At 43.7% G+C, this 101,882-nt stretch overlaps 3 protein-coding genes across 5 annotated transcripts; 1 reads left to right on the top strand and 2 right to left on the bottom strand.

The window, feature by feature from the left end:
* Positions 1 to 17,542: 17,542 nt before the first annotated feature.
* Positions 17,543 to 22,219, bottom strand: SNAI1 (snail family transcriptional repressor 1). Its single transcript, XM_074969602.1, has 3 exons — positions 22,016 to 22,219; positions 20,206 to 20,721; positions 17,543 to 18,699 (listed from the first exon to the last, which is right to left on the bottom strand). The coding sequence occupies exons 1-3, from the start codon at positions 22,092 to 22,094 to the stop codon at positions 18,518 to 18,520; spliced, it is 777 nt and encodes a 258-aa protein (XP_074825703.1). The 5' UTR covers positions 22,095 to 22,219; the 3' UTR covers positions 17,543 to 18,517.
* Positions 22,220 to 34,076: 11,857 nt separating this feature from the next.
* RNF114 (ring finger protein 114) lies at positions 34,077 to 44,765 on the bottom strand. Of its 2 annotated transcripts, none has more exons than XM_074970019.1 (6): positions 43,218 to 43,282; positions 42,597 to 42,747; positions 40,077 to 40,183; positions 39,224 to 39,338; positions 37,628 to 37,735; positions 34,077 to 37,259 (listed from the first exon to the last, which is right to left on the bottom strand). In XM_074970019.1, exons 1-6 carry the CDS (start codon positions 43,265 to 43,267, stop codon positions 37,194 to 37,196), a joined length of 597 nt encoding a protein of 198 aa, XP_074826120.1. In that variant the 5' UTR covers positions 43,268 to 43,282; the 3' UTR covers positions 34,077 to 37,193. The 2 variants fall into 2 exon arrangements, with proteins under 2 accessions (XP_074826120.1, XP_074826118.1); XM_074970017.1 differs by lacking the exon at positions 43,218 to 43,282 and adding an exon at positions 44,586 to 44,765 and having other exon boundaries at positions 34,078 to 37,259.
* A 6,784-nt stretch (positions 44,766 to 51,549) lies between these two features.
* Positions 51,550 to 63,575, top strand: SPATA2 (spermatogenesis associated 2). 2 transcript variants are annotated; one of them, XM_074970021.1, is made up of 3 exons: positions 51,550 to 51,655; positions 56,424 to 56,851; positions 59,560 to 63,575. In XM_074970021.1, the coding sequence occupies exons 2-3, from the start codon at positions 56,534 to 56,536 to the stop codon at positions 60,811 to 60,813; spliced, it is 1,572 nt and encodes a 523-aa protein (XP_074826122.1). In that variant the 5' UTR covers positions 51,550 to 51,655; positions 56,424 to 56,533; the 3' UTR covers positions 60,814 to 63,575. The 2 variants fall into 2 exon arrangements, with proteins under 2 accessions (XP_074826122.1, XP_074826121.1); XM_074970020.1 differs by lacking the exon at positions 51,550 to 51,655 and adding an exon at positions 51,750 to 51,895.
* The last annotated feature ends 38,307 nt before the right edge of the window (positions 63,576 to 101,882 follow it).

The raw sequence follows: 101,882 nt of genomic DNA on the forward strand, positions 1-101,882 counted from the left end.
AGCTGTGAAGCAGCTCTGAGGGAGCAGGGGCCCAGAGGTGCATAATCCTGAGCTGCGAAATTCAGACCTCGATGGAAAGTCAGTGAAATAATTCAGATATGGATCTGGGGTCTGCTCCGACCTCGCCCCCTCTTTTTGGGGGGTTGTGTTTGAGGGCTTGGGTGGGGCATCATTGACATTAATTTCACAGAGGGCCCACCAGTCTGCTGCCAGTGCTGATGCTCAGGATCATATTCACTCTCCAAGTTACATTTTCGCAGATTGTGAACATCCGGGTAAAGGGAAGGAAGGTCGGTGTCACTGCAATAGTTATCTCGGCGCTGCATACTAACAGAAACTCCAGCAGAAAAGGCCAAGATTCTCTTAGCCAGATGCTGCCAAAGCCAAACGCCTGGTACTTGGCTCAGTGCACTTGACCTGAAATGTACGTTTCCAGCCGCATCATTCCAGTGGAACTGATTCACTGGCCCAGTGTCAGACACATTCTTGGGGTTATATTGGACTCTGCTCTGACTCATGAGGCCAGACTCGGAGCATTTTAAAGCAAGCCCTTTTGCATCTGGGAAACGTTGTCTGCTCTGCTGTCTGTTCTCTCCCCCCTCCCCATGGGAACTTCCAAAGCCCGGTCTGTGCACTAATCTTTCCCAACCTCATTGCTGAAATTCCCTGCTAAAATAACCTTTCCCTTCCACTGTGTTAAAATTATACAGTACGAAATCTGCCCTTCAGGCTCCTGACTGGCATCCAGTACTGAGAACACATCCAGCCCCAGCTTTGGGCAGTGCAGGAGTTCTTCTATAGGATACAGCCCATGCTGGCCAAAGGTCTTGTTTTTGTTGGCATATGGAAATGATCTCTGGGATTCTTTTTACAATCACAGCTACAGGCTGTAGCCTTGTCTTCCTCCTCCTCCATCTCAGTTAACAAACAACTGGATTTGCCTGTCCTGTTACTTCCTCTACTTCTGATGTGCCTCAGCTTTTGTCTCCATCAAGCTACAGCCCTGAGGTTGTAAGCTGACTAAACCACAGGGTCCAGCTCAAAGCACTTTTTCTATCAGGTGTTCTTTCAGCACTGAACTCCCATCTTGCATGTGACTGGCTACCAGGGGCTCAGGCTGCCATGTCCTGTGAGAGTTGGGAAGAGTTGCCATTGGAGCAGCTAAGTGGAGCCAGGAATGAGCTGATCAATCACCCCAACTGAATGGGAAGCAAGTGTTTATTCTAGCCCCAAGGCCTATTTATATCATCCTCTGTAGCTTTCCTTTAGGATCCAAGAGTGGGGAAAACAAAACAACATTCAGCAACCTGGGGCCTCCCCAGCATGTGAGGAAACTAAACCTGAACTCCCTTCCCTGGCCTACAAACACCCCACGCCCTGACATGCTGTACCCACATTCCCACCCCCACTTCCTGACGTATTGTACCCACGTTCCCACCCCCACTTCCTGACATATTGTACCCACGTTCCCACCCCCACCCCCTGACAAGCTGTACCCACGTTCTCAGACCCACGACATGCTGCACCCACATTTCCATCCCCGCCCCCTTAACATGCTGTGCACATATTCCCACCCCCACACATGCTGTACCCACATTGCCACCCACACCCCTTTAACATTCTCTACACACATTCCCACCCCCACCCCCTGACATGCTGCACACGCATTCCCACCCCCACCACATATTGAGTTTCTCACACAAGATAAGCACCGGCCCATTCGCTCCTTATACCCGCTCAGACTCAGACCCATGATATCACACTCACACCCGCTGCCACTGCACTTGCCAGCCTACGCTCTGTGTCTTACAAAGACGCTTGCCATAGCATATTTTCTCACACACATACAGTTTGCATTCTCCTTCACATATATACACACCCTCTCTCTCTCCCTCCCTCCACAACATCCTCTCCTACGCATACACACATACAGTCATATGCACCTCCACCTTCTCCCTCAGACATGTACACTCACATGGAAATAAGTCTATTATATTTTAGCGCTGACCGGTTCACCCCTGAGTTAGGACACAGTTCTAGCTATGTTGTGGTACCTGCAAATTGATGCCTTACTCAGAATCCTCTGGGCTGGTTTAACAACAGAAGTATTTATATGTAATATCAGAATGGGCTGTCAATCAAAATGCTGAAACAAGGTGACTGACAGCAGACAAATTATTGGAAGGAATGGGTTGAGCTGCATAACACAGACATGAATAATTATAGCTAAGTTATAGTATATGGCATAAGGCATGTGATCCTCTCCTTAACTTGCACTGTGTGTGTATGAATGTGTGCATGAGGGTTTGTGAATATGTCTATGTCTGTGTGTGAGCTTGTGTATATGTGTGTGTGCATCTCAGCTCCTATCAGCCCCTCTCCAAATCTCTGTTGGGCCTGGTCTACACTAGAAAATTCAGTTGGCTTATCTACATCGCTCAAGATGTGAAAATCCACCCCCATGAGTGGTGTAAGTAAGCTGACCTAACCACCAGTGTAGACAGCGCTAGGTCAACAGAAGAATTCTTCCGTCGACCTAGCTCCACCGCTTGGCGAGGTTGAATATGCCAATGGGAGAACCCCTCCCATCAGCGTAGGTAGCGTCTACGTGAAGCGCCACAGTGGCACAGCTGCAGCAGTGCAGTTGTGCTGCTGTAGCATGTCAAGTGTGGACAAGCCCTTACTCTTTGGCCTGCGTGCTGTTGCTTTTGGAGCACGCAAGGAAAAGCTTTCTCCCTTTGCTTCCCTGCTTTTATACCCTCCCACATGCTCTCCACCTTCCATTGTTTATGGGACAGCTATTTCCTTTTGCGGAAAGGTAGCCAGTATTGTGCAACTACACCATTTACGTGAATAAAAACAGGGTGTTGTGGGTCTTCGTTTTTTTTTTGAAAGCACATAAGAGAACAGATTCCTCCTGCTTTCACATGGGTTTTCATAGCGGTTAAATGATGGACTGGAAATCTCAGAGCGCAAATGCATTGAATCCCTCAGGTGCCTGCAGAATTGGAACTTGAAGGTGATTCCAGTAAGTTACAGCATCTTAACGGGACACCTACAGGCAGATTAGGCTCCAAAGCTAAACTTTGTTAACAATACCATGAATGAACAAACAAACAATTTTACAAATAGTTTCATAAATTACTTGTTTGGATTTAAGCCTCTGGCCTCGCTGTACAGCATTTACAACCCAAGCGCTGTGGCATAGAGCTTGTGCATTAGAGCCAGAAAAAGGAAACAAAAACTGGAAACAAACAGGAAACTGACTAAGTTAGATTCACTCTCCCAGTTATGAATGAAAGACCAAAGGTTAACAAACATTACGTGTAACAAAATCTACATTTGCTTTTCTTTCTAAAACAATCACTTCATTGTGAGTAACCAAAGGTGTTACATGGAGAGAAATTTGGAGAAAATACCTGATTCTTAACCTGACACCTGACATTGTCCTTTTAACCAGGTGTAGATACAGCTATCTAACACCTAACGCACATATACCCCCTTCATCTTTGCTATTCATTCATTTTCTTGACAACTTAGAAAATGCCAATGATCACAGGGTTAAATTTGACTCACATGCAGACATTTCATCGGTTACATTGATGCAGCTTTCTGCCCCCCTCCCAAGCCCACCAGATTCCCAAGCAGCCACAGAGGCCAGTTGAGGGGAACAAACACCAAAGCTTTGCCCTCTTTCATCAGGAAACAGAAGTTAATGGACAGGACTCATTGGCTGGCTCCTCTTTGATTTATCCACATCCAGGGACGTGAATGGATACTGGGCTCTACAGCTACAGGGCGGTCCGATCCTGCAAATTCACTGGGGCCACTCACATGTAAAGTCACTTGTGTGCTGGCAGGATCAAGGCCTAGGTCTGTTGCTGATTCAAATCTCTCGGGGCCAGAATTTCAAAGGCATTTAGGTGCCTAAAGATGCAGAGAGGTGCCATGTGAGATTTTCAAAATCACTAAGGCTATGTCTACACTGCCATAAAACACCTGTGGCTGGCCTGTGTCAGCTGACTGCGGCTCGCAGGGCTTTGGCTGCAGGGCTATAACATTTCAGTGTGGATGCTTGGGCTGGAGCCTTGGCTCTGAGACCCTCCTCCTCACAGGAGTCGGCTGACGTGGGTCAGCCACATGTGTTTTCTTGCAGTTTAGACATATCCTCTGCGTCCAGATCCTCAAAGGGATTTAGGCGCCTATTGCCCTTCTGAGGAGCTGAGAGATAGGTGCTTTTGAAAATCACACCAGGCAGGTGCCTATCAGCATCTCTAAGCTCCTTAATACCTTTACGAATTTGGCCCTCAGTGCCTGCTCATTTGATCTTAACCAGAGCCACCCATATTAATATTGTTAATTTTTCAAGCAAATACTGGCCTAGAATTACAACCAAGCCCTGGCTTCTAGGAAGCAGAAGCAGAAGTTTATTCCTGTAAAGCCACTTTTTTATTGAGCATTTGGGTGACATTGATCCTTCGTTCTTTTCAGACCCTCCAAACTTTCTGAAACCTTCACCTTTAGTCTGAAGCTTTTTGTTCTTTATCTGTGTTAAGTTTGAGCTGTGACTCTTTTACTATTCTTGGCATGAGGGTGCAAAAGCAGTAGTTTTCCTCTTTTTAAAAAAATTGTGACCGCATTGTTTTTAAGGTGATATTTTAGCTGACCAGTATTGTCAATCAGCTGAAATGCTCATCTGTGTGAAATTTCCCACCATCCTTCCCAGCCTGTGACTCATGGGTTTCTGGATTCTGGAAAGGGAGTGTTTTTTTCTTCAGGTTTCTAAGAAACTCCATTGTATTTTAGCATTTGTTCTTCTAAGGGTGGGGGGAGGGGAAGGAAATGAATTATTCCCTCCCTCCAGCTTCACTGGACCAGAGTAACCTCCCATGCACAGTGAAGTTGCGTGTTGGAATAGAGAATGCTGGATGCTTTCAAATATCTGGAGAACTTCCCAGGAAAATGTATCCTCTCAAACCATAATCTTATCAGCACTCACACACCAAGTAGGGTCAAACTGAATCAGTATGTGGCAAAAAGGCCTCTCAGGTAAACCCGGGTGCTGCAAGGAGTAGTGTAGTCATTTCAGCTCTTGTCTGAGGCACTGCTGAACCAGTGCCCCAGCGTGACGCTAGGCAGCAATGGTTTGCTAGAGGCAAGTCAGTCGGAATCAGGCTTTTCACGAGCCGGTACTGAAGCAGTGCCCATAGGGGACTCTGTGCTAATGGTGAAATTCAGGGGAAATATAAAACCAAACTCCTCACCACTTAGGTTATTAAATATTCTGTGGCATACTTTGTAAAAATAAGGATGTTGACCATGGTATCCTGGACAATTCCAGTATGGCCTTGTCTACACTAGACTTTTTGGAAATCTCCCATCATCACATTACCTCTGTGCAGCTCCACTGGGGGTAGCCAACGGTGGAAGTGGTAGTATGGATACATTCCAATTTACCAGCATTTTATATTCACTTTGCACAGATGTAAATGATGACACAAGGGCAAAAACACCAGGAGCAAGGGAGTGGAGAATCAGGTCCATGTCCTGTTGAAAGAGGAGGTGGGGAAAGTGGCACATAGTAATATTGATTATTTGCAGATGGAAAAAATAGAAAAGCAGGGTACAACTCCTAATGTGGAATGACTTCCTTTTACTTTCTAGCTCAGAGAATCACCACACTTGGCGCAGGATTAGGACCCGAAGATTTCCATTCTACATCTATCATGAGGGCTCAGACTGGAATGCTCCAACTTTAAGAAAGATAAAGAAGCTTTGCCTGGCCAAAGGCCACAGTGCCAACTATCCACAAGATATGATATGGAGCAGATTCCAATCAGTCAGCTCTTTAATATGAAGGCATGGCCTGTATGGATATTACAGGGGCTGGTATGCAATGCTCCATCTTGATCTGAGCAGCAGGTTACATTGCATACAACCTTCAGTCTTCACTGGACACAGCGGTATTGAAGATCTCCGTGGGCTGGGCTGCATGTGTCTCATGGGTTGCACTGTAACTATCTCTGAATCAAAGCAACTAGCTTTTATTTGTAGATACATAATCATCTCAATTCATTTCCTGTCTATCTGATCTAATCTACTAGTCAACAAGTTCCCCTTGTTAAATATTCACCATTTGAGCCCTACCGCCTAGAACTATGACATTACTTCTTGACAAACACTGGTTTCCTGCACACACGGCTAATGCTGCTTCCTATCTATGTTTTAATTTCCACATACATTTACTTTCACAGAAAGATGTGTGCTTAACTTTACGACCTCTGCATCACCTTTGAACACTGAAAGGTCCATGGCATTGTTTGGAAGCTTACAAATCGTGCTGTGTGAACGTACACTTAATCCAAGTAGTGTTCTGTATTCAGTCCTGTTTCTTGAGAGAAGTTTCGTGTGTGAAACTCAAACTTCCTGCCATAGAGTAGCGCTCAGAGTATGAGTGTGCTGGGCAGGAAATTTTGCATAGCACAGAGATATCTCTGGGGTCAAATGCATGTTTTAGCTCAATGGAATAATAATGGGCTCATCTGTCTTGCCCCTTATAGGCACAGATAGAAAGAAAAAGAAGCGGAAGAGAACTTATAGCCCATTCTTGTTGAAAATTTGACTAGCAATAGAAATTACCCTCATCACCTCATTGCAGCGATGTGCATTCCTAGAAAGTTCATGCCTTGGATCATGTACTTTTACCATTGCTTCCCCCCACCCCAGTCCCCGTCCTTAGCCAAGTGTATTAGGTGGTGTGGCCAAAACTGTGGTTGCCTAAAGTTAGACCCCTAAATCCAAGGTCTATTCTGGAATTGTCCAAGATATCATGGTCAACACTCTTCTTCTTACAAAGTGTGCCACAGAATATGGCTAAATAAGTGGCCTGACATTTTAGGCCACTGGGAGCTGCAGGTGTTCAATTCCTCTGAAAATGAGGCCAGTTAGTTGCCTGACTTTATGAACCTGAGTTTGAATATGGCTGCCCATGTTTATAGTATTAGCGTGATGAGGCATATTTTCATTGAAATCTAGGGCCTTCTCAAGGTTTGACCTGGGATGGACTCTGGAACCAGCTTATTATCTGGTTAGAGAGACAAGGTGGGTGAGGTAATATCTTTTACTAGACCAACTTCTGTTGCTGAAAGAAACACGCTATCGAGCCACACGGAGCTGTTCTTCGGGGCTGGAAGACCTTGTCTCTCTAATACCTTGGGACTGACATGGCTACAAATACATTACGTATTTTCTAATTAGGCAGTTTCAATAGATAAATAAATAAATTCTTCCTCTCCAATAAAGCAGGGAAAGGTGATCAATGGCTATAGCCCCTCTTTAGAAAGTGGATTATTGCCACTGAATAGAAACTATCTCTTTAATGAAGTGCTATTACCAACAGGCTAATTGAGTAATGACATAATGCAGGCCCTTGAAGCTCTTTATAACAGGCTACCACTATCCTGCTACACACCACTGCTTCCTTGCCATGCCCCATTGTGCCTCCAGCATATTGTCAACAAGTGAGACTAATGTTCAACACCCTGGTCTTTATTGAAGCAACAGACAAAGTGTCGCCAGCATAACCCTGCGTGGAAAATCCAGAGGTGGAAGGGAACCCATATTAATTAGCTTGGGAGACGCCAATCTCCTCACATGTGAAATGTGAGCCTTTTTATTGAGAAAAGTAAAACAGGGCTCACATTGCTTTCAGTGAGCCCAGTAAAACAGAAGGTGATCCATAAGTATGTATGTTATGCTGGATTTAAAATACTTTCTGATGATTTTCTAGGCAGATCTCCAATAAGTTAGAGCACAACATTGCTATTGTAAAGCTATAGTCTGACCCCAGTGAAACTTGTGCTTATTATTGTATGGCGGATATAAAATTTTTAAGGCCATATCATTATTTCTCAGAAGAAGCAGCTGAGTATCATATCCCAATGGTTTTGTTTTAAATGGACTGTCATTAACAGGGCACAGAATAAAGTTTCCAGGACTCTTATAGGGCTATTTCTGCAGCTGACTTTGAATGGCCATTCCTTTAAATTTCAGTGGATTTACACATCTGTTTGTTGTCCAGTGCATCATCCCCAAAGGTTCACAGGCCAGCAAAACACAAAGACTTCCTAACATATTATGTGAAAACTAAACTCAGCCAGAAAAACAGCTTGAACAATGGACAGATGCAGCAGTGACTGCCCTGAGAATCACTCAGACCAATTGAGAATGAAACATAAGAAATGGCCAGTTAATACCAAACGATATTGTGCTTGTTCTTTTCTCTGCAGTGGTTTAAAATCTGCAAGTGCCGCAAACTCAAGGACTCGCCCCACTCCTCATGCTAGTAACTGTTGTTTAAAACAACACTTGTAAAGAGATTAAATAAATAGTTTGAAGATTAGACAGTCCTAGAGGGATGTTGCTCCAACTAGACTCATCTACTTAAAGAGGTTCTGATCCCTTCCAGCAGAAGATCAAGCACCGCCCAGGGACAATGAGCTAGGGATGACTTTTCTTTGTTACGTCCTCCAGTAATGAAGATTTAATGCCTGATTTTAATACAACAAGGGGTGTAATTGTGCACCTAATTTGCACATGCAGATGTCATGGCTCCCCACTCATATGGATTCATCATGGTCATTTGTGCATGGAGTTACCCGATTTGCACATGCAATCATGATAACTGTGCGTGCAGATCAGGCATGCTCTTCCCATGCCCAATCACACACTGCCCATCCTTGGTGGCGTGCAAGGAGCAGCAGAGATGAGGAACTGCCGAGGCTGACTTTAAATGAGACCAAGAGTATAATCATATAGGTGTGGGATTTGTTTAGTGAGATGGAAGGCAAGTGAGTGGAGCAGGATGAAATTTTCTACTGAAGAGGGGCAAAGCCTGCTCCAAAACCAAAGAATAATTTCCAACATTGTAATAAAAAATGAATGCATCTGTTTAATGAATCCATCCCATTCTCTTTTATTTAATCTTTCATCCCCTTTTCTCTCGCATTCTCTTGTTTCACCTGTGCTCTCTCTCTATATATTTGTGAAGTTCTTTGTTTCAGTGTAAAGAATTGTACCCCACAACCCGAGAGCAATCCAATATTACCTCTTTATCATCTGATTAAAGATTAATTTAGGATTATTGTTCGTTTCAATAGCACAGAGCCAGATAAACAACAGCTACACCTGCAGCTTGTTTGTGAATTTAACTCCTTATGGCCAACTGTTAATGGATGAAGTCTCTTGCCATAGACGTATGTTGACATGTAAGCTACGTTTAAAGCTAAACTAGTCCCTGCACCTGCTGCCCTTCTCAAAGAGCACGGAATAGATGCACAAATCTTTCAAACCCTCCAGTAATCACCAGGTGTATGAGAGGGGAAATCTTCAGGCTGATTTCTCTGCTGCACACTGTTTAAGACCATTTGGCTTGTTTTGCAAAACCCATGTTGTTCCATGCTCCAAATCATAAACATTGGCCTAGAGGTCCATTTGATTGACAGGTCTTTGATGGGCTCTTGCCCTGATTCTGTTTGGGTTTTTTTCAGCTTTTTCTCTGTAAGGTAAGAGCCAATGGGAGAATTAGGCAAATACACTTTGGATTTTGAGTTAAGTTAAAGTTTATGCTGCCTTCTTTTCACAGCAGGTTTGGAAGCCCTGGGCCAGATCCTCAGCTGGTGTAAATCATCATGACTCCACTGAAGTCAATGGACTTACACTGAGTTATACCAGCTGAGGATCTGGCCCATTGTGGTTGCCTGTTTTTCTTCTTTGTTTTAATATTCCTTGGGAATGTATTGCTGGGGAAAGGAGCGGGGTGAAAAAAAGCCAGGGGCCTGAAATCCTCTCTCTATACACAGAGCAAGCACAACACAGCCAGCAGCAGAGCAAACTGCTCCATACTGCCCTGCCAGTGCATTTCAAGCTTGATAATAGAAGCATCACCTTAAGGGTGAGAGACCTATATGACAATCCTGCCAAGGACCCATAGCTCCATGAGGCCCTGTAGGGATCTCCCACTGGTGCAGGGGGAACAATCAGACTCCAGGGCCATTCCTCGTCTGATTGCCTGGTGTGAGTGGGACAGAAGCAGCAAGGAAGTGCAGAGAAGATGGGGTAGGAGCAGAAGATTAGCACTGGGTGGGGGAAATTGCCAAAATTGCCAGGCACCCACCGTCACTGCAGGAAATTCCCGCTGCTGTTGGAGACAAGCTTCTTCAAAATTGCCCTCCCATCTCTCGGCTTGCTGCTGCACTGCATCCTGCATTCCCCCTGGGATCTGGCACAGGAGATCCTGCAGGGTCCTCGGGAGTAAACAAACATACATTGGGAGGCAACCTCAGGTCCCAGGGAGGCGCAGACAGCAGCAACGGCTACTTTTCCCAACCAGTTGTGGTAAGTAGCCAGAGACACTGGATATATGCAATAAGGGTCAGAGACACCGGCATTGGTGGGGAGGTGGACAGAGCCACCGATTTTGTGAAGGTGGCAATCATTGTTGCTGATGAAGCTGGTGTGGTGAACACTTATGGGTGCTGTGCTGTGCTGTGCTAAACTGGGCCTGGGTACTTTTCAAGCTCTCTTTTGCTTCTTACCTCTGAGACCTTGACAGGTGAAAGTGTTACAGCTAATCTGGGCCCCTCTGCCCACTAAGCCCCATTAATGTCTGTGCAGGAGGAGAGAAAATCCACAGGGCTTCAAAACCGCAGCATAAATGACATTCATAACCTTTTCTAATGGGCTGTAATTCAAATGCAGTCCTGGCTGCTAGTCCATGGGGAGAACTCCACAAGGAACCCTGAAGCTCAGCTGAGCATGAAAGGGGCTTGCTACGTTTCCTGTCTCCTTGGGTTCAAATACAGTCCAGTTCTTCTCCTGGTTTTTTTGGGGTTTTTTTTGTCTCTAAACCTCCCATTAAGAAGAAGAAATTCTCCTCATTGTGCGTTAGACACACAACATGTACCAAGTCCTTAGCTTTTGCATAGCACAACAATGTACCAAAATGCCCTCACTGTACTACTCGGCAATCTGCTTTTTGAGCCTCCTCTAAATCAGAAAACAGGGATTTAATTAAATAAATGGAAGGAGGGAGGGGAAGAATTGCATTCGCAAAATGGTCATAGAGCAATTTCCATTATGATCCTCGGATTCTGAACTGTGCAAATAAAGTTGAACTTGGTGAAACATTTCCACCACATAAACCCATTCATCAAGCTCCATTTAAAAACTAGCTATGTTGTTTGCCCCTACTCCTCCAGAGCATCACTGCTGTGATGCTTAGAAACCTTCTAATTTCCAGCCTAAATTTATTCACAGCCAATTGATGCCCATTTGTTCTTGTGCCAACATTGTCCTATAGTTTAAACAGTCAGTCCTTGTTGTAACTCTCATCCTTCCTTTCACACCTCTTATCCCATTCTTTGGTGTCAGCCCTGGGCGAAGCTGAATTTAGGGCCCAGTTCTACCCACTTTCTCATGTACCTTACGGGAAGTAGTTTGATTATATGGAGAATATTCAGAGTACTCTGTGGGTGCAGAATCATGGGAGTTTTGGAGTTTGACACCAATTTCCAGAATTCCACTGGCTTCTGCCTGGCTTCCATTATATATCCCACAATATACAAAAAAATCCAGCATGCACACAGCCCAGCTGTAGAGCAAAGGATCATGGGATACCCACCCAGAATGCCATGTACTTACTTTGCAAAATATCGCTGTCCTGTGGACGCAATGACAAGGATTGAAACTATTTAAATAGCTGTCCATATGTACACTTTTGCTGCGGCTTATGCCCGCCAATGCACTACAACTCAGTGTGTAGTAACCACCTTCCCACATGCAGACAAGGCCATATCCAGTTCAGCTGGTCTATGCACAAAAAGTGCCCCTGATTGAATGAAATTGATTTAGAAACAGGGAACAGAATAGAGCCTTTTGATTGTAAGATCTTCGAGGCAGGGATCTTTTCCTCCCATGCCTTTGTAAAGTGCTTAGACCCTATTGGGTTGGTGACATACAAATAATATTAGTGATAATAACATGGTGGGTTTTTTAAACTATTTATTTATTTAGAAAGTTTTAACAAGTTGACAAATCCTCACCATGTAAATATCAGAAACAATCATTCCAACAGTTAGCTTTTGTGTGAAGAGACATTATACATTACTAGAGTGATCAGATCGTTCTATTTAACAGGTTGCTAAAAACTGGGTCAGGGCCTCAGGATCTGGCCCGTTATCCTGCGGAGAGCCCAAATTCTGCTGCCAGGTCTGCCAAGGAAACCTGAACACTGCACCCACATGCCCTGAATGACCAGAGCAGCCAGGGGAAGGAGTGGGAAGAGGGTGTATTCACTGGGAGTTTTGCTTGAATAAGGTTGAATAAAAACGGAGTGAGGACCTCGAGGACTCTGCAAGAAGCGGGGGGGCGAGGGGGAGGGTACTTCTATAGGCAACATTCTTTTGAAGTAAAGTGAAATCCTAGAGCTTTTGTTTTGCTTAAAACTCTCCCATCTCTGACCCTGTATGGGGCAGTGTCATTTAGAGTAGCTTGGGGCACCAGAAGCTCCAAAGCTGTTCCTGGTTGTGGCAGTTTAGCGCATCCTTCTCTTGGGCTGGTTGGAAAGATACAGCTACATTAGCTGGCCCTGCTTTCAAATCAACCTTAATTCACCCTGCGGGGGGTGAATACCTTTGGAAAGAAAACGCACTTCTTGGTTTTCCTAAGAACAGGGATGCCGTATGTCCTTGTTTGAAAGGTCCTTCAGAGTGAGTGGAGATTAAAACTGGGAGTTCAAACACATACTCTGTCAGTGTAACACAAAACAAAACACTTTCAGTGCAAAGGGAATGTCAATTCAGAACCAACAAACCCTGCTCACTGGGGTTCATGATCTTCAACAAGTGCAGCCCCTGGTGTGCAGGGGCCCCTTGTGATACCTGGAGTTAAGTTGATTGAATCACAGCTTTTATTAGCACTGACAATATAATCTTTTGCAGATGGTCACACAAGGTGGTCACCAAATGGCTCCTCCTGTTAATCACAGGTCCCCCGCCCTCCTCAAAAACTACAGCCCTTCCTACCTAGGTAAAACACATGGGCTCAAGAGACCAGCTTTACAGTGTGTTTAGTTCTGGAATTTTTTTTTTAAAAAGCCCATACTTCAGCATGAACCTCTGCTTTAGTCATCAAGTCTACATTTTACAGAGCCAGTTAGTGAGTCAGGGATGACTCCCTGGCTTGTGATGTGCTCTGCGACTGCAGAATCTTTTCAGAATGGGCATCACTTTCTGAAGGTGTGTTATACATTAGAGCTAACATGGAGGCATTGTTTTGTAAAAGACAAACAAGAAAACCTGAGTAATTAAAATAATGCCTACCAGTTTTCATCAGTAGATCTCAAAGACTTTGCAAAAGAGGTAAGAGCTTGTCTACACCAGAACACTCAGGAAAGTGAATCCAAATTAATTAAAGGTGTGAATTTAAAGTGGATTAGTTAAACTGCATTAAGACACTGTGGGAGCTTTATTCAGAATTAAGGTGGCCTTAATTCAGTTTAGTTTAATTCACTTCCTTAATTAACTTCAGAATTAAATAAGAGAGTCCACACAGAAATTTAATGCAGTTTAACTAATCCACTTTAAAAATTCATTTGGATTAATTTTCCTGAGTGTATGTGTAGGCAAGTCCTAAGTATCATTATCCCCATTTTACAAATGTGGAAACTGAGGCAGAAGGAAGTGAAATGACTTGCCTGAGGTCACCTCATGGGCCAGTGATAGAAATGGGAATAGAACCCATGTTTCCTGAGAGTCAATCCAATGCTCTACCCAATATGTAACCCTGCCTCCCACTTAAGAGTGATTTCTTAACATCACTGGCTCAATCTAGGTTCTCACCAGTTTGTGACACAATAGAAATAATGTATATAGAAGCTGAAAGGACTTTATAACATCTCCAAAGTCTTACTTGCTATTCAAAACATGTTTTTTAAAATAGTGAGGCAGATCCAGGGCTCTGGCTGAGCTGTGATCAGCACAGATTCCAAGGGAATGAGGGGGGAGTGGCTCTAAACCACTTCCCTGATCCTGAGATAGACCAAGGGCCATTTCAGACCCAGGCGTAATTTAAAATAGCCTTAGGCTATGTCTACACTAGCACTTTGGTCAGCAAAACTTTTGTGAAAAAACACACCCCTGACCGACATAAGTTTCACAGACAAAAGCACCAGTGTGGACAGCGCTATGTTGGCGGGAGTGCGTCTCCCACTGACACAGCTACCACCGCTCGTTAGGGGTGGTTTAATTATGCCGGTGGGAGAGCTCTCTCCTCCTGGCATAGAGCAGCTACACAGAAGACCGTACAGTGGTGCAGCTCCAGCAGTACAGCTATGCCGCTATAAGGTCCGTAGTGTAGACATAGCCATAGAGGGTGCTCTAAGTTACACCAACAAGTAACTGGCCATGAAGTGCAAGGTGCTTTGGCCACACCCTGCCCCACCCTCTACACCAGGATATAGTTATAACAGGGGCAGGGCCAATGATCTGGCCTGTTGTGTTTCAAAATAGTTTGTGTTTCTTGTTTCTGCTGTTTTCAAGCTGTATTTATCCTCCCCCTTAATCCTAAAAGCCCTGCATCCCGAGCATCATCCATCCAAAGACTGGAATGTAGCTGAGTAGGCCACAATTTAGCCCAAGAACTGCAGAAGATAAAGTTTCTCACACCATGTGGAACAAACCCTTTTTGGTCTGTATTACACATATTAATATAATCCCATTGAAGCCAATGGCACAGGCAGGGTTTAGCCTCAATGGATGTAAAAGCAAGGAAAAACCACCAGTCCCAAAAGAACTAGATAAGTTCATGGAGGATAGGTCCATCAACGGCTATTAGCCAGGATGGACAGGGATGGTGTCCCTAGCCTCTGTTTGCCAGAAGCTGAGAATGGGCAACAGGGGATGAATCACTTGATGATTACCTGCTCTGTTCATTCCCTCTGGGGCACCTGGCATTGGCCACTGTCGGAAGACAGGATACTGGGCTAGAGGGACCTTTGGTCTGACCCAGTATGGCCGTTCTTATCAAAATGGAATAGGATTGCTAGGTGCTCAGCCAGCATATTTAACTCTGATTGACAGTACATGCAATGTGAACCAATGGGGGAATTCTTTGTTCACATAACTACACAAAAATGTTTGGTTTGGGCCCTATGCCATCCTTGCCCTACACCCTGAGCTATGGCAAGCATGGACCAAAGACAGGAATGGCTCTTAATATTTAGTTAAACACTCACACAGAGTCAGAACACTAAACAAAATTATAACTGAATAGTCTTGTACCAAAGAACTGAAAAATAAAACACTCAGCCGTTACCTTGTACCTTCCAATCAAGGTCTCAAAGCACATATAACACACACTCCTTCTACATATAAAAAGTGTGTCTATAGACATTTGTTCCCTGAATGCCCAGACCTAACCTCTGTCTCCTTTCCTAGTCCTGAAGGTGTTCCCTTCTAGAAACTTTTCCCCTTTTAACAATTTAGTTACTACTGCAAATCCAGGATTGTATAGATGAAAAGTGGAGGGTAATTAGAGGAATGCTCTCTCTGTCTCTTTTTAATTTAAAGTTTTTGGTTTTTTTTAATTTCATTTGTTTCCTGTTGGGAAAAGGGGGGAAAATAATTCAACAAAACCCCAACTTCCTCCCTTGCTCAATAATAAAGATTGTAATGAGCCAGGCTCAGATGGGAAAGTTGGTTTATGCTGGGTGAGCACTTAATTAAAGAATGACTGCACAGCAGATCTGTTCCATTTTACAACCACACATCTTCCTGTTTTATAAAAATGCCTTTTGAAACCCAAAGGAAACTATGTAGTAAGTGTTTGACTGGAAGCTGCTGTTTTGATTTTATCCACTTCCAATGATTTAAAAAGGTGAAATGGAGACATGTAATGCTGGGAGTGGAACATCTTTCTTTTGCTTCTAATTTAAAAACCATATCTCAGAGATCATTAAAAGTGGGTGGGTGGGGGAAATGGGATGGTAACAAAAAATGTAGCCTGTAGGAAAGCCAATCTGTAAAATATAGATTTACATCCTTCAGCCAATTAACTAGCCACTCTGGTACTCCTTAAGCCTCCAAAATCCCCATAGTCTGCAATGAGTGGTTTGGGTGTGCAAGGATTGGGCCCTTAAAATGGCTCCATTAATGGAAATAGCACCAAGGCAAATACAGAATAATTTATAGTTTCAGAGTCACCCATTAACTCCACTGTGCCATGCGACAGTATTTCGAGCTCAAAGGAAAAAGGAAAGGAATGATTTACTAGTAATTTACAATTCTGTAGCACCTTCCAACCAAGGGTCTCAAAAAAAAGCATTTTGCAAACATTACATGAGCCAAGTTCCACCTCAGGGGTAAGGGGCATTATTCTCCATTTTATAGAGAGAGGAAGTCAGACATGCTTTTTCTCCACTAGCAATGCTTGGGATCTCTCACTGTGATGCAGCCACACCAGTGAACATGGTGGTGGGAGCACTAGTGTTGAGAGGACTTAGACACCTAGTGCTGGAAATGCCTAAGACTACTCCAAAATATGGCTTGTCTACACGTGGAGCTAATCAGGAATAGCTGTAATGCTTTAAATTCACAATCTCAATCCAAATCAACTTTCAAGTGTAGAGAAGCCATAAATCGTGATGTTTAAAACTGCAGTGGCAGACAGATCACCTGCACCCCAGTGCTGTGCTTGTCACAGGGTCATCCACCCCTTTTCAGTGCTACAAAGGGTAGAGATTTAGGCTGATGTCAGGAGAAACTTTCTAATTGTGACATCAGCTAAGATCCTTGAATAGTGTCCCAAGGGAAGTGACTGGGATATTTCTGGGAAAAGAGCACTAGAAAATAACCTGTAAGAACATTCTTGCATTGTTTGGTGGATGGGAGATGACCTAATAGGTCTTTCCCATGTCCGCTGTCTCTGACTCAATTGAAAAGTTAACAGGGTGAGCTGCGTCTGTGATTAAGACATATCCTGTACTTCCCAAAATGCACCACTTTCTAATTTTACTGCAACAAAGACTCTTTGCATCTGCACCACAAATTTTATCTAAAAACATCTCCATGGTTACAGCCACCTCCTACCCCTTTTCGTGGGCATTCAGGACATATTACTGCTACTGGTGCTATGGTCAGATTACCGTTGCCATTTACCTTCAGCTACATAGGCCCATAAGAGCCTTTCAGGAATGTAAAGTGTTGTCATCCGCTTTTGAGCCAGACTGAGTAGCCCTTGTTCACATTAGTGAGCCGTTACTAACACATAATCTGACAAGGAGTCTATGCACACGAGTGAGAGTCACAGTCTGGTCCCTTGTATATATTTTTTTGCAGTTTCAAGTGTGCATTCACTGGTAAAAAAAAAAAAAAAAAAAAAGAAAAGAAAAAGTAGCCACAAGACCGTATTATAAATTAACCATTTTATTGAATATCAATAAACTGTATATAATTATATAAAAGTTTCATCAGTACAAAATTGTGGCACAAAAATATAAATACCAGTGTACCTTTGAAATGTAAACATACTCTGTTATGATTGTGTGAAAACAATGTACAAAGAAAGATGCATTCACTAGGCACCTGTCAATAACCATAAATAGCTCTTTTGGCACACACCTGTCAATGGCCAGTGCTTTGCACAAGCCACCATTGTATCATCTGACAAGTGCCTGCTATTAGTCACAGTTCTCTTGAAAAGCAGTTGTTAAGAGTCATATTAACAGGTGCTTGAGTGCATAGCTGCTCTGTAAACAGGATTCTTGTTTGAAATGGCTACCAATGCCTTTTATGGACATTGTTAATCTTGTAGGCATTGCAAATTGTCATTGTGCTGGGGGAGAAGCAGCTGCTTGAGCACTAATGTGATACTGTATTATTGCATAGTTACACCTTCTGCAGGCCGCATATACACAATCAAGGAGAAGAAGGGGTTTATGTTTAACACTTCGCTTTTGTCCTTCATTAAAAAAATAAAACAAAACAACACACACAACTGTGATATATATTTCAGACCAGCTGTATGTCATGGTTTAGGGCGCAATCCTGCAAGGTGCTGAGTGCCTTCAGCAACCAACAGGCACCTATTAAGTCTATAGCAACACTCAGATTGATATCAATAAGCCTGATCCTGCATCCACTGAATTTAGCTGGAGTTGAGGGAAACTCTTCATGCCTTCATTTTATAAGGCACAGTCAATCACAGTAGGGGGTCTGATCCTGTGGTAACAGAAGTCAATTAGAGTTTCACCATTGACTTCAATGGAAAAAGGATCAGGCCTTTAAATTGCGCCAGAGGTATAAAGATGAAGAGCATGGTAAAAATATCATTTAAGGCCCAAAGCAACTGGATACACAGGGCTTCATAGACATTGTAATGGCAATATGAAGGAAACTACCTCCTATAGAAACTAGTAACAATACATGTATTTGCATGTAAGAGTCCTTGGGGTTTAGAACCTTTAGCGAGTTCCAGAGCAGCCCGTTTCTTCATGTTTGTGAAGTAGTGACATTCGGGAGAAAGTCCGGGAGCAGGTTTTGCATTGATACTTCTTTACATCTGAATGAGTCTGCAGGTGGGCTCGGAGATTAGAGCGGTCAGCAAAGGCCCTATTGCAGTGTGTACAGGAAAAAGGCTTTTCACCTATAAAACAAAGAGAAGCATTCACAATTAAACAGTGCATCAACACATGGAGAATATCAAAGAGTGAGCCATTCAATGGGCAAAGTTTGTTAAAAGCTCTTTGAAAAGAAGTGCTGAGTATTATTGAGATTTTAAAGGACATTTATAAATCTCTCTGTATAAATGCATGTACATTGGTATGTGCGTGATTCACTTAGACAAAATGCTACACTTAGGAATTCGGTAGTAAAAAGAGCATTCCCAAACAGTTAAATGAAATTGTATGAAAAGTAAAGCCAGAGAAAGGTAAAAACCCCACGATTTCACAAAGTAATTAAGGACACAAATATTTCATGGGAAGGTTTGGTGCTCTTGAACCTGACTGTTTGCACATAACTGTGATATGATGAAACAATAAGTATTATTAATTGTGTCACAGCAGGCAGTGTTTGAAAGCAGAGGACTCTAAAACTGGAGTATAGCTATTTCCTTTTCTGTTCATCCACCTCCCAGTGTTGAAAAGCCTAAGCAGGGTGAATTCCTGGCAGAAAGGCTGGAGAAAGAAATGTGCCTGCTCAATTTAGAAAGCACAATTAAGTCTTTCTAGCTTCCTTCAAACAACATCTTTAGTACTTTAAGAGGGTGTGAAATCAGCGCCAAGTAACAATTAAACTATCCCTGTGGCAAGCACAAAGGATGCTGAAGGAGATGCATTGTAAATGTGATACTTCTTGGATTAAAAGCTAAAAGCCTCAACAGGCTGGCAGCTGCAAGTCTGTTGCTTTGCCTGGGGCATTACAGTAACAGGTGCACCAGGCTAACAGCATTGCTACATTAAAGCACCTGCCTACACAGACCATGAGCCTTCAGTGTCCCCAACTCCCTGCTCAATAGTACCATTAGCCAAACAATGAAAATCAGTGAGGTTTGAAATGATGCTTTTGTGTTGGAACTAAGCTTATCCTCCTTGATTCATGAGGGATTCATATGCCTGGAGAATTAAAGAGATGCTGGATAACAGGCCAGTGTTCATATCAAGGTGGTCAAGTTCCCCCCCGTGTCCACAACCCTGACACTAGACAGAAGGAAAGACTGCAGATTATAATGTGAACTTTACTCCAGGAGCTAAAAAAGCATGCGGGAAGGAAGAGGGGCAGAGAAGAGCAGGAGTGGTCTTTCATAGGTAAGACATTTAACAGAAGGGTGAGAACACACCCAAACCACAGAACTGTCACTGAAAGTGCATCTTTGCTCAAGCTTTCAACATGAACTCTGTGCGCTCTTCAGAACACCTGGGCTCAGATCCTCAAGAGGTGCAATTTGAACGGAATGGAGTTACCCTGATTTTACACCCACTACGAATCTGCCCCCTGATTTTACCAGAAAGGTATTTAAAGGCCATTTTACAGAGAGCCCTTATCTCCCCCAGATAAGATATAAAACTGTTGCTTCGCTTCAGGCTGCAGGCCTGGGGGTTGAGGCAGGAGCAGGAAGAGATAAGGGAGAAACTCCAGAGTCAGCTGTTACCTGTGTGGGTTCGGATGTGGCCCTGCAGCAGCCAGGGCCTGGAGAAAGCCTTGCCGCAGATTTTACACACGCAGGGCAGGGTATGGCTTCGGATGTGCATCTTGAGAGCGCCCAGGCTCACATACTCTTTCTCACAGTACTTGCAGCTAAAAGATTTCCTGGTCTGGGAATCACAGTGCAATTGTTTGTGCTTGGAAAGGCCAGCAAAGGTGGAGTAGGACTTGTTGCATTGACTACACTGGAATTTCTCGGCCTCGGTGGCAGAAGAGGCCGGGCTGGGCGGGTCAGAGGTCTTGCCTTCATCCTCCTCGCTGGACAGGGAGGTCAGGTCTAGGGGCTTGGACTCTGGGCTGGGGGAAGCGGCGCATGTCTTGTATTCCGTCTCCGAGGTGAAGAAGTTGGAGAGCAGCCCCGTGTCCCACACAAGCGGGGGGTAGTAGGCCCCCGGGCTCAGGACCTCCGGCTGGGGGATGAGGGACAGGGGGCACTTCTCGTACAGAAAGGGCGACACGATCACTGGAAAGAAGCAGAGCGGGCGGTGGTTAGCCAGTCCCAGGGTGCGCAGCCACACTGGGAGCGCGAGGCTGGGGAGGGGCCTGATCCCGGGACCGCTAACTGAACTCGATGGGGTTGGGGGCAGAATCGGGCCCCAGCAGCGCGAACCGCGCAGAGAAAGCGCACGGCGGGGCCCCTCCGCTCCCCGGGGCTGCCGTGGGGGCCCAGAGCTCCTGGCAAGGCCACGCTCCGATCGCAGGTGCCGTACGCAGAGCGGGGCGTTACTCTGCAGCGCGACCCCACCAGCGGGTCATGGGGGCGGCGTCTCTAACCCGGGGCGCAGGCTGGGCGATGGGCACCGGTGACTCAGGCTGCGATGCAGGTGCGCTGCCCCCGCAGCGCGCCCAGCCAGAACCTCCCGGGGCCAGCAGCCACATGCCGGGCTCCCTCCGGGAGACCCCGGGGCGGACAACGCAGCCCCAGGCCGGCGGCTCCCCTGCCTCTGCTCAAGCCCGCGGTGTTCGCACGTGGGTGGCGCCCTGGACACAACACGCGCGGCTTCCCGTGCCCGGGGCGCACCAGCCTGGCGAAGTCACAGTGCGGACAGTGCCCTTTTCCGGCCCCACATCCCGTCCCCAGCGACTCCCTGCAGCTCCTGTCCCCGTGCCCAGTTCCCCTTCCAATCCCTGCCCCCGTGCCCAGCTCCTATCCCCGTGCCCAGCCCCCAGCACGCCGCCCTCCACCTCCAGCCTCCGTGCCCAGCTCCCCTTCCAACCCCTGCCCCCGTGCCCAGCTCCTATCCCCGTGCCCAGCTCCCCTTCCACCTCTGCCCCTTGCCCAGCTCCCCTTCCAATCCCTGCCCCCATGCCCAGCTCCTATCCCCGTGCCCAGCCCCCAGCACGCCGCCCTCCACCTCCAGCCTCCGTGCCCAGCTCCCCTTCCAACCCCTGCCCCCGTGCCCAGCCCCCAGCACGCCGCCCTCCACCTCCAGCCTCCGTGCCCAGCTCCCCTTCCAACCCCTGCCCCCGTGCCCAGCTCCTATCCCCGTGCCCAGCCCCCAGCACGCCGCCCTCCACCTCCAGCCTCCGTGCCCAGCTCCCCTTCCACTCCTGCCCCTTGACCAGCTCCCCTGCCAATCCCTGCCCCCGTGCCTAGCTCCCCCCATCCCCGTGCCCAGCCCGCCCTCCATCCTCGTGCCCAGCCCCCAGCATCTCCCTGCAGCTCCAGTCCCCGTGTCCAGCCCCCAGCGCCCCCCTCCATCCCCGTGCCCAAGCCGCAGCGCCCCCCCTGCAGCCCCCGCGGCAGGGACACTTACCGGTCTGACTCTCCAACTCGCTGTAGTTGGGTTTCTTGCTGGCCGAGAAATGCTTCTTCACCAGAAAGGAGCGCGGCATCTTGCGGCCAGGCGCGTCTCCGCTCGCTCGCTCGCTCGCTCTCCCCAGCTACCCGGGCCTTCAAGGGACGCTAGCCCGAAACTCCTCCGCCCCCGCCGGCCAGTCCCCCGGCTGCCGCAACCAACCTCAGCAGCCCACCAGCGCGCGGCGGCTAATATGGGCCCGGGAGGGGGCGAGACGGACACGCCCCCTTGTCACTTGGCAGCCAATGGCCGGCGGCGGGGAGGTCTCCGCCGTTCTGGGGTCCGGTAGGTGCAGCGTCTCCTCCCCCAGCACCGCAGTCCCAGCACGGCCAGAGCTCCCGGCGCCCCAGGGCGCTGGGCCAGGACCAGGTGAGGCTTCCGCACAGAGACCCGGCCAGCCCCTCTCTGCGCGCACTGCAGCCTGCACGGGCAAACCCATCCAGCTGACCGGCTGCGCCGAGTCCCATTGTGCGGGGCTGGCAAGAGCCCCCCCGAGACGTGTGGGGCACAGAGAAGAGCAAGTAGGGGCCCCGAGATACCGGTCAGAGGCGCCTTTGCAAAGGCACCAGAATTCAGTGGGGAAGCACTAGGTGGGAAATGCATAGAGTCCGGCTGCGGTGCCCAAGGAGGCTCCTTTTATTGCTGTCCATTTCACCCTTTAGCACGTATATTCTCAGGTTTCAAGCAATACACAGACATGTTCTCCGCCTCTGATCCCTGTGCTGGCTCGGGACACAGTCCAAGCGCTGCCATGGACAGACTTTGGGGAAGTTTCAATCCAGACCGCACTTGAACATCACTGCTGGCTCTTCCCTCCACCAGAAGCAGAACCAATTCCCTAGGCCCAGCCCCTATAGCTGGGACCTCTCTCACAGAACACACCGAGTGAGGTCCAGTTTGGGTCCAGCTTTTGAGGATTTCTCCGAAAGAAGGGGTTTCTCTGGGGAGACTTGCGCAAGCTAATATGCTCGTGCTGAGGTCCAGCTGGGTGTTTAGGTCCCCAAAGCAGCACATGCCTTTAAAGAGCTGCCACAAAGGGAGGCATTAGCACAGATTTCAAGACAACTCCTGTCTCTTTGGTGAACTTTGCTTCCTCTCCCAGGCTGCAAGCCCACACGTGTCAACCAGATGCCACCTGCGCCCTCCGCATTCCAGGGACAGCAGGTGCGGGCCAGGGAAGCCCTGGGCAAGGGGGGGATTGAAGAGGGCTCAGCCCAGCCTAGATCCCAGCCCCAGGAGGATAATTTGGCCTGTTGGTACAGATGTCTGTGAGGAGGCCTGGAAGCAAGCTGGGGAGCTGCTAGATTAGTATCTGCCCATCATCAAGCACGGGGGAAAGTGGGACAGGCAAGACACTAAAAACGAGCTAGACTAAAAGGCACTAAAATGGGAGTTTACAGGGTGGAAGAAATTAAAGTGAAAAGCCATCATCAAAGAACCTGCTCTCACACATCTTCTGTCTATTTCATTGCTCCAGACAAGGTTCTGTGCGCCAGGCCCAGTTTAGGACAAGAGCAAACGCCTTGAATTGATTCGATTTTAGTTGTTGACCTAATTCATTTTTTCAAACAAATGCACTACTACCACGTGGAACAGAGGCTCCCCCAGCTCTTTCCAAATTGGGTCAGCATCGCCCTCTGCAGGTATTTAAGGAAAACTGTATTCAGATCCGAATAAGTCAGGATTTATTCTCCTTGCTACTGCGGGAGACAAGTTTCATGATGAGCTGCTATTTTGAAAGGGTTCAAATTCAAAGGGTTTAAAAATCGGGGTGTGGGGAGGGGAGAGGAATAATCAGTAACAGGGAAGAGTTGTTACAGTTTACACTGGGATAATTTTTTTAATGCCCCAAACCCATATGTCACCGGGACAGCCCTGAATTTAAGACACCCGCTCCTCTCTGATTAAACAGTTTCCTATTAAACTAACCCGATTTAAGCAAGAGTTAAACCCATTTAAGTGTGTCTACATTGGCTTTAAATTAATCTACATTTGGCGTTTGCTCTGGTTTAACTAGACTGATTTTAAATGTATATGGATAAATCGATGCAGTTTTTCTAGTATACACATGGCTTGACTAATAACGTTACCCAAATGGTGGAGAGACAGAAAAACCTAGACACAACTCTGGGCCTGCTCTGTTGGGATAACACCCCTAGCCACTCTCTACTCTTCATGTATTGGACTACTGCATTTAATAATTTCTTGCCTGGTTTTGAATAGAGGGAGATAGAATGAAAACCTGCAACGCAGATTATTTTAAAAATCTGGAATAAAATTAGAGGACGCAAAAATCACGTTGTTATTAGTACAGTAATGATTCACTACTCTTATGGCTGTAGCTGGGAACTCCTTAAAATATGGACAGGAGCAGCAGGGTCCCCCCTCAACGAAACTGATCACTGTGTGTTCCATTGCTTTTAAAAATACGTGTGTACCTGCAGGCACAACAAAAGCGCGCTAAACTGCAATTCTAACTCAGAACAAACTCCCATAAAAGTTAATACCTATTGAGCCTTCCTCTTCTTTAAAAGCAGGGACAAGACTCCCACTGCCGTTTCCCATTGATTTCAATGGGATTTGGATCGGGCCCAGATCACTGCCCTTTCAAGTTGGTAACTCCCATTGTGCTGGAGTGAGTCAAAATTGACACAATTAGGAGAAGTTAGAGGAGGTGGAGACATTTCCATAGGTCATAAAGTGAGGCGCTATTGACTGAAGGGGTGGTTTGAAGAGCTCAAATTAGTTATAAAACTGTTTAAATGATCCAAGGAGGAATTTATAATAGGTGCGTGATTTAGAAAAGTGGCTGGAGGTTGTTTCTCGGCGGGAAATGAAGTCTGTGTAAAACGTATCAAGGTTTTTGTCCGAGGAAATCTAAAAATCAAAATACAGTTGGCTGGTACCAAGGTGATGTGGCTGCATTAAAACTAAACACACAAACGTGATGATATGCGAGGAGGTATCAGACACACAGACCAACATTGCCTCAAGGCAGAGATACAGGTGATCTACTTAACGTCTAAGGCAAACTCCATTGTAAAGAAAATCATTTCAGAAATCAAGTTAGGCATAGTGTAATTGTGTACCTTTAATTATATCAGCCATGTGTAATCTTGTCAACCCCATGCTCCTCTAGCCAGCAGAGGAATTGGAAAATGGAATTGCAGCTCAAATGTGCCACTTAGACGCGGGAGGGGGAGGAGAGGACGACCCCCAAAGGCTCTACCATGTAGTTTTACTAAAATTCACGCTTTCTTGGAAATAAAGAGGCTCTTTAATGGATCTAGGCATGTGACGGACAACACACCCACCAGCCCGCACTATTCTCTTTCCCCTCCGTTTAAATACCGACCCACTCCCCCTGAGTTCAGATCCTATCCTCCTGGCTCTCCCCCACACTGAAATCCCAGATGCAAATACCCATGAAAGTAGGAAAAGTCTGACCTCTGCTCAGGTGCACGGCGAATGAATTTCAAAGGCATCTCCATTTCATGAGACACGAATCCTGCTTGAGGCAGGCAGCACTGACTATAAGGAAGGGGCAGTTATTAGCAGGGATAAGTTTAGCAGGCACAGAGATGTCCTCAGAGTGCTGAGGTATTTTAGTTGAAGAAAAACTTGAAAAGTGAGTTTAAACCAGAAAACAGCTGGTAAATCCTGCTGATTGCTCCTGATGAATACATTTCTTCCTAGCTGTCTGTCTAGCCAGGGCATTAGGGGCCTGATAGAAACCAACCAAAACAAAAACCTGTTGAAGTCAACTGGCGTCTGTCCATGGACTGTAACGGTTGATTCAATCAGTGTATCTAGCCGCCAGATTCAGCTCCCATTGAAGTCAGTAGGGAGGTTCCCATTGACAACAGTGGTGAATGGAACACGTGCTGGGCCAGCACTCCCTGTGTTTCAGTGTTTCTCCCTAACGAGGAATCCTCTAACGAGCCAAAGGAAAACCTGCCTAGTAGCAAGCACAGCGCCATGCAACGGCTGGCAGACTCCGTTGCTCGGGATTGTAGGAGCAGGGGGTCCGATTAGGAAGTGAAACGAGGGGATCCAACCCAAACCCGGCCCAGGCTGTCCTAATGAGCCCAGAGCAGACTGACGGTGCAGCTAAAACCATCAGCAAGGCAACAGTTGGCAGTGTTGACAGGTTACCCTCAGGCACCAGCCAACCTCAGCCGATTGAAAGCCAGCTAAAGGTAGATTTGGGTGGTAGCCCTGCCTCTGAGTTCCTCCTGCCGTTTGCTGTCAGTTTTAATTTTACGATTGAAGTGTCCCCCGTGTTGTTGTTTTAAGTTTCTCCCCTTTTTCGTGTACCCCTGAAAAGACTCCCGCAAGCAACGGGAGAAACTACACCCACGGGGAAACCTGTGAAACTGCCCTACGGAAAACGCTGCCAAATGCGCTACCAGAGGAAGCGATTTCTCCCGCTCCCTGAGGTTGTTCCTCTACAGGAAGGGTGAGTGTTACTTGTCACAGCAGTAGGCAAAAACTTCCCAGACAGGAAGGTGTTAAATTTGATGGTGTCCCTCCAACGCCCCGTGGAGACGAACTGGGGCAGTTCACACCTCCGGCGGGACGATTGTCTCACTCCGGCTGCGGACTCCAACCCGGCATCGCTTCGGGCGCGCTTGGAAAGGGAGCTTTGCAACCCGCCGAGAGTTAGGAATATTCTGTTTTCTTACAGGAAACGTGCAGACCCCTGTTATTCCCCATCTGTCGTGAACAAAGCCCCGAGAGGGTTCCTGGCTTCCAAAAGTGCGTACCTTGGCTGCTGTCGGCAAGTTGAAACAGGGAGCTGGGTGAGCTGTAGCAGGGGACAGGCCTTACCCAGGCACCCCGAGGTGGGGATGAGGAGCACCTGCTCTGATCTAATGTGATCGGTTTGGTTTGGGTTTCTTTCTTTCCTGGAGGGTAAGAATCGGCGACGAAACACTGGGGCCGTTCAGAATGCACAGATCTTTAATGTGAGCTCAAAATTAATTGGGGTCCCTCTTTCCCCGCCCCCATATACAAGAGTGGTCAGTTCCCCACCCCCATGAGATGATTATTTGAATCATCGCCACTTGGAGCTTTAATGCAAGTGGGTACTGACTTCCAGCTTGAGGGGTTTATGGCCACACCATAGATGTTTCAGCTCGCCACTAGGCAGGGGTTATTGGGAGGGTGGCAAACATAGCCAGTTTGCCAAAGGAGAGTGAGAATTGCCATTTTCCTGGCACAATAGAGAAGAATTATTTTTCTCTTTAAAGGGCTCAGCCAAAGTTTTTGCTCCTGCCTTTCACTGACCCTCGGCCCTTTCAAATTAGTTAAATTTTCCCTTTACTGTAAAACTTGACAGCACCGGTCCAGCCATCTGCTATAAAAGCCTTAAGTTCCTGTTGGTTCCAACAGAACTTGTTGGCTTCAGTCTTGTAATGGCTGAGGGAGGAAGGAAGGGGAAAGAACATGATGAGAATCCCTTAATGGCACAGTAGATCATCTGTCTTCTGCATCCAGCACTAGCCTTTTGCTGTTCTACAGAGCTTGCTTTCTGCTAGGATGCGGGCCAAAGCGAATGAGCAGAGCAGCAGTCACTCCTTTCATTTGGGTGTGTTGACTTCAGCTGGAGGAGTGGTTTGCCCTTGGGCACATGGGTAATGGTTTGGGCCCTCCACAAACAAAAGGAGAAGGCGGCAAAAAACATTGGGCTAAATTCATCCCTGGACTGACTGTCCTGAAGTCAAATAGCTTTTGGAGAGAATTATAATTGAAGGTCTGTGCGGAGTCTGCAGAATGCAAGTCACCCAGGCAAGATCCGCGCTGTTGCCTGATGGTGTGCAGAAATCTAAGAGGTGCAAAAACATCCTTGGGTGGATCACCTGTGTTTATTTTCTGTTGCTCCCTTGTTGTCCTAATAGCCTCCAAGGCTCAGGGTTGCCCATCACTTGCTCGTTGCACCTATTGGGTGGGTAGTGCTGATAGCCTGCCCTTTTTGGGGGACTTTGTTACCAGTACCCACTTAGATTCATAGATACTAAGGTCAGAAGGGACCATTATGATCATCTAGTCTGACCTCCTGCACAACGCAGGCCACAGAATTTCACCCACCCACTCCTGCGAAAAACCTCTCACCTATGTCTGAGCTATTGAAGTCCTCAAATCGTGGTTTAAAGACTTCAAGGAGCAGAGAATCCTCCAGCAAGTGACCCGTGCCCCATGCTACAGAGGAAGGCAAAAAACCTCCAGGGCCTCTTCCAATCTGCCCTGGAGGAAAATTCCTTCCCGACCCCAAATAAGGCGATCAGCTAAACCCTGAGCATATGGGCAAGATTCACCAGCCAGATACTACAGAAAATTCTTTCCTGGGTAACTCAGATCCCACCCCGTCTTAAGTGGTTTCCTTTTAAGAAGTGAGCAGCCTCTTCTCCCTCAGCTCTGAAATGCTAGTCATGTTAATAAAGCACAGGGAGAAATCCAGCGCCAGCCAGGGGATGAGCTAGATTATCTACTTAGGATTTTCTCATTTTTAAATTCTCTGCCCAATAGGAGGCCATTTAAAATATCCTGTTGTAAAGCAAAAATCTTAGTTACTCCCATGTGCTGAGAGGCCGGAGCTGTAAGTGGAACTTTCCCCTAACAAAAAGCAAGTTCTAATACTTCACTGAGGCAACTTTCACGTTAGACTGATAGACTTTTTATTTAGATGCATGATTTGACCCAGCTTTGCAACTCTGTAGGACATGGTACCATTATAACAAACACTGGAGGACGAGTCTAAGGAATACTCTAAAGAAGGGGGTTTGATGACAGCTGACAGAGAAGAGGCCCACAAGACTGGCTGCCTGCAATGTATATATGGCTTCAGTTCACATTGGTCAAAACAGATGCTGCACCTAGTTTCCCAAAAATGCAAGGACTCCCTCTGCTGTTTAGAGGCCATTATAGCTTCTTTGTGATGTGATTTTCCATGTAATAGAAAAGATCATTATGAAAAAGGAATTTAGGGACAATCACTGCAAAACATGGGGATTTAACCATGAAATTACAATTAATGTTAATTGGAGTCATGGGGCTAAATCTCCAGACATGACCACCTCAACACAGCAAAGAGTTGCTCTTTTTTTCCTCACAAAGAAGATCCCGGTAACTGTCTTAAAATTAGTATGAAAAAGAGGTGGGTGTAGGGTATAATCAGCTGCAAAGTATTGAACATCTGAGTACATTGTGGGATCTGTGATTGATCATGATCCACAAAGCCAGCATGCTAGCCAGCGAGCCAACAAGAGGTGCTGAGGAGAGGGTTGTGTGCTTAACCCACTTTGAGTTCAGCACCTAAATCCCAGCTATTGGGAGGCACCCCTATCTCTGCTAGTGATTCATGAACTGCAGAAAGACTGGCCTATGGCCTTAACATGTAGGCACCCAACCACCTAGCAGAGACCTCCCTTATAACCTTTAACCCACTGGTTAGGGTACACATCCAGGATGTGGGGGACTTCCCCCTCTCCTGTTCAAGTCCCTGCCCTGCCTGATGAGAAGGGGCTTGAACAGGGCTCTGCCACCTCTCAAGTGAATGCCCTACCCTTGAACTTTCTCTGGCTCAAATAATATTCAATTACTTAATTAAAGTGACAGGTTTCAGAGTAGCAGCTGTGTTATTCTGTATCCGCCAAAAGAAGAGGAGGATTGTGGCACCTTAGAGACTAATAAATAAATGCTCAAATAAATTTGTTAGTCTCTAAGGTGCCACAGGTCTTCCTTTTCTTTTTAATTAAAGTGGAACAACTTCTGTGGGAGAGATTGAAGAAGCCCCACCTCAGAATATTCCCTAGCCTCACCGGAGATGGAACAGATTCCTGTTCAAACCTCTTCTCATCAGAGCGGGGGATTTGAATCAGGGTCTCCCGCATCCTGGGTGAGTACCCTACCCACTAAGCTAACAGTTAAAGGGATATCCTCCTCTGCCTTCCCTCCTGCCCCCAGGCTGTTTGAGTTCTGCATGTGAATTTGCATCCATTGTGTAGGCAGTCTCTGAACATGCCCTGTCGATTCGCACTGCCCAGAGCTTAGGCACCTGAATGCCTATCTTCCCCAGTTTATGACTCACCATAGGACTTAGGGACCCAAGCCCAGGCCCCTACTGCAAGGCAGCAGTGCACGAGCTCTGAGGCAGAAACAAGCACCAAGGGAACTTTTACTGCAAAAACTTAGGCGTTGATTGAATGTAGACCCCTACAGACTTTAGGCAGCTGAGCAGATTTGTGGATCACAGCAGTGGCTGAAAATGGGACGTAAGCACCTTAGTGGATCTCATCCATTGTCACTTTTTTTATCCCTTCTTGCTCCTCTTCCATGCTGTCCTGAGCATTGATTGGGACAGCAGGTAACCTACAGCTCTTTCCGATGAAAGGTGTTTTTGTTTTAAAAAGTAGCAATTTGGCTCCATCCACCACTGCAGATGGACAAATGGCTCCTTTAAGTGCTGCTACCCAACTTCCCTTGCTTGCAGTCACTTCCTTTGTAGTTGCCAGCACTGCAGTAGGGCACGCAGAAGATACTTTCTCCATATGCAGCCTTAGGCCTTGTCTAGACAAGGAGGAAAAAGGGCGATTCTTTCCTATTCAAATTAACTCAACACGGCTTAACGAGGTCCACATCTACACAAGGAAAGAATTTTTTACAATGAGATTACTAACAGGTTGTAAAACCCTACTGTAGACAAGGCCAAGTGTAGTTTTATTTCACTGTAGCTGGCTGAGGTGAACTCTAGCTATCTAGTCATAAAGCAAAGGTCCCCCAACAGACCCATGGCTGAGGAAGCTATAATTGACCTGCCAAAATCAAGGCAATTTAAAACTGTCCACATTGGTGTAAGTGGGGTTTTCAGCTGAGGTAAGGTAGAGCCATCCTGAGTGACCTCCTCCTCCTCCCCCCACAAAGCACATTTTCTCCTATGTCAGACAAGGCCTGGGAAGTGGAAGGCTAGTTCCAGACTTGAGTTTGGCTATGGGATAGGGCAGGACTACATTTCTGGCTTTTGACAACTGGCCTTGCAGTGAAGTTGACTTCAGGGGATATAAATGTTTAAGGGAGAGTTAGCAGCCATGGATGCAGCTGAATCTGGGCAGAAGGTGGCATAACTGACTGTAGATAGTCAAACTATTGCTAAAGACAATGGATGGTAGTAGTGAGCAGCTTTCCAAAGGCCTTTTCTACCCCAGTGAAATAATTTAAGAAATTCCCCCATTGGTAACAGGAGTGCAGTTGTTGTAGTGGAAGGATAAATACCTTTCTCAGCAGGTACTACCAGCCAGAACGGAGGCTGCATGTCTCCCGCTCTTCACATCCCCCAACTTTCTTCCCTTTTCTAACCCTCAAGGAGGGAAGAGAAAACAAGTTATTTATCTCAGTTCAGCTGTGAAGTAGGGGGTGGAGGGTAAGGAATGAGAGAGATGCTGTGAGAGACATTATCCAAAAAGAGTTGGATGGCAACACAAGCTCAAACAGAAGCTATGTGGTTTTCAGAGAGGACCTTCTGCTTTTTTACTCACTGTCCAGACAGGGTGAATGGCAGAGAATAGCCCAGCAGCACAACCAAGCTCACCCTTTGTAGAGGAAGGATGGTCCAGTGGCTGGACATTAGCCTAGAACTTGAGACCTGGCTTCAATTCCCTACTCCACCACAGATTTCTTATGTGACCGTGGGCAAGTCACTTAGCCTGTCTACATTGTGATAAGACAATTGGCACAGCTGTAGCTGGACCATTCGGCTGACACAGACTTGCAGCATTATAAAATTGCAATGTAGACATTTGGGATGCAGCCTGGGCTCTGGGACCCTCCCCCTCATGAGGGGGTCTCAGGCCAGGCTCCATCCCACACCCGAATGTCTACACTGCAATTTTATAGCCCCACAGTCTGCGCCCCATGAGCCCAAGTCTGCTGACCTGGACCAGCCACCAGTCTTTTAGTGCAGTGGAGATACACCCGCTGAGCCTCAGATTCCCGATTCTACAGAATGGGAAGATAGTACTTCCCTACCTCACAGGGAATTGTAAGGATAAATACACTGAAGATTGTGAGGCACTCAAATACTGCAGTGATAGGGGCCAGATGAGTACCTTAGATAGTCAGAGGCCTAGTGCCTTTGTAACTCAGGAGAAATTTGAATCCAGGATACATTTCATTAGTACTGTATATCACAGGCATCCGTCACATGGAAAGTTGTTTGAGATTTTTAACATGTCATCACTGGGATTCATTGTAATGAAGCGAGGCTGAATGTGTTTAAGACATGGATTGTTGGTGTCACCCTTCATCGCTAATTGACAAGGTGGAGGTTGAGCAAATCTATTAGATCTCCTCATCTGATTTGAGGATAAACTTTACTTCAAAACAAAAACACCCTCCCCCCTGCTTAACTGCATGACATCCTTTCTTGCTAAGTCTCCTCTTTAATGCTATCTCAGTCCTAGAAACCGGGACTTAATCTAATCTGTCCTATTTTGGAACTATAAACACCAACAAGGAGCACATTGGATATGCTATGGCCTCAAGCACAGCTGCTGACAATGAGTTGAAAGATGCTCTGGCAGAGTACTTCACACTCGTTCAGAAAACACTGCACCTGGTTAAGAAATCCAACTAGCATTTGTTGGCTAAGCCCATCTTTAATACAGAGTTTCTGAATGCTGGATGAACAAAAATGAGGAGTCCCTGTGGCATCTTAGAGACTAACAAATTTATCTGCCCAAATAAATTTGTTAGTCTCTAAGGTGCCACAAAGACTCGTCATTGTTTGCTGATACAGACTAACATGGCTACCACTCTGGATAAACAAAGTTTATACAAAGCACCAACCCAACCTCACTGTAAAGTGAGCATCTAGGGATTGGTTACTTTGAGTAATTAAGTACTGATAAAACACAATCTGTATTTTATCTCTGTTTATCTGCTAAAGGAGCAGGCATGGGTATTTTAAAGATATTTTGCCATAGTTCTTAATACTTGTAAAGAACTGAAGTTTGAGTTGTGCACACCATATTTCACATTACTGCTCAACTTGTGACATTAAGTATTGATTAGAGTTTGAGTTATTACGTATCTCATATGCCTGTAAGTCCTGCTATTCTAAGGTTAACAGGTGCCCGGGCATTGTTCAATTTCCTATTTATCTGCTGAAATGCAAAACTAGAAGAGTGTTGGTCATCTATTTTTCCATAAGCACCCAAACTATTTCTTGCTCTCAGCTTTTCACCTCTCCTGAATTTGAAACCCACACCCAACCCCTCTGACAATAAACTGACAGTCTGATTTGATGTAGAATATCCTTTCAACTAAAAGAAGAGTGAGGATATGACCAGGCCATGTTGCTACACTGTTAATGTGAGCAATTAAACTGAATTAGACTTCAGAGTCCATCTCACTGAAAGAGGGAAGGGGACACAAAGCTCACACTTTAGCCTGTCTAGCTCTAGACTCAAGACAACACAAAAGCATTCACGTTATTCTTTACAGCCAGAAGAACTACAAACTAGGAATGCTCAAATGCTACAGAATAAGATAAAGATCCATGGGAAGGTCCTCCTACACCAACTTGGCCTGGTCTACCCTAGAAAACTTAGTACACACCTTTAGTATCAAGTGCAGCTGCACCAGTGTTAAGAGCTAATATACACCAAACAAAACCCAGATAAGAGTTACTTCCAGCTCGGTCTGAACCACGCTTACCTGAATTGGTTTTAAAAAGTTGTCCAGTCTACACTTGCATTTAAAACATTTAGAATCAGCATAGCTGCTGCCAATGTTAAAAACCTACACAAAATATCTCTGCATAGACTGAGCTGTAGTCTCTTGTATTTGCATCCATGCATTTCTATTGGACCCAGTGATGTGTTATGGAGCCAGCCACAGCTTTCCCTCAGGGAGGAGCTGAGAGAACAATATGGAACCATGGGGAAGTTGCAGAAGTTTACATAAAGATAACATTTTATAAATTATATGAAATTTATTTATACCTGGTCTTCAAAAGCCAGAACAAGACAATTTCATTGCTTAGATGCTTTCTGAAACATTTTATCGGAATTACATGGAAGTGCACTTAAATACTAGCAGAAATCTGGAATCAGTCAGTGTATTACAAGACTTTGGGTTCTAGCCAGAACCTAGAAATTCTATAATTCAATATTAGAAACCTCCACCGAAAAGTGTTAAAGATGTTAACATCTCTGCTGAGCAGAGTATCAAAATACATAGTAGTTTATATTTTCATAGCACTGTATGAAACTCTTCAAAATTCAACACACAAGTCAAGCAGATTACTGGTCTGTTCCAAATTAGCAAAGTCATATTAAAACCAAGTTCAATTTAAAATGGTTTAAACTTAGCTTGCCCAGCCTGTGTGGATGAGGCCAAACATCAAACAAACCATTTTACCTGGAACTCTTTAAGCCACTACTTAGAACAGGTCAAAAAAGGGAGTGAAAGACCCAGTAGAGATGGGAGGCTTAGCTAAGGATGGGACCCCAGTAATTTGAAGCTTCTAGGTGCTAATTTACCAATTAAAAAAAAAGTTAAAACAAAAAGCATTTTCTAGTAAGGTAATATCAACTGCTGGCCACTAATGGAATTAATAGTGAGCCACTTGAACATAAACCACCACACTAGTAGAGGTCATTAGATGACATGTCTGAATTCTGTTGTCACCAATACATGGTCTTAAAGTTACAGCCAGCTGACGAAGACTCTAAAGATGATTAAACTACATATAATTATAGAAAAATAATTCCCTGGGGTATGCATCAATAAAACACACTCTGGGCCCTAGTTTTCAGAATTGCATGTTCTGAATTGCACAAGCATTTAGGTGCCTAATTTGTGCAAGTAATTATAACTGTGTGCTGAAGTTAGGTATGCAAATCCAGTCAATTCTGAAAGCATAGACCCTGGTGCAGTTTTACTTCAGTTTCAGACAATGAAGTTGTTAGTGCAATAGTTACCATTAGACATAACAATCAGCTTTAGTCTTCTTTCATATCAGATTGAAGCTCACCCCCAACAGACATAAGTAATGAAGCTTTTGGCTCCATGGGTATGGGGAAGTGGTGGAGTGTTACACTTGACCTATTAACAGAAGGGACATCATAAATCAAGTGTGTCACTGCATATGAAATACTAATTACAGAAACTATGATTTGCATGTTACAGTCACACATTTTAAATGGAATGCACCGTACCTTTGTGTACCACATATCTGAGTTGTGTGTCCTGGCTTTCCACCTGTCAGCCATAAAACTATATCTGTATATACAAATTACATGAAGACCATATTCTAAGTACAGCTTCACCTGTTTAAAAAAATCACATCTTTCAGAAGACACCAGAAAATCTAATTTAAATGAAGCTCAGGTGTTCAAACCATTGTTAGAATTGTAAAGTATACAGAGAGTGGGTATAAACACTACATATTATTAATCCAATTTGTTACTCTCAGGTTGTCCTGAGGTACAGGACAACCGAAAATGTATAGGAACATTTTATAGTTTAAAAAACAAAGCAGAGGTAAAAGTTAAGTGTTTTGCTTTTGAATTCCTCTGTCAGTGAAAGGCTGCATTTAATGCTTAATGGTTCAAACTGTAGAAAATCAATGCCAAAGACATAAAAAAATAAAATGTCGAGACAGCACATAAGATTGATTAATACTAGACGTATCACAAAGAAAAATACATCGTGGTTTTTTAAAAAATAGTAAGAACTATCTTTTTAATACAGAGTTGTACTTTCTAGGCTAGAAATTTGTCACCAGAATACAGTTGTTTATAAATTTATGCTAGTATGTAACATGCAGCTGCTGAACTAAATAAATATGGTGAACCAGTTTCTTATGCAGGTGCACAGAATTGTTAGTGTATAATTTAAAGACTCATTATTTAGGCAATGTATTAGTAATATTTTATTACTTATTACAATGTATTAAGTATAGCCTTTAGGCTGACTACCAGCATTATAAACCCTGTTAAAGAAAGTGTAATCCATAGTTGTATTAGGTAATCTTAAAATGCAAACCAAATTTCTGACAGTTGCATCCAAAACCAGAGTTTCCATTCACCAAAAATGGCTTCCAATGCTCAATCAACATTAGGAAGTATATATTTTCAAGTGGTTTTTTTTTGTTGTTTGTTTTTTTTTTTTTGATAGTCTTCAACAGTCAATTTAGGCCATTCCTTCTTGAAGCTTTAGAGTGTTTACGGGACCTGAGGAAATCAGAAAGGAACATAGAGAACAGAAGGATACAGGAACAGGGGAAGGAAAATGAGAGCAGGCAGCAGTAATGTGGAGACAACTGGCTAAACTTAAGCTGTGTGTCTACACTACAGAGCCTTTACCAGCATAGACCGCTAGTGGAGATGCAGTGTACATCAACAAAGTTTTTCTGCCAGTTTAGGAACACCACCACCACCTCTATGCCAAGAGAAGCACTCTTATGTCAGCATAAGAGTTTTGCTGACATAGCTGGGAGTTTTGTAGACATAGCTATGTCCATCAGGGGTGTGGGTTTCTTCGCACCTCTAACTGACATAGCCACACCAGTACAAGTTTTAAGCACAGACCAGGTGTAAGGCCTGGTCTACGCTAAAAAGTTAGCTCAATCCAACTCCGTCGCTCAGGGATGTGAAAAATGCACACCTCCCAGTGATTTTGTTAAGCTGACCTAACCCTCAGTATAGACAACACTAGGTTGATGGAGGAACTCTTCTGTTGATCTAGCTACGGCCTCTCGGAGAGGTGGATTACCTACATGGACCGGAGAACCCCTCCTGCTGGTGTTGGCAGCATCTTCACTGAAGCGCTACAGCAGCGCAGCATGCCGCTGTAGTGTTTCAAGTGTAGTCAAGCCTTTAGGAGTGAAGGAAGCAAGAGAACTACCCGGAAGTCGATGAGCAGCAGCAAAGAGACCACTAACATAGACAAGATCCATAGTAATGTATGGATAGATCAGGTACTGGAGCCAAGAAACTGCAGTTCTTCAAAAATCTTCCATATTTATTTTCAGATGTCGGAGATCATCTTGGGGTGAGAAGGGACAGGTGTCAGGGATGCTGTGCATTTTCCTCTAATGGAAGGTTGGTATCATACAGTTTATCTCCCACTTAGTTCACTGATCCCTTAAGGAACGTAGTAAAACCTGTGCCATCATGTCATCTTCATCAGCATCATAATCCTAAAGACAAAAGAGGCAGCGTGCATTAGAAACTTGACTTCTTAACAATTGAACAAGGATACTAATGAGAACATTCAGAAAGTGTAGGTACTTAAAAAAAACAAATGCCCATGCACAAGCTACCTAACACGATTTGTCTACCTCATAAAACAACTAGGTGAGTTGCCCCCATCAGGATTGCATCAAGATGGAACAGATTTCACAGAAGCAGTTGAAAAAAAACTAACAGTCGTCATTTTGCTATATCCCAAGATTAAGGAATATCCTAAAACAGCTATTAGTGGCATTTCTACCTTCAAAAACCTAATCCAAGTCACAACAGATATTACAAGAGAAACAGATTTTAACAGTGCGCACTCATTACATACCACAAAAGTATCATAGGAAAACTGATGTCGCCGCTGAAGATGTTCCATGAAGTTAGCACTCCTGTAATTTGGATCTCCCCATGGCATGGAGGCACAAATTGGGCAAACCTTAGAGAAAAAGCCATGAAAACAAATTTTACCTGAATACTGAATTGCATTTATATTTGAGTTCATGGGGAATGTCCTCAGAACCAAAGACTTCTTTGGAGACCATTCTTATTACAACAGTCCTTGGAATCTAGGTTTGCCTCTTGAAATCCAGTCATGTGCCCCCACCCCCAAATAGCTGATTTAAAAAACAAAGAATGGTAAAAAATGAAAGGAAAAAATGATTTGATAGGCTTGTGGCGATTATAAACACAACCTCATAAGACACTCGTGTCACAGGAAACAAATTTAGAACATTTTGCCAACACTAGAATATTTGGTTCCTCATTGAACTCTTGATTCAGATTTTAGGTTTCTGAATTTAACTCCTAATTTTGAGCTGCCTCTGTGTACTAACAGTTAGAATATTGAATAAAGTTCCTTGTTTTGTAGAAGTATTTCATCCTCCGTTTTTCAAGAATAAAAAAGTATTTCCTCCCCTATTATCCCCTTACAGATGTCTGCATGGAAAAAGAAATATTCCTTTCTAAATTAAGAAACTTGAGGCATTTCCTGAAGATACCAGAGCCACCCTTGGCACAAAGGAAAGCGCTATTAATTCTTAGAGCTGAACTTCTGTAAGTTTTGCAGTTTCTGCTCTACTTCCTGCCATACCTGCAGATAGAGTTTATCAATTACAAGACATTTTTAACATAACAGATTAGTGATCTACTCTTTCACTAAGTATGTAGGGAATGGTTTAGACCAGGTAGGAGCAGCAGGCCAGAGCTCTGGTGGTGTGGCGAGACTGTGGGGGGTGTAGACAGCAGGGGAGAGGCCGGAGACTCAGGGGCCGGGCAGGATGGTCCCATGGGCCGTAGTTTGCCCACCTCTGGTATAGAGAGGATCTAATGATAAAACTTCATTCTACATGAGCCATTTTGAATAATCTGCAGGTGCAGGCAGTTTAAGATTACTTTTCTTTTTTAAACTGAGTTTTTACAAGCTGCAGTATAGGCATATGTTAATACTTGTTAATTCCAAGACACCTTAACGTCTTTAAGACAGTTTGTCTGACTCAGGCTCCCCCCCGCCCACCTCAAAAAAAGTGTGTTTTTGACATTATCTAAATTGGTATTTTATTCCAGATGTTTGGTTTTTTAAATTACTACTGCTTGGGGTTATTTTGAGGCTGTAATACTTTGAAAAAAATTAAAATATGAAAGAATGGCTCAAAGTGGGTGCACCCATGACCGTGTCACACCCAACTTCAGATTTTTAACAGCTAGGCCCCAATCCTGCAAACAAATATGCAGGTATTTAATTTTATTTGCATAAGTAGTCCCACTGGAGTCAACAGAAGTACCCAAATGCTTAAAGTCAAGTAAATGCTCGTGTGTGCGTGTAAGGTCCCTGATTCTGTAGTTTCCAAGAGATTTACCATTAAGACCAAATAACCAGATTTCCTCCTCAAAACTGTTGTACTGAGTTTGATACTGTAAATATTACCACTTGTTTTGCATCCATGCTGTGGTATTTTTTGCAATGTTCAACTAGTCCTTCCTGATCAAAGTTTTTCTCACTGCAGTAAGGACAAGGAAAGGTAAAACGATTTGGAACATTCCTGTAAAATAAATAATAAATAAAAATTATATAATAGAAAGGTGAATTAAAATCCAGCGTGTGTCTGGCTATTCAAGGTCACTTGACAGAGGATACTTCAAATACAGACTACTCGGAAATTAAACCCTTAGTGTACATTATGCAAGCAAACTGAATTTAAGAACCTGCTTTCTTTATTAGTTACCAGATGACATCTTAAACAACACAATTCTTAATACAATTAGCTTTTATACAACACTTATTCTTCAGCATCTACAAATATTAGATATATCTAAGTATACAGACACTATTCCTCAAGTTGCTTTCTTCATTATATTTTGCAACACTTTAATAAAGCACACAATTAAGTGCTAGATATGCTACACTGCAGATTAATAGAGCAGTGCAGTCATTTCCTTACTTCCCTTACCTAGGACCTGATCCTGCAATAGTCTGCTTGGGCAATTTAAGTCAATGGAGCAGCATGCCTGTGCACTCAATTGCAGGATTAGGGCCTCGTTAACATCAGTATCAGAGGATTAAAGTAAATATTGTGCAAAATAATTGTATTGCTTTCAATCTCACTTGCTGGCACACAGGTGCAATGCACTGGAATGTTTAAAACCAAACAAAGAAAAGAAAAAACTTTTCCAAGTTAATTAAAACCACTACCGTTCAAAACCTTAGTTTTGGACATCAGTTACCCAACAGCATCCCTCTAACCAATCTGAAAAAGGAATGTTTCAAGAGGCATAGTCACCTGGTGTTACGAGGTGGTTCTTTAGTTACAGCTTTAACGCCTTCCATTATATAATTCTGGTATTTTGAACAAGAAGCTGCATGACTACGCATCTTTGAGAGGTACATCTAGGTAAGTGACAGAGAGGCAGGCAGTTAACAGGCAAGGTTATTTTCAATTAAAAATTCAAAAAAGGATTGCAAATAAACAGTGGAATCTAGAAACAATCTGCTATAGGAAGAAGCTTCATGTTCAGACGAGACTGAAGTAGCGAAAGCCAAATGTTTTGGCACATGGGGCAGAACAGATTAGAGAGCTATAAATAGAAGCTATAGGTTAGTGAAGCTATAACACTTCTGTTAATGACACAATGCATTTTATTGCCCAGGACAGCAGACTACTTGTTTACCTGACCATTGTAATTCTTATTTTATATTTTCTTTAGATGCAGAAAACTACTACATCTGTTTTGTACTGAGTCAGTTTTCTAGATCTTCCTTTCACTATTCCCTGCAACAGCAGGATCAAGTGGAAGTAGGCTACTGGTCAGATGATATACTCTGATATCTACCCCACAGAGTATTATGCTAGGGATATGTTAACAGTGCCAAAGAAATGCAGAGGACAAAGGTTCTTTCCTAAACAGAACTTTAGTAATCGAAGTCCAGCTAGCTATGTTGTTCTGGTTAACATATTTACCCAGGTTAAACCACTAGCGTCTCTATTAATGCTAATAAGAAAATGGTTTTAAGTGTGGTCTTGACACCAGTGAGACATACCAATAGCTGCATCATCAAGTGAAGAGCAAAGATATTTAAACATTAGTTATGAAGGGTGGGATCCACAAAGGTGTTTAGGCACCTAAGTCCCAGTTTTGGCTCTACTGCAATACATAAAACTACAAATCTCTGTAAGCACCTAAATTTTTCAGAAGGAAAGTTCCCTCAGCACCTATGTTTCTGCTTGAGGACATGTACACTGCTGCCTCCCTCTAGGTGTCTGGACACCCATCTCCCACCAAAGCCCAATAGGGGCCCATAAATGAGGGGAAGACAGGCATTCGGCAGTCTTAGTACTGCTGCTGCCCACCTGCCTGATAGCTTTTAGCCCAGTGGCTAAATCACTTGCCTGGCATGTGGGAAACCCAGGTTTAATTCCCCCTCTCTGCCAGAGAAGAAGAAAGGATTGAACAGCAGTCCCCCCACCTCTTAGGAGGACACTCTAACCACTGAGCTATGGGGTATTCTGAGGTAGGGCTCCCTCAATCTCTCCTGTCAAAGTTGCTCCGCTATTGATAAATAATGAGTGATTGGAGCAGCAGGACTGTACCTGGGATCTCCCAACTCACAGGTGGATGCCTGCACCACCAGACTAGAGAGTAGTTCCCATTCTCTCTTTGTGTCCAACAACTGTTTAAATATTTAGACAGTAGAACAGTCACTGGGCCAAGAGAGAGAGATTGGGAATTACTTTAGTTCAGTAGGATGCTAATCTAACATCAGGGCACAAAAACGAAACCAACCAGAAACAGAAGTGAAAGTCACTGGGCTGTTACACATTCTTAAGCTAAATTAAATACAAAAAGCAAACAGCATAAAAATGAGAAACTAAAAAAAAAAAAATAATCAAATTGTATTTAATAGGGAGGGAACTTTTAGTAACCACAGATAGAAAAAGTATACTTAACATGACAGTGTCCCTTAAATAGTTTTAAATGCTTAATCTTTGATTCACCTTGAGGAAATTAACTTAGTATTTAGATGTAGGACTACATTAACTGTAGAAGTTTCACTCTTTGTGCCACATAACAAAGTAACAAAAGTTCATTGGTGTTTATTATTATTTACAGGACCCACCACCCAGTGTTAGGGTTGCCAATCCTCCACGATTGTCCTGGAATCTCCAGGAATTAAAGATTAATCTTTAAGACTATATCATGTGATGAAACTTCCAGGCATATGTCCAAACAAAACTGGCAACCCTACCTGGTGTCCAATAATTCCTAAACTGCATTGTTCACATGAAGTACTAGTTACTTCCCTATCATTAGAAATAAAATGTATTAAAGTATTTTTCATACACAGAATTTCACATCTATAGAAAATACTAACCGTAGACCGTTTTGTCTTAAGTGACTACCCCAAACACAGTAAATAAAATTCTGTTACACCTTTCTTTATTAGAAAATTTTCATTAAGAACCCAATTTGTCTGCTTCAAAAAACACAGTTTTCACTTTGTACTGTATTTAGAGAACAGAATTTACCCCCGCAGAAGTGCATGTAGTTCAGTAGCCTGTTGCATCTTCAGCTTCATGTTAACTGTATATTTCTACTTGAAACCCACCTCCTCATGAAAAAACAGCAGGCAGGGGCAAGGGAAAAGGAAATCTTTTAATGTAACCCTACATGCAGTCCACGTGGATTATTTATCACAATTAAAGTTTGTTTCCTAGAAAGCTGATGTGCAACTATGGTATTTCCATGTTTGCTGTTTGCCTATTTCAGCCATATATGTACTTCCTTTTTTCATGCTTTCATACTTTTTTATTGCAGCCATCACAAGTGGTTTCTGTCATTTCAATTTGCTTTTCCAGGTCCAGAGCTCTACTGCCAGGAGACAGGGTACTGCGGCAGACTCCACAAACTGGTTGAATAGGCTTCAGACATTCCTGCAGGCATGGAGTGCAAAAGCTAATATGGGAGAAATATGATTTGTAAAAATGCATGTTCCACAACATGTTTGCACTGTTCCAATTAAAAATACTCACAGACCTACCCTACAGGAAAGACAAATCACAAGTGACAACATCCACTGACAAACAGCAACCTGTTGATATGCTAAGGGACAGTCAAATCACTGTAAATCTAGTCAATTTAAAAGCAATTTCAAGTCATGTCCCTGAATGCTCTTGCCAATTTGTGGTTTATGCCACATTTTCCTCTTTTCAGCATTTCTCTTCACTGTTTCCAACACAAAACCCCACACAAACCAATGATTATAGAGTGAAGCTGACTAAACAAAGTGCTGTCAAACACAAAGTAAACAAACTGAAAAATTATTCTTTTGATCTTTCAGTGATAGTAATCTGAAATGTGACTTGTAAAAAATGGCCCAACTACTCCCCTTAGTTGCATGCAGAGAAAGAAGGGGGTTCAGCTACCTCTGCAAAGCCCTTTTCTTCAGACCCCAGAACTCCAAGGGGATGTACATTGTTCCTTCCCCTCTTTGACCCCATAAAGCAGTGGTTCTCAGACTTCTGTACTGGTGCCCCCTTTCACATAGCAAGCCTCTGAGTGCGACCCCCCTTATAAATTAAAAACACTTTTTAAATGTACTTAACACCATTATAAATGCAGGAGGCAAAGCGGGGTTTGGGGTGGAGACTGACAGCTTGCGACCCCCCCCCCAAGTAATAACCTCATGACCCCATGAGGGGTCCTGACCCCCAGTTTGAGAACCCCTGCCATAAAGCCTACAGTACATTTCAGCTAAGAAAATCTCATGTTAGAAAACATTAACTAGAACATTTTAACTGACAGTTCTGACCACAACTTTCCCCCTAGTGTAGAAAAGGAAAACCGTGTTTAAAGGTATGTAAACAGATTGTGGTTAACCTTAGGCAGGTCTAACCTGAGGGCATATTTCTTCTTAGGGGCCGTCTCCTGTGAATTTTACTGGAAGGGAGAGCATTTTGTCCCAGCACAGACAGAACTGTAATTAAGTTTCACTTTAGTCACAGCCAGAGATCTTATTTCTGCGTACCCCACCCATCCCGTCAGTAACCCACTCATAGCCCTTCTATCCTTCGCTCATATCACCCACATTTTATTTAGTGTTTCCATACAAGACTCACACCACTTCACAGCAGATTAGTTCATATACCCGAAAAGAAAAAGGCCGAACCTCTTTCTTAATCAATTCAACACTTCCCCTTCGCCAGCGCACACTACCTACAACGAAACTGCTTCGGTTTCTATTCCCTCCCAGGTATCGTTTCCAGGAATCTGCCCGCTGGTTCTCCAGCCTTTTCTAGCCTTCGGAACTCCCCGCACTCGCGGCTGTCCATTTGGGCCGCCGGATTTTCTGCCAGCTACTCGAAAGCGATCCCACTAAGGGCCCAGTCTCTCAATCCTTACTCAGGCAAAGCTCCCCCTCAACTAAATGACCGGTGGCTTTGGGCCCCGCTGCCCCGTACGGGTTAACAGGCTCCAGGGGGAGGGTTAAAGCCCAAGGAAAGCTTTTCACGGGGATCTTACACCGTTAACAGGCCCTTTTCCCCGGCAGGGCTCAGACCCTCTCCCCAGGGCGGGGGCGATTAGGGGGCACGGGCGGCCCTGCACTGAGAACAGCTCCCTCCTAACCCCCTCCAGAAGCCTCCAAGTGCCCGCGCCTAGGCCCCCCCTTACTCTGGGCCCCCGTTCCCCATGGATCCCCGCCACTGCCCCAACTCCTGCCATCACGGAGCCCCCCGCTGGGTGCCAGACCCTCCCCCCGTCCCGCGCCAGGCCATCCCCGGGGGTCCGCTCACACGTGTCCGCAGGGGGCCCGCACCGGGCTCTCAAACACCTCCAAGCAAACGGGGCAGGTGAAGCGGGACAGCGGGTCCTGAAGCGCCGATCCCTCCGGGTACCGGGAGCTGCTCTCCACCCCCGCCATCTTCCACCGGCCAGCCGCCCGCCAGTGCACTTCCGCAAAGCAGCCCCAGCGCCGCGACGGCGGCCTAAAGGGGCCGGCCCTCCGCCACGCCCACCCAAGTAGGCAACGGGCGGCGGCCTAACGCGCACGCGCGACACAGCAGCCTTTTCGAGCCACGCCCCCTCGCCACCAAGCCACGCCCCAGAGCGGGCCCAGTTTCTTCAGCTCCACCCACACCCAGTCACGTGCTTTTCTCCCCAGGGCTGAGCTGGGCAAGGCGAGACCTGGGCAGGCAAGGGTGCAGGGAAGGGTGTGGGTAGTCTGGTGAAGGACTAGCAGGGCAGGGGGCAGCCCGTCGGGATGCAGCTGGCAAGGGGCATGCCCAGGGGTCAGAGCTGGGCAGGAGGTGACCCCAGGAAAGGAACCTGCGGTTGTGGACAGTGGGCAGGGAAGTACCCAGGCATGGGCACAGGCACACAAGGGCATGACCAGGGCAGCGGAGCACAGCCAGGGAATGGAGAAAAGGGATGCAACATGGAATAGATGCAACCGGCCATCGGTAGATTAGCTAAAATTTCCTGTCTCCTTCCCTCAGTGGGTATGTGGTGTGACATGGGCCTTTGGCTGCCACCTTCCACCGCAGATGTGGCAGCATTTCAGTGATTCTATGTGTGTACAGCTCATGCAGCACTTACTATGGAGGCACTAGCACCCAAGTGGTGCTTTTTCTCTCACACCTCCTCCCATGTGGCCTTAGGGGGAAAGGTAACTCCAGAAAGATGGAGCCATAGACTCCAGCTGGCAGCCAAATCAGAGACCTCTAGACATTCAGAGAACTTCCTTGTTTTGAGTGGCCATTCTCTGCCCTGTGCAGATTGGCTCTTTGCTGTAACCTTCCCCCCTCACAGTCCTTTCACCTCTGCTTTACTCCACACTTGCCTCTCGTACGTCTTCTCCCCTGCCTGTTCCCTCTGCTCTTCCCTTTCCACATTTAGCTTAGCCTTTCCTAAGTAGCTCCACTCCCCCCAAAAAGTGGCACTAACATGTTTGTTGCCGTCACATTGTTCACTCAGCTTGTGTGGTGTACCCCTTTCCCCACCCTGTGTCTGTCTGGTCTATTTCAATTGTAAACTCCTCAGGGCAGGGACCATCCATTACTCTGTTTGTACAGTGCCTTGCACAATGGGGTCCCCATTCTTGGTTGACCTTTAAATACTCTTGTAATAAACATGATTAATAATACTAATTAATAATTAGGATTCAGGTACTATATAAATGTAAGATTATTATAATTAACATGAGAACACATCTTTCACCTCTACTGAAACAGCCTGGACTAGAAATGTGTAAGAAATACATAGGAGATGGACCCTCAAGATAGTTAGAGACTGGGGCTGCACATATCTGAGAGAGTGGGGGGAAACGGTGCAGAAGAATAAGGGGCTTTGGTTGAGATACTTCAGATTATGACTGGTTTAGTGAAAGGAGCTCAGCACCATCTCTTCATGCCATCCCATATTATGGGGAGGTCAACAGGTGACAATGCACTGGGGAGGTAAATTTAAAACATTACTTTCTCCCCCATATTGACTAGTTAGCCTGGAGAGTCCACTGCATCAGGAGATCAAAGACTGAAACCAAATCTTGCCTTTAAACAGGCTAGAAAATATGGCCAGAAATATTTGTAGTAATGCTAAAATAAGAATGCCAAATCTCATGCCTCATGGCTTAAATTCTTTAAACTCTGTCATGCCATATACAATATTGAACAACTGACTAAGTGTGTTATTGGCAGGTTTCATATTCCCCTGAAATGGCAGGTATTAGCCACTATTTGGTGGCAGGTCACCTTATGATTTACGATTTGATCTTGTAAATCCTTGTTCACTGTGCAACAGGGAGCATAAGGCTGCAGCACTGTCATTAAGTGTGAGCAGAAGCTATGTGTGGGTGCAAGTACTAAGCACTGGGGGCTATTGAAAGCCCAGTGAAGTCAATGAAAGGATTCCCATTGACTTGAATGGGCTTTGGATCAGGCTCAAAGTGGAATGAGCAAATAAGTGTCAACCTCCTTGCGTGTCTACTCCACTGCAACAGTGCAGGGTAAAAAAGAAGCTAATGCCAGGAGAAGGATGGCCATGTCTGAAGAGAGGTGGCCTTAAATAGCATCTTTATCACTCCAATGAAATATTTAGTTATATGATTGCTGAGCCTTAATTTTGCTTTTAGTCAGGAGTTACTTGTCAGCCATGCAGAAGCACTGCCATTGTAATGCTGACAGACCCCGGTGGGCAGGATCAAACTGGGGACTCTAGAGCTTAGTGCATGAACCTCTATCGCATGAGCTGAAAGCCAACTGGCTGTTAGCTAAGGCTGTAGAGCAAACTCATGAAGTGAGCTGTAGCTCACGAAAGCTTATGCTCTAATAAATTTGTTAGTCTCTAAGGTGCCACAAGTACTCCTTTTCTTTTTTCATTAATCTCTCTCTCTCTAAGTGGTCTCGGTGCCACTAGATGGGAAAGAACACCATACCCAGGAGGTGAGTGGGTTACACCATTAATGCAGAACTGGGTTCCCCTATGCTCCTGCTGATCGGTCTTACATATGCAACACTTCAGCTGTCAGATATAGGATCAAGACTTTAACAGACCGATGGTCTGACACAGTACAGTGAATCTTTTGTGCTTAAGGGGAGCAGTGGGGGCAAACAACCTAACCAGCTTCAAGACTGAGCTTGATAAGTTTATGTAGAGGATGATATGATGAGACTGCCTACGACAGCATGTAGTTGATCTGTGACTGCAGCAAATATCTCCAACGGCCAGTGATGGGACACTAGATGGGGAGGATTCGGAGTTACTACAGATAATTCTTTCCCAGGTTTCTGGCTGGTGGATCTTGCCCACATGTGAATGGTCTAACTGATCGCCATATTTGGGGTCAGAAAGGAATTTTCCCCCACATCAGATTGGCAAACACCCTGGGGTATTTTTGTCTTCCTCTGTAGCACGGGGCACAGGTCACTTGCAGATTTAAACTAATGTAAATGGTGGATTCTCTGTAACGTGAAGTCTTTAAATCAGTGGTCACCATCGATTGCGATTGACTGGTCGATCCTGGAGCCTCTGCCAGTCGATCGTGATCTCCGGGACACTAAAAGTCACCTCCAATCCTGAACGAATGGCCCCGAGTCCCTCTGAGCTTGCCTGAGTGCTGCTCTAGGCGAATCAGTCAAGGAGCCGAGTTTGATCTGGCGCAGCGGGGCTCAGGCAGGCTGCCTGCCTGACCTGGCCCCACGCCACTCCTGGAAGCGGCAGGCTGCTAGCATGTCTCTGCAACCCCTGCGGGAGAGGGGAGCAGCGGGTCTCCATGAACTGCCTGCACCCACAAGCACCACCTCCACAGCTCCAATTAGCTGGGAGCTGCATGGATGGTGCTAAGGGCAGGGGCAGCGCAATTTATTCCTGGGGCATTTTGCAGATATTGTCCTAACACACTGTCCCACTATGCAAGATTTAAGTAAAACTTTGAATGTTTCAGAATTAACATTTGGTTGGGAGGAAGTTATAGAGAGAGGAGTGGTGTGAAATGCAAATCAGGAAGACAGAGGGAAAAATATGGGAGGAAAACATACTGTATATGTGAAGCCAAATGTTTCCATTCATGTGCCAAGTGACACTTGTCACTTAACTAGCAGAATTAGAAAATCAAAGCCAGGGATACATTGCCAATAACAGAAGGTCTCTCTTCTCTTCTCAGAACTGTGCTCACAACACCCATACTAACAGCACATGCATATCCACGGGTAGATTTCATCCTGAGTTTCAATTTCTGAATCAGCTGAAAAATAAGGATTCACTTGTAAAAGTTTTACTGTGTCAGATTCAAGCCCTTATCTTACGGTGCCTGACTCTCTGTCTCATAGTTTAGACTCTGCTAACACCTTGCTGCTGCTGCTGAAAGTGATATAGTCCTCCTGAAAATTGAATTCACTGAGTGCTCTATCAGATGGAGTCTCCTGCCATATGTGGAACACAAGGCACCGAAGATGCAGAGAAAGAACAACTATAGTGTAGCCATACCCTGAGAAACATTCAGAGTTGGTCTTGCAAAACACTCAGCTTCTACTCAGCTGTAAAACACACACATTAGCACTCACCAGCAGCAGCCTTAGAATCTAAACATTGTTAGTAGAACAACAAGCCTATTATGGTTCACATAGCGGAAAAAGTGAACAGGCTTGGACATTAAAAATCAGCTCCCTTCAAGCAGAATGTAAAGGAAATGGAGTTTGTTAGTTTCAGACTGATCTTAAGTGAAACAAGAGGTAAATGTTCCTGTTACCACTGTTCCCTCTAAGCTGTGCGCGTATGCGCGCGCACACAGATCCTAAACCCCGCACACATGGTGAAACACCACACGCACAAAAATTTGCACAGAAGCACAACAATTTGCACAGAAGGAATTTTTTTTGCACACGGCCTGTCAAAAAATTAGAGGGAACATTGCCTGTTAATAAAAACAAACAAATACTTTTAAAAATATCTAAAGCAACAGAGGGTAAGTAATTGTAGTTGTCAGGCAGAATCTGCCTGGCTTTTGACATTAGCCTCAAGGCTGTAGGTTGTCCACATTTTATTCATTATGTTATTACTTGCGTATGGTTTTGAGTGTCTTGTAGTAACAAAATGTAATACTATTTTCCCCTTCATTTACCTTCAAGGCTGCTCTGGCCATGGAAGAAATATTGACCTTTTCTAAAAAGGATAATGCTGCTTTTATTTTATGGCTTTCAAACCAAGCAGATATTAGAGCAATTTATAAAATAATTATATCATGACTTATCAATTGATTTCATTGTTGTGACTGAGTAGCCACATCCTGCATTATTTAAAAGGACAATTAATTTTTTGCTATGATTATGATGGAACAAATTTCTTCTTCCTTAGAAAGGGAGAAAATTGTGCTGCTGGAAGTGGCCTTAATATCTTTCAGATGAGATGTAAGACCAAGGTTCTGACTCTTTGGGGTCATTCAAAATCCCCTCCTATCCTGATTATAAGCAGGAATAGTAACCCAGTGACCCTGTCTAAGCTTCCCTTCCTTCCTCTGTAGTGCAGCTTGCTGTTGCCACCCCACAAGTGGTTGTTTTTTAGTAGTTCTGCTGGAGTGCTATGGATGTCCCAAGAAATATATCATGCTATGTTGCCAACTCTTGAGCTTGATCACAAGTCTTACAATATTTAATGTTTTTTTCCTAAAACCTCAGCTGCTGGATTCTTGTAATTACATGAAAATCTCAATTTTCATTTAAAAGTATGTTTCTAGCTCATGGTTTTAAAAAAAGGTGGAAAACGTGAACCTTAAAAGCTCAAAAACCAAAAGCAAACTAACCCCCCCATACTTAGTTTCAAGTCTCATGGTTTGGGGTGCTGAACCATGCTCTTTGAATACATAGCATTGGTAATGTATTGGCAATTTTGGAACCTATAGCTGTAGACTGACTGAAGCTCATCCTCTTCTCTGGATCTCTGTGTAGCATAGGTCATGAAACAACCACTAAACCAGCTCAAAACTTTAAAAGTATTCACAATATTTTTTCCACCCCAGACCATTTTCTGACAGTTAAATCATCCACAGGTAGCCAGGCCCAGGCTCAGAGACAGCATTTACTTTTCAAGGTGGATTCTCTGGGGTGGCAGCTTTATCCTATTGTGAGGCATTGGTTGCAAAGCCTCTGAGGAGCTTATCAGTCACTGGGGCCTGGTCTACACTACAGAGTTAGGTCAATGTAAGGCAGCTTACATCGACCTAACTCTGTAAGTTTCTACACCACAATGTTGCTCCCACTGATGTAAATTGCCCACTACACCGATTTAATAACTCCACCTTTGTGAGAGGCTCTGGTTAGGTCAATGTAGTTAGGGCAATACAATGTCCTTGTAGACACTGCGTTGTTTACATTGCCTATTGGCTATCAGTCCCATACAGGGCTGACAGCTGGAGCCCCTGGGAGCAGGAGCCAAAATATGAAATAAGAGCCTCCATGAAACTGACAAGAATGTCAATTTCAAAGCTGGTAGGCTCCTTGCTCTGGAGCTGGGAGCCTAGCAGCACCAAGAATCCTGCCTGCAGATGAGGTTCCCAGGGCTGCTGCTGTGGTGTGGTGTCAGTTCCCAGAATCCTGGCTCCAGTTGGGCACTCACAGGCTGGCTGGTGTGTTGCAGGGAACCCGCCAACCCCATACTCCAGCTGTGAGCCCGCACCAGGCCAGCAGCTCCGGCCGTTAGACCTGGGGCGGAGTTGGGGGAGGGCTCAAGCAGTCAGTGCCCCACAATGCCCCACTTCAGTCAGTGGAAGCACTGCTGGTGAGAATGCGCACCATCGACAGAAGGAGCATAGCGTGGACGTGAAACACCACTTTAACTACTGCCGTGGCTGTACATCGACTCACATTAACTAAATTTTATAGTGTAGCCAAGGCCTTAGGCAGTGCCTCAAAGGCTGATCCATTGGCACCGTCACCAAACACGGCTCCAGCTGAAGTACCTGGGACTCTGGTTCCAGCTGGGCTGGCAGTGGCCAGGCAGGTCCCAGGACAATCAGCACCCTGCCCTCAGACTTGCGCTGTCGTGAAAAGCCCAGTTTTGTTCAGCCGGCCACTTCCAGCCTAGGCCCTGCTGGACAGGGGTAGCCAGGCCCCAGGCACCCTGCAGGCCTATAGGGAGAGCCCTCAGGGCAGGAGACCATGACAGGAAAAGACCTGCCCGAGGCTACTCTAGCCCTTTAAATCCCCCTCTATGACATCACAAGGCCCACGAGCGGCGCATGCGCAAGGAGAACCTGCAACCGTATTACGTCACTTCTTGTCCCTAAACTGATTTGCTGCCGGGTTGCTGTGGCTGCGGCTGTTTCCCTTCGGCTGGAGAGCGGGGCATGCAGTGGCCTCGCTGGCGGGGAAAGGTAAGGGAGAGGGGCGGAGAGCTCCCTTACGAGCTAAGGCGGCTGTCGAGTCCTTCCCGAGAGCACTGGGCATGCGCCAAAGCTCTTCCGGGTCCGTATGCTTCCCCACTCGCCCGCACGGGGGTCACTTCCGGCTGCTTGGGCGAGGACGGGGGTCTGTCGCCGGGGCACCGGGGGCTTCCTGCAGGCGCGCGGCAGCTGGTCGCGGGACCCGGGCCCGGTTTCCCCTCGTTGCGAGCTGTGAGTGAGGCGGCCCCAGCTGGGGAGAGCCCCGAGGGCGAGCAGGGCCCTGTCCCAGCTGCCCGTCCCCGGGCGGTCCCTCTCGGGTGCCCGCGGGTGGCTCCTGGTCGTCAGCGCTGCGGGTCCTTGTCGACCCCCCCCCCCCCCGCTTCGCCCGGCTCTCGTGCGCCTGCCGGTGCGAGGTGCCCAGCCGGCCCCGCTGCGGGCCCCCGGGGCGCGGGCTCTGGGTTTCGCTTTCACTAGCCGGGGGAGGTTTGTCTGGCTAGGTGCAGCCCTGTCGCCCAGCGCCCCGCCAGGTGCAGAAGGGCCCGAGAGATCTCAAACTCCCCTTGGTTTCCCCCAGCAGCGTAATCGGAGCCTTTCTCCTCCCGGGGGGCTGGGCGAAGATGCCGCGAAGGGTGTACAGATCTGCCCATGGAATCGTTTTGGAGACGTTGTATGGCCTGTGTTGGGCAGGAGGTCAGACGAGGTGATCCCAATGTTCCCTTCTGGCCTCGGGATCTATGGGAAGAACCGCATGCCACGACGTAGTGTAGACAGACAAGGGTCTTCCACTGACTATCTCATGCACAGCAGGTTTTGGAAAGGGTCCTAAGGGTCCATCTACATTGCAAAAATAAATAAATAAATTCCCCTAACCCCCAAATGACAGCAAGTCTCAAAGCCCAGTCAACAGACTAGGGCTCATTGTCGGGCTAATGATAGCCGCATAGATGTTTTGCAGCTCTGAAATCCGGGGGGGGGGGAGAGGTCTCAGTGCTTGAGTTCCAGACCGATCAGGAATATCTGCATTGCCACTTTTAGCCCTGTAGCCTGAGTCAATTGAGGCTTGATGCTGTGGTGTTTGGTTGGTTTTTGAGTGTAAACATACTGTGAAGGAGTGGAGAGGATGGGAGCCCATGCAGGTAACTGAAGGCCAGCAATGATTTCTAATAAAGTTTTTCCTGACTTTGTACCTGTCCCAGGAAGGCTCAGAGGCAGAATTAGCTGATGATTAGCAGTGGAAGAATATTCCAGGAGAATGCTCTCTTTGAAAATGTAGAATTGGCAACATGTTAAGTGAGGAGAGAGCTCAGTTTTCCCAAACAGCATACCATGGAAACAGGATTGAGAAGGATGCTAGGTTAGATCAGGGTTTCACTGAATTAGCTATAGGTTCAGAAACTGATTGAGCTGGGTACACCGGGTCAGTTTATTTTTTAGGTTCAGTTGAATTCGGTTTAAAATAAAAATAGCTGCCTGCTCGATGAGACCCTGTTGCATGAGCCTCTCAACCTCAAATTGCTATTCAGGGGATATGCCTGTGGGTTTGTGGTAAAATTATTTTGATGGTTCAGCCACATTTCATGCTGTGTAGCTCAGTGTAATATGAAAGCTATGTTCTCGCTTTCTGGGTCAAGGAATCCCTCGTATAAAGTCCTGATTCAAAGAGCTAATGAGTATTTTGAATGGAACCAATTTGAGTAGTTAAGATTTATGGCAGAAATAGCAGGGGGATTTTCTTCTGTGGGTCAGGGGATTTTTCTTGTCAGATGCTTTAGAAACCATTTTAAAGACCAATCTAAGACTGGGTGGGTTTTGTTTATTCTTAGTGGGACAGAATTATTTGATTTCCCTATAGATTGCTCTGAAACTGCCAATGGTAATTCAGCTTTTTCTAATGTAATCACAGTTCTGAAGGTGGCACATTTATTGTCTTATTGTGCTTAATATGTCAGCTAGTTTTCTTTAGTTTTGTCATTTGAAGAGTTTTAGTACTTCTGGGACACCACTTCTTAACTGAAATACTACAGTTTATAAGCAAACTGATGGCTTTGGTTGAGAGTGATACATGAATGTACCTTGTAGTCTTCTGTCTTTTAATAAACTTAATCATGATCTAGGATGTCTTAACATTCAAAAACATTTTTGTGTTAAGCATTTTCTTGTGCTCAATACAATACTCTTCTTTTTTTTAAGTGTTGGTGAAAGCCTTAGAGACTGAAATTGGGGGAGGGATAGCTCAGTGGTTTGAGTATTGGCCTGCTAAACCCAGGGTTGTGAGTTCAATCCTTGAGGAGGCCATTTAGGGATCTGGGGCAAAAATTGGGGATTGGTCCTGCTTTGAGCAGGGGGTTGGACTAGATGACCCCTGAGGTCCCTTCCGACCCTGATATTCTATGATTCTGTGAAATCCTATTGCCACAAATGGCAAGTCATGGGATCTGGAGATGATTATGAATGTCACAGTTCATAAAATCTTTACGAAGGACTTACTTGTCTTTAGGGGACTTCCTAATCTTAATGCCCCATTCATGTAACTGCTGTATCCTACAATTTTTGAAACCAGAGCTGGAGGTTAGGATATCTAATCCAGCTCCATTCTAGTGCAGGATTGTTCACAGTTTTTTAAGTCTCTTATCAAGACTGGTTTGAAAGTCCCAGTTGATTGGAAACAATCAGAGCTCTTTTGCATAACCTAATTATTTAATTTGGGAGGGAGATGGTGGTTGAGTAGTGGCATTCTGCTGCTTTTGTCCAGTTCTGTTTTATACAAATAAAGAAATAACTTTAGGGAAGGGGCACTAAACTCATCCTGTGGAGAAGACTCAATTGCATTTTTATTTGTAAAAAGAAAAGGAGTACTTGTGGCACCTTAGAGACTAACCAGTTTATTTGAGCATGAGCTTTCGTGAGCTACAGCTCACTTCATCGGATGCATAGCATATCGTGTCTTCTGCAGTTTCCACGATATGCTATGCATCCGATGAAGTGAGCTGTAGCTCACGAAAGCTCATGCTCAAATAAACTGGTTAGTCTCTAAGGTGCCACAAGTACTCCTTTTCTTTTTTCTTTTTACGAATACAGACTAACACGGCTGTTACTCTGAAACCTATTTTTATTTGTGGATCTTGGGCTGAGGTATGAATTTAGGACTCCATATTCCCTGTAATTCACAGCAGAACTCTCACTGATATCAAGAGGGAAGCTTGCACAAAGATCGCTTGTACACAACTTCTAACTTGTTGTTTATTCACTTCCTCATTGTTGTATTCAGCATTACTTGGTGAAAGAATATTCTTGAATTTGGGACCATTGAAATTTGGGACCTTTGTTTCTCTTTCTTCTTCGTCCTCTTTTTTTCCCCCCTGTTCTTCTTCTTCTTCCTTAACTTCTTCCTGATGCATCTTCTGTCCAGCAGAAATTCTCATTCTCCTCTCTCTTCTCCCCCTCCACCCCCCCGGGCTTCATTCCCATCTGCTAAAATAATCGGTAACTGAATAATTACAGGTGGCATTTACATGGGCTTAATGTGGGTTGGGGAGTTTACACTTTTGAGTCATTGTTTCAGGTTGACTGCAGACTCAGAACGACAACACTCCATTGACTTACATTTGGCTCACAGTTGGGAGGTTTTCACAACCATAAGGACTAGAAGTATATTTTCTTCAAAAATGAGAGGTTGTATTCTGTAGAATCTGGATGACATCAGGGCCACACAAATACATCTCTGCTTCGGTAGCATTTGGAAGCCAGTGTAAAGGGCTTGCCTATGCAGGAGCCATCAAGTCGCTAAAGTAGAAACACAAATATTAATACACTTGTAAAAAGCATAAGTAATGAAGGTTTTGTACTACACCAGCATAACGGGTCCAAGCAGGGCCCCTACTAGCTGTTAGAAGTAGGGATCCCAGCTTTTAATGTAACTGCCAGTTTCAGGCTAAAATCTTGGCTGTGCCACTTGCTGCCCACTGCCTCTTGTTCAGTTGCATGTGACCTCTTCCACAGTTATGAGATGCGTGTTGAGCCACCCCACCTGTTTGGCAGGGTAGGATATGCACAGCTGGATAAGATATCAGGAGCACACAGAGGCTTACAGATAAGGTACAAATAGAAAGACTAGAGTGCTGGGCGGTCCAGTCCACGCAGTTAGAGAGAATCACAGCAGAAGTCCTGAGTTAAGTAGAAAGAACCCTTTTGGAGCAGTTCATGTTTGTTTATATATTATTTTTTCTGGAAGAAGAAAAATAATAGATTAAAAAAGTCCCTGATTATAGTTCTCTTCATGCAATTTAACTCATTAGCCCCCAGAACAATATAAACAGGTCACTTTGTTTTCGTCGCACCACACCCTTGCTTTTACTCATCAAACCATTCTATTCTTATGGACCAAAAAGCATCTCCGCTCTCTTTAGGCTCACGTGCACCTGATTTCTTTGGGGCTAGGGCTGCCTTGCCAGATGGGACTTGGGGAAATTGTTGTGGACCCATTGCTGGGATTTAACTCCCAAATGTCTATATCAGTCTCTGGCTTGGCTTTGTTCTAGGATGCAGTTGGAGAAGAGTGTATAACGACTGTGAAGGGCTCTCCAGGGGGCACCAAAAGACCAGTACACCTATTACATGGTTACAGAAGCCTGAAGAGTTTGTGGTTGGGATCCACTGTTCTATGCACACTTTCACAGGCTCCTGTGGGTACGTGGAATTACAGGCATGCTGGAGTAATACAGCTGTAATGACTTGTCTTTGTTTTTTCTTTTTATTCCAGAAGAATCACAATTACTGAAAACTTGTAAAAGGCTCAGTAATCCGCCTATTGCAGAATAACCATGGAAGAGACGAGGTAGCCACCCAAGAGTGAGCCAAAGTCCTGTTTCAATGGATACGAAATATAAAGACGATTTATTTAAGAAGTATGTACAGTTCCATGAATCCAAATTGAATGCTTCTGACAGCAAACAGCGCCCTGTTAATGATGAATATCTGCGAGTGGCAGCATCAGCCTTACTCTGCCTTCCCAAGATTGATCCCTTTTATAGATTCCGGTTGATTAAATTTTATGATATGGCTGAAAATTCCCTAAGATCCCTGAAATCCTCAAATTTACGTTCTCTCCATAGTGCATTCGCTATGCTGGAGATAGTAGGAATTAATCTCTTTCTTTACCCTTGGAAGAAGGAATTCAAAACTATAAAGGTAAGAAGTCTCACATATGGTGGTAATACATTAGAACAATGATTTGTAGTTTCATCTAACTTTATTCCTAAGTATTTTTTACATTGCTGAAAGGTGACAGATAGGCAGTCCTGGAGTCTGAAATCCTCTCTGTATCCATAAAACAGGCACAACAAAAGCAGAATCAGTGCAAGCTTCTCCCCCTCCCTTCAGCCTACTGGTGTATCCTGACTTTGACGGCAGGGGAATACTGCTAGGGTGAATGGATAGTTGACTTTTAAGTTCACTCAATATTTGCCCTTTTTGCCAGCACTGCTATTAATTTAGCATTAATTGCAGTGTGCACTGTTTTGTGAAGTAGACACTTGTTCACCAGGCACTGGATTGGGAACCTCAACTCCTTTCACACTGGCAAACAAACTTCTTTAGTTTGTTTTAAGAACATCTTTCTTCATTCCTGATCACATGGAGCCTTGATTTTTTTAATGTCCTTTCAGATTCCTTACCTGTGTCGGGTCTTTGTTTGAGATTGATAGTATTTAAAAGCCTAATATACTTCTCATCATCTGTGCTATTTGTTTAATACTTTTATATAGCTCAGCTTAGAGTAGACCATGGAAGCAGACTAGTTAGCGTCTCTTCCACTGCCAATTTGGAGTCTGGTCTTGTCTTTGGGTTCTCATTTATACTGGTTCAAAGCTGCAGTGTTTGAGTTGTGAACACTGTAGGTGAAATTTTAAATCCAGACAGAAAATTGTTTTTGGAAAGTTTGCCTATAAATACTTCTAATATAGCCTTACAAAGCATTTTTCTATACACTAAACTATTTGACAGTGTCCTTTAAAAGAAAAAATTCATGGTGCATTGAGTAGTTTCTATTACATCTTGGAGAGGTGGGGAGGGGGAACTATTCCAGACTTGTAGAACTCTACATATGTCTAATTCCTCATTGCACTGAAGTCCTGAGTGGTAAGATCTTGACTATTCCAATCTAGGACACCTCTTGGGATGCTAACATTGTAGACATTGGTCATACATTGTGGTTCTTTTTACCACTATGTACAAGGTTGACAGATCCAAATAATTTCCACTTGTGACCCAGTATAGGATTTGAACTCCAGTCAGAGCAAACATCTCGGCTATGTTGCATCACAAGGGATATTTCTTATGGATCCATATGTTTCCTTGTCCGCCACAAGCCTTGTTTTTTACTGTAGACTCTTGATATATAAAACATGACTAAGGCTTAAGAAAATGTAGAATTTACCTTCCATTTCAAACACTGTAAACCATCATCCTCTTTGGAGTCAATTTTGTCAACAATATTGAAGGCTGTTAGCTCTGGTCAGACTGAAATATTTAACTCACTGCTACACCTCAGCTCAATGTTTGAGATTTTGTTTAAAAAAAACAATACTAAGAAATTTTGAAGTGAGACGTCTTCATTAGCTTTTTGACGCATAGCCATCTGAAAGAAAAAACTGTAAGTATGTTGTACAAATTGACTTAAGTGAACTCCCTGCTTTAAAATATTATGATTATCCCTGGCCAGATATTTGCATTAAGCTAAGCAGCTCAGAAGAAAGGTCAGTTGGTTCCCAAAAATAAAAGATGAGTTTGTGAAACACTGTCCCAAAGTTGCAAATAATTCATTTGGCTGCTGTGTTTTTCTGTCTGAATCAGTGAGCAAGTGCTCCTTGAGTTTCTCAGGGTGGGGAATCCCATAGCTTTGGATGTTTAGAAAAGAGTGTACCTAATTAGACCTTTGTAAAAATTGGCCTAGAACACACTTGTATTTACATGCGTGTTGCATCTTAGGCTTGTATTTTTAACTTCTTTCCCAGGAGACTTGCTCCTCCTCTTGAGGAATTTTCTGTCCTTAATAATAATTAGCATGCGAAACACCTTTCATCTGAGGCACTTTGCAAATGCACGTAATAAATGTTACGTCCATTACAGATAGGGCAGCTGAAGCACAGATTATTGTCAATGCTTCATGGCTGCAGAATTTGCTATAAAATCCATCCCTTCCTGCAGAGGTGTGCTCCAAATATGAACTGTCATTTAAAAATGTTTCAAACACTTATAGTATGAAGAAAACCTTTGAAATGTGAACAACATAAACCAATGCAGCACTCTCCTCTCCGGTCTGCAGACATCCTGAAGTATTTGCTGAGATTTGAACTAACATCGTTCATTTCAGTTTTTAATGTCAACATTAACTATTTCACTGCCTGCTTTAGCAGAAATATCCAGTTAATTTTGTGATCCCATATTCCCAATACAGCCACAACTTTCCAGATTCTTAAATATTTAGCTGTCCACTACCCGCTTCTGAAACCTCCATCTTCCCCCCCCAAAGCTTGTACAGTGCAGTTGTGTTGTAAATTCAATTTTTGGTACATTAAAACTGGAATACTTAGGGGAAGCATAAAATAAACAATTTAATAACAGGAGGATTACATGCTGATCATACGGTCTTCAAATTTAAGCAAAACCTTTCTTTTTTGGATTTATCTGAAGCTGATGCAGAATGTTTAGTCTGTCAAACAGGAGTGCTGCAGAATTTGCGTTCAACTTTTGTGGAGTACACGTAGTCTTTGATTGTCATAGATTGATTAGATAGGACTAACAAGGTACCTATATTGTACCCAGCATTGTAGTGTCTGAGCATCTAGTCCACAACTGAGCTTATAACCTAACTTTTTCCTTTATTTTCCCCCTTCCAGACCTACACGGGACCTTTTGTTTATTATATAAAGTCCACACTACCTGAGGAGGATGTAAGACAGATTCTGAACTACATGGGGTATGTCCAAGAGCTGGGAACCATGTATAAGCTCAAAGAGCTGGTTGATGACTTCCAAGTGAAAATGGTTTCATTTGAACTCTTTTTGGCAAAAATAGAGTGTGAACAACTGCTTGAAATTCACTTGCAAGTGAAAGATAAAGGTTATTCGGAGCTTGATGTTGTAAATGAGCGAAAAAATAGCAATGAAGATGTTAGAGGCTGCTCAGAAGCTATGAAACGGCGCACAGAATGCAAAGAAAACTTGAACACTTCTATGGCACGCATGGTTCTTCAGAAATCTGCTAGTGAAAGAGCCTCTAAAGATTACTTCAAGCCAAAAGTAAGCAAGCCTTCTAAATCTGTGGATACATATGACAGCTATTGGGAAAACAAGAAACCACCATTGATGACTTCATTGAGTCTCAGAAAAGAACCAATTTTGGTTGATACAGAAGATGACATTAAAGATGAAATAATACGTCCATCACCATCTCTTCTTACTATGTCAAGCTCTCCACATGGGTGTTCAGATGAATTTTTGCCAATTTCATCCCATCCCAATGGCATGTTAAGAACAAATGTCCCCTACAACTCCTATTTTTCTGCTCAAGAAGACTTAGACTTATATACTGATCCTGATTCTAGAAGTATGTTAAACTTTAAAAGACAAGAAGCTAGTAAACCTGATGTATGGCTAATAAGAAATGATGTCAATCCCATTTACCACAAACGTACGCATCTAGCCAAAGAGACAACTTCCCTCAAGTGCCAGAATTGTGGCATAACTTGTGGCACTTCTGTTTGCCAAAAGTGTGAAAATCTGCTCATCTATAGGCAGGAATATCCAGCAGTGAAACAGAGCAGTTATTCAAGCAAAACAATTCCAAATGATGGCTTGTCTCCTGGCTCTGCTTTAAGAGAGAAATCTCAGTACGCATTACAGACTCAGAGTCAAGAAAGAGCTGCTCAACTCAGTTCAAAATCCAAGCCTTCAGGCACCCTGCGCTGTGGCTTCTGTAACCGATCTGGAGCTGCAAACACATGCACGTTCTGTTCAAAAGTCTCATGTGATGCTTGCCTCAATGCTTACTTTTATGATCCCTGCTGTAGAAAGAGTGAGCTACACAGATTCATGCCTAACAATCAATTAAACTATAAATCAACCCAGCTGCCCCACCTTGTTTATAGATAAACTTGAAATTCTGTGTTTGAGGGGAGAAACAAGGGCTAAAAACACATGGAATTTTCTGATTTCACTGGTAACAAATATGATACTGACCTCTTTATATATAAATATAAAACAACCAGATGTGTCCAGTTTTTGGAAATACATTTCAATGATTAGTGCCAGTTTCAGTTTTAGTGGCTTCACAAATGCTGCATATACATTAGAGTTCATGCTGCTACCATTTAGGTGATTCTTATCCGATAACTGCTTTTCAATTAGATGGGAGAGAAGAGCACATTTTCCTTTAAAACTTGGCAGCTGTTGCACTTTAAATGACACCACACTTTTGTTATTACATTGCAGTTATTGCCTCACCCAAATAAAACTACATAAGAGTATAAAATCAAGAAATTAAGAGCAGCATTTTCAGTGTATTGTGAAATCACTGTCTGTTTTGATAGAGTAACTTTAAAATACTTGCAGGAAGTATTTGCAAATTGCTTGGTTGCCAAAAAGGACTAATTTTTGAAGAGTTTGGCTGCATTTCCTGAGCTCTAAAATGTAAACACCAAGACAACTCCTCTTCACGTCTTCATGTTTCTTCCTTCTCCCTTCCATCCCCCAAGACGTTTATCTCAAACTTATACAATCTGAATTTGAAAAGAGTTCTTGCTTTATTTTCTAGTGTTGCCAATACCATCCTACTGGTTTTTACTGTGTGGTATCTTTAAAAGGTGAATCTGTATACATGTCACTTAAATTATGCCTGGAGTGTTGTCTTTCCAGTTGAGTACTGATTTTATTCATCTTCTGTTGCACATGTATTAAATCCCATTCTTTGTACTGTAAATAGGTGATTTGGAAACAGTTTATTTTTTAATAAATAGATTCAATGTGTTGAATTCTAAAAGTGGTAAAATCATTGTAACTATGAAGCCTCTCTGGGTTATTTGTTCGGATGGCTTCCCTTTGTTTTTATTTGTTTGTTTTTTTTTACATGTACTGTATTTCATGGTTTACTACAGTCACTGTGGCAGACTGATATTATTGGCTTAGAAAGAGTTTGTTTTCTTTGCTTCCTCCTTTAAAGAACCCAAAACTCTCACTCAGGAGAGACCTCTCCTAAATTAATTGGAGTCTTACCTGAGTAAGGACTGCGGGATTTTGGGCCTAAGTGCGCATTTTCTTCCCTTATGCTTATGGGAACTATGTATGCATAGATGATACACTCTGCATCTAAATCCACTGCAAAGTCTATAGCATAGCTCAGCAGGTAAGGCAGTGGTCTGATTAAAATTCACAGAGCTTCTATGACTTCCATTGGAGTAAATCCATCAGTTGTAGACGTGAATCGGGCAGTAGAACTTATTATTTATTTGTATGACTGTTGTGCCTAGGAGCCCTAGTCCTAGACCAGGATTCCATTGTGCAGGGTGCTGTACAGTTTGGCCCACAGAACATGTAATAAATTAAACTACATCTTCTATGGACAGACTTTAGTCTTATAGGAAAAGAAAATCTGCAAGAGCCCCCTTTTATTTTTTTTCTTTTACAGTCAGACGAGCTAGTTAAGACAAAATATTAGGGAACTTAATCTGAGTATTGGAATCAAACATTTAAAATATCTAACATTATCTAAAGTGTAAATTAATCCACTTTGCACTAAATAATACGTTTTTGAACAGTTTGATTCTAGGTTTTTTGTTTTTTTCAAATATCCATTGACTCTGTGTGGAAAAACATGCATGAATGATTGGTCACCAAATTTGTCTTTTTGTTTTGGGTTGAGGGGAATTAAATAGGTTAATATTGTAAACTTACGAAAATATTTTAGCCATAAGTGTGTCAGATATACAAAGGAAAAAGTGAAACTTGATTTTGTAGAAGGCTAAGAGAGGCTATTGTGACCTGCATTAAGATATAAAGTGTATGGCATGTGGTTAGCTATCAGAAGACAAATCCAGTGACTGCAACTGGAAATGTTATAAACATGTATTATCTTGCTGACTCTGAAGGCTACAGCAGGGGTTCCCAAACTTTTTGTTGGCATGACCCCATTTTAATGAATTCTTTCCTGCCAGGACTCCAGATAACATGGAAGATGCCGTTTTGTAGAACAACATGGCATCCTCCATGCATTGCGACCTTGTCTGCACTGTATGTGCAAGGTCATGCTGCATGGAGCAAAATGGTGTCTGTCCTCTGTGACCCCATGTACTGATGGTGCATTGTGACCCACAGTTTGGAAACTGTTGAGCTAGGCTCAGTATTGCTTAAATGAATGATAAGGTTTTCAAAATCTTAATGGCTTTTTTATAAATACACACGTGTGTGTGTGTGTGTGTGTGTGTGTATATATGTATAAAATAGAACACATGTAGATACAGTATGTATATAATGCAGAATTTAAAACAATTTTACTACTAAAATACAGTCTGTAAGGGTGGCTCTCATTTTGGTAGTTATTTTTTCTGTTCATCTTTCTGAAGTGTCATGCCTGTTTTGGCTGCTATACAATGTACCTTCTAGTTCACTAGTTCAACTTCCATATTGCTACTTTCACTACAGTAATTAACTAAAACTGTGATGCCACGTAACTTATACAGTGAACATAGCAGGGACTACTATATTTGCTTTAAAAAGGAAAAGTCCTGTGTTTATATCTGTCATTGAATACTGTAGTACAAAACTGTGTTGAATTGCAAGTGATACCATGCTCTATTTTTTGTGTATCTTACTGTATGAGGTTGCTGTGATTGAGACAGTAAAATATATGCTAACTTAAAATGCAGGTGTTTTGCATCTGATTTCTGTTAAAACATCTGAACATGTTTTGGAGCCTTCTCTTAAAGGCCTGTGTCTTTATGGAGTGTGGGAGGGGGAAGTTGAGTGCATTTAGATGTCTCGTATACACGCTTTGCACAAAGGTTTCTCGTTTGGGAACTGACTCGTGTGTAAGTGTATGTCAACCAGGAGCCTCAAGTTCATGAAATTTCAGAACATGTCTCTTTAAATATAGACTCTTTAAAAAGTGGGGTTTTTTTTTTGGTTTGGTTTTTTTAAAGAAACCTAGCAGCGTGATTTTGCTTGGTCCATAATGTGAAGATTGGCATGTTGCTTTCTATATAGGATATACAGAGCAGATATGTATGGTGTAAGATCCTCCTTTAGTTTACTTCTCAGACTTGATTGACTTCACCATTATGAGGACATAATATGTGCTGCTTTTAAAGTCAGCTTCCTGATGTACATACATATGCTATAGCTTTAGTGTAAAATAAGTGGAACTATTCACATGCTTTTTTTGGCAGTTGAGTTGAGGGTGCTGTACAGTTTGGCCCACAGAACATGTAATAAATTAAACTACATCTTCTATGGACAGAATTTAGTCTTATAGGAAAAGAAAATCTGCAAGAGCCCCCTTTTATTTTTTTTCTTGTTGGCTGCATCCTATTGGTTTTGGAGTAAAACCATCTTCCAAATTCCAAACTAGACTGACTTTGGGTTTGAATACATTTTAAAACTTATGTGAATGTCTGTCTTAAACCAGTAGAGGCCCAGTCCTGAAAGCCATTTATTTCCAGATCATTTGAGAAATCAGAGTTCCAGATGCATGTCTGGGAGGATCAGGCCCAAGAAGCATAACTAAAACATTCTTGCAGTGGCTCACATCCTAGACTTCTGTGCATGCAGAGCTAATGTATTTCTCGTGCGTGTACAAAAAATTTGTTGGTTTCTTACTGCCTGACGCTTCTGGTTATGGTTCAATTTGTTTTGCTTCCTCCATTGCCTTGATAAAAGTTAAGACACATTGTCAAGTAGTTGAGATTGACAGCTTGTATAATTTGCACTCTAAAGGTATTCTATGGAGGATATTCCTCTGGGTTCTAACCACCTTGTGTGTGTTATTGAAAAATATCCAACAGTACCTGCTAAAGGCTATAATATATTTGCCTCTTTTTAAAGAATATTGAAGAGATTTTAAAATCTCAGTGATCCGATCTCTGTGGTGATTATGATGTTGCCAGCATGCTGAGCCTCTGAGTGAGACACAAAGTTGGGAGTTAAACAAAGTAATGTAACATATCAAATGTATCTATTTAGGCTATGATCCAGCTTCCTTTTAAAGTAATTGAGCATTGGATCAAACTTCTAATGTGTCAATTATTGTAGTAAGTAGATAGCAAGAGAGCAAGGCTAGGAAAGCTCTTAGTTTTTGTTTGTTTTTTTTGCGGGGGGGGGGGGGGAGGATGTTCTACACCTAATTCTGAAAATTATATAATTTTGTTATATTTCTTCAAGGTCAGCTTTATTAAGACATCTGTGCTTATTCTTATGAGAGCTTTTAACTTGAATGCACTGTTTATCTATTCTTTATAATTACACTAGTTTTTTACAGTTGTACCCATCTTGAAAACATTCTTTGGCAATGGCCTCTTCCATTTGCTATTATCCTTCCCTGTCCATTTTCAATTAAAATAACTTTCTGCTTGTATGCACCAGCATCATGACAGTTGCCTCATTGTGCTCCAGAGTACAAAGGCATAAATTACTGGATCAGGTAATCTGTCTGACCCTTTGCTCTGTCTAGGTGTGATGCTGAGGATCCTTCAGTGGTGGTTTTGTTCTGAAGCCATGAAAACTTGTAGGTACACTATATGGTTAAGGTTTCACAGGTTTGTGGTGAGACGGGTGGTCGAGCCCGGGAGCAGCTCCTTTCTCTGATAGGCTTACTTAATAGATTTCCAAGCATGTGGTAATGTGTGGAAGATAATATTGCTCCTTACAGCATCATAAGATCTTTGGGATAGGAATAAAGTCTGTTTATACTGTGCCCAGACCCAGTTCAGATTGCTGGGACCTTTGGGCAATAACACAGCAAACCCTCTAGTATGGCTTTACAGGTACCTGTGCTGTGGAGCAGCTAACAGCTGCTAGTAGGCTTGTGTGGCAAAAGGTGTGTTTCACCGGGGGAGGGAGGAAGCATGTACTTAACTCAGGTTATTAACTCCAGTGAGCTAACTGGTTAAAATAGCAGTGAGGACAAGTTAGCGGCTCGAGTTAAAGCCTGTAGGGTTGAATCGAGCTGCTAACCTGAGTTAAGAACACACACGACTTTCTGCAGTAAAGACAAAGTCAGGGAAGCAACGTGGAAGGTTGGGCTGTCCATGTGAGGCCACGAGAGTGAAATAAACTCTTGTGGAATTGTGGGCACAGGCCCTGTGTATCTGATGGCACTGTGTGTGGGGAAGATGGGGGGCCCAATTTAGAAAAAAATAAAAACCTACTTCAGCGCTCACTTTAATGTTTGTTTGTTTAATTGCTTGGAATCAAAAAGGATTCTTTTCTTCACACATAGGAATCTGGAAGCCACTGAAGCCTAGATTCTAGTTAGCTCAAGGTAGGTCAAATGTTAATTATTTTAACAGTGTCTATTAGTTACTAATAGGCTCCTTTCTTGGCTGCTGGGGGCCCGAGGTCAGACTACTACTATTCCTGTAATTTTCAGTCTAAGGTGTACATTTTCTGTGGCTAGTTTCTATCAAAGCAATTCCTGATTTACGGTGAGAATTCAGAATGTTTTCCAAACTGTTTCCAGAAATGTAGCAGTTTTCCTTGCAGTGAGTTTTCAGTGGATCCCGTTCTCATCAAAGACAATATCAAAACTCCCCTTAGCCTCAGTGGTGCAGGAGCAGGCCTGAGATGTTTAGTATAATGAGTGTTCCAGCTACTTGTTGCCAGTTGGGGCCTGCCCTGTTCCCTGCTTTGGAAGTGGCTTACAAGTTCAGACTCTTACTGGAGAAGACTTTCATCTTCAGCTAGGGTTGCCAACTTTGTAATATTTAAAAACCGGACACTCCCTTCACTTTACCTTTGTGGGGCGGGGGGGAGGGGGTGGCGGCTTTCTCCTTCTCCCACTGTGCTGGCTCCCTGCACTCCTGGGCATGTTCTGCCACTCTACCTGGCAGCCGCTCCGGGCAGGGAGCGGGACGGAGCCGACTTCTGGGGACAGGAGCCAAGCATGCTGGGGGGAGGGAAAGGAAAGGCTTGGGCTCAACTTAAAAAAATACTCCTTTTGGTAGAAAGGAAACTTTTGCCTTCCCTAAATAGGGCCCATTTTATTTGCACTGCTTTGTGTGCAACAGGCTCTGTTTTAACTATCCTGTCTAAGAGTTTCGCACTACACTATGGTAAACCAAATTGCTGGTAACAGCTCAACAACACTGATGTCTTTCTGAACTAGAGGCAATGTTGCACATCTCATCATTGTACGTGCACAAATTCCACCCTCTTATTTACTTTCAAATTAGGCTAGACTATGAGCTCCAGGAGTGACCTAGCTGAGGTTTGTTGCCAGAGGCATAGGTAAGCCAAAAACTTGGATAATCAAAACAGCTGCTGCCAAGCAGTACATCTAAAAGTAACAGCCTGTTTAGAGGACTCTAGTTAGTCAAACTGAACCTCCTTGGAGGAGAGGAGGGAGAGAGAGAATTCCCACAAACTGCCTGGCCTATTCCCACATGGTCTGTGATTGACATATCTCAACCCATCCCTTGTGCACTGTAGAAAGAAAGCACTCCGTACTTGTAACTTGCGTGGTCCAGTAACTGCTAATCTACTAAAAATCACAAGGAGGATCTGGATAACACATCAGTCCTTAGCATATACACTAGGAACACTATTAGACACCAGCATTGACACGCTTTCTGACAGCCTTGTGGGAAACAGTCAACACCCAGCCTTAGAGAGGCAAATATTGAAGGCTCTCCAGTTGCTAGAACACAGTGTTCAACTCTCAAATGTCGATAAGTACAACATATAGCTGCTGAAGAAGGGAATGGTCCCAAAGGAAATGCAGACTCTGTCTATCATAAACCTCTATGTGTATGTGATTCGAAGTGAGGAGTTGATGATCTTACTAAAACCACTCCTTCACTCAGGTGTTATGTAATACTTCTGTTTAAAACAGGTACTTTTAAAATGTAATGAATTAGATCAAAGAGGAATGATAGGTGAAGTGTAGAAAGCGACTCTTTAGATTAATAAGATTGCATGCTTTCTTGAAGGGATGAGAATATTCTAATACTAATACCTTACACGTCAATATATGTGTAATATTTTCATAGTGGGCTGTGTCTGATTTAAAATGCCAGCTGTTACAGAAGAGCCATTGGCTTAGTGGTTGCATGCCCCCGTCCTTTATCAAAGAAGCACCTTCACATAAGACCTCTTTGCAGTAGCTTGCCCTAAACCTTCAGTATCCACATTCAGTACAGGAGCCCTCGCGGCCTGAAAACAAGTCCCAAAACATTGACTAATTCCATGTTTAAACAATCTCAGTTTCTTTACTCTTTAGCATGTAAATTGTTCTGTTGGAAGACAGGGTGCCTCTAAGATTCTCCAAGAAGAGGAGATGGGAAATGGTGAATGAGCAAGAAATATATAGAACCTTGCACCTGTAGGTCATTGGTCCAAATTTGCATGAAGGCAATAGTGATGAAAAGTTACCCTCTGATGCCTTTGTGAAGAGAAACTAGGCTGAGACTCACCAAATTCACATCACAATGAATTTTCTTTTGAGTCTTAGCAAAGATGCAAAAAGTGAGCGGGCATGGATACTAAATAACCCTGTGACTCTGATTAGACTACCAGTGCATATTCCAGTAGAACTTCTCAGTGGCAGTCTGTGATTGAGAGGAGAGAAAGACATCTCCGCCCCCCAGTAAACCTTGCTTGCCCACACCAGGTGTGTCTGTGTCCCCTGAGAGTCTGGGCAGTGAATTTTTTAAAAGATATTGATTTATTATCAGGTAGAGCCAGGCACATAGTGTAGTGTTACAGTTTATGGCCTAAATGCTTAGGGCTATAGAAAGCCTGGAGTAGAAGAGAAATAGTGGATTTTTTCTGGTGGTGGCAGTGGTGGGGTGTCAGCCCCAAAGAGACTGTGCTAGGGGTATGTAGAGCTTGATGCTTCTGTTCATGGCAGCCTGGGGGAAGGGCGTGACCGGTAGATCTGTGGCTGTGTGGATTCACTGGCCACAACTAATGTTATTTTACTCTGTGACAGAATCATTGTCCTTCTCAGCTCCTATCTACCCTATAGGTCCTGTCCAAAGCCTGTTTAGTCAGGCTGTATTCATGAGAGCAGGATTAACCCTTTATGGTCCTAACAGATCTGCATTACACTGTGTAAACACAGTAAAATTTCACCAAATACTCAGTTCCACCACATCCCCTTGGAAAACTGTCATGTTAGCAGCCAGGGCATGTGCCCATGGTGTGTGTGTGTGTGAGGCTCAGTTACCTTCTCTGCATTGAGATTTTATGTGAAACAGAGACTGCCACTTCCATTTCTCCTTATGCTGTGGGCACCTGTGTTTGATTCTAGCATGTAAAATGAAGGACACTGTGGGGGCATCTTTCTCATGTCCTCTTCCAGGACAAGATGGAATCCTCTGGCCTTAGTGGGCATCTGTAATCAGCTAGCTTTTGACATGTCTTTGCAGAAAAGCCAGGGACTGAATGAGCCATGGAGACTGACCTACCCTCTCCCTTCTAGAGATGGCAGCAGCAGATCGGGGTTGGGGCAGCTTTGCTGTGTACCTACACTGTGCTCAACTGAGAACCCTTTTCCAGGGGTGCCAGTGTGGCACCAGTCACCAGTACTAAATTCTCCTATTTTTTTTAATCAAACCCCATGGAGGCAACTCTAGTATGCATGTCCTTTGCTTTGCTGTAACGTAGCTATAGATGGCACTCCAGTATCAGTTACTAGTTGCGCACAGCAGTTTCCATGTTGAAGGCATACAGCACTGTGACTGTGGGGGAGTAATATCAGTTCTGGCCAGTTTCTAAAAGGTACATTTATTTGGTTTCTGCAGTGAATTAGTTGCACAGTGTGGACAATAATTAATGGTGGGAAGGAGAGAAATTTACTTTAAGGAATGAGAGCAGGATAACAGTTAAAGACAACACAGTGTAAGCTTTACAATGTAGGAAATTCTGTTTCCAGTGTGAAAAATATTGACTTTAGGGGGAAAGCTATTGGAAAAATACTTTGAAATCAGAGATCTGATTTTCCAGAAAGCTCTCTCTGCTCATATTAGGTACTTGTGTATGTTATAATTAGCAGGTGCTAACTCTCCAGGCTCTCTTCTCTGGTGCCTGAGACACCTGCATGAATGATTTAGGGCCACAAGATGTTGCCACAAGTCCTCTCTTGCTGTAGCCCAAAGAGTACAGAGCAGGAATTTGTATGAAGCTCTTGAGCAAGGTTGGTGTATGGTATTGACCAACTACAGGTACCAGGCAGGGGCTGTCACTGTCTCTGTTCCCTTCCTCCACGGAGGATTTTGAGCTTGTGTGTGCAGAATAGAGTAGTGTATTTCAGATACTAAGCAGAAGAAACATTAGAATTAGTGAGAAGTTAACACACAAGCAGGTGCAGCTATTCTGCCCATATCTCTTCTCACAAATAGTAGAGGGTCTTAAGTAGTGTGGACAACCTTGTGCAGACTTGGATAAATGTCACCCTGATCTCTGTTTTGCCTCTGTGCACAGATAGTCTCCAGGATCCCTATCATCTTTCTTCTTCCTTAGCTCTGGTAGTTTAAACTCCACAGTTCCCAGCATCAAGACTTTGTTGAAATCCATCTCTGTCTCCTTCCACAAGGTTAGCAGAGATCATTGCCATGCAGTGCAAAAATGTAGACACTTTTCAGGTTTTAAAATGTTCCCCATTCACTCTTATTCCTCTGTTTGACCCCCAATATCTGAAATACACTGAAATCTCTGACCTTACTCTCTTTTGCTTGACATAAAAATCATGGGCATGCTTTAGAGATGTGCATACACACACACACAAATCATCTGCAGACGGCAAGGCTGTAGTGTTTTAGTCTTTGTTTGATGTGAAGATTTTACCAGTTTGGAGCCTAGTTAATTTTAATGGTGCAAAATAGAGCATGACAAATGCATTGCTGTATGTACTACAGTGAGTACTGAGAGTTGCTAATAAATGCGGTGGTGTCCTATTTTTAAAAAACAAACCCTGCTTCATAAGGGGAGGGAGGATGTAGGTACCCAGATCCTGGTAGTTGAGCCCAAAAGCTTTTGGACCAAATGCAGCCCTGGTAAAACTCCACTAGTTGCAACCAGGAATTAAATTTTCCCTTCTTGTTCAATGCCTGCTGTAAAGTATAACTATGTTAAGTGTCACAGTATCCCACCTACTCTTACAGACTAAGGTCTGACCATTACTATCCCCTTGTGCTGAATCCACCAAGTGAAAGTCTGAGCAGGACGTGGTGATGGACACATTCAGCACCTTTGTTTCATTCAGAGATAGTCACACCATGTTCTGTGCAGGGGATAGAAAACAATATCCATACCCATAAACTCCCTATGATGAAGTGGGAATTTTCCGTAATTTTATGAATCCTAGGCATGCCTCAGTTTCCCTCTGCATGTGGCATTGCTAACCAGTGGGTGCAAAAGCATGAACATTGCTCCTGGAGTGGCACAGCAGACAGGAGGTGTGTGTATCACCTTGCTGTTGGGGGGGGGGGGGAATGAATAGGATCATTAACGAGCTGGCTGAAACCAGCCCAAATCTACATAGGGTCCAGCAAGAGAAAGAGATGCCCCAACAACTCCACAATCAATACCTAACAGCAGGAAACCCCAACAAGTGGGACTTGTGAATGAAGCTGAAAAACAAGGTGGACAGGTAAGTGGAAGAAGGGTGTGTGTGTTTGGTTTGGTTTTGGTTTTTTTAGGATCTCAGATGCCTGGACAGGGCAGACAAAGGGTGGAACAGAGGGAAATGGAGGTGGAGCCCATCACAACTTGGCTGGCCCATCAGGGCACTGGATTGACCAGGGTGGACAATGGCTTAACTTCTGCCTCTCTGTGTTAACCTCTGGACTTTAAGTTTCTGAATGCCAGGTGACTCATAATTGGTTATCTTGTTTTGGAAAAGGCTTCCTGTGTCACTGTGACTACTCACTGAGAGCACTGCACTCTGAAGGGGCAAAGTACAAGCCTCCCAGAGGAATTTGGCTTGGCTGGATTCACAGTAGGGAGCCACAGAGAGAGAGAGACAGGGAATACTTGTGCCAATGGCCCAATCTGTAAACTCTCTAGTGTAGCCGCTCTAAGCCTACAGGAGAGAGCTCTCCCATTGACTTAATCCACCCCCAATGAGTGGCGGTAACTACGTAATTGGGAAAAACTCTCCTGCCAACATAGTGTTGTACACCACCAGCGCTTAGGTTGGTGTAATTTATGTTGCTCAAGGTGGTGGTTTATTCACACCCCAGAGTGACCTAAGAGATACTGTCATAAGTGGTAGTGTAGACCTAGCCTCAGAGTCTTGGAGGGTACGGGCCTACTCCTGTGGAACTGTGTGGGTCCTTGGGGCCTGACACACTAAAGGGGTCATTCCCAGAGGATGGGCTGGGGCATAGATCAGACCCTGTGACACTCTCCCCTTCCCCACCCCCAGTTCTTTTTTTAGGCCATGTGGCTCTGCAGTTAGGGCACTAGGCTGTCAGTCAGTAGGCCTGGGTTCTAGGCTCAACTCTGCCATTGACTGTCAGCACAGTCTTGAGTATGTCACTTTATTTCTGTGCTTCAGTTTCCTGATCTGTAAAATGAGAGAGAATGAATTACCCCAGAGCAGGTCTGAGCTTTATTTCATGTCTGTAAAGCAATCAGAAGTCCATGAATGAAAGGTGCTATATAAATGACATAGTCTGAGGAGGTAAATATAATTTGCACACCTCTCTGTGACAGACGTGGCAATTTCCTGCAGTAGCTTTGGGACATCTTACTGTATTAAGTTTATACAGGGTTCATATATAATTCCATGGGGGAGGGGGATCACAGCCCTCCAGGAACTAAGAACAGTGCGGGAGAGGGAGGGGGAGGTGATTAGGCAAATTCACTCAGCTTGTAGACTCCAGAGAGGTCCCACCACCTGAAGAGGCTCATGTAAACTGGTTCAAACTGGAGTCTCCAGAGCCCAACAGGCAGAGAAAGGACTTCTGGATAAATAGCCTGAGATTAACCTGACTCAGAGGCTTCTTTCTGATCCCGCAAACACCCAAGCCTTTCTGCCCAAGGAGGGCCTCAATCCTTCCTGGGGAGGGTTGGAAGGATTTGGCCTATTGATGCACTATAAGACTGAGGGGTGACCCTGATAAGCTTATTAGCCTGAATGTACATTTCTTCATTGTTTTTAATATGTTTTCACTGTAATGCCTTCACCTTAAGAATAAATGTACTTGCCTAGAAAGGGCTGTGTGCAGGGCCGGCCCTCAACATTTTGGCACCTGAGGCAGGGAGGTCAAATGACCCCTCCATGCCCCCTCACTTGGGCCAAAACTTTTAAAGGTCTCAATTTTGCTGCCTTCTTGTTCTACTCCTCTCATGGTACTGCTCTGCTACCTACCCCAATACTGGAGAACGTACAACTTAACATTTTTGAACAAGGTATTTTAAGTAAGACTTAACTTTCAAACGCCTGAACAGCAAATGTAACTTTTCTTGTCTGCATAGTAAACACTGGCATTTTTCTCTGTTTGAATAATCAAACTGGTGCTTTCCATGCCCTCTTGGTTGCAAAGATTTGAACTGCTTCCTGAAGGTCCACAGTCTGGGCCAGCTCACGCTCTACTGAGATGGTTGCAAGGCCGACCAGCCTCTCCTGTGTCATTGTGGAGCATAATGGTGACTGTCAGAGCATTTTCTAGAATGTATTGACATTGATGATACTACAGGACTGCTATGACAAATGTGCTTCTTAAAAACCTGGAAGATACGGGAATTGCGATAGCTGACATGAGAGGTCAGGGCTACGATAATGGTGCCAACATGAGAGGAAAGAACAGAGGAGTGCAGACACTGATCCGAGAGTTAAACCCTTGAGCTTTTTTTGCTCCATGCAGTTCTCGTTCATTGAACTTGGTGGTCAGTGATGCAGCATCAGCTTCTAGTGAGGCTGCTGAATTTTTTAATGTAATTCAAAGCATCTATGTGTTTTTTTTTTTCTCTGCCTCAACTCATCGATGGCAAATTTTTGAAGCAACATCTGGGAACATCCTCTCTGACACTGAACCCACTGAGTGCCACACAATGGCAAAGTCGAGTAGAGGCGATAAAGCCTATCAAACACCAAATCGGGAAGATAGATGATGCCATAGTTGCCATTATGGAGGATAATGCTATGACAGGAACTGTTTGTGGGAGAACAGTGGCAGAGGGAAATGGAATCACCAGAAACATACATAACTTCACATTTCTGTGTGGCTTAGTGTTGTGGCATGACATGCTGTTTGAAATAAATGTTGTAAGCAAGAGACTCCAAGGTGTTGACCTTGATTTATGTGGAGCAATGGAACAACTGGACAAAGCAAAGTCATACCTACAGTCTTACCAGTCAGATGAGGGATTTCAAAACGTTCTGAAGAGTGCACAGAAGTTGGCAGAGCAACTTCATACTGAAGCTATTTTCCCACCTATTCAAGAATACAGGAGTCACCGAAGAAGATGACATTTTGATTACAAGGCACGGGATAATCCCATAAGTGTGGTAACTTATAACTCTAGGCAATTTCAGCTGCTCATAGCCTCTGAGGAGAAAGCAAAAACTCAGACACAGGCCTGTTTAGGTCGTATAGCTTGGTGGGAAACCTGCAGTTTAGGCAGGGAACTGTTCAGCATGGAAAAACTCAAGTCAGGAGGGAGAGCGGCACAGGTCTCCTCCCAAGAGAGGTGACGGCTGAAGAACTGGAAGCCCAGAGTGGGTGCCCTCGAGTGACCATGGAGGGGGAATTGAGGTGCATTTGCCCTGAACTGTGATACTATCTTCAGACTTTCATTTGCACACATGCCCAGGCAGGCTCTCCCTGCTGGAGGAGCAGAGGTTGATAGGTGATTCTGTGGTGAGGTCTGCTAGTATTTAGACCAAGGCCCTGTTTGCTTGGTAAGAAGTTGGACCTAAATTCTGAAGCTAGGCTCCCTGGATTGTGTGGCATTCTGGTGCAGCAACTAGAAATTCCATGGCTACTGTGTTTAAATATGAAAATGGAGGTTCTCATTCCATTGGATGTGACACTGAATAATGCATACAGTAATCCCAGGGTTACTTGCTGATATTCAATACAGTTTATTTGATGCTGTTCCCATGTTTTCAATGTGCTGCTGATTTTGTATTAAAAATGTGTAATGGCCTTAAGTTGTCAAGGGGAAAAGGGGAGGTATGTCACATTTGGGGCTTTTGGTACTTAAGGAAACATAGAAGGCAGTTTAGGATTGTGGGTAGCCACGTTACCTGGATGTTTCTGACAAAATGATCATAAGCGAAATACTTAACAGTGCTGACATTTAAACAGTCATCTTTAGGCTTCAGAGTTAGCACTGACAGGACAGTTCACATATTTTAGAGCTGTTTCAGGCTGTCTGCAAGCTCAGAAAGACTGATTTAAAATTTACATTAGTTTAAGGCTCCTGCACAACTGAGGGCTAGAACCATAATTAATAAAGAGAGATGCAGGAGGACAGTTTTGCAGCCATAGAATTGCAGGCTAAGGCCCTAAGATACAGTAGAACCTCAGAGTTATGAACACCAGAGTTACGAACTAACCAGTCAACCACACACCTAATTTGGAACCGGAAGTACACAATCAGGCAGCAACAGAGACTGCCCCCCCCCCCCCGTCCAAACAAATACAGTACAGTGTTAAACTACTAAAAAAAAGCAAAAAATTAAAAAAAAAAAATAAGGTAAGGCAACTGTTTCTGCACTTGTTTTAATTAAGATGGTTACAAGGTGGTTTTTTTCTGCATATTAAAGTTTGAGCTGTATGAAGTCAATGTTGAGTTGTAAACTTTTGAAAGAATCATAAAGGTTAGGGTTGGAAGGGACCTCAGGAGGTCATCTAGTTCAACACCCTTGCTTGAAGCAGGACCAATCCCCAATTTTTGCCCCAGATGGCCCCCTCAAGGATTGAACTCACAACCCCTCAGTTTAGCAGGCCAATGCTCAAACCACTGAACTATCCCTCCCCCCAAACAACCATAACATTTTGTTCAGAGTTATGAACACCTCCATGCCCGAGGTGATTGTAATTCTGAGGTTCTACTGTACTCTGAACTATCCTTAACAATCAAAACTAAATGACATTCATCACAGTAAGTGAACAAAGTACATTTCTTGCTGCAGTGTATTTTTTATTTTGTTGTTCAATGCATGGGCAAATTTGAGTACTCTGCCTGAAGCGCTGGTCTGGCACTGTGGGTTTCTGCAGAGGAAAAGGCTTCTCCAGCCTCAGGCCTGGAATAACTTTCACGTTCTCTGTAGGTATTAGGATGGGTGTATGCATTAGCACATGTGATGGTTCGCTGCAGGAAGCTGCTATAGAGATCCTGCCCCCTGTATGTGGTTCCACTGCAGGCAGGCCTTTCCAGCTCTTTGGAAAAGGGAACAGGATTTGGCATCTGTTTGTTGGTGGAAGTATCACACTAATCATTAGTGTGAACTACCCATCATATTTCTAATGCCCCCATAACTGTAGTGTCCAGACTCCAAATACAGAAATTACAACCTTGCATTCAGCTTGATCATAAAGTGACCTTGCTCTTCACTACTCTAAACTCAGCCTCTATGACTCAGAATACTCACACAGTACTTAATGTCTTCTCTTGTCTGTTTTCATGATCAAAGGATGCCAAGAGGGGTATTTTGCACTGTGCTATAAAAGTAGTCAAGCTTTAGCCAGGCTCACTCTAATCTCCAGGAGAGAGTTCCATTCCTGTTCTCTCGTCATTGAGAATGCCCTGCTCCAATCTCTACAGAGCTGAAACCTGCCCTCTGTCAGCTTTGGCGTCCCTGCAGCTGCCTGGCAAGTGTACTGTGTTATAAAGTCTGGCTATTGCCAAAATGTGTGTGACCGCTACATCTGTCTCTTGATTTCAGACTGAAAGGTAGGACTGACCAGTCTGGGACCTCAGAAGAAGTAAAGTGTCATGATCTGGGTGTTCATTGGCACTCTCCAGTGCCCACATTTAAATCCCCTTTTGGCCTATGACTGCAAGCCCAAAGCCTTGTGACCAGCCTTTCATTCTTCTCCCAATGGGGATGGAGTGGGACAGGCGACGTGTATTATGAATGAATGTTGGCTTGATAGCAATTTGATTTTGCTTTTCTGCCTGAGGCATATCACTCTCATAAGCTTTCCAGTGAAGAACTTTATTATTTCATCAGTCAGAATAATTTTCATATGACCAGAAAATGGCTGAAGCCAGAGATCTTCCTGTCAGTGTTGGCACTGTATATTTTTTTCAGTCAAACAATCATGTGGCCACATAAAAACCAGTCTTAAAACACAAGTGCAATATCTGCTTAAAGTGACAGGATGAGTGAAGCAGAAGTCTAATTTTTCTTTCATAACCCTTGCTCTTCTTTATTTTTCCAAGGTGGCTAAAAGTCCAGGTAAAGTTCATCTTCATCAAAAGTCTCTTTTGAAGAAATACTGTTAAATTCCTGTCATCTTTAAGGCCACACTCTGGTTTCTTCTATTATATTTTTTGGTGAATTTAGTGCCTGTGAAAGAGGTCAGATTGCAGCTATACAGCTTAAAGTCTTATCTTCCCCTGACTGGGCAGTGGCAGTGCAAGCTTCCCCCAACAGCCAGCCTTAGCAATGTGTGGCAACGATCCCTGAATCAGAGCGGAATTCAGTCCTCAGCTTCTCCTCAGGCTTCTAACAAGTTGCCAGTTGGTGATGTGTTCTGTGAGGGTGAATATTTATCCAAAGGAACTGGACTGAGAACCACCACAATAATTACACACCCGTCACCAAGCAACCATCTAACTATATTGTCTCTTAGTCATTACTGAAATGACCTTACTTCAAAAAGAATACCACAGACCTGATCCGTTAAGCACCCTCAACTCCCAAAGAAGTCATTTGGGTTTCACACAGACATAACTACTGCTTCCAGAGCAGTTGCCCCCTGATTTACAGTAGTATGAGAGAGAAGAATCAGTCCCAAAATATTAATATGAGACAAAAGAATGCAACTGTTTGTTTTAAACCTAAAGTATAGAGTTAAGGAAATATGGGATAGAAATATAATTCAATTTGCACCTTCAGGGCAGAATGCTCATTAAGTAACTCCTAGACCAAATAGTAGTATGAATAGGGAGATAAGGTGAGGAAGTCATTGGCCTGGAAATTCTTCAAAGGGAAGGAGGAGAAATTGATTTTAAAAACTGAGCAAGATAACAAAGTGGTATCTAATGCCTCCACATGCCTAAGCGAGTCTTTCCTGAAATACTCTCGTTCTGTGTTCTAAGTCAGAGAAGCACAGTGGGTGTGAAGGGAGTTGACGGATTTCAAAGGGAATATTAATTAGAAATGAATTGACTATACATGCAAAGATGTATTTAAACCAGGATATTTCCAAAGGAAATTAGCTGCAGTCACACATTTGCTAAGAACTAAGATAAGGTACCCAAACTGGTTGCTTTCAAGGTAAAAAGATTTTTTTTTTCCCCCCAAAGGCACTCACTCCACTTGTGTCTGAAATGGCCAACCCTACTCTAGGTAACTGCAGAGATGCTGGGAGGGCTTGTTTGCATGCCAGTAACCAGAATGCTTTGTGCTTACAGCTACTGTGCAGCAGGGCTGCTGTCTGAGTTACAGGAACAGACTGCTAGGTTTGGCAGGAAGGGGTCAATTGTTTCCTGGGTGCTTCCAGCATCCAGACCCTGACTTTTTATTACCATTAGTTAACATGAAGTAGCAAGAGCTGTGTGCCGGGGGTGGGGGAAACCCTCTTGTTCTTGGTGAAGGAGGAGCTAATATCAGCTCGGGTTCCCCCTCGTCTCACACCAGTGCCGTGGGGGAGGAGGAGTCCAATTAGTTGCTTTAAAAAAAATGGAGAATGCGTGAGAGATCGGATGACCATACGTCCCATTTTGGCCAGGACAGTCCCATTTTTAAGCTCTGTCCCAGTCATCCCAATTTTTTTGGCAAAACTGGGCTGGCCCAGTGCAGGTGGGCAGCAGCGGAGGATGCATGAGGAGGAGGAGGAGAGGGAGGATTCAGGCTGGCCCTGGGTGGATGGCACGGGGGCTTGAGCGGCTCTGTGCACGGGGAGTAGTGGGAGGCCTCAGGATGGCACCATGCTGGCAGGGGGGCTAGGGCTGGCCCCCTACATTGCTGGGGGAGAGGACCTCAGGCTGGCCCTGTGCAGATGGGAGGTAGGAAGGGCTCAGGCCAGCCCCATGTCGGGGGCGGGGAGCGGGCCTTAAGCTAGCCCCTGGGGTGTCTCATTTTCCCTTTGGGAAAATATGGTCACCCTAAGCATAGGAACATTGGGAAAGCCACAGGAGTTGAGAAAGCCATTGTGCAGGAAGGTTGGATAGCTCTGGGGTTTGGTAAAGGACTATGGAGCCTTGTAGAATTACTTTATACAGTATCAGAGTTGAAACATTATGAAATCCTAAATTCTTCCCTTCGTGTGGCCAAAACAAAATGTACCTGCAACTGGCACATTAATGCCTATGGAATTTTCCATTTGAGGTGAAAATAAGTTTTTGTGCATATAGTTTAGGAAAGCAGACATGCCCCTATGTACACAGTCCGGGGCACAGACTTCCACAGTTCTATCTGGAAAAGCAGGCAGGTATGGTTACCCCAAGGAGACACCACAATGCACAAAGGACATAAGAAATTGCAGAGCTAGGGAATGCCGTTTGATCACAGCACATCTGTTCCCTTTAAGATAACACCATGTAGCAAGCTATGAAAACAACACCCAGACCTTTCATTCTATCCCCACAGCTCAGACACCACCCTGTTATGAAATAGCTGTGAACTAGAAGAGTATTGTAGGTAATAACATGTACATGATCACCAATGGTTTTTGTAAAGGGAAAATCATGCCTCACCACTCTCCTAGAATTATTTGAGCGGGGGTCAACAAGCATGTGAATAAGGGGGATCCACGGGATATAGTGTACTTAGATTTTTAGAAGCCTTTGCCAAGGTCCTTCACCAAAGGCTTTTAAGCAGAGTAATCTGTCATGGGATAAGAGGGAAGGTCCTCTCATGGACTGGTAACTGGTTAAAAGATAGGAAACAAAGAGTAGGAATAAACGGTTAGTTTTCAGAATGGAGAGAGGTAAATAGTGGTGTCCCCCAGGGGTGTGTACTGGGACCAGTCCTATTCAATATATTCATAAATGATCTGGAAAAAAGGGGTAAACTGAGGTGTCAAAGTTTACAGATGATGCAAAATTACTCAAGATAGTTAAGTCCAAAGCAGACTGTGAAGAGTTACAAAGTCTCACAAAGCTGGGTGACTGAGCAACAAAATGGCAGAAGAATTTCAATGTTGATAAATGCAAAGTAATGCACATTGCAAAACGTAATCCCAACTATAAATATAAAATGATGGGGTCTAAATTAACTTTTACCACTCAAGAGAGATTTTGGAGTCATTGTGGATAGTTCTCTGAAAACATCCACTCAATGTGCAGCAGCAGTCAAAAAAGTGAACAGAATGTTGGGAATCTTTAAGAAAAGGGATAGATAAATATCATATTGCCTCTATATAAATCCATGGTATGCCCCCATCTTGAATACTGCGTGCAAATGTGGTTGCCCCATCTCCAAAAAGATATATTGGAATTGAAAAGGGTTCAGAAAGGACAACAAAAATGATTGAGGATATAGAGTAACTTCCGGATGAGGAGAGATTAAAAAGATGGGGACTTTACAGCTTGGAATAGAGACAACTAAGGGGGGATATGATAGAGGTCTATAAAAGGATGACTGGTCTGGAGAAAGTAGATAAGGAAGTGTTATTTACTCCTTCTCATAACTCAAGAGCTAGGGGTCACCAACTGAAATTAATAGGCAGCTGGTTTAAAACAAACACAAGGAAGTATTTTTTTACACAACGCACAGTCAACCTGTGAAACTCTTTGTCAGAGGCTGTTGTGAAGGCCAAGACTATAACAGGGTTCAAAAGGGAACTAGATACATTCATGGAGGATAGGTCCATCAATAGCTATTAGCCAGGATGGAGTCCCTAGCCTCTGTTTGCCAGAAGCTGAGAATGAGCGACAGGGGATGGATCACTTGATGATTACCTGTCCTGTTCATTCCCTCTGGGGCACCTGGCACTGGCCACTGTCAGAAGACAGGATACTGGGCTAGATGAACCTTTCGTCTGACCCAGTATGGCCATTCTTATGTTCTTAAACATTCCCCTTTGTAACTCTCAGCCCACCAGCCAACATGAATACCTATAGCCTGTGTTGTCACCACCCTTTGGTTTGAATGGCAGTCTTCTAATACATACTCAGTGTCAAGTTGTAATATACTGGCCGTGCAAGGAACTGTTACGGATATTACCCTCTAGCTCACAGCCTGGCTAAGGGGTCTGCTAATGCTTCTAGCTCTAGGAGTTCTACTTTTAGTTGAAGGTCTGGGATTTTAGTCCCAGATCCTTCCACCCATGTATTTGTGTATTTTATAAGTACAGCTGGCCAAAAAACCAAGTGTTTCAATAATGTTGAAACATTCCATTTTGACCTTACTACAATGGAAGGTTTTTATTTTTCATATGGAAATGACTGTTTTATGTTAAATTATATTACAATTTAAAAAAAAAATCAAAGTTTGAATGTTTTTAATTTACCCAAAATGTTTTTTTTAAATGTCATGTTCTGGGATATTTCTTGGGTTTGCTCTGATTTGGAACAAAAAAATTTGGAGATGGCAAAATTTCCCATGGAATGGAGATTTTGAGTTTTCACCAGCTCTCTTTACACAGTAATGGTGTATTGGGTTGCAACACAACATCCTCCTCCATGTCTGAAAGAAAGTTCCATGTACCTGTTTTCCCTCCATTAATGTTAATGGGAGTTATGTGTTCCTATTGAGGGGAGAATAGCCCTTAATAAGCAATTACATGAATTGCTTTTTTTTAAAACTGAAGGTTTAGCTGACAGATACAAATAGGGAGCTTCCAGTATTTCCAGGACTCTCAATTTTATTCCAAATCTTAGCATATTTGGTGATTTTCTTAAAGCCCCAGCTCCTGGCTTCATGGGGTTGTGGAAAATCTCAGTTTTCATTAAAAAAATTTTTTTTAGCTCTCATAGTTGTGGAGAAAAGCTTGAAAAAGGGACCCAAGTGAATACTAAAGGCTCAGAAGTCAATTGGAAAAAAAAATGTATGAGCCTTAAGCCAAACTCATGATTTTTGAATGCTTGGGACTGGTAATGTTGGCCAAAGGTTTTAACTGCATCTGAACTGGAACTTGGAAATAGGCCCCTCTCCAGTTTTGGCTCTAACCCATAACCATAACGAAATTCAAAAGGATGGGGTTTGGATTCAAAGAAATGAATCAGAACTCCCTCCCTGTGAAAATTGGAAGGAGGTTCTGATTTTGGTTGTCTCTCATCAGAGTGGAGTTGCTTTAACTCCACAAAGATGTTGCTTCAATTCGTGTATACTCAGGAAATTATAGACCAGCGAGTTTGACCTCAATTGTAGGTAGGATCCTAGCGACATTAATAAGGGATGAGATCACAAAACATCAAGAGAAATATGAGTTGATTAAAAACCAGCCAGCTGGGCTTCATCACAGATAAATCTTGTCAAACAAATGTGATGGGGAATTTTTTTTTTAAGGCGATAATGCACTGAGCAGAGAGGCAAGCGGGAAGCGATGGACACAGATTTCAGTAAGACATTTGACACAGGGAGGCACAGTAGACTAATAGATAAGATTAGTAGGTATGGAATGTGCCTGGGAGATGGAGAGAAAAATATTACTTTGCTGTGCTATAGAACCGATCATGAGAAGATTTCAGAACACTGCCCCAGCAATTAATGTAATCTCATCACTCTCTGTGGTAATTGAATATTATTTCTGTTTACAGATGGGGAAACGGAGGCATGGAGAGCTTATGCAACTTGCCCAAGGCAACACAACAGTGCTATGAATAAAACTGCCTAGATCCTTCCATCCAAAGATCTCACAACACATAGTAAAAATTATCTAGTTTGTTATGGTAGGTGTCACTTTTATTCCTAGTCTTCCAAGGTGTCTTTCGTAGCATGTGTTCAGACTTGGGAAGACATCCTGTGTACTACTTTTTGGTCATGCAAGAATCTGGGTAAAGGAAGATGTGTGAGTAGGAGAGTTTGCTCTCTGCCTTGGTAACTGATGGGAGTTTGCTTTTTGGGAACCGGGCATTGTTGTCAGTCAGGCTGATATTCCTGAAAAAAGGGATTGCCTGCATGCTGTTTTTGACCACCTCTGTTCCAAGACTGGAAAATATGTGTAAATAAAAAAAGTTACCCACATTCCTCATCACTGATTTCTCCTCCATTGGAAAATCAACCTGCAAGGCCCTGAATATTTTCTACTGCTTGACAGTGAGGCTACAATATCATAATTTTATAGATGGGGAAACTGGGATGTAAAGCGATCAATAGAGCCAAGAATAAAATGCAGGATAGAGCTATGGCTCACACACCCCTGATTTAAAAACTAGACCACGCTGTTCCAGAGCTCTGAATAGAGCACTGGGGGCAGATCCAATGCAATCTTTACTTTGAGTTTGTTAACCCAAATTAAGAAATTAATCTCTCTCTTTTTTCAGTGTAGACATACCCTAAAAGTTGGGTACATTAAGTGCTTGATTGCTGCTGACTTGCTTTCATCAGTATTGTTAAGAAACTGTAACTGCTCTGCAATTCCCTTCTTTAGAAAGGGGTTCAAGCTTCAAAGTGGGAATCCAAATCCAAATGTAAATTTCAAACACCCAGACTCGGAGGTGGTTGAGATTCAAGATTTTGGTTTGGGCCCATCTGTGGAAGTTTAGAAGTTTTCCTAGTTCCTAAGAATCTGACCTCTCAGAGGACTTGGGGCTCAGTCCTTCTCCCGTTGGAGTCAATGTGACAGGTGCAAGGCCTTAGGAAAATATCGTTTACCCCCTTCATAATGTTATGGGTCTGTCTTCTTCTAGGCCTAATATTTTTTCTGCTTTATTTTCTAAATGTAATGGTCTAGTGGGTGCCAGATGTGTCCATGTACCAATCCTGGATTGGCCATTGACCTGCTTAGTGACTTCTGAACCAATCTGTGCCTATCTACCATACAGTGTTCATAGCGCATGTTGATGATGGAAAGTGCTTTAGAAAGGATCTACCGCCTGCCTCAGCCAGCTTGGTAGCCTATCTCCCATCTGTAAAAGAATAAAACAGTCCAAAACCTGACTCTCCCCTACCCGTTGCGGTCAATTCCACATTATTTTTATTTAATGGATCAATTCTCTATTTTCCATTGTATTTACTGATAATGTATTTGTAGATTTTTTTTTTTTTTTAGTGAAGTATTCCCCAGGTTGGCATCCAGGGGTTCTTTCTCCTTCACTACTTATCCTTTTAACACGTCACTGCTTATTTTTTTATAGATCTTTGCCCATAAAATACTTGATATTTTAAAAAGCTATCAGCCTATTGCTTACTCTGATCTATAAATCCCTGTGGAACTGTGGTTTCAGAGTAACAGCCGTGTTAGTCTGTATTCGCAAAAAGAAAAGGAGGACTTGTGGCACCTTAGAGACTAACCAATTTATTTGAGCATGAGCTTTCGTGAGCTACAGCTCACTTCATCGGATGCATGATGTGCTTGTTACTGGAGCTCTTTTCATTGATTAACTTGAATGAATCTCAGCTGGATGCCTGCCAAGTATTTCTTTAATATTTCCCACTTGCCTGTGGCAGATCCTATTGAAAAGTCACAGGGCTGGTAAAGAGGGAGCTGCAGGGAAAGGACAGGAATCCTTATCTGAGCTGATCCAAACATGTAACCTAATGGAGGTTTGGTCTGAGGGATGGATTAGGGTTCTAACAGCTAGTTCTACAATGACTTCTCCAGTCCTGATATGCAGGAGTGACATACTATTCTGGAGATTATCCTGGGTAACAGAAAGACTCATACTAACAAACTAGGGAATCCGGTAACTGCTAGTCTGTTCCCAGCTCTGTCCCCAACCTTGAGCAAGTCATTTCACTGTCCTTTAGCTCATAGTTTCCTGATCTGTAAGTGGGAATAAGGACCGATCTCCTCCTTTGTAAAGTGGTAAAGTTCTCTGGTTGAAGAGTGCTATATATCAGCATTATGTGTGTTCTAGCACTAATAGGGAGAGTGAGATTTTTCACTGAAATAAGTCTTCCTCTGAGGGGCCTGAAGGCTTCACAAACATTAATTAAGCCTCAGTCTGAGGTAAAGAAATTGCATGAGCAGTGTTTAATGGTCGGAGAAATTGAGACAGAGAAAGGTTGTCACTTGCCAGAAGTCACACAGAAGTTTAGAGGCAGAGCTTGCACTAGAAGTAAGGTGTCCCAGTTCACAACCCCCTTGTTCTAACCACCATGCGTGCAAAGACATCCTGAGCATGCTGCACAATAGGCAGAAAAACACAGGTCTCTTTCAAAGGGCAGGGAGAAATGTCTGTGTCAAATGAAAATGAATTAACAGCACAGGTGGAGGTTCACAAGGAAAAAGGATTTATCAAATAGTTCTACAGAGGTGATAAACATTAGGGGGAGTCTAATGGAGCAGAACTTTTAAGGGAAAAACTATGAAAGAGAGAAACCAATTTCAAGGTAATGCTTTTTATATTTATATAGCTTCTGAAATGAAACCTCGATTTTGGCTTTGGTTGATGGGTAGTTTTGCCCACCTGGCCAATCCTCTGCAGACTTCTGTGCTTGGAAAACTAAGAAGCTGTTTGGTGTTCTTGGAGGCAGCTTGTTTTAATGAAGTAGTGTTGTCTAGAAATTAGAGAAGGTTACTGAGAGCCAGGAATTGTTATGAACTAAACTCACCTCTGCCACTGTTTCACAGTATGACTTAGGGTAAATCATTAACCCATCTGCCAGCCAGATTTTCAGTGTATGTGCATACAACTGCATGTTTAATGTGTACAGGCATTTTTTGCACACACTATCCCATTAAACAGCCAGTTGGATATGTAAGTGACTATTTGCATGTGCAGTTGCAATAGTTATGCATGAAAATGTATGGACATTTTTGCATATGTAAAACATTGGCAAAGTGTGTGTGCATCTCTTTCTAATGACTAGTCCACTATAAGTTAACAGGTTACTACTACCACCCCCCAAAGGCTTTACTGCATTAGCTCATATAATAGAGATTTATGCTGCAATGCTGAAGCCTAAATTCAAGCTGTGCTGATGACCCACATAGGCAATACTGAAAGTCCTTATAATGGTGAAAATAGCCCTTAGCTACCTACGTTACAGTGGGGTTCTGAGATTCCATTCATTAATGCCTTTATGGTGTGGTGACATGCTATATATGTGCTAAGTGTCGTTACTACTGGCCCTGCAAGTAGGTGCGATTATCTTTTATCACTACTGGGCCTGAACCCCCCCACAACATTATATTATCCCAACAGGTAGTCTAAACATAGGCTTTCTCCAGTACCCCAGCATCTGCCTGCAGGGAGGAGATAGTCGGCTGCATGTGGTACCCAGCCTTTTGCTGCCTAGAGATATTGTCAGTATCAGAGACAGCTGTTTGGCCCACACTCCACATCATTAATCCTGGTTACCCTGGAAATAGTTCCCTCCTGATTGTCTCCGTGCTTCCTTGTATGCTGAATACACCACTGGCTAATTTTTCATTTGCCTGCAGGACAACCCTCCTTTCAGCTCAGACAATACAGACTCAGTCATGTAGCTCTGGGCACGCAGCGCTGCCGCCTTGTATTGCTCATGACTCCCCCCTCCCCGCACAGCTGTCTGTCTCAGCCTGTCAGGATGCAGTGCTATTTCTAGTCACTTGCACATTCATGACACAACCTTCCCGTTTGTGTAACAGGTCTTGAGTTTCCATCTCCTGTCAAAGGCCCCCCTGGATCTTGTGTTCCCACAAGCATTTGCACCACCTCACCCCACTTCCCAGAGCCTCTAGCATCACAGGTGAGTGACTGTGGGGACTGAGGCCTTGTCTACACTACTGGGAGCTCTAATTCCTCCTCTCCCGCCTCCTCCACACCTGTCGGGAAGCTGCAGGGGGGAAATCACATCTCACACATTGTGAAGGGCAAGACCTACCCCCCCCCGCCCAGAGTCTCCATCTTCTCCCACTGACACAGACAGATGATTCAGACCCATCTTTAGAGCGAATAGCTTTGCTCTCATGTTCTCTTCAATAAAAAATCCCCAGAGTTCTTTCACTAGGGGAGTCCCGGGTCCCTGTACTTTGTCACACTGTTTTGCCGCTCTCGTCTTGATTATTGATGAGAACAGTTTGTAGTACATGATGCTTTATTCAGCAGGAATAAGCTAGGTTTACATGACAGCGTGAGCGGGGAGTAAGCGTCCCTGTCCCCTTTGCATGGGATTGGCAGTATGCTCCCCCTGCTTCGTCCACACAGCCTGGCACCGATTCATGGTTCTGCAGACAATTCTCTCATTTGCATATAAACAAATTTTGTTCTTTCAGGCTTCACTACCTCATCGGCTTGCAATTTGCTTTTACGCTCATGCCATGGAACATGTTCCCACTCCGTGGCTGTCAATTACTCTCTGTGTAAGCTAAACCTTGTTTCTCCTGCAGGGTCCCCTAATGACCCGTTTTAAACCTCTATCGCTGAGTGAGTTGTGTGCTCTGTTAAATAAACTGATGATGATAATAGCTTTCTATCCGGGGTCTTAAAACACATTACAAGCAATGCATTAACCCTCCAACACCCACTGTGATGCAGGTTGTCATCAACCCATTTTACTGATGAGGAAATCAAGGATCCGAGAGAATCATAACTAGAGATGGCAAATCCTAGCCCATCTCCTGCCACTGCAGAGTTATTTTCTGCAGGACATTTAGCTGTGCTTTGGGCAGTTGAGTTTTGAGTGGCTACGCCATCTCTTTACATTCCTTGTTATTTCCTTTTTGTCCCATGCCGGGGGCTGCTCTAAATTACTGCAACCTGTCTGGGCTGCTTATGGACCATGCTGCGGCACAGAATCTGTTGCATCAAGCGTTATGAATATTCCCTTTCCCATCCCTGGCTCTGCATCAGCCTCAGGAATGCTCCTTACAGTGGGGCTTGCAAGAGGGAGCAATGTAAAGAGACATTATTGGCCCTATGCTGCTCCTCCGCCAGGGAAGTTCTTCACCCACCTCTTGTGGCTCATTTGTTATCCCCCATAAGCCACTAGAGCAGGAGCCAGCATCAGCCCATTAGTCCCTTTAATTTTTCTTCATAACTTCGCTCCTCCAGACCCACAAGCATGTTCAGCTTAACTTGCTCAATGTCACTTGTTCAATGGAATCAGAAGCAAAGACAGGACTAGAACCCAGGAGTTCAGGCTCCCAGACTAACCATTAAATATCACTTCCTCTAAACATAAAATTATAGCATGCTTGCTTAAAAAAAATCACCCCTCACATTAGTCCTTGTTATATTTTATAGCCAGTTTTATGTATGTACATAAAAAGACAATGAGTGATTTACTGATCCTTCAGTATTTGAACAGGGTATTGTTGTAAATTACTACAAGTTTATCCCAATTATACATTTTATATGAGAGAGCATTCTCACAATCTTTGCAGCAAAGCTAAGTTCTTGTAGCCACAGGAGAGATTTTTATTTGTGGTTAAGTTCATAATGAGACCAAAAATGTGCCCTGTCTTTGCAAGACATCAAACTGGGATTTTTTTCTATTGTTTTCACTGGAGCTAAGATTCTTGATCAGCATTCCTGGTCTAGAAGTGTTCTGTGCTGTATGGGGCTGGTACTTGAAGGGAATTATTGTGTAGCCTTTTTCCTCTACTCAGGCTTTATAGTATACTGTACCTTCCCTTCCTCACTATTTTCACAGGCAAATGGTTCCCCTTTTCCACTTCTCATTCTCTGGTGTCTGAGAAGTGAGATGGGAAAGAACCCTCAGCACATTTGATTGAAGCTCAATGATTTTAAGGGGTAGCCATATTTCCAAATGTGGGAAATTTAAGTTGCAGCTACAAAAGGTGCACACCCCCTTCAGCAAAAGCACATGTGACTCTGGAGATGCATATTTGTTTTAAAGACTCTGCTGAAAAATTATCCATAAGAGATGTTAAAGTACTAATTTGTGCAATCACAGTCATTGTGGGTACAAATGATGCACATGTGCAGTTACAAAATCTGGACCTCAGTATTCAGGGTATTTAAAAGATGAAGCCTTTGTTTAGAGGTTAAGGGTAGAATGAAGAATTTTCAGCCCTGAGTTTTATTCTGTGGTTAACTATTTTACCAATGGCCATGAGTCAGTGGTATAGACAGGATTAGAACTCAGCAGTACCTAGTTCCCAGCTCTCTATTTAAGCTGCTGCTTTCCTTGGAGAACTAAGGTGTTCCTTAATGTTTCCTTCTGAGCATTTTACTGATTAGACCTTTGAAGACTGTGTCCTAATCTTTCACTTGTCCATTAGTCTAGAAGGCACCAGGAATGGCAAGAGTTAATTTCAAGACCTCCCACTCAAAAAATGTGCTGGTCTTTTGACAGTTTTCTAATGGAAATAAATGAGTTTCCTTTTTTAAAGTCAAACATCTGATCAGCTGAGTCTCTAGTCATGTGAAGTTCTGAGCTGTGTAGACTCAAATTTGTTCTTCATGTGGAGGGTTGTACAAGTATCCCTGGATCTCTGAAAAATCCAGCTGTACTTGCAGAATGTAAGAGTGAGGGCTGGGTGGTTTTTTTAATCTTTTTTTACAAGGAAATCATGTCAGAGACACATGGTTTTACTTAAGTTGCAAGTTTGGGGCCTGGAACATGCCTTTCATTCATCCGCAGAGTACTGAGCAAATCTATTGTGCTGTATAATATTAATTGTCTGAAAGGACCATTGTCTTGGAACAAGGCAGGGTTTGATATTCTCGAGCTAAGTTTCGCTTTGGGTATTGAGAATTTCAATTGACATTCCAAGATCACAAAGTATGTACACACCTGTGCAAAGTATGTCCATGATTCTATACCCAGGCCAAGGAAAGCTATTGTCTAATGTTTAGGGCAGGAAATTGCGATTCAAGGCCCTGTTCTGTTCTCTATTCTTCACTGACCTTTTGTTCATTAATTTCTCCATCTTTAGAATGGTAATACTAACTTACTGAGAAAGCTGAAAATTAGTTAACGCTTGTACAGCTCTGTGTAAGCGCTAGGTAATACTCATCTTTAAATATATTAGTGGTATAAGTAGGTCAAGCACCCCTATAACATACTTCAGCCACTCTCATATGTAGTATCCTCAGGATGTAGACAGGGAAATGGAGCTTGAGCAAGATTAACTTGCTCAAGGTCACAGATTCAGAATTCAGGAGTTTCTGGCTCTGAGTTTTGTGATAAGGCCACTATTCCACATGACCCTTTGTCTGGGGAGAATGTCACAGACAGCTATACATTAAGGCAACAAAAGACCTTATGTCCTGCACACATTTGTCCAGATACTGCATGAAAAAGCCCATTCAGATAAATAAATGCACAGGCCTATTTACAGAATAAAGTAATAGGAGGCTGCAATTTTTCCACATTGTTTCCCTAAAGTTAACAAAAAAGAAGCTACCATAAAACTGGTAAAATTTAGGAGAAAAATTGTTCTTGAAGGAGACTGAAGACTCAAGACTTTTCATGAACAAAGATGCACTCTGCATTTTCACACTGCAACCAAATACATTCCCACCAGCCACAAGTACATAAAACTACAGAGACGTGATTACAATGTGTATCCATCCTAGTAGGCCGGGTGCAGGCTACAATAATTCTGCAGGCTATTTGTGTTATGCTGGGAAAGACCAGTTACACTCAAAATTAAAGCCAGGTAGGGGTAAACAAGCCTGTAGCAACCAAAGAGATCATTAGTGATTAATCAAATACTGTTACTCATCACTAATAAACCATTACGTAAATTCCCCACAGACATGGGAAATCTATAGATATCAAGCTAATCTCAGCCAACCTGATCAGCCACAATGTACAACCTTTTCTGACTTGTAGTGAATCAATGCTTTTAACAGTGACTAAAGTGCTTGCAAAGGAGTACCAGATAGCCTCATCTAATTTAAAAATAAAACATGTGTACAACCAAACCCCTGAAATCCAATAAATTCACAAATTACCTCCCAGCCATAACACTATAAAACCCCTTAATGCAATTCTGGGCTCCTCACCTCCTCCTGTCTTACACTAAAAATAAAATAAAATAAAAAGAACAAATCCAATAATAAACTGGGAAGAGGGGTCAGTAACACATGGAAGTCGAATAGCATTTTTATACAGCTAAAATGGCTTGCAGATGTGTGCAATCCATGCACAGATCTCTCAGTTCAGGAGCTAGAAGCAGGGAACGCTGCCTTGCTCATTTAAGCAGCCCAGGCGGATTGAAGTGACTGATTAATTCACTCTCTGAATGACAAAACCCATAAAGGTATGAGTTAGGGCTACAGTTTATTATAAAACCCTCTGCCAGAAGGCTGCTAACGTGATTTTATAATGAAACTTAGTTTGAGAGAAAGGATCAGCTCCAGAAATGGACTCTGCCCATAAGGATTTTTTTCATCTAGGGGACTGGATGGGTCCAAGGAATTGGTAATGGCCAGTGGACTATCTGATCTTAAGACCACCAAGACACCTGTAGCCCAGGTCAGTATGGCACCAAAGTGCTACCATCTGGCAACTGTTTGGTGACCTTTATCCACACATCACCAAAAATACCCTCATAAGTGATAGTAGGTGGCAGTTTCCAGTTGCAGCAGACAGGCTGAAAATTAAAGTTATAGACAGTTAGCTACCTTCTCCCTAGGAAACCCAGACAGGGAACCTTGCACATCTGCTGTACCTGTTCTGGGAAATGACTAGAGGCCTTTGATCTCTAGGGCTGCATAGTACACTCTATTCACTGCCAACCCACATCCCCACCACTTGCAGCAAAGCAGAGCATAATATAGCCTGAGCTCCCCCTACAGCTGTTCTGGCCCTGCAGTCATCCACACCTTCTCATCACTCAACTCTCCAGCCAGCTTACTTTTAATCCTAGCCTTCCAGAGTAACAAAGTCCATCAAACAGTACTCCCATCACCTCAAGCCAAGTCTTTTGCCCAGGTCTGGACTCAGTAGTCCTTTTACCTCTGCTCTCTGGGGTCCTCACTGGAAAAGGTGGTGTGACCGGTGGGGGAACCCCTTCTCCCTCTCTTCTACGTTGCATCCCAGGAAGCCTCTATTAAGCTGGTAAGGTCTGTCTATTCAGCCCCCCTGTATCCTTCTGGAGCTTTTTCCTACCTCAGCCATCTGTAGGTCTCCCTAACAGCTCCTTTCTGGGCTCACCACATAGCAACATTCCTCACCCCCCCACCCCAAGGAGTCAAGCTTCACCCTTCCTTCAGGGCTGTAGTTTGCAGGATTCCCCCTGAAGTGCTCCAAAGAATCCAGAACTAAAGATATAGACTTAAATCACTTCTGCCCTCACTGGATTTGAGCTTTAATACTTCCTGAGACCCTGCTTCTGAACTGAACACCAGCTCCCCAGGGCTGCCTCCCTGGAGTCATGCTCCTCTTTCAACACCCCCGCCCCAGAACTAACTAACTAACTCCCTCCCTTTCCATCCCATCCCATCTCATCGCTCTTCTTAATTATCCTCTTTCCTGATTTCTACTATTCAGAGTAGCTAGGGGAGAAAGGCCAATAGCAGCTTCTCCTCTATCTCCTTTCTCTTGTATCTTTTCACTAACTGAACTTTCTCATGCCTTTAAGGAAAACCTGACACCTTGCCAGGTGGATCTACTTACCACCACTCCTGATGCCCTCAGGTGGGGATTATCAGGCTCCTGTTAACCCTTTCAGTACCAGTGGGGGGTTTGCAGCCCAGCATGGGCTGTCAAAACAGCTTTTTTCAAAGGTGGCTGATTTTGATCTCCAGCACCTTTCTCCAGTATTAAATTCCCTGGGCCAAAGTCAGACCAGGCTTAAGGTGCAACTTCACTGTAATCAAAGAAGATACACCCTCTTATCCCAGGTCTGAATTTGGCCCTAGGAATTTATTGGAAGACTGTAGAGAATTATTTATGGAAATGAATTAATCAAGTAACCAACCTCAACCAGAACACAGGGTGACCAGATCCTCAGCAGGTGTAAATCAGTGTAGCTCCATTGTATTCAGTGGAGTGGTGCCAATTTACACCAGCTAAGGATCTGACCCAGGGTGTCCATGTTCTGACAAGAGAGGAGTGTGACTGGTAAGAATCATTCTCCCACTTTACCATTGTTATTGCTGGATGCTGAGGGTAAAGCATTTGAACCTTTGTTTGATGCTGGACACAAGCTCCCCACACAGGAACTTTCACTCACTGCTTCACTAAAGTATCCAGCAGGGCATCTCTCCTCAACACATATAGTGGGCGCTGCAGTGCACTACACTGCAAATTTCTTGTTTCGCATTCTGTTCAGTGGAAATGTTCCATAGCTCTAGTTACAGCTGATCTAGATGCAGATCAGATGTTCACACCTGTGGCAATTTGACTGCAAAATTGTGAGGAACCAGTTCTACAGCTGTGTCCTAAAGAAAACCACATGGGGTCATATTCTGATTTCCTTATTCATGCTGGGTCACATACTACTCCAGTGATTCCACTGACTTCAAGGGGAGAATTTGTGAAATAAGATTAGAATCTGACCTATAGGAGCAAGGAAGACAACTGTTCATATCCTCCTCTTAGAGATCATTGCACAGATAGGAGTGTATGGGGATCACTGAGGGCAGAGTTTATCCTTCATGTTATTTCTTACTAAGGAATTCTAACTATTTATATGTTTTTTTTTAACAAAACAAGTTTAGATTCATTCATAGATTCCCAGGCCAGAAGGGACCATTGTAGTCATCTAGTTTGATTTCTTGTATAACACAAGCCAGAGAACTTCCCCAAAATAATTCCTAGAGTAGATCTTTTAGAAATATGTTCAATCTGGATTTTAAAATGGTCAGTGGTGGAGACTCACCATGACCCTTGGTCAATTGTTCCAATGGTTAAGCACTGTTAAAAATGTATGCCTTATTTCCAGTCTGAACTCATCTAGCTTCAACTTCCAGCCATTGGATTATGGTATACCTTTCTCCGCTAGATTGAAGAGCCCATTATTTAATATTTGTCCCCCATGTAGGTACTTGTACACTGTAATCAAGTCACCCCTTGACCTTCTCTTTTTTAAGTTAAATAGATTGAGCTCCTGGAATCTATCACTATAAGGCATGTTTTCCAATCCTTTAATCAGTCTCATGGCTTTTCAGTGAACTCTCTCCAATTTATCAACTTTCTTCTTGAAATGTGGGCACCATAACTGGACACAGTATTCCAGCAGTGGTCACACCAGTGCCAAATACAGAGGTAAAATAACCTCTCTAAACCTACTGGAGCTTCCCTTGTTTATTTATGCCAGGATTGCATTAGCTGCTTTGGCAACAGCATCACATTGGGAACTCATATTTAGCTGATTACCCACCCTGATTCCAAAATCTTTTCCCAGGATAGAGTCCCCTAACTTGTAAGCATGGCTGACATTCTTTGTTCCCAGATATATATATTTACATTTTGCCATATTAAACCAGATATTGTTTGCTTGTGCCCAGTTTACCAAGCACTCTACATCACTCTGAATCTGTCTTCATTATTTGCCACTCCTGCAATTTGTGTGTCATCTGCAAACTTTATCAGTGATGATTTTATGTTTTCTACCAGTTCATTGATAAAAATGTTAAAACGTGTAGTGCCAAGATCTGATCCCTGTGGGACCCCACTGAAGCAGACCTGCTAGATGATGATTCCCTGTTACAGTTACATTTTGAGACCTATCAGTTAGCCAGTTTGTAATCCATTTAATGTGTGACATGTTAATTTTATATTGTTCTAGTTTTTTAATCAAAACATCATGCAGTACAAGTGAAATGCCCTTCAGAAGTCTAAGTATGCTGCATTAACACCATTACCTTTATTGACCAAACTTGCAATTGCATCAAAAAAAGAACCTCTGTTCCTGTTTCAGTATTTCTGTTACTGTGAATGATCTCTTGCTGTCTCAGTGGACCTGCCTCTGGAAACTTCCCAGAAGATGATCCAGTGTGATAATGCAGAATAGGACTCCAAGTCTGTAGCTGACATTTAAATACCCGGGGCAGGCAAGGAATTTTCAACATTATTGGAAAGTTAATTCTATTTTTAAAACAAACAAGTCCATATGCATTTTTGCTTAAAGGGACACTGTTAATTTAAAAACCACGGTCCAGATCTTCAGCTAGTGTAAATCAGCGTATCTCCAATTAACTTAGTGGAGTGATGCCAATTTATACCAGGGTTTGGTCTCATATGTTGTACACAAACATATTTCTTGATATATTACTAATAACACTTTACATTGTTAAACATTCAAGAAGTTTAAAAGTCCAGGGTACCTGTTGCTAATCTATGCTCTTTGTTTTGTTTTTACATCTCCCTCAGCTTGGACAATGAAAAGCAAAAAAGTCACTTTCACTTTTTTTGTAATCAATTTAACCTTCAGGTCTCAGTGCTGCAGTGTTTGGGTCTCAATTCTCTACGGGCAAGCTTATTCTTAAAAAACCCTGATTTCACTGGAAATTTTTAAAAATGTGAAAATGTTCCTTTTGGTGTCAGTTTAATAAAATATCATTTTAATTCAAATTTTAATTTTGGATTGAAATTAAGTTGGCACTGTCCCTTTAAATTAATGTTTACCAAATTAATAGGACTTTACAACAACTTTGAAAGCCCCTCTTTATACACACACACACACACACACACAAACACACACAAATAGTCTCTCCTTTGTTGTACGCAGCATCACTAATCTATGAAGGTGGATGGTAGCTCTCAGTATGATTGTCAATCATGTGTTTACATTATATTTGACACAATTATTTTCATCGTGATTTACTCATCTTCATAATTAGACGTAAGGATTAGAAGATCTTGTATATTGCATTGGAGTCTTCTTTTAATGAGTCTTTGCAGTTGAATTGTCTCTCAGACACCTGCTTCGCAGTAGGACTAAAAACTGAATTAACTCTCTGTCACACCAATCAGGTATTTGCTTCTGTCATTTCCACCTGAATCCTCTTAGGCTCCTGCCATTGGGGAGCTTTCTGTGTTTGACAGAGGGCATCCTTCAACTAATCAACATTCAACAGTTTCTTAACTGTCAGCTCTATGTAGTTACTTCTTTAAGAATCCATGAGACTCAGCAGCAGCCTGCTTCCCACCTCTCAGTGAGTGGGCAGCTGTAGATAGACACCTCCGAGCATCTCAGTGACCATTCCATGTCCCTATAATAACCTGAGCTGTGGTGATCTAATGAATAACACTTCACACTGGCAGGATTTTCTAATGGTTAGAAAAGGGGACTAGGAATACAGAGAACTGGGTTTATTTATGACTCTGCTGCTAACTCACTGAGCCACCTTTGGCAAGTCACATCACTATGCCGTGCCTCAGTTTGCCTATTTCTAGAACAGGGATAATGATACTGGGACTGGGTGTATAAACCCCATACTGACAGAGAAGGGGCTTGGGAGGCTCTGTGTGCTAAAGTATCCCTGCCCCTCTGGCCCTGCCTATCATGCCTGGTAGGGAGGAGGCTCTAAAAGGAGTAAGCTGCAGAACACATTGGAGGAAGCCCTGAGAAGAGAGTGGCTAGAGTAGAACTCCCGGAACACCAACCCTCATGCCAGAAACCTTCCAACTCTGCAAGGTGTCCAGCAAACCCAAGGGTAAGCCTGGCTCAGCTACCCACCCACCTGAAGTAAGGTGGTGCCTCAGACATTTTTGTTATTGGCCCCAGGAGGGGCTTTGTTTGTGTTGACCTGAATTTTTGCTTCCCCCCACCCCACACATCTAGAAGTAAAGTAAGCTAGCCCATGAGAGTGGGGCCAGTACCAGGACTAAGAGACCTGGAGGATTCTGGGATGTCTGTAGAACTCAGCCCTGGAAGCCTCCCCCGTGGCTCTCTGCTAGCATAGCTCCATCAGAACTGTGCTGCCAGGGTCACCTGATGGCCATAGCTTCCCCTAGAATCCTGGGGGTAGGAAAGGATAGTTGGAATAATACATTCTTGGGCTGTATTAATTTTTTTCAAATATCTTCCATTGTGATGGAGTCGGGGAGACTATGTGCATTCTCCCAATCCTGCCTTCAGCCAGCTCCCTTCTGCCCCTTCCCACCCTAGCTCCTCTGCCTTTCCCCATGTGGACAATGGACCACATGGAGATCCCTCTGCAGGGTCTGAGGAGAGGGCAGTGAATGGTGCCTAAGGGGCACCTGAACCACCCTGTCATGTGGAAAGGTTGACATCTCCATGTGGAGGAGCCTTCCACACATGAATATCAGGGGATGATGTGGTCCTAGATCACACTGCCTTCCCCATATTAAAGCACGTGCTACTAAGCCCATAGTTCTAAAACTTTTTTTGCCTGCCACATCAAAATGCAATTAATGGGACCCAGGAAGCAAACCTAATTCTCCCATGTAGACCCCTTGCTACAAGTTTACTGGGCCAGCCCTTGATTGGTGTCCTTTAAGGGTCTTCTATAAGTCCAAGGTATTGTCCTCTTATATGGGATGTTCAGAGCCCATTTGTTCAGGAACTGACTTCCCCACTGTCCTGCCATTCTATTAAAAGGTTAAGCAAAAAGCTGTTATTTCAGCTGGGAGATTTACAAGGTGAGAATAAACAATACACAGTTGTTCTGGGGCTGTGAAAGGTGACAGCATTCAGAATTCTCCTTTTTCCAACTGAACACTTGAAAGAAACATCTGGTAGATGTAAAGATAAGGACAAGGTGAGACAATCTCTCTCCATGCCACTTCTCTTTGTCAGTGTTCTATAGGCCTACAGCCAAGTGTCCCCTTGCCATAATGCCAAGATGGGGCACTGAGATATTATTATCCCATGTGGCATTGGCTCTCAGAAGTGAGAGGAGGGTGACAGGAAGAAGTCATCTTCATCAATGACATCTTTGTGCTGGGGGAAACTGGTTTCTTTGCTATCATGGACAAGATGGTTTCTGGGACCAACTATTTTTTCTGGATCAAATACACAGACATCTGAGCCCAGAGCAATAGGAATTCTGACTCTGCAGTCATGATGGGTGAGTCTGCAAAGATTTCGTGTATAGGCTCAATTTGAGTAAACAACCTAAAGTTGCTCTGCACCACTGGGGCTCCCCAACGAGCCCTGTAAATCTCTCTTCCAGTATAAATCTTTTCTGTATCTAGGGATGCTGACCTGGCCCTCTTTACCATGTAATGACCTCAGTGATGAATGGATTTTATCTTCACAACACCCATGAGGTAGGGATGTATTAGCCCCATGAGGAAGTGAGGCACAGGTGTGTGGCAAACCAAGCTGGCACGGGGAAGCAATGAGAGCCAGGAATTGATATCTGATCTCCCAAGTACCAGGCCACTTTCCTACATGTCCATGCATGAGCGCTGGCTCCACAGGACTTGCTTTTTCTGGTTAAACCTGTTTCCAAATGAGTAGCGTTGGCATTAGCTCCTGGGGTTGGTAGTTGTATTGAAAGAAATGGAGAGTCCTGCCCAGAAATGTCTCCCAACATCTACATAAGTGCCAAGAGGCTGATTAATTCCTATCAGCCTCATCTTTTTCATTCAGTAACGTCCACCACCCTAGCCTGGATTTTGCTGGTCAGAGGCAATCAGCTGTAGCGAAAACTTGTGTTATTTCACAGAAAGTGCCTTTTTTACAATCAGCTTTTGTACTCAATTCAAGCTAAATCAGTTTAGTACACTTCAACCACAGGAAACTTGGAAAACATATAGGTAGGCCCAATATTGTCTGTTGTTGCCACTTGCTGCCTCTGTGAGTGTGACTTACTTGATAATAGCTTCATTATCAAATTTGCCACCCACAGTATCAACCCTGTACAGGCATGAACAGCTATTAATGTTGACAAGGCTGATACCTGTGCAGCTCCTTTCTCTGTGGCTTGCCCAAGTTCCTGCTCTCCAGATTCCAGCACACGCATCTGCCTACTTCTTATACATGTGACCACAGCATCCCCCTCATGAAACAGTTCTGTTGGCTCACCATTCATTTCAGGATCCAGTTCAAAATTGCCCCCCATATTTTTGTTTTCAAACTGAGACACAGACTAGTTCATGTCTCAGAGAAATTCAGCAGAAGAATCAAGAATGGATTCCAGGAATCCTCACTTCCAGGCTCTGCTCGAACCTTTTAACTACTTTTTAAAAACATGTAACTAGTCAACAGCAAAAATACCCTCCCATAAGTAGCTGCTGGACAACTAATTTAGAGCCTGATTTTAAAGCAAGATGGAGGCACAAAATGTATGTGCAAAGCCACTTAGCCCATAGTAAAGTTGAGCATCTGGCCAAAGCGGGGTATAAAACCATTGGCTTTGCCTGCAAGTGTCTGTAGCATATCAGGAGATATAAAACTTCAGCTACACAAAGACAGTGAGGAAACAAGCCTAACCTTTTCTCAAAGATCTGAAATCTGATCCCACCTCATATACGTGTTGATGTTGACTTGAAAGGGAGCAACTTACAACTTTGCCGCTAAGTGGCTTAACAATAAGGTTAATGTCTGGATTTGATATGGGAGTGGAGTTCTCCAAATTGTATGTTCCCAGTCTCAAACTGTAACCTGCTTGGCAAGTGCTTTCTTGTTTACACTGTCCCAGTTGGCACCCAAAGATGCTCATACTGGGACAGTTTGCACTGTGGATGTGTGACATGCTGCTGCATCTTAGAATAAATATGGCCTCATCTAGTGTTAGCTTTGTAACATTTCCAACATCCCAGGATACTTTTCCATCAATGGAGGATTGTTCCTCCTGGGACTTGTAGTTAATTGCTCAGCTCATCTTTTGTTTACTTAGAAGCTTAAAAAAGCCTTTGGCACACAAGCCAACAAAGGCTATAGCTGTGTCTCTGATGTACACAGTACTGTAGTAACGAGGATGGCTCAAGTCTATTTGGGAGGGTTTGCCTACTTAGGAACTACACAGTTAGTACAATTGCATTTGCTCCAATCCCTCAGACAGAGACAAACACCTACAAGATCTCTATCAAGCATTCTTTAAACTACAATACCCACCTGCTGAAGTGAAAAAAACAGATTGACAGAGCCAGAAGAGTACCCAGAAGTCACCTACTACAGGACAGGCCCAACAAAGAAAATAACAAAACGCCACTAGCTGTCACCTTCAGCCCCCAACTAAAACCTCTCCAGCACATCATTAAAGATCTACAATGTATCCTGAAAAATGATTCCTCACTCTCACAGATCTTGGGAAACAGACCAGTCCTCGCTTACAGACAGCCCCCCAACCTGAAGCAAATACTCTCCAGCAACCACATACCACACAACAAAAACACTAACCCAGGAACCTATCCTTGCAACAAAGCCTGATGCCAACTCTGTCCTCATATTTATTCAAGTGACACATCAGAGGACCTAATCACATTACCCACGCCGTCAGGGGCTCATTCACCTGCACATCTACCGATGTGATATATGCCATCATGTGCCAGCAATGCCCCTCTGCCATGTACATTGGCCAAACCAGACAGTCTCTATGCAAAAGAATAAATGGACACAAATCTGACATCAGGAATCATAACATTCAAAAACCAGTAGGAGAACACTTCAACCTCTCTGGCCACTCAGTAAAAGACTTAAGGGTGGCAATTTTGCAACAGAAAAGCATTAAAAACAGACTCCAAAAAGAAACTGCTGAGCTTGAATTAATATGCAAACTAGATACCATTAACCTGGGTTTGAATAGAGACTCGGAATGGCTGGGTCATTACACATATTGAATCTATTTCTCCATGTTAAGTATCCTCACACCTTCTTGTCAACTGTCTAAATGGACCATCTTGATTATCACTGCAAAAGTGTTTTTTCTCCTGCTGATAATAGCTCATCTTAATTAATTAGCCTCTTACAGTTTTTATAGAAACTTCCACCTTCTCTGTATATATCTATATCTATATCTTCTTACTATATGTTCCATTCTATGCATCTGATGAAGTGGGCTGTAGCCCATGAAAGCTTATGCTCAAATAAATTTGTTAGTCTCTAAGATGTCACAAGTACTCCTGTTTTTTTTTCCAGTTAGCTGAATTACTTAAAAAAAAAGGTCCTAATTAAAAGTTCAATTATTTGCTTTTATGTGGTGGGAAACAGAATGTAAAAAGAATGTAATAGTCTACAATTTAAACACAAAAAGCTAGGAAATACTCAGATAAAGTTGCCTATAACTATTGGCCTAAATCTTCAGGAAAAAATATACATGCAATTACCCACGGGCACACACACAGAGACACACACACAAAGACACCTTAGCAGGTTGTTAACAGATAATTTCTGTAATTCAGACTCCACATTTTAGGATAGTCTTGTGGGTCAGGCATTGGACTGGGACTCAGATGATCTGTATTCAGTTTCCAGCTCTGCCACAGATTTCCTGAGTGACCTTGGGCAAGTCACTTTATCACTCTGTGCCTCAGTTCCCCATCTGTAAAATAGGGATAACATTTCCTTTCTCACACCTTTTGTCACATTAAATCATAGGCTCTTGGGGTATACAATGGGTATGAAGAAATGCCTAGCACAATGGGGTCCCGAACTTGGTGAAGGCCTGTAAGGGTATCACCACGCTGCAATAAAATACCTGCGGTTGGCCTGGGTCAGCTGACTTAGGCTGGGCTACAGGGCTATAAAATTGCATCATAGACATTCGGACTCCAGGGCCCTCCCACATGGTGGGGTCTCAGAGCCTGGGCTGCAGCCTGGCTGAACGTATACACTGCTATTTTATAGCTTTAATCCCACAAGCCAAAGTCTGGTGACCCTGGCCAGCTGCAGATGTTTTACCTAGGGAGGTGGTGGAATCTCCTTCCTTAGATATTTTTATGGCCTGGCTTGACAAAGCCCTGG

Source organism: Natator depressus, chromosome 13 (genome assembly GCF_965152275.1).
Source record: "Natator depressus isolate rNatDep1 chromosome 13, rNatDep2.hap1, whole genome shotgun sequence".
NCBI classification, from domain to species: Eukaryota; Metazoa; Chordata; order Testudines; family Cheloniidae; genus Natator; species Natator depressus.

Coding starts and splice junctions, on each gene's coding strand:
- SPATA2 (XM_074970021.1), top strand. CDS start 56,534: ATGGATACGAAATATAAAGACGATTTATTTAAGAAGTATGTACAGTTC. Junction 56,852..59,559: donor AGGAATTCAAAACTATAAAG/GTAAGAAGTCTC, acceptor TCCCCCTTCCAG/ACCTACACGGGACCTTTTGT.
- SNAI1 (XM_074969602.1), bottom strand. CDS start 22,094: ATGCCGCGCTCCTTTCTGGTGAAGAAGCATTTCTCGGCCAGCAAGAAA. Junction 20,722..22,015: donor CGAGTTGGAGAGTCAGACCG/GTAAGTGTCCCT, acceptor GCTTCTTTCCAG/TGATCGTGTCGCCCTTTCTG. Junction 18,700..20,205: donor CCACATCCGAACCCACACAG/GTAACAGCTGAC, acceptor TTTGTTTTATAG/GTGAAAAGCCTTTTTCCTGT.
- RNF114 (XM_074970017.1), bottom strand. CDS start 44,713: ATGGCGGGGGTGGAGAGCAGCTCCCGGTACCCGGAGGGATCGGCGCTT. Junction 40,184..42,596: donor GTGATGGCTGCAATAAAAAA/GTATGAAAGCAT, acceptor TCACTTACCTAG/ATGTACCTCTCAAAGATGCG. Junction 37,260..37,627: donor TTTCCTATGATACTTTTGTG/GTATGTAATGAG, acceptor TTTTGTCTTTAG/GATTATGATGCTGATGAAGA.